Raw genomic sequence first — 144,179 nt, forward strand, 5'->3', positions numbered from 1 at the left:
GGCTTGGCACGGTGGCTCACGCCTGTAATCTCAGCACTTTTGGAGGCCAAATCGGGCGGATCACCTGAAGTCAGGAGTTCGAGACCAGCCTGGCCAACATGGTGAAATCCCATCTGTACTAAAAATACAAAAATTAGCCAGGCGTGATGGTGGGCCCCTGTAATCCCAGCTACTAGGGAGGCTGAGGCAGGAGAATCGCTTGAACCCGGGAAGCAGAGGTTGCAGTGAACTGATCATACCATTGCACTCCAGCCTGGGGGACAAGAGCGAGACTTCGTCTAAAAAAAAAAAAAAAGAAAAGTTTAAAGTCTATCTTGTCCACTAGCCCGTGAGCCCGAGAGTAGTAATTACATATTTTAACTTTTGTATTTCTCTCTGCCTTAAGAAATAGCTCAGTGTCTGAATTTAGTAAATGTTCAGTAAAGTATTGATGGAATGAAATAGTGGAAAGGATAACAAAAAGTTTTACTGACAACTATAGCAAATATTTCAAATATATATCAACTTACTATATTTTTATTCATTTAGCAGACACTGAGTAAATACCTACCATGTGCTATTATTAACCATGCCAAATGTTATCACATAGCATATTATTCTGCCTTACTTTGACTACTTTGGAGTGTATCACGCTGCTTTTCTCTTTTTTGAGATTTACAATTTAAGAGCCCTAGAAGAAAATGGGAAATGCATTCTTTGAAGTTATGGAAAAAGATCCATTTTTAACACTAGCTATCACTAGCCAAACAGCTGAATTTGATATTAGTTTATTAAATCCAGACTTCTTATGGGTTTCCAAGCTTGCTTCTTTCAATATAAATTAAATCCAACCTTGAACATTGGGGGAAAAAAAGACTGAAAAGTAGCCAGCTGCTCCAACAGGAGCAATATACCATACTCTAGAATCACTCTGCTTATTCTATACCTGAATTTGATTTAATATCTAGTTGCTCACAAAAGTAGGCTATTAAATATGTCTTATAACCTGATCTTTGTATAATTTCTGGAAAATCTGGTCATTTAGTAAAAGTGTTTTAAAATGCATCCTTCACTGACGGTTACAAATTCTAGTAACTTTTCTTCATGATATACTGACATTGAAATCACACTTGAAATTTAAATGTATCTTACGAGGATTAGAAATAAGCATTTACAAATAACTTGGTCATATAAGAAAGCTAGTTACTACTAAGCAACACTACAGAAATTACTTTAATAATATTACATTTATATTAGAAAGCAAAGGCCTTGAATAAACCTAATAACAAAAATTACTTCAAATCCATGTGAAAAAAGTATGTGAAGATTCAAAGTCAAAAAATAAAACAGTGTTTGACTATGAAGCATTGTATATTTATTTAAAAGCCATAAACAATATGAAAAAGCAGGAAAGCACAAATTCCAGAGTTTTTTTTTAATCGACCTGATCAATTTTACACAATATCATTAAGAAATATAGAAATTATGTGAATTGTATTAAAACTATGACATATGACAATATTTTATAAAGAAAGAAAATTTTAACTCTAAGAGACACAAATATAATTTTTTCAAAAAGAAATTTAAAATATCACATCTTATGCTAAATATATATAGATGTATTTATTATGATGCAGCAGGTTTTGGAATATAGGGATTCAGGCAAGTTAAAAATAAAAAGTTTATATGGTTAAACTTTGTGAATATTGTTTGCCTGATTTCCTATTTAAATATCAGACATCATTATAGGAAATATATAGTCTACTTACGATTACAATGGCACTTTCAAATATAAGGCAATTAATATTTTAGAAAGCAGCAACTTTTACTTTTTTTTTAAAAAAAGCTAGTAGCAGCATGTAAAAATGAGCATTACAAGAAACTCAGCAAAACAAATTTACCCTGAAAAGATGAATATAATTAAAAAACCAAGCACCTTTCTTTCATTTCAAAAAGAACTGTAGGCTAAGACCCTCGTCTCAGAATAACCCCATCTAAGAACACTCAGGCTTTATTTAATAAGCAGCAGCAGCAGAATACATCCCATTCTACATACTGACTGTGTTGAAAAAATGCAGTCCATATGCAGGTAGAAAACTAAAGTGCAACAGAAGCAAGTTAATTAAAGTGTACTCATACACTATGCTTTTAATTAGTTAACACAAAAATGTGTAATTGATAATTTATTATTGGTCCTACATATTATTTACGGCATGCTGTAGACCATAAAGAAATAGAATGTTTGCTGTGTTTTATTATTATTACTCTGTGTATATACATATTTATCTATCATGTCAATAAAAAGAAGTAAAGCAGTATTAAGCAGCAGTGGACTTTGTCACTTTCACTTTTTATAAAGTGCTACATAAAATGTCATATTTCCAAATTTAAAATTGTAACTCCAGTTCTTACCATGAGAACAGCATGGCGATCACCAAGTATCTTCTTGAAAAAAAAAAAAAATGATCTCTTCTAGGTATCACATCAAATGAGATGAAAAGGTGTACCAGGCAATCTTAGAGATTTGGGAACTTATTTTATATATAAGGCGTCTGTGACCAAGAGAGGTTATGAATTTACAAATGTATTATGTATAAATCTATTAAATGCAAACTTCATATAATGACACCAAAGTCTCTAAGTTGCTCAGAGATCTTGATTGGCTGTGGCCCTGGCCAGCTCCTTTCCTGATAGTCTGATTCTGCCTTCATACATAGGCAGCTCCTGATCATCCTGCCAGTAAATGAGAAAACAGGTGTGGAATATATAAACCTTAACATTAATGAAATGTTTTATTTTGTAATAAAATCAAATTTCCCACTGAAACCTTCAAAAACTTTGCAGAATGAGGTTTTGATACATGTGTATAAGTAGTACCTTCTTAGTACAAGAAAACATCATTATTTCTGTCTGCCTGCCTTTTTGTTTTTAAAGATGAAGACTATCATTGAAACAAGTTTGTCTTCAGTAGGACATGTTGACGGAGAGGGAAGGTAGGAAAGGGTTAGGGACAGAGCCAGGTTGTTTTATCCCAACAAAGTTTGCTCTAAAAAGCCTTATTATTTCACTATCTATTAATATGAGAACTTTGGATTCATTTTCCCTTATCTCATGTTTATAGTGTTTTAAGCTTACTTTGTTTATGTTTACTGGGTTAACGAGTCACAGCTTTTTAGGATGAACTCCTATTCTACTAGAGAGACACTCAATTGCAACACACTTTTAGATTGTGTTCTTGCAAGCACACTCTCAGCTGTCAAAGTTAACACCCAATAAAAACACTCTACAAAGCAAAGAAATACACTTGCAAATAACTGAGTATTAACTGTAAGCCCAATCCAACTTTTCCATTTTTCAAAATTAACCATAGTTGATGGCTTTGCTGTGTCTCTCTATCTTGAACGTTGTGGTGGAGATCTTTCAAAATACATGAAGTCCTGAAATTGGAAAAAGAATTATATGTAGAGATATAGACAATTAGGTATAATGCATGCAGTATTAGCCTTTATAATTTATTAGGGATTCCCCCATTCCAGTTAAAATAAATCAATTTAGGGAAATATTTATGAAGAGGACCTACTCTGAAGAGCAGCAGTTACAGATTTGGAACTGTTAGTTTTCCATTTTAAGTGCCAATTAACTGAATCTCATCATTAAAAAACTTCATAATCTAAGGATTGGACAACCCCAAGGAGAACCCTGACAGGCAGAAAGGCAGGAGATACGAGACACCTTCTTTAGAGTTATTTCACTAAGACATCATAGGCTAGGCATTTTTAAGTAGTGAGAATGACAAATAACATGCAATGATGACAATTATACCCATTGGATACCTAGGGTTATCCAAGTACTCTCCTGGTCATTTTACTCATGATAGCTACTATTCATAACCCTGAAAATTGTAAATATTTTAATCTCCATTTTACAGAAGAGGAAACTGAGGCTTGCAAGTGTTAAACACTTTCTAAAACATGCAACTAATAAGTGGCACAGCGATAAGTTGGCTTGGTTTCAAGGCTTATTCTTTATACTACACTACACTGCTTCTTCTCCATCAGAAAGAACAATTCTCTCAGGATAACTCAAAAATAGAAGGCTTACAATGAGGAAGCAAGCTCCAAAAATCATGGCTTTCATCTTCACATCCAGATCTAGTGGGAAGTGAATGTCAAAATGGTCAGCATCTGCCATCGCTGACAACAAACCATTCCACTTCCGGATAATACTGCCGATGTTGGATACACCATCAAGGGATTTGACCTGGAATGACAAGAATGTGCCTTTATGATGACTGAAACGCATTGAAGCACAGGTTTTAATGTTCTGCATATCATTGTATTTATGTTGTCAGATAACATAGGAGATAACATAAATGTATTTATGTTATCAGATAACATAAATACAATGCAGAAAAAGACTATGTAATTATATAATTTGAAATGAGAAAATAATGGCCAAAAAGGGTTAAGTGCCTTGCAACTGGTTAATAACTGAGCTGGGGTATATCTTAAAAGTCTCAGACTGCTGCTCTTTCTTCATCTTCAAATGAGTTACTAAGAGACTTTTTAAGAAGAGGTATGATTTGAACTGATTATGAAATTATTCTCAATATAGCAAAGGGTAGGAACTGAGAGAGAATCACTTCCAATCTAGGGAAACCTATGAGCAAAAACCAGGAAAAAAGTACTGTGCACTTCACATCACTTAAGTTTTTGTGAGCCAAATATACCTTGTCTTCTTAATATATGGCCAGATACCAAAGAGCTTCAGTTTCTAAAAGGGGAAACCTGGCACTTGTCACAGGGAAAATATCCAAATACTAACTTCTAATGTCACTTGGTAACAGGAATGATCACACACACCCTGCCCTAGCAATTTGGCTTATCTATATTGCTCTTTTAATACATAAGCAATACTTAATGATATAGTGATAGAAAATAAGAACTAAGGAAAGTTTCTTGAGTGTCATAGGAAACATAGGAACAACCGGTTTTGAAGATGATGAGTTTTGTCTAATTGCAAGGCATTCAAAAAACATTCTTTAAGAAGCCTAGGAAATATTTCTAGGAATTTCCTTTGTCAGACTTGCAGGGTAATGAACCAACATTTTGTAGCCAGTGAGATAAAGGCAAAATAAAATAATTTTTCTTTTTATTGAAAAAATGTTATAACTATTTTAAGTTTTATCCATGTTGTTAGTGTTATCCGATTTCTTGAGGATGCTGACAGACCCGTATCCTGCAAATAAGTATTTCCACAGCCTTAGGAGTACTTGGTATGTTCTGTGACATGTTGGGCACCTGCATTACTTACAGCCTACATTCCCAGCCTAGAAATCTACGGGAAAAAATGTTTAATTACATATAGCCGAGAATAGAATAAATGAATTAGGTCAAGCTATTTACTCTCAGAATATTTAATGTTTTAAATGATTTCCTTTTATTTTTATCAAGCACTGAAGTCATAAAAAAAGCTCTCATTTTGGAAAACCTCAAACAATCCACTAACAATAATTTTAAAATCTTTTGATGTCAACTGGTTAATTAACTCTTTCCTCACACTATGTTACTCATTCACATTAAAAAAAAATTGTCTACAACCAGATCTTTCCACAGTCTGTTAATATGGGTAGGAAAAATATCAGAAACACTATTTTTACATAGTTTCACCTCAAAAACAGAATCTGAACCACAGCCATAAGTTGAGCATGGCCCACGAACTCTCATCACATTTTCTTTCTTCTCATTTTGGATACTGTACACGGCCCTGCACAGGTTCCAGTGTTCCGCAACAAAGCCAATGGTGATGCCAGGAGGACACTGCACCTCCAGCTGCAAATAAAACAGTGACAGAAGTTAGGATGCTACATGCACACACATACACATACACATACGCACATACACAACTTAGATGTGTCCTCACTCATTCAAAGACCAGGGAAATTATTGCTGGGAGTGACAGCCTTCCATTTTACCCAGGCCATTCTTCGGGTTGTATTTCAGCGAAAAGCTTTAATGGATGAGGTCATGTTTGCCTCTGGGACAAACAGCAGGCTTAATTATAGCTTGTTATATAATGGACAGTTGTCCAAGCTCAGTGTTTGGCAAGCTGCATAAACAGCCAATATTCATAACCCTGAAAAAATAAGTATTTTAATCTCCATTTTACAGAAGAGGAAACTGAGGCTTGCAAGTGTTAAACACTTTCTAAAACATGTAACTACTAAGTGGCACAGTGATAAGTTGGCTTGGTTTCAAAGCTTATTCTTTATACTACACTACACTGCTTCTCCATCAGAAAGAATAATTTTCTCAGGATAACTCAAAAATAAAAGGCTTACAATGAGGAAGCAATGGGCTTCTCCAAGTCAACCTCAGAACTTGGAGATGAGGGGACCCTACACACTTATGCTGCTTGCTGTGCTGTAAAAGGGTTCTCTGTCTCCTTCCTAGCAGTCTCATTTCTTCTGACTCAGTCTATGAAACAGTAACAAGCTGACTTTTTAGATTTGAAGGGTAAAATCAAATCTCAGACATGAAAATTATAACAGAAAACAAAAGACAAAAGAGGCATTTTGAAAATTACATATTGTGAAAACAACAAAATGTGTGTATGCGTTTATAAAGCCATTTTTTAAGTTTTAAAATATTGTCCACTACCCTGTTTTTAGCTATTTATCTTCAATAATATTATTTTGTGAAGAATTAAGATCTTCCTGTTTAATAATAATAGATCATAAAGATTAAATTATTTGGTAAAAGCCCAAAGTTAAAGTTTTACTGACTATTTCTCTGGTGTTACATGGACTTTCATAAGAATTTGGGGAAAGGATTACCCAGGACATGGAATAGGACTGCACAGATTCATAAATTGTTAAATTAAGGTACTATTGTTCATATGGATAAATTCATACCTATATACAAATATATAAATTTGAGACCATCATAGAACTATCTCATATAAGTTTAAACCTATGAGATAAAAATCAAAATGTACAAAAATAAATTCCTTAAAAATGCATACCATGGTATACTACTCAGCCATAAAAAGGAATGCGCTAGTAATAACAGCTTGTTTCAATCTCCAGGTAATTACTGTGGGTGAAAAAGATCAATCCTGGAAAGTTACATACTATATTATTCTGTTTAATTAACATTCTCGAAATGACAAGATTATAAATATAGAGAACAGATTAGTGGTTATTAAGGGTTAGGGACAAAGAGGAGGGAGGAAGGTGGATGTGGTGACAAAAGAAGATTTTAGTGACGATGGAACTGTTTGGTATTTGCATTGTGCTGATGGAAACAGGAATCTACACAAATGATAAAACTGCATAAACTAAATGTACACACACACACACACACACACAAAAATTAATACAAGTAAAACTGGATAAATCTGAAGAAAAATCCTGGGTAAAGTTATGAGACAAAAGTGTCACAAATTGGACTAGGCTTGTAATTTTTTTTAGGAGTAAGGGTCTTTCTCTGTCACCCAGGCTGGAGTGAAGTGGTACAATCATAGGTCACTGCAGCCTCAACATCCTGGGCTCAAGTGATCCTCCTACCTTAGTCACCCAAGCAACTGGGACCACAGACACACATCACCAGGCCTGGCCAATGTTTTTTTATTTTTTATTTTTGTAGAGATGGGGTTTTACTATGTTGCCCAGGCTGATCTCAACCTCCTGGCCTCAAGTGATCCTCCCACCTCAGCCTCTCAAAGTGTTGGAATTATAGGTGTAAACCATCCTGCCCAGATGTAATTTTGATTTGCTTTCCTTTATTCCGGCTTCCTATAATTTCAGAAGGCCGTATCTATAGGCTTTGATTTAAAAAATCTAACTCATAAATACAAAGATAAATGCCTACTATATCCAAAAGGATCAAGGATAATAGGTATTCACTTCAGATATAAGGTTGTTATCACAAAGATAATAATAACAAAGGAGTAAGATATCTGAAAATAACAGAAAATATTCATTGAGTACTATACTATTCACTAGGAACTGTGCCGAGGAATTGACTTAATCCCTAAAATGATCATTCTACCTGATAAGTATTATTAATATTTCTATTTTACAGGTAAATAAGGCCCAGAGAGGGTTGTAAAAAATTAATATTTAGTAAATGATGTTATTTAACAGATCATGTAAGTATTCCTGTTATCCTATGATGTACTGTACTACCCAGTTTATGTATAAGAACACTAAGGCTCAAACAGGTTAATTAAATTTTACAGATTTAAGTAGCTGACATATCTACAATTCAGACTCCGTTTGGTTTCTCTCCAAAACTGCTTTTCTTTTCCCTACAGCAAATAACTTTCTTAGAAATGCACAGATAATGAGTAACCACACTGTAACTCAGCACATCGGTATTCTAGTTCCCGCCCTGTCCTTAGCCAATTGTAACACCTCAGCCATTGAGTAATTTTGAGCCACTCTTTATCTGTGGCAAGGTATGGGTTGTGATGGGTACTCTAAATGTATTTAAGTCCCTTCCAATTCTAAAAGCATATGTTTATATTTAGCATTAGTTTATCTGGTGATAGGTAGGTACATTTAGATAAATGTGGTACGTAAATTTCTAATTAAGTAGATGCAACTGATGGAATCATAATTATTGACTACACAATGCCAATTGTGCTTGACCCACTTATTTAAGCACTAAAAAGTAGTAACAAAAAGAAACAATCCTCTATGATTTTCCTTAAGTGAGACAATTTGGTTTTCTCCCTCCCAACTATCTTCTTCTATTCTGGCTGGCAGGGTCAGGGAAAGTCCTCCCTGTGTAGTGGAAGGAGCATACTGTGCTGTGAAGAGTTGGATCAGAAGCAAACTGTGAATCAGACTTCCATTCTCTGACCTCCTGTCTGGCAGAGGGGCAACAGAAGCAACAGCAGGTGCATCTGAAGGGTCTCTGCATTGTCATGATTTCTCGGCCCATACAATCAGTGACCCGGAGGATGAAGGGCCTTAGTGTCCGATAGGCATTCCTGGTAAAGTCATCTGTGTCTTCGGTTACAATGTAAACCATCTGGTCTGAGTTGTTTTTAATATCATATCTATTATTAGTTTCAAAACGTGTCATCACTAAAAAATAAAATGAGAAAGTCATCTTAAATTAGAAACATTTAAAATAGGCCTCAGAAAGTCCTTGTTTAGTATTTCTTAAGGGCTTAAAGCAACATAGCTTTTTTAAAGTTTCAGGTGAAATATGTAGAATTGATTAGAGTACCCCAAAAATCATATTATCTAAAAGTATTTAAGCAATTGTGAAAATTGAAAACATTTCTTTTAAGAAGTTCAGTGTAAACATTAACAAAATTTCTACATAAAAGAAAAGATTGAAACAACCCTTTTGTTTCAATTCCTGGAGTATCTGAATTCAGAAAACTTTAATTATAAAACCATTAAAAAGAAATTATACATTTGACCATTAATTAATCAGTTCATAAAACATGCTTTGAAGAGTAGGGTCATCACTAATTACAAACATGAAAACAAACCAAGAAAAGTCAAAGGCCCTATGTGGTGGCCAAATGAATGTGCATAGCTGGTTTAGTGAGGGTCCGTAATCCTGTAGAACGAACTGAGAATAGGCATCATTTTGACAGATCTTTTATTCGTACTTCCAAAGCAAAGGCACTGGACTACGATTCAGCGAATTTGGATTCTATTTCCAGCTTTGCCACTGATTAGCTGACTGTGGTTTAAATACTATTTCCTGCTCTGGAGGTGATTAGCTGACTGTGGTGTCCCTGGCTAACTCATGTAGTCTCTTGGCTCCTTCTTTTACTCATCATTGAATGGTAAATGTGGAGTAGGAACAATGAGTAAAGTGTAGGGCAATTGACCAGATAAAACGTAAGCCCTTTTCAAATCTAAGAGCTTATGATTATATGATGTATAGAAGGATACAATTATACAAAATAATTCACTTTATTACTTTCTTGAAGATAGGGTAATAGAGCAGTTTTTTTTCTTTGAAACACTGAAACATGATCAATATAAAGAAGGAACTAGATATTGGATAATGCAAATTTCCATCTGATTAAAATACTGCTGAGCACTACAAAAATTATACATACTTTCCAGAGGCTCAAAATGCTGAAGAACATGTATGTTGTCCAACTGTTGGGATAAAACAAAGCAATTAGAAGACAGAAATAACAGAAATAAAATAACCTTGTAAAATAAACTGATGAAATAGATATTAAAATACATCAATTGATACCAAAATATATTTTTGAAAGTCAATAGAATCAAAAACATTTTACCAACTGAAAATCAGCTTATCTGCATCTGATCAGATGGATATTAGCAGAGCTGTCCATATTAGAAAAACACTTTCTTTCAGTACCACTTTAAAAAAGTTGTCTGCTATATCAGAAAAACAAAACATCTACTTGCTGTAGTAATCACATCAGAAGAAGCTGTACTTACAGATTGTTCCTAGATAAGTCCCTACTCACTGGTCTCTCCACATATCATCCATAGCCTGCAGTTGTTTAGTTAAGTTCAGAACGATTAACATGGACCAGCCAGAGAGAAGGAAAGTCTCTCAGTGGCTTAAGGAGAACAAACAAGCCAGGATGAAGCTCACATGAAGTGTCCCATTTTATATTATTTTACAGGTACTTTCAGCAGAGGTTTATACACTGACTTGCATTCACTTGATCTACAAATACCAGGGTCTTCCCCAAGTGCACACTTTAATAAGGGAAGGGTCTATGACACCAGGAAGCACGTGAATAGGATTAGGGGAAGAGAAAGGAAACATTCTTGGATGGCAACCCATGAAAAGGATGGCTAGGTATATACCATTTGAGAAATTTCTATCTTAGGAATCATTCTAAAGATGAGTAGTTTGATGGGCACATTATCTGTTACATGTGAGAACATTCTAGCAGAAGAGAATAAACCTTCCTGAGGACACCCTGATTATATTTGTATAATTTTACATCATTTAGACCATTAGACCATTCCTAATTCCTAAGCTCAGAACACTGCTTGAAGTGCCATATTTCACCAAACATTGGTTAAATACATTAATTAATGAATAATATGCAAATGCAGTAACACATGAAATTAAAATAACGTACCTAAACATGACTGTTTTATGGTGTAATTAATTACAGGAGGGTACAAAGGGCACAATCCATGCTTAATTAAAACCTTTTTCTTTTATAAAAACACAATTACATAAGGAGACCTAAACATGCCCCATAAAAATACCAAAAGTGGCTACTAAAATGGTTTATAGTTCATTTTAGAAATCTAGGATATTAAAATCTAGAAGTGAAAAGTAAAAATATAAACTACAGGCATACTCTGGAGACATTACAAGTTTAGTTCCAAACCAATGCAATAAAGCAATTATTGTAAGAAAGTGAGTCACTTGAATGTTTTATTTCCTTACTGAATATAAAATTAGGTTTCCACTATACTGTAGTCTACAGTGTGCGTAAGAGTATTAATTCTAACAGAAGTACATACCTTAATTTTTAAAAAAGTTTATTGCTAAAAACTGCTAACAATCATCTGAGACTTCAGCTAGTCACAATCCTCTTGCTGGTAGAGGGTCTTGTTTCTATGTCAATGACTGCTAACTGGTCAGGGTGGTGATGGCTGACGCCCAGGTTGGCGGTAGCAATTTCTTAACAAAAGATAATGAAGTTTGTCATAGCAATTGACTGACTCTTCTCTGCATGAAAGATTTCCCTGTAGCACGTGATTTTCTTTAATAGTATTTTACCACAGTAGAACTTCCTTCAAAGTTGGAGTCAATCCACTTAAAATCTGCCACTACTTTATCAATTATATTTGTGTAATATTCTAAAACCTTTCTCATTTCAACAGTGTTCACAGAATTCTCACCAGGAGTAAATTCCATCTCAGGGAAGCAGTTTCTTTGCTTATACATAAGAAGCAACTGCTCATCTGTTAAAGTTGTATCATGAGTTGCGGCAATTCAGTCACATCTGCAGGTTCCACTTCGAATTCTAGTTCTCTTGCTGTTTCCACCATTATCTGAAATTACTTCCTCCACTGAAATCTTGAACCCTTCAAAATCATCCATAAAAGCGGCAATCAACTTCTCCCAAACACCTGTCAATACTGATATTTTGACCTCTTCCCGAGAATCATGAATGTCCATACTGGCATCTAGAATGGTGACCATCCTTTCCACATGGTTTTCAATTTATTTTGCCCAGATCCATCTGAGAAATGACACCATCTATGACAACTATAGCCTAATGAAATTCATTTTTTAAACATTAAGACTTGTAAATCGAAATTACACTTTGATTCATGGGCTGCAGAATGGATGTTGTGTTAGCAGGCATTAAAACAACATTAATCTCCTTATACACCTCCATCAGAGCTCTCGGGTGACCAGATGTGTTGTCAGTGAGTAGTAGTGTTTTGCAAGAGACCCTATCAGGGGAGTCAGTCTGTCCTTTGATGTTTTGACGTCAGGCTTTGACTTCTACTTTTTAGCTATGAAAGTCCTAGATGGCATCTTCTTCCAACAGAAGCTGCTGCATCTACATTCAAAATCTGTTGTTTAGTATAGTCACCTTCATCAGTGATCTTATTATAGCTAGGATCTTCTGAAAACCTTACTGCTGCTTCTACATCAGGACATGCTGCTTCACCTTGCACTTTTATGTTACAAAACTGCCTTTTTTTTTTTTCCCTTAAGCCTTGTGAGCCAACCTCTGCTAGCTTCAAACTTTTTTTTTCTGTAGTTTCCTCACCTTTCTCAGCCTACATAGAATTTAAGAGAGATCGGGCTTTGCTCTGAATTATGCTTTGGCTTAAGGAAGTGTTGTGACTGGTTTGATCTTCTTTCTAAACCACTAAAACTTTCTCCATATCAGCAATTAGGCTCTTTTACTTTTCACCATTCATATGTTCATTGGAGTAATATCACTTTCAATTTCCTTCAAGAACTTTTCCTTTGCATTCACAGCTTGGCTAACTGGTGCTAGAAGACTAGCATTTGGCCTATCTCAACTTTCAACATGCCTTCCTCATGAAGCCAAATCATTTCCAGCTTTTTTATTTACAATGAGATGTAAAATTGTTTCTTTCACTTGAACACTCAGAGGCCATCACAGCGTTATTAACTGGCCTAATTTCAATATTATTACGTCCCTCCCTGGAACTCAATAATACGTGTCTGTTAAGGGGCAGTTCTTTGACAAATTGGTAAAGTCACTGGCAAAGCCAAGACTCTGGAAATAATATAATCGTGCTAATTTGGATGTTTTAGGACTCTTGGTAACCTTGATAAAGATTCATGTAATCTTCATGTAAGAGCTCAAAAAGACTAGGGTAGATAGCAGAAAAAGATTGGCTCTATGTCTTGCATTCACCCATAAGAAGGTATTTAAGTTAATAACAGCCACACAGCTTTCATACATTGGGACAGCCCTATATGTTCAAAAAATATTAGGCACATTGTGACCCTTATCTCATTAAAAATTCTCTTAACAATCTGATAAGGTAGGTATTGATAATACTATTTTATAGATGACAAAATTCAAGCAGCAAGAGGTTAGAAAAGTTTATCAAGGTTTTAGCGTTACTAGAGAGTAGGATAGAATTAAAAACCTGGTTTGTCTGGGTCCAACCCTGTGTTTTGTTTATTTTTTCACTTATTTCTTTAACTCTAAACATTCCTAAAAGGGACAATTCATAAAATATGTTAAATTAACCTCCGTAAGAATCATAAAAGAAATTAAGAAACAGGTTTTTAATATTTAAAGAAACAATGCTATACAATTTGAAAAGAGAATTGACTGTAGAAGATGTTAGATTCCCAAGAACAACTTCTGTATTTATCACAAAGTATGGAAGTGAGACTTTCTAAACTTGATAAGCTACAAACATTTTATTATCTTCTGAAATAATGTAGATGTTTAGCACTTCTCCTGAATGAGTGGCTTTACATTTTGTCAATATTTTGTCCAAATAATAATTTAGGATAAATTTTGGCTTTTGTAAAATCCAAATTTTCCTGATGCAACTATATTGACTTCTATACACCAATGCTATAATATTATACATATAGTTTTCAGCACAGAAGATTATCAGGGTCCCTGTCAATATACGGAATTGAAAAGAGAAATGACATATCTCCAGGAAATACTTGACTGTCGACCTGGGGAGGTAAGTATTGAATTGGGAAGTTTCTTCTTTATAATGTATTTCAGCACTCCTTTCTCTAAAAATAACAACAAAAAAGATTCAGAAGGTTCTATAGGATCTCCAATAAAGTAGTCTCCCTCTTATCCTCAGGGGATACTTTCCAAGCCCCGAGTGGATACCTGAAACCACAGATTGTACCAAATCCTGTATATACTATGCACAAATTTTTCTTTCCTTCTTTAGAATTCCATGGACATATTAATTTTACTGTAGATCTTAGTAACCTTAGCATAGGAATTTTTTTATTATTAAGTCAAAAACCTTCACCTTTACATGGAAAGGAAGACCTTATGGCCTCTCTTTGGTCTTTCCTTGGCATATCCAAATTCCCAGCATTTCTACTCTTGTGTTTTGGAGACATAATTAAGTAAAATAAGTTACTTCAATGCAAGCACCATGATACTGTCAGTCAGTCTGATAACCAAGATGGCTACTATGTGGCTCTGGGTCTGTATACTACAGGTAACATGTACAGCGTGGATACACAGGACAAAGGAATGATACATGTGCCAGTCAGAACAGAGAGGGACTGTGCAAGATTTCATCATGCTACTCAGAATAAATTTAAAATTTATGAATGGTCTATTTCTGGAATTTTCCATTTAGTATTTTTGGAACCTGGTTGACCATGGGTAACTGAAACCATAAGAATCAACGCCACAAATAAAAGGCAACTACTCTGCCAGCTTTATCTTATTTTCATTAAGCAGGTTTTTTAGTTTCAGACATGGGTTCTTAAACAAAACTAATTGTACACAAACTTTGCATATTACCCAGTTTTTGATCTGGATGCCCTGGTGGCAGCAGAATATCCATATAGAGGTTAATTAGGGAGTTACTGTGTTGTACGAAGGGGGTCTCTGGAACTTGGCCTGAAGAAATATTCTTTGTAGGGTTCATTATTTTTATTTATATTGTATGTTTTTGCGGGTGGCAAGAGTAGCTAATGAAAATAATGGGTGGTAGTAAAAAGCAATGGGCTAAGGCACTCAGTAATTGACACACTGTGTTGTGTTTTGTTCTCTTTTGTGCTGCTTTTGTTGATATTAACTCTTTACTTCTAAGCAAATAACACAACTATCCTCTATGATAGTTTTTCTATTCCTATTTGTACACTTCTTTCAAGAAAACATCTTGTATGCCTTGAAGCTCAACATAAATCCTTATGAAAATATACTCATCCCACTATAAACATCCTTGTACTTGCTACTTCCCTTTCACATTTCTGAAACTGGTATCACTATTCTTATAGTGTCACAAATGGCATCTGTCATCACTGACCCATCTACCTTTATTCACTCTGTTCTGCTTTTTTTCTCTTTGTATTGGGTCCCTATGGTCACATTTCATAAGAAAATAATTTGTGTTTTCATGGAGTACCTGAACTAAGTATTCCAGACCAGGAGGACAGTTTGCCATAGGAGTTGGCCCTGGCATCCATGTTATTGGAACAGGCTGATTTGGCACAGGATATTTGCCAGGCTGATACTGGACAGGATGGGTACCACCAACTGGCTGGTACAAAGGGAAGGTACTGGGTTGCTGTGGACTGTAGTATCCCATAGGCAAGCCTCCTGGGTAGCCTGCAGGTGGAGGGACAGCTGTTCCAGGGGGTCCTGTGTTCAAAAGAATTCAAAGTGTTACACATTATTAACCCTGTAAGTTAACATAACTTTTTACATGAGATGAAATAGATCACACGACATCCACTTAAATATATAACAACTTGTTCCATTTTTGATTTGCACTTTATGCAGATCATTGTTGCATATGACCCAACGATGTATTAGGGAGACTTATTTACATATTAATTCATTTAATCCTTTTAAACCTTGTAAGATAATTATTCCCATTTCAATGGTACAAAAATAAGTTTTGAAACATTAGAAGACCAACATGTTAGCTTCTTAATAAATTAGGTTCCTCCTTGGAGATAATAAACTTACCTAATGAGGTTGGGATTAATTACTAACGTATAATTACTACATATAATTACTCCTGCAAATTTTTGTTATTATGTCTATTGTTATTGTTTATGGTTACATAAATAATATCTACTTTATTTCAAAGGGGTGCTTTTAATGAATATTTTAGGCTGCCTTGATCCAATCACTTGTACATATCTTCATCATCGAGTTCTCAGAGTGGTCCCCAATCCTGACCTCTTTTAGATTCAATTTCTTAAGGTTATTTTCTTAGCAGTTGGGCTGCTATAACAAAATACCACAAACTGAGTGGCTCAAACAACAAGTATTTCTTTCCTATAGTTCTGGAGGCTGGGAAGTTCAAAGACAAATGTTAGCATGGTCAAACCTGGTGAAAGCCTTTTCTGGTTTGCAGATGTTTACCTTCTTGCTATATGCTCACAGAGTGAAGGGGAAGAGAGAGAGAGAGGGAAAGAGAGAATCCCTCTCACATCTCCTCTTACAGGGCATGAGTGCCATCATGAGGGCTCCAACCTTTTGATTTAATTTTCTCTGAAAGGCCCCACTTGCAAGTAACATTGGGAAATGGGGCTTCAATATGTGAATTTGGGGGGGATATAAACATTCAGCCCACAGCACTTATCCCTCTACCATTTCTCCCCATTCCACCTTCAATCAGAGATCTGATGAATTATCTTTGTCATTATAAGTCTGTCAAGGAACCTAGATTTCCTTAAATGGATACAGCATTTTATCATGCTTTAAGAGCATAGTCTTCATATTCAATGCAATTCCCATCAAAATACTATCACCATTCTTCACAGAACTAGAAAAACAATCCTAAAATTCATATGCAACTAAAAAAGAGCCTGCATAGTCAAAGCAAAACTAAGTGAAAAGAACAAATCTGGAGGTATCACATATCATTTCAAATGATATTATAAGGCCATAGTCACCAAAACAAGATGGTACTGGTACAAAAATAGGCACATAGACCAATGGAACAGAATAGGGAACCCAAAAATAAACCCAAATACAGCCAACTGATCTTTGACAAAGCAAACAAAACACAAAGTGGGGAAAGGACATCCTCTTCAATAAATGGTGCTGGGATAATTGGCAAGCCACATGTATGTGAATGAAACTGGATCCTCATCTCTCACCTTATACAAAAATCAACTCAAAATGGATCAAGGACTTAAATCTAAGACCTGAAACTATAAAAATTCTAGAAGATAATATCAGAAAAACCTTTCTAGATATTGGCTTAGGCAAAGACTTCATGACCAAGAAGCCAAAAGCAAATGCAACAGAAACAATGATAAATAGGTGGGACTTAATTAAACTAAAGAGCTTTTGCACAGCAAAAAGAACAGTCAGCAGAGTAAATGGACAATCCAGAGTGGGAGAAAATCTTCACAATTGATGTATCTGACAAAGGACTAATATCCAGAATCTACAAGGAACTCAAACAAATTAGCAAGAAAATACAAACAATCCCATGAAAAAGTGGGCTAAGGACATGAACAGACAATTCTCAAATGAAGATATACAAATGGCCAACAAACGTATGAAAAAATACTCAGCATCACTAATGATCAGGGAAATGTAAATCAAAACCACAATGTCATAACACCTTATTCCTGTAAGAATGGCCATAATCAAAAAATCAAAAAATAATAGATGTTGACATGGATGCGGTGAACAGGGAACTACACTGCTGGTGGGAATGTTAACTAGTACAACCACTATGGAAAACAGTGTGGAGATTCCTTAAAAAACTAAAAGTAGAACTACCATTTGATCCAACAATCCCACTACTGGGGTATCTATCCAGAGGAAAAGAAGTCAAAAAAGATACTTGCATATGCATATTTATAGCAGCACAATCCACTGCTATAATACAGAACTAGCCCAAATGCCCATCAATCAACGAGTGATTAAGAAAAATGTGAGAATATATATATATATATACACACACACACAGACACACACACACACACGTATACATACACGTATAAAAAGGAATGAATTAATGGCATTCACAGCAACCTGGATGCGATTGGAGACTATTATTCTAAGGAAAGTAATTCAGGAATGGAAAACCAAACATCGTACATTCTCACTCGTAAGTGGGAGCTAAGCTATGGGGATGCAAAGGCATAGAAATGATACAGTGGACTTTGGGGGCTCAGGGGGAATGATGGGAAGGGGGTGAGGGATAAAAGGCTACAAATTGGGTTCAGTGTATACTGATTGGGTGATGGGTGCACCAGAATCTCATAAATTACCACTAAAGAACTTACACATGTAACCAAATACCACCTGTTCCTCAAAAACCTATGGAAATAAAATATTTTTTAAAAAAGAGTACTCATAAAAATGAATTAGTACACAACAGCTAATGTTTGACTTTAGGAATTTTTTTATCAAGGTCTCTTAAGACAGGCAGTGGTAACTTTGCATTTCACTATTTTAAATTCAAAGAATTGCCAACAATAAGTATGAGAATGCCATTACTGTATATCTATCTAGCTCTGGTTACCAGGAATTTTTTGAATAACTTTGATTATTGTTAATTTATTTTTGTTTCACTTTCCAAGTTTTTAAGATTAATTAATTAAAATTTATAAATAACTGGGTCCTGGTTGTCTACCCAGAAATATGCAACAGACCCTAACTTATCGAGAAGGTGTTGTAGCCCTAACTGAAATCCTGTGAGTAGTAGAGCCACAGCAGCCCACAAGTGATATTCTCTGAAATGTTAGGAAGGCCAGGCTCAGATAAAGAAAGGTTTTTCTCCTGTCATAGAGAATTTAAGGAATAATGTCTTGTGGTTGAAAACAAAATAAATTGTGTAAGTCAAGATATTTTATGTTAAGACTTCAGTATAGTCGTCCCTTGATATTCATGGAGGATTGGTTCCAGGACTCCTTCAAATACCAAAACCTACAAAAGCTTAAGTCCCTTATATAAAATGGTGTGGTACTTGCATGTAACCTCCTCACAGCCTCCCATATACTTTAATGATGTTTAGATTACTTATAATAGCTAATACAATGTAAATGCTAATATAAATTGCTTTCGTGTTTTTATTGTATAATTTTTATTGTCATTTTTAATTGCAATTTTAAAATATTTTTAATCCAAACTTTTGTAAATCCATGGATGAAGAATTCACAAATATAGGGGTCCAACTGTGGATCTATTTTAGTTTAAATTAAATAAAACAACTTTTTATTAGCAGGGAATGCTACCTAAGACTTGAACTGTAAAATCTGAAGCCTTGGTGACAAGACATGAAGGCAACTTTTAAAAATGGAACTAGATTTTTCAGATTTTCAAAGATAGATGTTTAAATTTAGAAAAAAAAATCACCTCAACATATTTTTTCTTAAATTGTGGCTCAATATACCAAGTCCTTCAAAATAATCTGGAGTTCTTACTAAAATTCCAGATTCTGGGCCTCATTCCAATCTATTGCATCAGGATCTCTACAGCAAAACCTAAGATTAACAAAACATTTTATTTTATCAATCCTTTTTTTTAAATGCACAATTCAGTGGTTTTAACTATATTCTCAAAGTTGTGCAACCATCACTGCTACCTAAACCCAGAATTTTCATCATACCAGAAAGAACATCCACACCCATTAACAGTAATTTCCATTTCCTCTTCCCCACAATCCCTGAAAACCACTACTACCTCTGTGGATTTGCCTAATCTACACAATTCATATAAATGAAAACATACAATAGGCCTCTATGTCTTCTTTTTTACAGTCAACATGTTTTCAAGGTTCATCCATGTTGTAGCACATATAAGAACTTAATTCCATTTTATGGCTAAGTAGTATTCTATTGTATGCATACATCACATTTTAGGTATCCTTTAATCAGTCAATGGACATTTAGGTTGTTTTCACTCTGGGCTATTATAAATAACACTGCTGTGATCCTCCATGTACAAGTTTTAGTGTGGACATATGTTTTCAGTTCTCTAGCTAAGAGTGAAATGAGCTGAAATATTTGGTAACTCCATTATTAACTGCCAAACTGTTTTCCAAAGTGGCTTTACAATTTCACATGTCCACTTGCAAATATGAGAGTTCTACTTTCTCCATATTCTCCACCAATACTTGTTATTGCCTGTTTTTATTTTAGTCATCTTAGTCGGTATGAAGTTGTATCTTATTGTGATTTTTATTTGCATTTTTCTGATTACTAATGATGTTCAGCATCTTTTCATGTGCTTATTGGCCATTTGTATATCTTCTCTGGAGAACTATCTATTCAAATATTTTTGCCTACTTTAAAACTGAATCATGGCCAGGTGCGGTGGCTCAAGCCTGTAATCCCAGCACTTTGGGAGGCTGAGACGGGCAGATCACGAGGTCAGGAGATCAAGACCATCCTGGCTAACCCGGTGAAACCCCGTCTCTACTAAAAAAAATACAAAAAACTAGCCGGGCGAGGTGGCGGGCGCCTGTAGTCCCAGCTACTCGGGAGGCTGAGGCAGGAGAATGGCCTAAACTCGGGAGGCGGAGCTTGCAGTGAGCTGAGATCCGGCCACTGCACTCCAGCCTGGGCGACAGAGCAAGACTCCTTCTAAAAAAAAAAAAAAAAAAAACTGAATCATTTGTCTTTGTATTGTTGCATTATAAATGTTCTTTACATATTCAAGACAAAAAGCCTTTTGCCAGATAGTTTGCAAGTGTTTTCTCTCATTTTGTAGGTTGTCTTTTCTCTTTTATAGTGTCCTTAGATGCGCAGAACTCTTTAATTGTTATGAAGTCCAATTTATTTTTTGTTGGTTGGTTGTGCTTTAGAGTGTCATATCATATCTAAGAAACTATTGCCTAATCCAAGGACATAAATACTTACATCTATATCTTATAAAAGTTTTATAGTTTTCACTCTTAGACATAGGTCTTTCAAACACATAGATCTGTGATTCATTTAGAGTTTTTGTGTATAGGGCGAGACACAGTTTCAAATCATTCTTTTGTATGTTGATACTCATTTGTCTCAGATCCTTTGCTGAAAAGAGTATTCTTTCCCCATTGAATTATTTTGTCATGCTTGTCAAAAATGTTAGCCACAGATGTTTGGGTTTACTTCTTAGACTCTCAGTTCTATCTCATTGGTCTATATGTCTATCTTTATGCCAGTACTGTGGTATTGACTTCTGCAGCTTTATAGTAAATTGGAATTTGGGAATTGTGAGTCCTCTCATTCTTTTTTCAAGATTGTTTAGGCTATTCTGAATCCCTTACATTTCCATATTATTTGAGGAATAGCTTGTCAATTTAAAAAATTCCACTGTGATAAGAATTGCGTTTAATCTGTAGATCAATTTAAGGAGCATTTCCATTTAACAATATTTACTTTTTAAATCTGTAAAATGCCTTTCCACTTACGTAGTTTTCGTTAGTTTCTTTCAACAATGTTTTATAGTTTTCAATATGAAAGATATTTTACTCCTTTCATTAAAATTATTTCTGGGTATGTTATTTTTAATGTTACTGTATGTGGAATTATAATTTTAATTTTTTACATTGTTCATTGTTAATATATAGAAATACATTTGGATTTCTGTATAATGATCTTATATCCTAACACACTGCTGAGCTTATTTACTGTGTTGTTTGTGTGTATACATGGTTTTTTTTTGTTTTGCTTTTTTTTTTTTTTTGACAGGGTCTCACTCCGTCACCCAGGCTGAAGCGCAGTAGTATGATCATAGCTCACTGCAATGTCAAATCCCTGAATTCTATCAATCCTTCTACCCTAACCTCCAAGTAGCTGGGACTACAGGGGTACAGGAGTGTACCACTGCACCCAACTTAGACTTTTTACATATATAGGGTCATTTCTTCTGCGAATGGAGATAGTTTTGTTTCTTTCTTTTTCTTGCCTAATTGCTCTGGCCAGAACTTCCAGTACAATGCTAAATAGAAGTGGCAAGAAAGATACCCTGTCTCATTCTTGATCTTAGATGAAATGAATGTTTTCAGTCTTTACTCCTAAATATAATGTTTGGTGTGAGTTGTCACAGGTAGTCTTTATCAGATTGAGGGACTTCCTCCTATTTCTAGTTTCTTAAATGTTTTTATCATGGAGGATGTTGTATTTTGTCAAGTGTGATTTCTGTGCTTACTGATGTGGTCATGTGGTTTTTGTACTATATTCTATTAAAATAGCACATACATTGATGGATTTTAATATGATATTTAATACGATAAACCATTCTTACCTTGGGATAAATCCCACTTGGTGATGGCATTTAATCCTTTTTTATGTTCCTAAATCTGGTTTGCTAGTAATCTATTGCACAAGTCTGATCTTGTATTTATTAGGGATATGATCTTTAGTTTTCTTTTCTTGTGATCTCTATGTCAGATTTTGCTAATTGGGTAATACTGGCCTCGTAGAATTAGCTAGGAAGAATTCAGTATTCTTTAATTTTTATAGAAGACATTGTAAATGACTGGTATTAAAACCTTCATGCAGCATTTAGTAAAATTTCCTTTTTTTTTTTTTTTTTTGTGACATAGTCTCACTCTGTCGCCCAGGCTGGAGTACAGTGGCACAATCTTCGCTCACTGCAACTTCTGCATCCTGGGATCAAGCCATTCTCCTGTCTCAGCCACCCGAGTAGCTAGGATTACAGGTGCGTGCGAGCTAATTTTGTATTTTTAGTAGAGATGGGGTTTCGCCATGTGGTCAGGCTGGTCTCAAACTCCTGACCTCAGGTGATCCACCTGCTTCAGATTCCCAAAGTACTGGGATTACAGGCATGAGCCACCGCGCCCGGCCAAAATTCACTATTAAAGCCATCTAGGCCTTAGCTATATTTTGTGGAAAAGTTTTACATGAAAATTCAATCTCTTTACTTGTTATATAAGTCTGTTAAGGGTTTCTGTTTCTTCTTGAGTCAATTTCAATTGTTTGCATCTTTCTAGGAACTTGTCCATTCGTCTAGGTTTCCTAATTTATTGGCATACAATAAATTGTACAAACAATTGTTCATATTATTCCCTTAAGATACTTTCAATTTCTCTGTGGTAGGAGCCTCATTCCTGATTTTAGTAATTTGAGGTGCTTTTTTCATTTTTATTTTTGGTCAGTCTGACTTAAGGTTTCTTAATTTTGTTGATCCTCTCAAAGAACAATTTTTTTGTTTTGCTGATTTTGTTTATTTTTCTTTTTTCTATTTATTTCTGCTCTAATCTTTATTATTTCCTACTGCTTGACTTGGTTTTTCTTTAAAGTGGAAAGTTTGATTACTGATTTGATATCTTCCCTTTTTTTAATGGAGGTGTTTATAGCTATAAATTTTCCTCTAAGCACTTCTTTAGCTATATCTCATATGTTTTGGTATACTGTGTTTTGTTTTCATTCATCTCAAAGTATGTTCTAATTTGCCTGTGTGTGATTTTTTTTTTTGCCCCTATTGTCATTTAAAAGTATTCTTCTACCACTGTGGTAGAAGAATATACTCTACAGGATTTTAATTGTTTTAAGTTTGTTGAGACTTGTTTCATGACCTAACCACAATACTGTAGAATGCCGTATGTTTCAAGAAGAATGTGTATTATGCTGTTGTTCGGCAGAGTGTTCTATTAGGCTATTATGTCTAGAATGTCTGTCGTAGACTGTCTGTTGTGCCCATTTTCGTTTATAGTGTTGTTCAGATCTTCTGTTTCCTTTTTGATCTTCTGCTTAGTTGTTCTATCTATTATTGTAAGTGGGGTATTACAGTCTCCAACTATTATTTATTGTATTATCTATTTCACCCTTCAATTCTACCAGTTTTACTTCATATATTTTGGAGCACTGTTTTTATGTATATATATGTTTATACTCATTCTGTCTTTGTGATGATTGGCATTTTCATTATTACAAAATGACCATCAGCTCTAGTAATAATTTTTTTCTCCAAGTATATTTTGTCTGATATTTCTTTTTTTTTTTTTTTTGTATTTTTAGTAGAGACGGGGTTTCACCGTGTTCGCCTGGATGGTCTCGATCTCCTGACCTCATGATCCACCCGCCTCGGCCTCCCAAAGTGCTGGGATTATAGGTGTGAGCCACCGCGCCCGGCCTTGTCTGATATTTCATCAATTCTTATCAACTACTAAGTTTGAGAAACACTGTTTTGATACAGCATTTTGCAAACTGAAGAAATATTCATAGATCATTAAAATCAATTTAATAATTCAAATATTAATTTTGAAAATATAGTCAACTAGAGAAGAATAAAATAGAAAATATGAAACTGTATTATTAGTGTGCTATATATTCACTTTATATTTAGTGTTGTCTGGTGAAACTTGTGTTACTTATATATAAATATATTAAATATATATATATATATGTATTGTTCACTATGTGTTATATTAGATTATCATCAAGAATATTTGAAAGCCAATGGTCTAAAGATCCTTTTATTTAACTAATAAAACGAAAGCAAAGATTCTGTTTTGAAATGAAAAAGATGGAAACAATGTTGCAACATTGCAATGTATAATCATATAAGTGCTTGTTTTTACTATGGTTGGAGATTTTTCTCTGTAGATTTCCACCTTGAAGAAAAATATAAATCTTACCTAAATATAGGTTAAACTGTAGTTTCCTTCTGAAAATTACCGCTTTTCCTTGTAATATGTGTATATGTATGTATATGTGTTTTTTTTGTGTATCTGCCCAAAAATTATGGGATTTTCGGTCCAGATGACAGCTGAAAGATGTTAAAAGCTGAGATTCACCTCGTGTCCAGATAAGTGTGCAAAAATGAACAAGGCTACAACAGTAGAAGCCCAATTTGGGCTGTATTGTTACAGCTCCACAAATGGTATTACATTTCCCTAAGTAAACTCAGTTTTGGGAACTGTAGGTCTATAGGACTAGCCAATCTTCTGTCTTTTGTAATCAAAGAGCAATGCCACACAGCTTTGTAGGGAAGGGATTGACATCTCCTGAAAAATGTAGACACAGTCCCGGCTGGCGCCGTGGCTCACGCCTGTAATCCCAACATTTTAGGAGGCCGAGGTGGGTGGATCACCTGAGGTCAGGAGTCTGAGACCAGCCTGGCTAACATGGTGAAACCCTGTCTCTACTGAAAATACAAAATTATCCGGGTGTGGTGGTCTGTGCCTGTAATCCCAGCTACTCTGAAGGCTGAGGCAGGAGAATCTTTTAGAATCCGGGAGGCAGAGGTTACAGTGAGCCGAGATTGCGCCACTGCACTCCAGCCTGGGCAACAGAGCAACACTCTGTCTCAAAAACAAACAAACAAACAAATGTAGACAGTCCCATTAGCAGCTGGTTTTTGAAAAGGTCACTCTTGCAGAATTAAAAATTCACTTAAATGTGATAAGGTGGAGATTATGGTCTCTCTCAGAGCCCCCAAAGAACTGGATCCTGGATACCATCCAGATCTGGAAGAAAGTCCTATTAGAGAAAGCTATGTTTATTAAAAAAAGAAAAGAAAAAGAAAGATAATAACTAACACTCATTGAGCTCTCATCATATTCCAGCCCTTATTCTAACAACTTTACAAGTACTAAATCTTGTAATCTTTACATCAACTCTATATAGTAGATACTATTATTATCCTTAATTTATAGAGAAGAAAACTGAGGCATAGGGAGGTTAAATAACTTGGTGAATGTCACTAGCTGATGTATAAGGAGGAGAATTAGAATTCCAGCATTCTGACTGCAGAAATGTCCTTAAATACATCATGTTAATACTCCCCCTAGATCAGAGGCAAGGAAGAAGAGCACGCCAATGGAGGGCTTTGGGCCTATGCACTGGATTGGCATCTCTAGCTAGCAGCTATTTTTAAGTCCTTAAGTTCTACCCTTTCACCTCCATGGGACATCATGGGACTATGCAGTAGTCTGGGGTCAACCAAGACTGTGAAAGCCAGTCGTCTTTGAAGGTGAAGTCTAAGACATTTTGGTTACTCATAAAAATGCCACTCGTAATAGTCAGGAATCGTGAAATTCTACTAACACTAAAAAACAAGGTCACGAGACAAATCAAAGATTCTTTTATCTATGAAATATTCCTCAAGCCCATTTCAAGGACCAGCTTCTGTGCTTGCTGCTAGAAATATAAGACAGAAAGACATACAAATGCATGCCTATCTCCAAGGGCAGCAAGTTCTGTGGAGGCTACAAAGATGTATAAAAAAAGGTGAATGGTCACAAAGCAAGTAATTGGCATAATCATAGGTAGATGCATAATGTGTTAAGGGATTAGACAGGAGGGGTGCCTAACCTATGCAGAGAAGGTATACTATGACATAGGTGCTAACCCACTAGACCTAGCCAGCATCTCCATGATGGGGAAAGGTTTCACAGGCAAACAGACAAGAACAAGCAGGTGCATAGAGGAGGCTCACTATTGCAAGACAAACCACTGTGTGTGGAGATTTAGTAGACAAGGCTAGAAAGATAGGATGCAGTGAAGATTATGAAAGACTTTGAACTTTATGCCAATCAAATGCAAAGTAAAGTGATTAGTTTTACATTTAGAATTATTTATATAGGAGGTCAGATTAGGTAGGAAGTACTTGCAAAGGTCTGGCTAGAAGGCAAGGAAGGCTGATTTTGGTGAAAGGAACATAGAGTGGAGAAATGGTAATTGACATTTAAGATACAACATTGACTTTGAAGTGGACTGGATATGAGAAAAGATTCTCAAGTTTCTGGCTTGGGATCCTACAGGCCTCTAGTGTGTGGGAAGAATGGAGGAAAAAAATAGAGTTTAGAAGCAAGATAACAAAGTTGGGCTGGTTGTCATTGAGTTTGAGATTCAATGGTTTTTCATGAGAAGCAGTCTATAGGTGGTTGGAAGTGCAAGTTTAGAGACTAGCAGACTGACATGATCTGTGGGTATGTAGCTCATAAGTGATGAAGGAAAAGGAAACCTTCAGTATTAACAAGATCACTTAGAAGAGTGTGTAAAAGGAAGGGTGACTGGGAGAGGAGAGAGAAGGAGACAGGGAAGGGCAGGGAAGACCAGGGGAGTAGACCAAATAATTCTGGAAACAACAGCTTCTAAGAGTAGGAACACAGTTTTTGACAGAAACTGAGAGTAAGCAGACTAAAGGAAAAAGAATGGTAACAGGAAGCAATGTCAAATTAGAGTTAAGTGAGAAAAAAGTATAATGTATTTGGAAAAAAGTGAAGGAAAGTATGTATTTAAGTTTGTCATGAAGAATATACTTTAATTCTTTTAAGAATTGTATTTAAGAGCATCCAAGTTGGACTAGAAATCAGATATCCCTACCTTCTTTTTTTAACCATTATTAAAAATAACAATGCAACTAAAAATCATACGAATTATCAAGAATATTAATTATATCACTTCAATTAGTTAATGATTAATTTACCATGTACTTTTAATATAAAAGCACCTCATGTTATAAAACTTGAAGATCAATAAATCAGAAAAAAATTACTATTTAGATTTTGAGGCCATCCATATGGAGATTATATTTTTAAAATTAAATTTATATTTATTTTAAAATTAAATACACGTTTATGTAATTGAATGATTTTTGTTATAAGTATGTATTATCCATAGATAAAAGAAGGAAAAAATATGATCACATTATATGTGGGAAATTGGTATATTATATTTTCTTCTAAGCTTTGAAGTTTTCATAAGAGTTCTGATTGCTTCTGCAGGAAAACAAAGCAAAACAAAACAAAATATGTTTAACTTCGTGTAATTATAGCATCTCAGACTTATGTAAATAAAGACCTCTGTTATGGAGTGTTGGCGTATGAATACTGGTGTAAGAAACACTGCCTGATAGGATTTGAGTTTTCCTAGTTATTTTGAACATCAGGAAATCATGCCATTTTCTCTTTAATACTAAACATAACAAAGGTTTAACTATTCTTTCAAAAAAGAATAGTGGATAAAATTATTTTTGGTGGGAACACATATCCAACACTATAATGCAAATTGAAATTATGTAAAGAAATTTAGATAAATTCATTAACACTACATAATTCAAGTAGATTTCAAGACTCTTAATTTGACTCACAGTGACAATTTTTGTAAGTTTACAGTCTAGCCACTAGGTGGCGATCAGAGCGAAATTTTGCTGTATTTCATAACTGAAAATTCACTAGTTGTGTGGTCTGAACTAAAATATTTTTACAACTTATCTTGTCATTTAATTTGAAGGATGTAGCCTACTCTCTTGCTGAATTATTGATATAGAGAAGAATAGACATATGCTTTATCAGATGAGAACATGATGTATAACCAAGGTTTTTCTCAGAAATGGTGAAGTTTCTGTTCTAGTAGAGTCCAGGTTTTTGGATATAGAGTAATTGGTAAATACAAGATAGATCTTGTATATCATGTTGGAAGTCACTGAAGTGACATATAGAGAAACTATCAGATAAAGCATGATTATAATTTAATAATTTAATTTTTAATACCTTGGATTTAGGAGAGGTTGAGCTATTAATGCAGTATGTTATAATGCATTTTATCCTCATAACACACATACACATTAGGAAAAGAGAAAAAAGGAAATCCTGATGCTTTCAGAAAACACTGTAGGTGCAGAAGCCACCTGAGCTGCATGAATCATATGCCTAGAGCCAAAAAAAAAAAAAAAAAAATCTTTGGCCTGGCGCGGTGGCTCACACCTGTAATCTCAGCACTTTGGGAGGCCAAGGTGGGAGGATCACTTGAGGTCAGGAGTTCGACACCAGCATGACCAACATGGAGAAACCCTGTCTCTACTGAAAAAAATAATTAGCTGGGTGTGGTGGCGCACGCCTGTAATCCCAGCTACTCCGAAAGCTGATGCAGGAGAATTCCTTGAACCTGGAAGGCGGAGGTTGTGGTGAGCCAAGATTGTACCATTGCACTCCAGCCTGGGCAACAAGAGCAAAACTCTGTCTCAAAAAAAAAAAAAAAAAACTTTTGCCATTATATTGTACATATCAGGGTTTCTTTTCCCCCTTCAGGGCATAATGCAATGGTTTCTACTTCTAAATATACACTTAAATATATATTTTAAAGAAATATTACTGCAGTATCTACATCATTACATAAGTCATTAAAATGTATTTAAAGACAAGAGTAACTGAAACTATTTCCTTGGCCAAAAGTAAGGGCATTTTTAATTTTTAGAATTTTAAACTTGGCCAAATTGTTTTCTAACAATTGAAATATCTCACATTTACACTAGCACTATATAATTATTCATTCTCCCAAGACATCACCAGTAGTGCATGCAGACTTATAAAAATATTTGCCAGAAAGATAAGCTCCTTAATCAGCACCCATGGCCATTCACTTCCATTTCTCTGCACATCTGCCATGTGTCTCATGCACGCCTCATACCAGACTTTCACGACCCTGTACTTTTGGACATATGATTCTTTCTGCTAAGGATAGTCCTTTCCCCCTTTTCTTTGCTTGTGAAATTTTTATCATGACAGCAAAACTTGACCTCCTTAGTCAGGGCTTTCCTCAAATCCCTGGCAATGTCAGATACTGTCTTCTGTGTCCTTACAACACTCTCTTCATATCTCCATATAGAATGGAGAGAATGTCATCAATATTTGCACAACTTCCTTCTAAAAGTCTGTAAATCCTATGGCTATAGGAATATATTCTAACTGACAGATAGTAAACTATGTGGCACCCTATCGGCATCCAATATTTATTTACTTATTAAATCAGTCAATTAATTTGTTAACTTAAAAAGCAATTTTAATCATTAGTATGGTTTTTAGGAAAGGAGAATATTCTTTATGAATATTTAACCCACCTGGTACAAAATGAGAATTGTATTCAGGAGGAGCATCAGACCTTGGATCTGGTGGTTTTGTTTGATTTTCCATTTCACCTGCAGGCTGTTCAGGGGCTGTGGGCACTACACCTTCAGCAGAAGAGAGGGAACATGACTTACACAGGAAACAATAATATTATGACAAAATGTATTCTTTTTTTTTCTTATTGGTATGCATCAAAAAATATAATCAACTGGAAATACACTCCTATATTTCCTATAAAAAGAATTCATCATATATGAGACACTACCTATTAATAAATTTCATGAATTTTCAAACTGAACACATATTTAAAAATAGAACTAAACAATTATATTGTGCTTGTGATCAAAGCAATGAGCTTTTATACCAGTTGTTCAAATGCCCTGATGCTAACTCTTACCTACAAAGTAAATTCCTGGCATAAGAGCAAAAATTATTTTTCCCGTTACATAATATGGAGAACACAGGCATTTAGAGAGTGAAGCTGATTTTTTTCCTAATTCTTTTTGGAAAGTGCTGTCTAAAAAAATTCACAACGTAACACCATAAACACATAATGGTTTAATAAACAGTGGTGTTACATATAACTGAATTAGCAATAGTTTAGTCTAGATCTCCAGTGACTCATATTTTCACTGTATTCTTTCTAAAAGCAATCTAGGTCACAGTAATTGCTGCAAGGGAGGTACTGAAGTCCGTTTCATGATGTTGCACCTTGTCTTCTTATTGAGATTAGAGACCAATTTCTCTCTGAGCTTACTACAAAAAAAGCTGAGTTTCCTAAACAACCAGTTGACTTTTATCTCCTAGCAAACAAAAATCCATAAATGTGGTTTTTCTCTCATTATGTAAGCTACTAGAAAATACAAGGCCTACTTTCACCCTCCTTTACCAAGGCAGGGCCTTGCCACAGGCTCTTTATTACTACAACCTCTCTTTGCAGAATCGTTTTCCTAATCTTGCTTTTTTTTATTACCTAATTTTCCCCACAAACTTCAAAGATTATTCAGTAGATACATACGCCACTGTAAGTCTCTTTTTAATCTTTTTCTGACAATGATAGGAACATCTATATACATAAATAATAAATATATACATACATATATACACACATATATACACAACACACACACACGTGTATTTATATTCGCCAAATGTTAAACAAAAAAAATCAAAATGAAATAAAGTCCCTCTTTAGGGAAAATAATCACAAAATTCACATTTGAAAGTAAAGCATATTCAAATTTATTCACAAAAACTTACCTGACATTTTGAAGAATTCCAATTAATCCTGAAAAATAAAAAATGTTAATGCCTTTAAAATATATACATAATACATAGTATTATTACTCAGTGACACAGGTAAGGACTTCTGTAATTTTTTTAACCTCCAGTTACTTTACATTTGTCCCTTCATTAATTCAACAAATACTTATTGAGCACCTATTATGTACGAGGCACTAAATAGATGTTGAGAGTACAGCAGTGAAGCAGACACTCTGCTGCCTACTGTGCTGCAGTTTATATTGTAGTAGGATGAGATTTTTAAAAACATGTCAAGAAATGTTGAAGTTTAACTTTATAGATAGTACAGTTATGAGGAAAACAATGTAACAGGCTTAAGAGAAACGTGGATGGTTAGTTCTAGAAGAGTCAGGGAAAGCCTGCCTCAGGAAGTGACCTTTGAGCTGTTTGAACTATGACAAATAAACATTACACTACAATTGTGGGAAGAGAGTTCTAGGAAGATAGGAAATTAGTGCAAAGGGTCAGAGATGGCAGTGAGCTTGAGATATTGATGGGAGGAAAAAAGAGAGCGGTTAGGAGTGACTGGGCCACTGTGAGTGAAGGGAACTGAGGTAAAACATGGAGACAGAGAGGTCTGATCTCATCTGAAGGCCATGGCAAGGTGGTTGGCAATTTCGGTATTTGGTACTGGGAAGTCTGGAGGATTCAGTCAGTGGAGTGATCAGATCTGATCGACACCATACACCGAGAGAAAGAGTAGAAGCAAGGAGCAGTGAGGGATGGCAGCAGCAATCCAGGTGAGAGCTGACGCCGGCTTAGACAGGGGAGGTGACACTGCAGAGGATTAGGAGTGGTCAGGGGCATGACACGGTTTGGAAGCAGGGCCTCCAGGAGTTGCTGCTGGACTAAGGTAAAGAGAGGAGTGGAAGAGGATTCTGAGTTTTAGCCCAAGGTAACTGAGTTGATGGTGATGCTATTAACAAAACTAGAGAGGAGGATAGTGGGGATGAAGGAGGGTAAAAATTGAAAGTTTAGACTAGGACATGTTATGTTTAGGAAGAGACCAAAAGAAGTTAAACATTTAAATTAAAAATATGTATAAGAACATTATGAGAATAACTCAGAGAAGGAGACTAGAAGTTGAGATGAGATTTGAAACAAGGAATGAGGGTGAAGGTAAAATTTTCTGAATTCAATCAGGCAAAAAAAAAGTGGCTATTATTAGAGAAGGGAATTTCAGTATATCTGAATTTCTGAGTTCTGAGTAATGACGAATAACAACAAGAATATCAACAAAGACTATAATTTACTGAATGCTTATCAAATGTTAGGCAAAGGGCCCAATGCTTTTCATATATCTCTGATTATAACAACTCTCTAATGTGTAAATGGCCAAATCTGCTAAAGGCAAGTGCTTCTAAATCCTAAGCCTATGTACTTTTCAATATGTGATCATGTTTATAAGAATGCAGAGTCATTTGTGTCGTCCAAGTGCAGTAAAAAAGTATCAAGTTAGAGTAGGTCAAAGAGGCATTCAAACACCGTATGAGGGAGTCATCAATATGGGCACTGAGCTGACTCAATGAAAATTGCCATAGTATGAGCCAGTATGCAGATTCCCAGCTGAAATGATTGTCTTGCCAAGATGGGTGAAAGTTTAACCAGTCTTGGACCATCTCCACTCACCTCTGGAGCTGGAGTTTGTTGTGCAGTGCCCTATGTGTCTCGAAGCTTAAAAAATATATTTTTTAAAGATATGTATTTATTTTTATATAATATATATTATGTAAAAAGTTTTAAATATATACTTAATATATGTTATATACATTTTTACATTTATATTTTAAATATATTAAACAATATTTAAATATAAAATTATACACATAATATATAATTATACATAATATAAATGTGTGTGGGTGTGTGTGTGTGTATATATATATTTATTTATTTATTTATTCTGGGACATACCAAAAAGTCAGACCCAATTCTGGGCCAGCCAAGGGAGTTCAAGGAGTTAGTTATATTCCTTAATGATGGTAATCCCTGTTGTTGAGGAAAATGACTACAGCTTTCCAGAACTTTAGACACTCCTAGGTATGTACCTGCAAGTGACACTTGCACATGTACACAGGATAGAGACAAGAATGTTCTTGATAACACTATTCATATTAAAAGGAACGAAAACTTGCCTAATGTCCATCAACAGTAGACTGAATAAATAAATTCTGGTACATTCACATGATATAATAGTATACTGTAGTGAAAACAAATTACAATTGTGCAGGTGGAGAGAGATGAATCTCAAAATTACAACAGAAAAAGCAAATCACTGGAGAATACATGTAGTATGATTCCACGTAAGAATGTTCAGTAGCAGGAATTCTAAACAAAGCACTTTATCTGATAAATATATAGAGGAAAACTTTATAACGAAATGCTAGGGAATTAAAAACATAAAATTTCATAAAAGGGTTATGTGTAAAGAAGTGATGAGGGGTAGCTGTTTAGTTGTGGCCCACAAGGAACCCTAAGTTCCTGCCAATATTAAAGTTCTATTAGGGTGATAAGAACAAGGCTAATATCTTGTCATTAGTTTTTAAAGGGTATGTACATGTGTAAATATGCATATTTATATATATGGCATTATTTCACAATAAACAAGAACCATTTGACAGTTATATGTTGAGTGTCAGCTTCTTCCAAGTAATGGTCTGTTGTTACAGTATAGGTTACAAGCTATCAAGGAGCCACAGTGGAAACTAATTACAAAAGATAATTAAATGTCTTAGTGAAAAGAGGCCAAATTATTATATCTATCTATCTGTCCACCTATCACCTATCTAGCTATCTATAGTGGCAAACTTTTAACAATTGCTGAATCTCAATGAAGAAATGAATTTGAATATTAATTTTTAAATATTTAATTTCAAAATAAAACTTGGAAAAAATATAGAATTCTGGACTCCAAAGCTAAAGTAGCACCTCTGGGGTCCAGGCCTGGAAATCTTTACCTTTAACACAGTTCCAGGTGATCCTTATGATCAGGCATGTCTGAGACTAACTCAATGTAAACAAAAACAACAGTTCTCAACAATGCCAGGCATTATTAAGTGTTCAAATCTAATTCAAGTAATTGAATAACTTGAAAAAATTAATAAAATTTTAGAAATATTTAAAGTATTACAAAGCAACTAATCTCAATGAGTTTAAATAAAAGAAAAATACCTACATATTGCCTCACAAGCTTCAGACACTTGAAGTCTGCTTACCTTCCATCTTGTCTGAGCTGCTAGCATTTTTTTCTCACCACCCTATATTCTATTCCTTTTCTTATAAAATTTTACAACATAGTTTTAACCAAAATACTGTGCAAGACAGGATAATTTCCAGTTGGTAGAAGCATGCATGCTAACTTAATCCTCCTTTAATATTCAGTGAATCGCTTCAGATTTCCCTATCACTTAGCAACAACAAAAAGTGCCTTACCTTGAAAAAACTGATTTTTGGCTTTATATCTGTCAGAAACCAGATTGGGAAACTGAGCTGTATCTCCATAACAGTTCAGTATTACAAAGTCTGGAGAGCTGTTAATTGCATAGGCCTTGGTATTTTAGGGGCATGATATGCATACAGGGGAATCTGGGCTGCCCATTAAGAGAGAAAGAAGACATGGGCTAGATAAGACAAGGTTGGTGAGATTGAGGTTTGCTGCCTTGCAAGGCAGCCCTGATATCTTAAATTGCATCCTATAGCAAGAGTGCTGTATCTTACTATATGCTATTAAATGGATATCACTTGCAGCACCCAACAAGCGCAGCTGTGTTATATGCTCGCTTGTCAATTTCACCATTGTAAACAGTGACACACTCTCAGAACTCAATACAACCACAAGTTCTAGAACTCACACCAGGGGTATTTGAGAATTCAATCACAAAACTCAAAAGGAAGATTAGATCTTTACAGTAGAGTATTTACTGGAAGCTGTCCTGGCCTCTCCGCAAGGGAGGCTCTGGGCAGTGAGAATCTCCAGGCACAAGGCTTGGAAATGGCATATGCATTCTAAAACTCTGGGTCGTGTCTGTCTCCAGTGCCTTTAACCCTGCAAGGAGAAAAGAAAGCACATCAATGAACAATTCCTTCCGCTTCTTAGCAGGGACAAGAAAAATATCTCGCTCCTGCAAAGTCCTATATCAGCTACCATGATATCTCTTTTGTGTTTATTGTGTAACTGATAGGAGATTATAGTCCTTGTCCATCTTAATCTTCCCTTAAGAATACCTGGAGAAAAGCAGAAGATTGTGTGACTACAAATAGTGTATTCCAGCACACTTCAGACAGTATGGACCGTGGTCCAGAGTGTGGGTTCAAATCTCAGGTCTTTTTCTGATCGTTGTGTAATCTTGAGTGACTGATCTGTTCTTAGGTTATCCTGTTAATCATGGGGATGACGATGGCTGGATCAACCTCACAGAAATATTGTGAAGACTAAAACAATTACATTTGTATAGCACTTAAAACAGTGCCTACCATATAAAAAAATCTTCAATAAACTTGCATTATTACTACTATTTCACTAGTAAGACATACTAACTGATGAAGAGACCAAGAATAAATGTGTGTGTTTAATAGTGGTATTGGGAAAAAAAAAAAAAAGCTGTCTGCCAGTCAGCAACTCAGCATGTATTACTGTATGATTCTACTCAGCACATATTATATGTAAGATTCTACTCTGGGTTCTGAGCTGACACCACTAATTCCCATCTTCTATATCCAGTAATGTTCTAGCAAATGGGATTTCATAAGCACTGTTTGTAATGAATTTCAAAGTCGAAGGAGTGGGGAGAAAAAAAAAATGGAGACATTGCCAAAGGGCTTTTCCTATTTGCAGCTAAATGAAAGACAAATGAGTTAGGGTACACCTTAAGTGGCTACAAAATTTGCTTTCAGTTCAGGATAGTGACATTACCTATATTATGCAGACGATGGATGTCCTTTAGTAAACTTTAAAAAGATCAGAAAATGAAGATTATGTTAATGGCATATTCCAAAAATTAAAATAATATAGTGTTCATTATATCAACATATAAATATTAAGATTTTTAAAAATAATTTTATACTGTGAAAATTGAATATTTGTTTATATTAGTACAGTACTTCATGGTATAAGATGCAAATGAGCTAATATATGTGTAAGTAATTAGAAGTAATAAAACATTTTATTTATAAGAAAGTATGAAACTAAATAAAAATATAAATATTCTTTAAATGTTTAAATTTTTTAAACCCTCTAATACATCACAAGTATCTAGGCTGGGTGAATATAAGTGCTAATAGGTCTAAGAAAACGTATACACCTTGCTTTAAAAAGAATTATCTACTAGACGTTGCTAAATGTCTGATGTATTATTTTCTTCTGTCTCCATAGAAAGTGATAGCTAATTAATTTTAGTTGTTACATGTAACATAATATTGCATAAAAGAGAATTATTCTGGTCTTTGCCCTGGGTTCTGGGAAAGCAACTTCTAAACTCTTAGAATTCGCAAGTAATAGCAGTGTTTCTGTTTTTCTTGGTGGGTCCTTGGACCATACCTGAGATTTTGCTAAGGTGACAACATAATAGGGAGGCCGATCATGCCAGAAAGAATCATGATTAGAGAACTGGAGCTTTGAGTAATATCATATTTGCCTGACCTCCAGGGAGGTGGGGGCCTTGAGACTGCGTTCAGTCCATGAAGCCAATAATTCAAGTAATCATGCCAGTGTAATGAAACCCCAATAAAAAACCTGACTCTAGTTAGCTTCCTGGTTGGTAAACACATCAATGTACTGGGAGTGTGATGAATCCTAACCCCACAGAGAGAAGGCATGAAAGCTTTGTGTTCATGACCCTCCTAGGCCTCACCCCATGGATCTCCTCAACTGACTGGTCCTGATTTTTATCGTTTATAATAAAACTTTAATCGTAAGTAGAGCACTTTCTTGAGTTCTGTGAGTCATTCTAGGAAATGATCAAACCTGAGGGATTGATGGGAACACCTGAATTTGTAGCTAGTTGGTCAGAAGTGTGGGTGGCCTGGAGATCCTCAAACTTGTCTTAAGTGAAGGCAGTCTTGTTAGGAAGGAGGCCCCTAAGCCTGTGGAGTTGCAAACTCTGGGTGTTTAGAGTCAGAATGAATTGCAATACTGTACTTAGATTGCTAAAAATAATAATAATAATAATAGTAATTGTGTAATGGTTACAATGGTACACACACATACATACATATTTCTGATTACAAAAGTAATATGTTTTCATTTTTAGAAAATCAAGAAATAAAAGTATAAAAATGTGACTATACCCTTAATTCAACTTTCTCAAAATAACTATTCTTAAAATTTTGGTGGATTTCCTGTGTGCATGTGTGCAGGTTTATGTTTCTATGTGTATGCATGCAGGGATAATAATAAAAATTCTTAAAAACATATTGTGAACTGATCACATTCCTCCCTGGAAAGTGGCCCAAGGGGAGATCATATTTAGAAAGGGAGTGCTGGGGTCTTTGCCATCCTACTATGGCTCAACAAAGTCACTGGACCAAAAAGGAAATACTATTGTCTTTTTGTTGCTTGGAGGTGTTACTGTGTAACAGAGAGAGTGAGGAGGAGCAGAGGAGGTGGGACAGTGGAGAGGGAGTCTCCTAGTAAGGACACTGAGAGAGGGAAAGAAGGAGAGGGACAGGAGGAAGAAAATTCACAGCAGTAAAAGAGTAAACAGTTTTAAAGAGGTAAGAACTTTAAAGAGAATTAAATTGGATTGACGCTTCAGCTAGAAGATAAGCTCCATAAGGGAAGAAATTTAAAACATGTTTTAATGGTGTAGTCTTTTGTTATTATTTTTCCTTTTTTAACTTTTATTTTAGGTTCAGGGTGAATGAGTGCAGGTTTGTTACATGGCTAAATTATGTGTCAATGGGATTTGGTGTACAAACGACTTCATCACCCACGTAATGAGCACAGTAACTGACAGGTAGTTTTTCAACCCTTACCCTCCTCCCACCCTCTGCCCTCAAGAAGGCATTGGTGTCAATTGTCCTCCTCATTGTATCCATGTGTACTCAATGTTTAGCTCCTACTATAAGTGAGAAGATACAGTATTTGCTTTTCTGTTCTTGTGTTAATTCCCTTAGGATGATGGCCTCCAGCTGCATCCATGTTGCTACACAGGACATGATTCCCTTCTTTTTTAAGGCTGCACAGTATTTCATGGAGTATATGTGCCATATATTCTTTATCCAGTACATCACTGACGGGCAACTAAGTTGATTTCATGTTGTTGCCATTGTGCTGCAGTGAATATAGAAGTGTATATATCTTTTTGGTAGAACAATTTATATTCGTTTTGGTATGTACCCAGTAATGGGACTGCAGGGTCAAGTGCTAGTTCTGTTTTCAGTTCTAGTATAATCTCCAAACTGCTTTCCATAGTGGATGAACTAATTGACATTCCCACCAGCAGTGTATAAACATTCCTTTTTCTCTGTAACTTCACCAACATCTATTATTTTCTGACATTTTAATAATAGCCATTCTGACTGGTATGAGATAGTATATAATTGTGGTTTTGATTTTCATTTCTTTGATGGTTTCTGATGTTGACCCTGTTTTCTTATGCTTGTTGACCACGTTTATGTTTTCTTTTTAAAAATGTCTATTCGTGACCTTTGCCGATTTTTTAATGGGGTTTTTGTTGATTTGTTTAAATTGCTTATAGATTCTGAATATCTGACCTTTGTCAGATGCTTAGTATGTGAATATTTTCTCCTATTCTGTAGGTTGTCTATTTACTCTGTTGATAGGAAATACTATTCTTTTACTCTGCAAAAGCTATTTGGTTTAATTAGGTCCTACTTGTCTATTTTTGTTTTAGTTGCAATTGCTTTTGGAGACTTCATCACAACATATTTGCCAAGGCCTATGTCCAGAATGGTATGTCCTAGGTTTTCTTCTAGGGCTTTTATAGTTTTAGGTCTTACATTTAAGTCTAATCCATCTCGAGTTGATTTTTGTATATAATGAAAGGAAGGTGTCCAGTTACAATCTTCTGCATATGGCTAGCCAGTTATCCCTGCACCTTTTATTGAACAGGAAGTCTTTCCCCATTGCTTGGTATTGTTGACTTTGTTAAAAATCAGATGGTTGTAAGTGTATAGCTTTATTTCTGTTCTATTGTTCTATATGTCTATTTTTTGTACTAGTATCATGTTGTTTTGGTTTCTGTGGCCTTATAATATAGTTTGAAGTCAGATAATGTGACGCCTCTGGCTCTCTTCTTTTTGTTTAGGATCCCTTTGACTATTTGGGCCCCTTTTGTTCCATATGAATTTCAGAATCATTTCTTTCTAATTTTGTGAAAAATGACATTGGTAGTTTGATAGGAATACCATTTAATCTGTACATTGCTTTGGGCAGTAGAGCCATTTTAATGGTATTGATTCTTCATATCCATGGGCATGGAATGTTTCTCCATGTTTTTATGTTATCTCTGATTTCTTTCAGCAGTGTTTTGTAATTCTCATTGTAGAAATCTTTCACCTCCCTGGTAAGCTGTATTCCTAGATATTTTGTTCTTTTTGTAGCTATTGTGTATGGTATTTCATTCTTGATTTGGTTCCTGGTTTGGCCACTACTGGTGTATAGAAATGATACTGATTGTTGTACACTGATTTTGCACATTGAAACTTTACCAAAGTTGTTTGTCAGTTCTAGGAGCCTTTGGGCAGAGACTATGGAAGTTTCTAGGTACAGAATCATATAATCTGTGAAGATGGTTTGACTTCCTCTCTTCCAATTTGGAGTACATAGAGTCATGTCTGCATATGGTAGGTACCCAATAAATAATGCCTAATGAGGTTTTTTTACTGTGTACAAACTTATGCTACATCTTTTAAGAAAATCTACATTAGAAGCTTGAATTATGCTTCCACATCTCTGGACATGCTTTCATTTCCCCGTATTTGACTGCCTATAAATTCTGGATGATGATGTACCACAAGATTGATGAAGTTTACATACATCAATTTCTTTGACAAAAACAAGGCTTTATATTTTTAAGTTTCATTTATTTAAAAGCTTTTTTATCATTAGTTAATTTACATGGGAGACAGTTCCTTTGAATTTACAAATTTTGTCACTTTCGCATTTATCTATATTATTTCATTGTGCTGCTGCTTATAATATAGATTACAAAATATAATTCTCTTGGCCACATACTATCTTGGGAACACTGCTATGTAGAAGTAACTGAATACATTAAATTATTTATAACAGTAAATCACAGCACTAAAAAAGCTGGGTAAAACAGTCATATTTCAAAATTTTTGAACAGATAACTGTTGTTACATTTCAATTTAAAGCTAACTTGAATGGGGCCCAACAGAAAATGGAGATTCTTAAAAATGAAAATTTCTAATATTTTTAGTGAAGTTTTAAGGCATTTTTTAAAGGAGTAGCTGGCTATAAAGATGTTAAGGATTAACTACTGATTGTGACTCCAAATGACCTGCTATATTTTAAACTCTCAGTTTCTTTAAGTTTTAGATACGAATTACTAAACATCTATGATGTGCCAGGAACTTCATATATGTTGACAGAGGTGAATTATTATGGTTTCATTATACAGGCCAGGAAACAGAAGTTCACAGAGTTTAAGCAACCCATTCAAGGTTATAACTCTATAACCTGGAAACTATGGGTCAAAAAACCAGCATCAGAGGCCAACTTAGTATTCTACAAAACAAACACTACTGAAAGTTACCTTCTATATACTTGCTGCCTTCTCCTTCATACCCCCTCACCCTCACGGTGCTTTCAAACTATCAAGCACGTCTCACTACTATACCCTATAATAGGAAAGTAGGCTGTTCTTCTGTGTTCTTTTTCAAATTCTACTTGGTAAAGGTTTTGAAATATATTTATAGTCTGAAGAGAAATTACCCATGAACTAAAAAACCCAAAAAACATAATAGGTCATATGTTCCAGTTATGGATAAGATGCAGTAAACAGATACCAACCTGTCTCTCCCACTAAATACAATTAATTAACCTAAACAGAACGAATGAACAGCTATTTGAAGACCCTGGAAATTAAAAAGTAGCAAGAACATGGGACAGAAGACCAGAAAAAGTACAATCAAACCAGAGTAAGCTTCATATTTTTCTCTGGTATCCCCGGCGCAATAGTGGTTCAAGGCATCCTGAAACATAGTAGTAGACTCCAGATGCAGACAGCTCCAGGAGAAGCCCTCTACTTCTGGCTCGGGCAGGGGAATGAGCATCCCTAAAGTTCAAAAAGTGTTGGAAAATTCACGGTTTTTTTTTGTTTTTTTTTTTTTTTTTTAATTTTTTACTTTCTCCATTCTGTCATGTCCCTGATCCTGGAAGTCTCACTGTGGAGAAAGCAGTAATTTTATCAGAGAAGGCCTGCAGGTGTGGAAAACACTAAAGGAGAGAAATCTTCCTCTTAACATAAGGAGCTGTGGCTCCAAAAGAATGGGGTGCACCTTGTCACATGTTTACTCTCTGCCTTCCTGTGATTTGGCCTTGAATGCAAATGAATTTGAGGGACACACAGAGATGAAAAGGGTAAATAAAACCTCATTTTTTCTGGCTGAAAAACAAAATAGAAGAGACCCAGAAAACTGGTAAGTAGCAAGGAGATCATGAAGAAGATGCAGCTTGGGATTGTCCCTGTAAAGTTGTTTATGAACTCCTCAGCTAATCCAGAAGTAATGAATGCATGGATCTGATCCTAAACATCTGATCCTAACAAAGACTTTAGAACTTGAATAAAGGAGATGACTGCTCAGGTCTCAGACTGGCCAAGGGTTGTGCACACACTAAAGAGATCTAAATATCTTGGCAAAGACTTTCAATATTAAATTAACTGACATTGAAATCATAACTCACAAAAGGCTGGCCAGAACTTTTGGCCTCAATCCAAGTGGATCAACTGCCTGCCAAAATAATTAGAAAATCAATTAGCTCCATGGCATTTCGGTAAGACTCAGAATCTCATAAAATAATACGCAAAATGACTACAACACAATATAAAATTATAGTTCAAAAAGAACCAGAAAAACCTCCACTGATGTGGAAAAAGAAAATCGAAAGATGATGATATGGTTCAGCTCTGTGTCCCCACCCAAATCTCATGCTGAAATGTCATCCTCAATGCTGGAGGTTGGGCCTGGTGGGAGGTGATTGGGTCATGGGGGTGGTTTCTAATGGTTTAGCACCATCTCCCTAGAGCTGTTCTTGCGATAAGAGTTTTCATGATATTTAGTTGTTTAAACGTGCATGGCATCTCTCCCATCTCTCTTTTCCACCTGCTCCAGCCATGTGAAGTTCCAGCTCCCCATTTGCCTTCTGTCATGATTGTAAGTTTCCTGAGGCCTCTCCAGAAGCCAAGCAGACTGCCAGCATCAGGCTTCCTGTACAGCTTGTGGAACTGTAAACCAATTAAACTCTTTTCTTTGTAAATTACCCAGTCTCAGGTATTCTTTTACAGCAGTGCAAGAATGGACTAATACAGAAAATTGGCACCAAGGAGTGGGGTATTGCTATAAAGATACCTGAAAATGTGTAAGCAACTTTGGAACTGGGTAACAGGCAGAGGCTGGAACAGCTTGAAGGGCGCAGAAGAAAACAGGAAGATGAGGGAAACACTGAAACTTCCTAGAGACTTGTTAAATTGTTGTGACCAAATTGTTGATAGTAATATGAACAATGAAGTCCAGGCTGATGCAGTCTCAGAGGGAAATGACAGACTTCGTATTAGTAGCTAGAGCAAAGGTGCTTCTGTTCCTTAACAAAGCAATTGGTTACATTGTGCCCTGCCCTAGAGATCTGTGAGACTTTGAACTTGGGAATGATGATTTCGGGTATCTGGCAGCAGAAATTTCTAAGCAGCAAAACATCAAGATGTGTCCTGCTTCTAATAACCTGTGCTCATACGCGTGAGCAAAGAAATGACCTAAAACTGGAACTTATATTTAAAAGGGAAGCAGAGCATAAAAGTTTGGAAAATTTGCAGCCCAGCCATGCAGTAGAAAAGAAAAACTCATTTTCAGTGGAGGAATTCAAGCAATCTTGAGAAATTTACATAACTGGAAAGAAAGAAATTGCTCCTAGCCAAGACAATGGGAAAAAATGCCTTGAATGCATTTCAGAGACCTTTGAGGCAGCCCTTCCCATCATAGGACTGGAGGCTTAGGAGCGAAGAATGGTTTCCTGGGCCAGGGGCAGGGCCCTGCCATGTTGCACAACCTCAGGACACTACTCCTTGCGTCCCAGCTGGGGACTTCTATCCATGGCTAACAGGGCACTGGATGCAGCTCAGGCTGCTGCTTCAGAGGGTGGAAACCATTAAGCATTGGTGGTTTCCATGTAGTGTTAAGCCTGCAGGTACACAGAGTGTAAGAGCTGAGGCTTGGGAACCTCTGCCTAGATTTCAGAGGATGTATGGAAAAACCTGGATGTACAGGCATAAGCCTGCTAAAGGGGGAGAGCCTCATGGAGAAACTCTCCTACAGCAGTGTGGAGGGCAAATGTGGGTTGGAGTCCCCACACAGAGTCCCCATTGTGGCACTGCCTAGTGTAGCTGTGAGAATAGGGCCACCATCCTTCAGGCTCCAGAATGGTAGAGCTACCGGCAGCTTGCTGCCTTCACCCGGAAGAGCCATAGACACTCAATATCAGCCCATGAGAGCAGCCATGGCCACAAAGGTGGAACTGCCCAAGACTTTGAGAGCCTACCACTTGCATCAGTGTGCCTTGGATGTGAGACATGAAGTTAAAAGAGATTATGTTGGAGATTCAACATTTAATGACTACTCTGCTGGGTTTTGAACTTGGACTTACATGGGGCATGAAGCCTTTCTTTCAGCTGACTTCTCCTTTGGAACAGGAGTATTTACCCAATTGCTGTACCCTCATTACCCTCATTGTATTTTGGGAATAACTTTTTTTTATTTAAAAAGAAAAAACAAACAGGCTCATAGGCAGAAGGGACTAGCCTTCTCTCAGATGAAACTTTGGACAGTGGACTTTTGAGTTAATGCTGGAATAAGTTAAGACTTTGGGGACTGTTGGGAAGGCACAATTTTATTTTGAAATGTAAGAAGGACATGATTTTGGGGGGTGGGTAGCCAGGAACGGAATAATATGGTTGGGATCTGTGTCCCTGCCCAAATGTCCTGTTGAAATGCAATCTCCAATGCTGGACGTGGGGCCTCGTTGTAGGTTATTGGGTCATGGGGGCAATTTCTAATGGTTTAGCACCACCATACCCCCAGTGATGTTCTTATGATAACAGTTCTCATGAGATCTGGTTGTTTAAATGTTTGTGACACCTCTCCACTCTCTCTTTTCCTCCTGCTCTGGCCATGCGAACTGATAGATCCCTGTTTGCCTTTTCCCTGATTGTAAGTTTTCTGAGGTCTCCTTAAAAGCCAGCAAATGGCCAGCATCATGCTCCTATACAGCCAGTAGAACCATCAGCCAATTAAACCTCTTTTCCCAGTCTCAAGTATTTCTTTACAGCAGTGCAAGAACAGACTAATAGAGATGTCAATGCCAAGATAACAAAGATGTTGGAATTACCTGACAACTTAAAGCATCTGTTTTTTTTTTTTTTGAGACGGAGTCTCGCTCTGTCGCCCAGGCTGGAGTGCAGTGGCCGCATCTCAGCTCACTGCAAGCTCTGCCTCCCGGGTCTACGCCATTCTCCTGCCTCAACCTCTCGAGTAGCTGGGACTACAGGTGCCCGCCACCTCACCCGGCTAATTTTTTGTATTTTTTAGTAGAGACGAGGTTTCCCCATATTAGCCAGGCTGGTCTCGATCTCCTGATCTTGTGATCCGCCTGTCTCGGCCTCCCAAAGTGCCGGGATTACAGGCTTGAGCCACCGCGCCCGGCCAAGCATCTGTTTTTAAGATGCTTTAAGAAAAACTGGGTTGGCAGTAAAGAGGAAAGATTGAAAATCTCAGCAAAGAAATAAAAGCAATAAAGGAGCAAATGGAAATTTTAGAACTAAAAAGTAGAGTAACAAAAATTTAAAATTCACTGAATGGATTCAATAAAAAATGCAGACTACAAGGAGAGTTACTGAGCTTAATAACAGATCAACAGAATTATCCAGTCTGAAGAACAGAGAGGAAAATTATTAAATTAAAAAATGAACTAAACTTTACGGCTCAGTAGGATAATACCAAAGGTTAACATTACTGGTATCAGAGTATCAGAAGAATGGGAAAAAAAAAATAGTGCAGAAAATATATTGGAAGAAAAATGGTTGAAAACTTTCTTGATTTTGCAAATGATATAAACAAACAGATATGTAAAGCTCAGTGAATCCCTGACAAGATAAACTAAAACTATCCACTCCAAGACTTATCATAATGAAATAGCTACGAACTAAAAAGATAAAATTAAAATCCTGAAAACAGGCAGAGAGAACTAATACATTAACTAGATAAGGTTTAATAATTAGACTGACCATCAGTTTCTCATCAGAAAATCCAGAAGGGAAGATGGCCGAATAGGAACAGCTCCAGTCTCCAACTCCCAGCACGAGCGAAACAGAAGACAGATGATTTCTGCATTTTCAACTGAGGTACTGGTTTCATCTCACTAGGGAGTGCAGGACAGTTGGTGCTGGTCAGCTGCTGCAGCCCAACCAGCCAGAGCTGAAGCAGGGCGAGGCATCCCCTCACCTGAGAAGCACAAGGGGGAAGGGAATCTCTTTTCCTAGCCAGGGGAACTGAGACACACAACACCTGGAAAATCAGGAAACTCCCACCCCAATACTGCGCTCTACCAAGGATCTTAGCAAACGGGCACACCAGGAGATTATATCCCACACCTGGCCGGGAGGGTCCCACGCCCATGGAGCCTCCCTCATTGCTAGCACAGCAGTCTGCGATCTCGTGGCAAGGCAGCAGCGAGGCTGGGGGAGGGGCGCCCACCATTGCTGAGGCTTAAGTAGATAAACAAAGCAGCTGGGAAGCTCGAACTGGGTGGAGCTCACAGCAGCTCAAGGAGTCCTGCCTGTCTCTGTAGACTCCACCTCTGGGGACAGAGCACAGCTAAACAACAACAACAACAACAACAACAACAACAACAACAACAAAAAGCAGCTGAAACCTCTGCAGATGCAAACGACTCTGTCTGACAGCTTTGAAGAGAGCAATGGATCTCCCAACACGGAGGTTGAGATCTGAGAACGGACAGACTGTCTGCTCAAGTGGGTCCCTGACCCCTGAGTAGCCTAACTGGGAGACATCCCCCACTAGGGGCAGACCGACACCCCACACCTCACACGATGGAGTACACCCCTGAGAGGAAGCTTCTAAAGCAAGAATCAGACAGGTACACTCGCTGTTCAGCAATATTCTATCTTCTGCAGCCTCTGCTGCTGATACCCAGGCAAACAGGGTCTGGAGTGGACCTCAAGCAATCTCCAACAGACCTACAGATGAGGGTCCTGACTGTTAGAAGGAAAACTAACAAACAGGAAGGGCACCCACACCAAACCCCATCAGTACATCACCATCATCAAAGACCAGAGGCAGATAAAACCACAAAGATGGGGAAAAAGCAGGGCAGAAAAGCTGGAAATTCAAAAAATAAGAGTGCATCGCCCCCTGCAAAGGAACGCAGCTCATCGCCAGCAACGGATCAAAGCTGGACGGAGAATGACTTTGACGAGATGAGAGAAGAAGACTCCAGTCCATCAAACTTCTCAGAGCTAAAGGAGGAATTACGTACCCAGTGCAAAGAAACTAAAAATCTTGAAAAAAGAGTGGAAGAATTGATAACTAGGATAATTAATGCAGAGAAGGCCATAAACGAATTGACAGAGATGAAAACCATGACATGAGAAATATGTAACAAATGCACAAGCTTCAGTAACTGACTCGATCAACTGGAAGAAAGAGTATCAGCGATTGAGGATCAAATGAATGAAATGAAGCGAGAAGAGAAACCTAAAGAAAAAAGAAGAAAAAGAAATGAACAAAGCCTGCAAGAAGTATGGGATTATGTAAAAAGACCAAATCTACGTCTGATTGGGGTGCCTGAAAGTGAGGGGGAAACTGGAACCAAGTTGGGAAACACTCTTCAGGATATCATCCAGGAGAACTTCCCCAACCTAGTAGGGCAGGCCAACATTCAAATTCAGGAAATACAGAGAATGCCACAAACATACTCCTTGAGAAGAGTAACTCCAAGACACATAATTGCCAGATTCACCAAAGTTGAAATGAAGGAAAAAATCTTAAGGGCAGCCAGAGAGAAAGGTCGGGTTACCCACAAAGGGAAGCCCATCAGACTAACAGCAGATCTCTCGGCAGAAACTCTACAAGCCAGAAGAGAGTGGAGGCCAATATTCAACATTCTTAAAGAAAAGAATTTTAAACCCAGAATTTCATATCCAGCCAAACTAAGTTTCATAAGTGAAGGAGAAATACAATCCTTTACAGATAAGCAAATGCTTAGAGATTTTGTCACCACCAGGCCTGCCTTACAAGAGACCCTGAAGGAAGCAATAAACATGGAAAGGAACAACCAGTACCAGCCATTGCAAAAACATGCCAAAATGTAAAGACCATCGAGGCTAGGAAGAAACTGCATCAACTAACGAGCAAAATAACCAGTTAATATCATAATGGCAGGATCAAGTTCACACATAACAATATTAACCTTAAATGTAAATGGACTAAATGCTCCAATTAAAAGACGCAGACTGGCAAACTGGATAAAGAGTCAAGATCCATCAGTCTGCTGTATTCAGGAGACCCATTTCACATGCAGAGACATACATAGACTCAAAAGAAAGGGATGGAGGAAGATCTACCAAGTAAATGGAAAACAAAAAAAACCAGGGGTTGCAATACTAGTCTCTGATAAAACAGACTTTAAACCATCAAAGATCAAAAGAGACAAAGAAGGCCATTACATAATAGTAAAGGGATCAATTCAACAAGAAGAGCTAACTATCCTAAATATATATGCACCCAATACAGGAGCACCCAGATGCATAAAGCAAGTCCTGAGAGACTTACAAAGAGACTTAGACTCCCATACAATAATAATGGGAGACTTCAACACCCCACTGTCAACATTAGACAGATCAACGAGACAGAAAGTTAACAAGGATATCCAGGAATTGAACTCATCTCTGCAGCAAGTAGACCTAATAGACATCTACAGAACTCTCCACCCGAAATCAACAGAATATACATTCTACTCAGCACCAAATCACACGTATTCCAAAATTGACCACATAATTGGAAGGAAAGCAATCCTCAGCAAATGCACAAGAACAGAAATTATAACAAACTGTCTCTCAGACCACAGTGCAATCAAACTAGAACTCAGGACTAAGAAACTCAATCAAAACCGCTCAACTATATGGAAACTGAATAACCTGCTCCTGAATGACTACTGGGTACATAACGAAATGAAGGCAGAAATAAAGATGTTTTGAAACCAATGAGAACAAAGATACAACATACCAGAATCTCTGGGACACATTTAAAGCAGTGTGTAGAGGGAAATTTATAGCACTAAATGCCCACAAGAGAAAGCTGGAAAGACCTAAATTGACATTCTAACATCACAATTAAAAGAACTAGAAAAGCAAGAGCAAACACATTCAAAAGCTAGCAGAAGGCAAGAAATAACTAAGAGCAGAACTGAAGGAGATAGAGACACAAAAAACCCTCCAAAAAATCAATGAATCCAGGAGTTGGTTTTTTGAAAAGATCAACAAAACTGATAGACTGCTAGCAAGACTAATAAAGAAGAAAAGAGAGAAGAATCAAATAGACGCAATAAAAAATGATAAAGGGGATATCACCACCGACCCCACAGAAATACAAACTACCATCAGAGAATACTATAAACATCTCTACGCAAATAAACTAGAAAATCTAGAAGAAATGGATAATTTCCTGGACACTTACACTCTCCCAAGACTAAACCAGGAAGAAGCTGAATTCCTGAATAAACCAATAGCAGGCTCTGAAATTGAGGCAATAATTAATAGCCTACCAACCAAAAAAAGTCCAGGACCAGATGGATTCACAGCTGAATTCTACCAGAGGTACAAGGAGGAGTTGGTACCATTCCTTCTGAAAATATTCCAATCAATAGAAAAAGAGGGAAACCTCCCTAACTCATTTTATGAGGCCAACATCATCCTGATACCAAAGCCTGGCAGAGACACAACAGAAAAAGAGAATTTTAGACCAATATCCCTGATGAACATCGATGCAAAAATCTTCAATAAAATACTGGCAAACCGGATCCAGCAGCACATCAAAAAGCTTATCCACCATGATCAAGTGGGCTTCATCCCTGGGATGTAAGGCTGGTTCAACATACGCAAATCAATAAACATAATCCAGCATATAAACAGAACCAAAGACAAAAACCACATGATTATCTCAATAGATACAGAAAAGGCCTTTGACAAAATTCAACAGCCCTTCATGCTAAAAACGCTCAATAAATTCGGTATTGATGGAACGTATCTCAAAATAATAAGAGCTATTTATGACAAATCCACAGCCAATATCATACTGAATGGGCAAAAACTGGAAAAATTCCCTTTGAAAACTGGCACAAGACAGGGATGCCCTCTCTCACCACTCCTATTCAACATAGTGTTGGAAGTTCTGGCTAGGGCAATCAGGCAAGAGAAAGAAATCAAGGGTATTCAGTTAGGAAAAGAAGAAGTCAAATTGTCCCTGTTTGCAGATGACATGATTGTATATTTAGAAAACCCCATTGTCTCAGCCCCAAATCTCCTTAAGCTGATAAGAAACTTCAGCAAAGTCACAGGATACAAAATTAATGTGCAAAAATCACAAGCATTCTTATACACCAGTAACAGACAAACAGAGAGCCAAATCATGAATGAACTCCCATTCACAATTGCTTCAAAGAGAATAAAATACCTAGGAATCCAACTTACAAGGATGTAAAGGACCTCTTCAAGGAGAACTACAAACCACTGCTCAGTGAAATAAAAGAGGACACAAACAAATGGAAGAACATACCATGCTCATGGATAGGAAGAATCAATATTGTGAAAATGGCCATACTGCCCATGGTTATTTATAGATTCAATGCCATCCCCATCAAGCTACCAATGAGTTTCTTCACAGAATTGGAAAAAACTGCTTTAAAGTTCATATGGAATCAAAAAAGAGCCCACATTGCCAAGACAATCCTAAGTCAAAAAAACAAAGCTGGAGGCATCACGCTACCTGACTTCAAACTATACTACAAGGCTACAGTAACCAAAACAGCATGGTACTGGTACCAAAACAGAGATATAGACCAATGGAACAGAACAGGGTCCTCAGAAATAATACCACACATCTACAGCCATCTGATCTTTGACAAACCTCAGAAAAACAAGAAATGGGGAAAGGATTCCCTATTTAATAAATGGTGCTGGGAAAATTGGCTAGCCATAAGTAGAAAGCTGAAACTGGATCCTTTCCTTACTCCTTATATGAAAATTAATTCAAGATGGATTAGAGACTTAACTGTTAGACCTAATACCATAAAAACCCTAGAAGAAAACCTAGGCTATTGGACATAGGCATGGGCAAGGACTTCATGTCTAAAACACCAAAAGCAACAGCAACAAAAGCCAAAATTGACAAATGGGATCTCATTAAACTAAAGAGCTTCTGCACAGCAAAAGAAACTACCATCAGAGTGAACAGGCAACCTACAGAATGGGAGAAAATTTTTGCAATCTACTCATTTGACAAAGGGCTAATATCCAGAACCTACAAAGAACTCAAACAAATTTACAAGAAAAAAACAAACAACCCCATCAAAAAGTGGGCAAAGGATAGGAACACACAGTTCTAAAAAGAAGACATTCATACAGCCAACAGACACATGAAAAAATGCTCATCATCACTGGCCATCAGAGAAATGCAAATCAAAACCACAATGAGATACCATCTCATACCAGTTAGAATGGCGATCATTAAAAAGTCAGGAAACAACAGGTGCTGGAGAGGATGTGGAGAAATAGGAACACTTTTACACTGTTGGTGGGATTGTAAACTAGTTCCACCATTATGGAAAACAGTATGGCGATTCCTCAAGGATCTAGAACTAGAAGTACCATATGACCCAGCCATCCCATTACTGGGTATATACCCAAAGGATTATAAATCATGCTGCTATAAAGACACATGCATACGTATGTTTATTGTGGCACTATTCACAATAGCAAAGACTTGGAATCAACCCAAATGTCCATCAGTGACAGATTGGATTAAGAAAATGTGGCACACATACACCATGGAATACTATGCAGCCATAAAAAAGGATGAGTTTGTATCCTTTGTAGGGACATGGATGCAGCTGGAAACCATCATTCTCAGCAAACTATCGCAAGAACAGAAAACCAAACACCACATGTTCTCACTCATAGGTGGGAACTGAACAATGAGATCACTTGGACTCGGGAAGGTGAACATCATACACCGGGGCCTATCATGGGGAGGGGGGAGGGGGGAGGGATTGCATTGGGAGTTATACCTGACGTAAATGACGAGTTGATGGGTGCTGATGAGTTGATGGGTGCAGCACAGCAACATGGCACAAGTATACATATGTAACAAACCTGCACGTTATGCACATGTATCCTAGAACTTAAAGTATAATAATAATAATAATAAAAAGAAAATCCAGGAGGGCAGAAGAAATAAAATAATATTTTTCCATTTTTAAAATTCTCAGGGAAAACAACTGTTAATCCAGAACTCTATATAAAGGAAAAACATCCTTCACAATGAGTGTAAAATAAAGACATACTGCCAGAAAGTAAAACTAAGAGAATTTGTTGCCACCAGACCTGCTAAAAAGGAATTCTTAATCAAAGTTTTATGTATAAGGAAAATAAAATAGCAGAAGAAAACTTGGAACATCAGGAATTTTAAAAAAATCAATCAATAAATAAAATATACTATTTTCTGTTAAATTACTTTATTTTTATTTATTTGGAGATGGGTTCTTGCTCTCTTGCCTAGGTTCGGAGTATAGTGCTATTATCACAGCTCACTGCAATCTTAATCTCCCGGGTTCAAGTGGACCTCCCACATCAGCCCCCATGGTAGCTGTGACTACAGGCAAATGCCACTGTGCCCAGCTAATTTTTAAATTTTTTTGTAGAGACAAGGGTCTTGTTTTATTGCCCAGTCTGATCACAAATTCTGGACTTCAAGGGACCCTCTGCCTTGGCCTCCCAAAGATCTGGGATTACAAGCATGAGCCGCCATGCTTGGTCTTAAATTCTTCAAAATAGTTTTGATGAAGAAAGCCAAAATTATAACATTGTTCAAGGAGGTTTACAATGTCTGTAGGTATAATACATAAGACAATAACATAAATTGATGAGTATAAGGGGACCTACATATGATGGTTATACTTCTACATTCTATTTGAAGTGGTAAAATATTAATTATAAGAATGCTGTTAAAAGTTAATTGTACATATATGTATATATACACACATACACACACACATATGTATACATATGGAGAGAGAGAGAGAGAAGTGCCCAGAGTCATCAATAAAATCACTATTCACAAAGATACAGTCTAAAACCCAATAAACAAATAAATGCTACAAAAAATTCAAACAGCATTAAAGAGCCCTTATAATGGATGAGATAAAGAAGAACAAAAAGGAGAACAAGTATGCAAAAATTCAAACCTATCAATATTTACATGTAAAATCATGTAAGCATATAAACAAAGACTGAGGTTATCAGAATAGTTGAATGCATATTTTTTAATGACCCTGATATTGTTTGGCTGTGTCCCCACCCATATCTCATCTTGAATTCCTAGGTGTTGTGGGAGGGACCCAGTGGGAGGTAACTGAAACATGGGGGCAGGTCTTTTCTGTGCTGCTTTTCTTATAGTGAGTAAGTCTTATGAGATTTGATGATTTCACAAGGGGAAGTTTCCCCACACAAGCTCTTTCTCTTGGCCTGCCACCATCCACATAAGATGTGACTTGCTTCTCCTTGCCTTCACCATGATTGTGAGGTCTCCCCAGTCCTGTGGAACTGTAAGTCCCTTAAATCTCTTTCTTTTGTAAATTGCCCCATCTCAGATATGTCTTTTCCAGCAGTGTGAAAATGGACTAATACAGACTCAATTACATGCTCTCTAAAAGAAACTAACTTCAAATGTAATGATAAGGTAGAAAAAGATGAAACAGAAAAGAGTCAAAGAAGAAAGGATAAGAAAGATATACCATGTATACACTAATAACAAGAAAGTTAGAATGTAACACATATAGAAAACAAGTAGCAAAACATCTGACATAATTCCTACCTTACCAGTAATTACCTTAAATGTAAATGGATTAAACAATCCAATCAAAAGGCAGAAACTGGCAGAATGGATTAAAAAAGAAACAGAAAACACGATCCAACTATATGTTGTAAACAAGAGACACAATTTATAAAGACAAACAGGTTGAAAAAGGAAAGAGGTGTACTTCGTGTTAACCAAAGAAGAGCTGCAGTGGCTATACTAATCTTATACAAATAAACCTTTAGGACAAAAACGAATTACTGAAGACTAAGAAGAATATTTCATAAAGAGAAGAAAAAATTAATCTCTCAGGAAGATATAACAATTATACATTTATCTGCACATCACAATACAGCCCCAAAATACACAATCAAAAACTGATAAAATTGATGGAAAATACACATACATTATGAACCAATTAAATCTATAATTATCTATGTAACACTGCAACCAACAATTGCAGAATACCTTATTTTCAAGTGCATATGAAATACTCTCCAAAATAGAACATTCGTTAGGCTATAACATGAGCCTCAATAAAGTTTTAAAAATTGAAATCATATAAAATATTATCTGAATACAATGGAAAATTAAATTATAAATCAACAATACAAAAAAGTTGAAGAAATTAAAAATATGTGGATATTAAACAACAGTGCCCTTAATAAGCAATGGGTTGGCAAAAAAATCACAATGAAAATTCACAATGAAAAGACAAAAGGCCACAAACTTATTCGGTACAGCCAAAGCAATGTTTTGAGGGAAATTTATAGTTGTAAATAAAAATAATTTTAAAGAATAAAGCTCTTAAATAAATAACCTAATCTTCCTCTGTAAAATATTTCTGAAAGAGCAAATTAAAGCAAGAAAAAGGAAAGAAATAAAGATTAGAGTAGGAATAAATAGAGAATAAAAAAGAAAATCAAAAACGCTAAAAATTGTTGCTTTGAAAAGATCAAAACTAACAAACTTTTAGATACACTAATAAAGAAAAAGAAAGAGAAAAGATTCAAATTACCAAAATAATGAATGAAAAGAGCCATATTAATACTAACCTCACATTGAAAAGAAAAAAGGATTATAGGGGAATAATAATTAGCAAACTACCATATGCCAATTAGATACAGTAGATGAAATGGATGAATTCCTAGAAGACAGACACTACCAAAACTGACTCAAGAAGAAACAGGAAACCTGAATAGAACTGTAATAAGAGGCTAAATTAGTAATCAAAAAAACTTTCCACAAAAAAAACCCAGGTACAAATGATTTACTTGTGCATCTACCTAATACTTAATAAAGAATGAATACCAACCCTTCGCAAACTCTTCTAAAACTCACTTTATTTCAGTATGACCCTTATATCAAAATCAGGTAAAGACAATACAACAAAACTACACTAATAACCATGAAGAATACTGACACAAAAATTCTCAACAAAATACTTGAAAACTGAATCCACAATATACCACAATACACCACAACCAAGTGGGATTTATTGTAGTAATAAAACGGTTTATCAAACAAAAAAACCTCAATCAATGAATATATCAGGGTAATAAAATAAGGGACAAACCCCACATAATCCTAATAGATGACAGAAAAAATATTCAAAAGAATCCAGTAGTCTTTCTTGATAAAAACAATAAACAGTCAACAATCTAGAAATATAGTAGAACTTTCTTAATCTGGTAAGACACTTGTGAAGCACTCCACAGCTAATGTCATACTCAACAGAGAAAGGCTACATGCTTTCCCTTAAGACCAAAACAAGACAAGAGTATGTACTGTTACTATTTCTTTTCAACATTGTACTGGAGGTTCTAGCCAGAGTGATTAGGTTAGAAAAAAAGAAATAAAGCCATCTAAATTAGAAATAAAGAAATGTGATGTACATTTTTAAGTCATATCAAAGTTTCTAAGGAATTCATTAAAAACTAAGAATAAACAAGTTAATCAATGCAGCAGGATACAAGACTATTATACAAAGATCAATTGTATTTCTATACCCTGGCAATGAACAATGCAGGAAATCAATTACACTTATAATAGTATCAAAAAGAATAAAACAACTAGAAACAAATTTAATTAAAAACTACAAGACTTGTGCACTTAAAACCATGAAATGTTGAAAGAATTAAAGAAGATCTAAATAATAAGAAAGATATCCCAAGTTCATCTTAATATTGTTAAGATAGCAATACTCCCCAAATTTACCTAGAGATGAAACAAAATCACTATCAAAATACAAGTTATCTTTTTCCAGAAACTAATAAGCTAAAACACAGAGTTCATATAGAAATAAAAGGGACCTATAAAGGCCAAAACAATCTTGGAAGCAAATGAAATATGGAAAACTCAGACTTCCTGATTTCAAAACTTACTACAAATCTACAGCAATCAAAACAATATGGTATTGGTCCAAAGAATAGACATAAAGGCCAATGGAACAGAAATGAGAATCCAGAAATAAATCTTTGCATTTATAGGTAATTAATTTTGGCAAGGATACCAAGATGGCAAGGAACAGTCTTTTCAACAAATAGTGCTGAAACAACTGTACATCTACATACAAAAAAAAACAAAAACAACCCAAGAACTAAAACAAAACAAACTTGGACCCCTATAATACCCAATACAAATAATTAATCAAAGTATATTATAAACTTAAATGCAGGCCAGGTGGATCACACCTGTAATCCCAGCACTTTGGGAGGCCGAGGCAGGCAGATCACCTGAAGTTGGGAGTTCAAGACCAGCCTGACCAACATGGAGAAACCCCATTTCTACTAAAAATACAAAAATTGCTGGGTGTGGTGGTGCATGCCTGAAATGCCAGCTACTTGGGAGGCAGAGGCAGGAGAATCACATGAACCCAGGAAGCAGAGGTTGCTGTGAGCCAAGATTGCACCATTGCAATCCAGCCTGGACAACAAGAGTAAAACTCTATCTCAAAAAAAAAAAAAAAAAAAAAAAAAAAAAAAGGAAAAAGAAAACTTAGATGCAAAAGATAAAGCTAATAAATGTTACAAGAAAACACAGGAATAAATCTTCATGACATTGAGTTAGGCAATGGTTTCATTGATATGACACCAACAGTAAAAGCAACAAAAATAAATAAATTGGACTCATAAAAATTTAAAAGATTTGTAGTTCAAAGGACATCAGCAAGAAAATGAAAACACAACCCACAGAATGAGAAAAAATAATTTCAAACCATTTATCTGAGAGACTTTTGTCTAGAATAAAGAATACTCCAACTCAAAAATAAAGACAAATCAATTGAAAAATGGCCAAGGAATTTGCATATTTCTTCAAAGAAGATATATTAAAGCCAATAAGCACATAAAAATATTCTCAATATCACTAATCATTAAAAAAATGTGGATCAAAACTAATTAATGCATTAAGGCTGGGCACAATGGCTCATGCCTGTAATCTCAACACTTTGGGAGGAAAAGGTAGGAGGATTCCTTAAGGTCAGGAGTTAGAAACTCTGGGTAACATCATGAGACCCTGTCTCTACAAAAAATTAAACATTAGCTGGGCATGGTGGCATGCACCTGTAGTCCCAACTACAGGAGAGGCTGAGGTGGGAGGATCTCTTGAGACCAAGAGTTCAAGGCTGCATTGAGCTATGACTGTGTCACTGCACACTAGCCTGGGTGACAGATCAAGATCCTCTCTTTTAAAAAATAACAACAAAACTACAATTAGATACTTTTTACACCTAGTAGGATGGCTATAATAAAAAACATAACAACAAGGTTTAGGAAATATATGTAGATATTGAAACCTTCACATGTTGCTAAGGAATGCAAAATGTTACAGCTGCTTTGAAAATCAGTCTGGAAGTTCCTCAAAAGGTTAAACATGGAGTTTCATTATGGTTAATACAGTTAACCATATCCTCTAGTAATTTCATTTCTAGGTATATACCTAAGAGAAATGAAAATAAATGCCTTCACAAACATATGTTCACAACAGCATTACACAATTATACAGCATTACATAATAGCTAACAAGTAGTAACAGCTCAAATATCCATCAACTGGTGAACTGATCAATTTTTAAATATCCCTACAATGAAATATGGCTCAGCTGTACAAAGTAATTTAGTATTGATACATGCTATATCCTGGATGAACCTTGAAAACATGACACTACTAGAAAGAAGTCAGTCACCAAAAAAACCATATAGTGCATGATTCTACTTATGTGAACTATCCAGAATAGGCAAGTTCATAAAGGTAGAAAGTAGATTTGTGGTTTCAAGAAGATGGGAAATGACTGCTATTGAGCATGGGTTTCTTTTTGGAATTATGAAAATATTCTAACATTAGACTGTGATGAGAGCTTCACAACTCTGAATACACTAAAAATCAATGAACGGTATACTTCGAATGGGTGAATTTTATGGTATGTGAATTATATCTCAATAAAGTCATTACAGAGAAAAAGAAAGCTGGAGTGGTTATATTAATATCTCACAAGTAGATTTCAGAGCAAAGAAAATTACCAGAGATAAGAAGGGCTATCACTTAAAAGTAGGAGACAGTTTCTTAACAAGAAACAGCAATCCTAAGTGTGACTGATCCTAACAATGGAGCTTCAAAATACATGAAGCTAAAACTGGCAAAATTTAAACAAATAAAGACAAATCCACAGTATAGTTGAGGACTTTTACCCTCCATTCTTAGAAATCTGTAAGAACAAGCAGAGGGAAAATCAGCAATTATACTGGCACAACTAGGCAGCATCATCAACCAACACTGGCATTTCTAGGACACCCCACCCAACAGCATTCGAATAAGCATTCTTTTCAACATACAGAACATTCACCTAGACAGACCACATTCTGGCTCATAAAACAAATCTGAAAATATTACAAAAAAATTAAAATCATACCGCTTGTGGTCTGACCATAACGTAATGAGCTAGGAATTACTAACTGCAAGATAACAGGAAATTCTCTAACCTCATAAAAATAAAACAACACATTTCTACATAATCTAAATCATAACCTGATAAATTAAATTGGGACTATAGCTGCCTCTGCAAGTAGCAGACTGCAACCTGATTTGAGGGCGTATTCTGGTAACAAGTAGCTGAGTCTCAGCCAATGACGGTAGCAGAGCTTCAGCCAATCACGGGCTGTCAACTGATCAGACCACGTCCGTTGAAGGCAAATGACCCATCACACCATGACCAAATAAAGCAAATACTAGGCTGGATCCAATCAACTGATTTATATATGTCACTTCTTTCCTCTGTTTATGAATACTTCCTGCCCACGTTGCTGGGTGGAGCTCTCTGAAACGCTTCTGGTTATCAGTGCTGCCTGATTCATGAATCGTTTTTTGCTCAGATAAACTCTGCTGAATTTGTCTAATGTTTTTCTTTTAAGAGTTTCACATGAGAAGTCAGATCTTGAAGCAAACTTCCAGTGATCCCAGGAGCACCGAGTGACCAAGGTATGGTACCCACCATGCCCCATGTGCTCACTGCTCTTTCTCAGCAACTGGGGTCATGGGTGAGGATTTTTAAAATCTGAGCTTCATGAACTTCTGAATTGAGCTGAGTTTGAGCATTTTTGATCTACACTGGTTTCAAAGTCATGACAAAAACAGGACTGGGCCCAGTAGGGAGGCCTCAGGTATTTTACTGGGTCAGACACAAAATAAACGCCGTTCAATAGGTAGGAAAGGTTAATAAAAGACATGGAATCATGGATTTATCTGGTCAAAGGTTGCTAGAACGTCACCATCTGCAATTGTAGGCAACTTCACGTATAAAAACTAGAGACCCAGAACCTGTGCTTTTCGAGACGAATGGGAGAACCTTACCAAAAGTAACTTAGAATGGCTACAGTGGGAAAATTCCTTACAAAGGCAAACAGGTTTATGTCTTTACAGTTGTAATGGCTACAGGGCCCAAGAGTAGCTCTTCATACATATTTTAAATCCAAACCAATGGATCCCAAAATAAAGAACCCTATGCCTCAAAATGTCTGCCTTTATGGTAAACAGTCATGCAACCGGAAAAGACATTGTCCACTTTTATACCAGCCATCTAATGGATCCACTCCCTTTTGTCTGAACTCTTTCTCCACTAGAGGAAGCCCCCAAAGACTTTAATCCCAAAACAATAACCCATCAGTCTCTCAGAAAGGAAAAGCAAATTCTGTGATGGGGGTTTCAAATCAAACCTGAAAAGTTCCTAATTGACACTTGGACCATTTTCTGAAAAATGAAAATTGTATGAATTCTTCAAATTCAAAAAAATGTGTAAGAATTTGTTCTCTCTGTTATTTGTATCTCATCCTGCTTCTTCCATGGGAATCTTTCAGTTGACTGAAACCCCTCTTCTCAAGCTCCTGCTAACTATATGCTCTGCCAACTGTATACATCTCTTTCTTGTCATCATGATCCTGACTATGCTCTAAAACTGTTGAAGAAAAAAAAAAAGAAAAAAAAAGAAAGCAAAACAAAAACTGTTATGTCTGTCATTTATTCTTGAAAACAAAGAAATGAACAATCTCTAACTTATATAAGATTAAAATATTCATGCAGAATTCTGGCACATAAAATGCTATATGGACTAAGCATCCCTAATCCAAAAGTCCAAAATCTGAAATGCTCAAAACTCCAAAACTTTGAGCACCAACATGATGTCACAAGTGAAAGATGATGAGGACACTGTCAACACTGCAAAGTGCCTATAGATGACATGGTGAAAACATGTGATGGGTTTATTGAAGGACTAGAAGAGCATTCATTCATCACAGAATAAGAAATTGTGTCAGTTTATAAAATCAACAGAGACTTCTAAGACAAAACCATTGTTAATGAGTTAATGAGATGACTCCAGAGGAAACATTTTGAAAAGTCATCCATCAGAATGCTTTCTCATTTGTAGAGGAAACACTTGCTGGTCACTTGGCTACTTCTGATACTTCTTCTCACTTAAAATAATAAAATACAGTGAACAATAACCTTGTAATCAAAATACAGCATTGTAGGTAAAGAATGAAAGCCTGCCATTGCTTATTGGCAGCTTTCTGATACAGGCATTCTGGAGATACTACTGCGCTGCTTAGTTACCCTGAACACATTGTCTTTTCACTGTATTAATGATACATCCTATTTTTTACTGTTAAGCACTTATTTGTGAGTAATATAAGAAAATGATTACTTATCAGTAGCATAATGAATTTAGAGTCAGGAATGATGGCGATGTCACATAACCACAGATTGTCCACACGGGTGATTGAGATACTGATACCTTTGCTTTCCAATGGTTCAATGTACATAAACGTTTCATACCCAAAATTATCAAAAATATTGTATAAAATTATCTTCAGGCTATGTGTTTAAAACATAATGGGACACAAATTTCATGTTTACTTGGATCCCATCCTCAAGATAGCTCATTATGTACATGCATGCCTTGTTTTATTGTGCTTTGCTATACTGTGATTCACAGATATTCCATTTTTTTAAACAAATTGAGGGTTTTTGGCATCCCTGTATCGAGGAGTCTATCAGTACCATTTTGTAGAACAGCATGTTATCAGTTTGTCTCTTTGTCACATTTTGGTAATTCTCACAATATTTCAGACTCTTTCATTACAATTAATCTGTTATGGTGATCTATGATCAGTGTTATTTGATGTTACTATTGTAATTTTTTTGGGACCCCATGAACCATGCCTATATAAGATGGTGAACTTAAATGTTGTTGTGACTGCTCCACAGAACAACTATTCTCCCATCTCTCTCCCTATACTAGGACCTCCCTATTCCCTGAGACACAACAATATTGAAATTAGGCCAGTTAACAAGCCTACAAATGCCTCTAAGTACTCAAGTGAAAAGAAAGTTCGTGCATCTCTCACTTCAAGTCAAAAAGCTGGAAAAGATTAAGCTTAATGAGGAAGGCATGTTGAAAGCAAAGACAGGCCAAAAGCTAGGCCTAGATTCCTCTGATGAATCTAGGCAATGTAAATTGAAAACTTTCTAAGAAGGATTCACCATTTTAGATACCATTAAGAACTTTTGTTATTCATGGGAGGAAGTCAAAATATAAATATTATCAGGAGCTTGGAAGAAGTTGATTCCAACCCTCCTGGATGATTTTGCGTGGTTCAAGACTTCACTGGATGAAGTACCTGCAGATGTGAGAGAAATAGTAAGAGAACTAAGAATTAGAAGTGAAGCATGAAGATGTTACTGAATTGTTGCAGTCTCATGATAAAGCTTTAAAAGATCATTGCTTCTGTGGGTAAGGAAGAAAATGGAAGCCATTTCCCAGGTGATTTTAATATATCCCCTCCCCTCCTGGCCCCAACACACACACCTCCAGTTACAGATCTATGAAATTTTACCCCATTCAGATAAAAACCTATCTGCTGTAGGAATCATAATACATTCAATCAAATGTTCAACTTACCAACATAAGACATATCTATTTTTTTCTCAAATCTCATTTGTAAACCCAAGTAAATTTCCTCTATACCAAATTCAAAATAAATTCAAAATATGCCATATAACATTTTTAAGTGATGCGTTCTCATTTTCACAGAAGGAATGCACAATGAAAATAGTAGTAATTGTAAACTACATAAATATCAAGCACCATTGTTAAGTAAACACATTATAGTGAAACATTATGATAAAATCATGTTCCTTTAAAAATATAGTAACAAACAGTTTTGTAAAAATCATTAAATGTTTACATTCAAATGTTACACATATAATCTGGATAATTATAATGATATCAATGTTTTTAAAAGTATGGAAAACCTGGAGAAAATATGCTAAGATATAAACATTTCCTCTTTAAATTTTCTACAATAGACATATAATAGATTATATAAACTGAGTTTTTAAAATAATTGTAAAAACCTGACAATGTACTCTCTTGTAGTGAATCTGTAACTAAAAGACATGCATGTTCATCAAAGATAAAATTTTATGCACACCTTTCCAAGTACGATCCTCTTTATAGACTTTAAGCCAAATTTCTCAGCTCCTATGGTGGACTGTGTTGATTACTTTTATGGGTTTCTTGGCTACAGGGAACTGGATAGTTCAGTGGGCTCAACATCAGTGGATTAAAGTCCAATGACTGAAGGATTCAGTCATTTCTGTAGACATCTTGTAAACTTAATAAGTTGCTGTCACATGGGCTGGAATTAGAGAAACTAATTGCAGGCTTGCACAAAAGATAAACCTAGGTCCATGTTGATAAAATATGCTGCAGCAAGAATGTCCCATAAATACACAGTATCTTCATTATAATTACATGTTAACACATATGTATTTAATTGTATCTTTGCATAAAATCAATTCTAGAAGAAACTTAGGGAGTGATTAATTTTCAAAAAATTAAAAGGGCAAAACCTAAGATTTTATAGTGTTTTTTAACCTATATCAATATATTTATTATTTTATTAACATCATGACTCCTTCAAAAGAAAACATGTATGGTAGAATATTTCATTCTCTTTAGCAAATGTGAAGGATCTTGGAGGTTAGCTATTTGGCTTTAATATAAAATAAAAGATGAGATTAAATGAAAGCAAATTGATAGCCACAGTCCATACGTAACCTTTATTAAACATATTAATTTGGTTCAAATTGTTTAAAGAGAATATCAGGTGTCTCCTTTTCAGCTTTCAAGAGGGAAATGTTTTTGTTATTTAGAGTACAAAAATATCCGAACAATATTCTCATGTTATTTATACAAGACATTAAGAAAACATTACCATGCCAACTATGATTACCAATAACGCCTCATTGTGTCACTTTACAGCTAGTCTTTTAGTATTTAAAATTATAGTAAAACAAGATGTCATGTTGCATACAGTTAAGTCATTTCGATAAGAAACTTTACATTTACGAAAACAGACTTTTAAAAAAATAGATGTTACGTGCAAACAAACACAAATATAATTCAAGGAGCCAGCAGTGCATAAATTTACACAATACATTTATACAAAAGAACCCCACCTACTCCAATTCCCATTTCCCATTTCAAAAGGCAACCACAGACATTAGATTTTTTTTGTCTTCCAAGAGATTTTCTAAGCATAAATAAAGTAATATACATAGTTTTTATACAAATGGCAATCATCTATATACTTTTCTGTGTCTTTTTCTTTTCATTTATTAAAATGTGTTGATATTAATTACATTTCAGTCCATATAACCTTATTCTTTTTAATGGCTGCAACATAATGCATTTACCTGGCTGCTTAATGACAAAAACTTAAATCATTTCCAAATTTAGGCTATTATCAAAAATGCTGAAAAAAATATTTTCTTCCTGTGCATCTGTGCATTAAATTATTGAAAGGAGAATTGATGGATCAAAGTTTTGTACATTTTTAAAGATACTATCCAATTGCACTCTAAAGAATTTGAATCAATTTAGACCCCAGACAAAAAGTTACATTCCTAACACAGTATTTTATCAACATTTTTGTAGTTGTCAATCTGATATGTTAAAAAAAAAAAATTGGTTTTATTTTCCATATATCTTATAATGAGGAGGCTGAGCCACTTTTATTATTTGTTTGAAAGCAATTTGCAACTCTATTTCTGTGAACTGCCTGTTTGTCATTTGTTCATTTCTGTTAGCTTTTTATTTCTGTCTTCTTTATATGAAAGGTATTAAAATTTTATATTAAAATTATCCTTTCATTACCATTTGTCTTCACTGCATTTTTGTCACACAATTTTATTTTTGAGACCAGGTCTCTTTCTGTTGCCCATGCTGCAGCGCAGTGGCATGATAATGGCTCACTGCAGCCTTGACCTCTCAGGCTCAATCAACTGTCCTGCCTCAGCCTCCTGAGCAGCTGGGAGTACAGGTGGGTGCCACCATGCCTGGCTAATTTTTAAATTTTTTTAGAGGTGGGGTTTCGCCATGTTTCCCAGGCTGCTCTCAAACTCCTGGGCTAAAGCAATCTGCCCACTCCTGCCTCTCAAAAGTACTGTGATGATAGGCATGAGCCACCGCCACCCAGCCTTGTCATGCAATTAAAAACAAAATTTTTTGTAGTCCAATTTTAGATGTTTTCCTTCTTAAAGATTAGCATATCTATCTCTTTCACACTGAAGGATGAGCACCATAAAAATGAATTTTAGTACAATGCTGGTGAACATATGAGTATCAACATTCTTGTATTTTTTGTTTATGAAAGTTAACCGGTTGTGAAATCTCTCAGGCAAAATTCTTCACTGCTGTGCTTGCAATAAACATCATAAACATCAATATTAGGCAAGGAGAAAAAGGAAGGGGACTTTAAAGGAAGCAGCTGAAAGAGGACACTTATAAAAGAAAAAAAAAATGAGACAATATGAAAGGTTTTGTGAAATATATTTCTTCTGTAGTAAACGACAATTAATATATTCAAGAAGGCAATATTCTGTATAAATTACCAAGCACTATCAATTTTTTCTTATACACATGCATACATTATAGAAGTGTGTAATACAACATCCCTACTCATAATACAATTCAACGTATATTCCAAATTATTTACAAAAATGTTTACTACACACACACACACACACACACACACACACAGTGTTTTAACTTGTTCTTTGTTTCATTTTGTGTTTTAACTTTAACTTATGTTTTGGACATATTCCAAGTTAGAACATTTAGAGCTACAATGTTTTAAACTGTATATTATTCTACCTTTGAAGATACCATACATTATGTAACCAATTCCCAATAAATGGCTACAGAGTTGTATCCATGTTTTCTACATTGTAAACAATCCTAAACATCTTTGACAGACATTTTTATTTGTACACTTGGGCGCATGTTTTGATGGAAAAATTCCAGTAAGTAAATGAACATTTGTAAATTTGAACAGCTTTAACCATAAAAACAGTTTCACCAATTCACATTTCCACTAAAAGTTTGTAAAATTATATTTTCCTCATTGCATTTTCAACAACACCTAAAGTTATCAGACTTTCAAAATTTGTAAAATTAATGCAAAAATTGATGTCTTACTTTATATATGTTTTGGATAATCAGTGTGGCTAACAGTATTCACTCTGCTTATTATTTGCTTATTATTTCTTTTGTTTGAGTTGACTCATTTTATCCTTAACTGGGTCATTGATTTTGAAGGTCATTAATAAATTTTCTAAGTATATTAGCAAAATTATCTTTTTTTTCTATTAACAACGTTCCCAGTTTGTATCTTTTTGGGGGGATGGAAATGTTAACAAAAATCACGTCCCTAAATGGGTCTAGGTTTTTGTATTATGCTTAGAAATGCTTTTCCAGCATCCAGTGTGCACAAATACCTATTTGGGCTTTCTTTTTTCCTTTTTAGATTGCATATATTTAGATTTAAATTAGTAAGCCATCTGGACTACATTTGTCTGTTAACAGTGAGGAAAAGTTCCAGTTTTATTATTAGGTTTCCCAAATAAATTCCTGTTTGTCCAAGCACATTCAATTAAATGTTATTTCTTCTTCCCTCTCACTGATTTAAAATGTAAGCTTATCAAATCCCAGCTTTCCTTTTATTCTTCCATGTCTCTTCAGTTTCATTTACACATCTGGTAGTAGTTCTATTGCACTGACTTTTAATCACCACAGTTTTATAACACCTTTTATTATATGAAAAAGTCTCCACTATATATATGTGAATATGTATAATATTAAACGTTAAAATTATATATAATATATACAATAATTATATATTTTGTATATTATTATTTGTAATATACATAACATTAATATATGTTTGTTCTTTCACATGAGCTAAACAGTATAGTTAAAAACAGTAACAAAAATATTCAGTTAGGATTCTACTTATACGTTGTTTTAGAGAAATGATATCTGTACCCAGAAGAATGTTATGTACTTTATTGGATTCTCATGCATATCTTTTTATATCTTCTTAAAAATAATTTCTCAATTCTGTGTTATTTCATGCCAAACTGAATTTTACTTTGTTTTACTGTATTATCTAGTTTATGTATAAACATCAATTGATTTCTATAAATTAAGTATGATGCAATTGGAAACTTTGATAAATTCACTTATGCTTCCCATCAAATTTCAGTGTTTCCTATGGACATTAAGGTATCCACTCACATCATGCATAAAGTGATTATATGTCCCCTACTTGTTGTCACTCGCCTATAGAATTCACAACCATGTCACAGAGTGTAATGATTAGCATTCTTGTCTTTTTTACATTTAATGGAAATGCCGCTAGTATTTCACAGCTAACCATGAGGGCAGATAGACAGATGGAGGTTGTCTTGTATTACTATTACAGGAGAATGCAATTAAATTAGGAAATCTACTCCCGTTTAAGTAGTATCAAGTTTGGTGCATTGTATCTTCATGTAGTTATTTTGGTGGCTCCATTTTAAATGCAATATAAAATTAAAAACTAAATTGCAGATCCTAAGGGAAGATAAATAAGGCCACAAAATAAAATTCTAAGTCTTTAAATATGAACGTTTTATTTCTAAAAACAAATCAACCACAGCTCCAAATCGCCCCAGTTTGCCCGAATTGACAATATGAGAGACGGATTCTCTCCTGTCACCGCCTCCACTCGCCGAGCATGTAGAGAAGTTACCATAAAGCGTTTTTACCTGCGAGTGGCCTGGCCTGAGTTCGTGAGAGCCAAGCCGTAGAAACGCCAGTTAGAGACCCAAGAGAAACCCGATCAAGCGAGACCTGTCACGCAGACCGAAACGAAAGGGCCGCCCCCGTGAAGTGCTGCCAGGACCCCCATCCCTGGGCAGGAAACTGCTCGCTCCCAAACCTGCTGCGTCTCCACCGCAGACGCACGCCCGACACCACGAAACTTCTGCAACCACCTGAGGATGCGACGCGAGCGCAGCGTCTGGGAACCGCCAGCGCAGGACGCCGCGCGACCCCGCGCCTGCCCGCAGGCACCGCGGCCTCGGGCCTCCCCTCACCACAACCTCGGCCCCGCAGCCCGGGCGCCCGCGCCACCCAGTCCTGCTCTGCGCCCGCATGTCCAGCCCCACTCACCGCCTGCCCCGCAGAATGCTGGGCACCGGCGACGCCACACGCGGGTCTAGTTGTATTGGCAGAGGAAAGGGAAAGGAGAGGAGGCAGGGAAGGGAGACGGAAGAGGATTTTTCAAGTTATAAACAAAGTAAACGCGCGGAGGGGAGGGGAAGACGCGGGGTCCGGGGGCGGGTCCGGCTCGCCTGGACCCTCCTTCCCCGCGCGCGGCCGCCCCGTCTGGGACCCCGCCCCGCGCTGGGAGAGCTGCCAGCCCGCGGGGGCGTCTTCCTGGAGGGGGTGGGGCACCGTGAAGTCCGCTGAAACCTAAAAGCCGAGGTGGAGGAAGAAATGAAGAAAACAAGTTGTCACTACTCTAATAAGAGGTGAAAGAAAAGATAAAAGCCAGCCCAGGGTCACTTCCTATCAGAGGGGCAGGTTGCAGGGCCTGGGAAAAGGAGCTGTGTTCATAGATTACTGCGCCTAGAAAGAAAATGAAGAAACCCCTCTTTCTCAAGAGCCTTTTTGATTTGCATTTGCGCCCATCCCCAGGTCCTTGGCTTGGTGATTTAGCCTTGGCAATGCCGTGCTGGCTGGAAACACTTGGGCATGGGGCCCAGGAATTCTGTTTTCTTTTCCACAGAATCGGGGGAGGCCAATTTGATCTTGGAGGGAAGGTGGGAGAGACGCCAAGAAAGGGGAAAGGGAGCAGGTTGCCCATGTTTTCTGACATTGGGAGAAAAATGTCATTTGCTTTTCACTGTTAGGCACAAATACTTCTTTCAAACCAATGGGATTCAGTTCTGTGGTGGTGCTTGGAGAGAAGCACAATACACTGACGGGAAGTGGGAGAACCTGAAGGTCATCTGACCTTATAAAGAATCAGAACTGGACAGAGGTAAGTTTGATTAAGCTCTGAGGAGTACTTGGCAGAACCCCATTGTGGGAGAGGGTTGGATGGGGAAGGGGTGTGGGAGTGGAGTTCTAGCATTTTCCATTTTCCTTTATATGTGTGTTACTTGTTAATATTCCTGTGAGAATAGATTTAAAAATTCATACAGTTCTTCTCAGGAATAATTGCACAGAACATTTCTCAAATGCAGACATAGTATTTTATTGAAAGCATAAAACAAAGAAACTGGTGGTGAAACTAAATTATAACAGCATGTGTTACCTTTGTTTTAAATGTATGGAAGAGGCCAAGTAATTGAGCTTATGAATGTAAACATCCATAGTGGCCACATGAAGGATGCCAAAACTTTCAAGAGCAAAACATGTCTTGTGAAACATTTTGCTTTGAGGCATTAAAATAAAATCAAGTATGTCATACACCCCAAATCACAACTTTCAAGGGGAAGAAGAAGTAATCAATTTCCTGTCTTTCTGAAATTTCCTGATCTGATGACTTTCCAACCTGGACATTTCCAGGGATGACAAATTCACTCTTTTTTATACTAATACCATTTTAGTTGCTGTGTTGCTCCAAGCTGTATTTCTTCGTGTTATTTCCCTTTCACTGGTTGTTCTTATGTTACCACAGTCTACTTAGAGTTAATAATGTACCACTTCACATAAAGTTAAGAAATTTACAACTACTTGACAGTTCCTCAATTATATGTGCAAATGCTGTCAGATTTTACATACCCATTAGTTATAGACTACACAACACAATGTTTTAAGTTTTGCTTAAATAGTGTATTGTCTTTTACAGAAATTAAAAGAAGAAGAAAATAGCTTTTCTATATTTCCACATACACACAATTTCCTGGGCTCCTTGTTTTTTTCTTGCAGATCTTAGTTTCACCTATTATCACTTACCTTCAGTCTAGAGACTTCCCTATAGCATTTCTTGTTAGTTTTGAGACAGGGTCTCACTCTGGTTGCCCAGGCTGGAGTACGGTGGCACAACCTCAGCCCACCGCAGCCTCGACCTCCTGGGCTCAGGTGATTCTTCCACCTCGCATCCCAAGTAGCTGAGATTACAGGCGCACGCCACCATGCCCAGCTTTTTTTTTTTTTTTTTTCTTTTTTTGAGAGACGAGATTTGGCTATGTTACCTGGACTGGTCTAAAACTCCTGGATTCAAGCAATCTGCCTGCCTTGACCTACCAAAGTGCTGGGATTACAGGTGCGAGCCACTATACCTAGTCCCTTTAGTGTTTCTTGTAGTGCAGAACAGCTACAGACAAATTCTTTTTAGATTTTTAAATCTAAAAATGTTTTTATTTTGTATGAACTTTGTAATGGTGTTTTTACTGGTTATAGAATTCTGGGTGTACAGATTTTTTTATTTTATTCCCCAACAATTTTGACCTCCATTTTTATCTGACAGAATGCATATTATTGATTTTAAGAGTAACTTTTTATCATTGGTTTTCTGCAGTTAGTCTATGACATATGGTTCTTTTTGTGTTTATTCTGCTGTGGTTTTCTGAGTGTCATAGATACATAAGTAGATATTATTCACAAAATTTGAAAAACTTTCAGTCATTATTTCTTTACTACACCGTCCCCATTTCTCTCTCGTCTCCTTCTGGAAATTCAGTTCAATTAATTGTATGTTGGATCATATGATATTGACTCACAGCTCACCAAGACTTTACATTTTTCTGATTTTTTTCTCTTTAAGTTAAATAATTTCTATGGCTCTCTCTCAAAAATATGCTGACCCTTATTTCAATCTACTGTTAAGTACGTTACAGTATTAACACTTTTCAGTGCTAGTATTTCTGTTTGGTTCATTTGTGCAGCTTCCATGTCTTTTGATGAGATTTCACATCTGTTCATTCACTAAGACCATGATTTTCTTAACTTTTTAACTTATAATAACTGTTTGATATGGTTTGGATCTGTGTCCCTGCCAAATCTCATGTTGGAATGTAATCCCCAAATACCTCCCAGTGGCCTGTTGGGAGGTATTTGGATTATAAGGGAGAATCTCCGGCTTAGTGCCTTAGTGATGAGTGTGTTCTTGCTCTGGTAGTTCCTGTGAGATCTGGTTATTTAAAAGAGTGTGTCCCCTCCCCTCTCTCTCTGACTCCAGCTCTTGCCATTAATACACCTGCTCCCCCTTTGCCTTCTGCCATGATTGTAAGCTTCTTGATGCCTCACCAGAGGCAGATGCTATCACTGTGCTTCCTGTACAGCCTGCAGAACCAACCATGAGCCAATTAAACCTCTTTTCTTTATAAATTACCCAGTCTCAAGCATTCCTTTACAGCAATGCAAGAACACCCTAACATATTGTTTTACTACTTTATACCAACATGTGTGTCACCTTGGCATGTATTTCTATGGGCTGGTTTTTTTTTTTTTTTTTTTGGATGATGAGTCATGATTTTCTTTTTCTTACAATGGATATTACTTTTTTACTATACACAGGGCATTGCAAATAATATATCCGAGTTATGTCTTCTTCCTCTAAGGAGAAATCATTCTCTGGCAGGCATTTGAGGGCTGATCACCTTTAACATCCAGAGCCATTGGTTTATGCTTTAAAACAGGACTATTGAATACCTGAAGATTTTACTGGGCTCCTCTATCCTTAGTGTTATTCAGATTCCAAACAGTATTTCATTTGCTGTATACAGTCATTGAAATCTCTGTCCAGTCCTTTCAGCTGCAGCCTTCTGCTTTCTGCTGGCATCACTGGAGTGCCCCCAGTAGACACACAGTTCCACAGTCAGTCAAGGATTTGAGGAATTTTAATTGGAAGGTATTAATGTTATTGTCTCTGTGTCTCCCTAGTTTCTGGGATTACTCTTCATTTATAACCACCCTGGTAGCCTGAAATCTCTACACCGATATCACAACTCAGTAATTCTGATGCATTCTACTTGAGTTCTAGCTGTTACACTTGAGAACTGGGAGTACCCACAGGGAAAGTGTCTATAAATATGGGTCTCAGTCACTGTAATTCCCTTTACTAGTTGAATTAGGACATTTTTGCATCACCACCAAAAAATACCTAAGGCTGGGTAATTTAAAAGAATAATGATTTAGTTGACTTGCAGTTCTGCAGCTTATACAGGAAGCATGACACCTAAATCTGGTCTGCTTCTGGGGAGGACTCAGGGAGTTCTTACTCATGGAAGAAGGCAAAGCAGGAGTAGGCATGTCACATGGGAAGACAGAGAGCCAAGGGAAAGGTCCTAGACTCTTTTAAAGTCTTTCAGGTCTCACATGAACTAACTGAGCAAAAAGTCAGTTGTCACCAAGGGGCTGGTCTAAACCATTCATCGGGGATCCACCCTCACCAGGTAATCACCTCCAACCAGGACCCACCTCTAATATTGGGAATCACATTTCAACAGGAGATTTTGAGGGGACGAACATCCAAACCATATCGTTCTATTCCTGACCCCTCAAAACCCATGTCTTTTTCACATTTTAAAATACATTATCGACTTCACAATAGTTCCCCAAAGTTATAACTTTTTCCAGTATTACTCAAAAGTCCCAAATGCCAAGTCACAAGTCCAGAGTTTCATATGGCGATGAGGTTTTTTTTCTTTTTTTTCACCTATGAACCAGTGAGATTAAAAATAAGTTATTTACCTACAATATACTGTGGTGGTACAGGCATTGGGTAAACATTCCCATTCCAAAAGGGAGAAATTGGCCAAAAGAAAGGGGCAATAGGCCCCACACAAGTCTGATCCCAACAGAGCAGTCATTAAATCTCAAAGCTCCAAAATCTTCTTTGACTCCATGTCCCACATCCAGGGCACAGTGATGCAAGTAGTGGGCTCCCAACACCTTGGGCAGCTCCACCCCCGTGGTGTTCCAGGGTGTAGCCCCCATGGCTGCTCTTATAGGTTGGAGTTGGTTGCCTGTTTTGGTTCCAGGATGAGGTTGCAAGCTGTCAGTGGCTCTACCATTCTGGGGTCTGTAGGCTGACAGCCCCCTCCCCACAGCTCCATTAGGTAGTGCCCTGGTGGGGACTCTGTGTGGGGGCTCCAAACCCACATTTCCCCTCTGTGCTGCCCTAGTAGAGATTCTATGTGAGGGCTCTGCCCCTGTAGCAGGCTCCTGCCAGGGCAGGCAGCCAAGCTTTCATTTTGTTTTGTTTTGTTTTTGGTTTTGGTTTTTTTTTTTTTTTTGAGATGGAGTCTGGCTCTGTCACCCAGGCTGGAGTGCAGTGGCTGGATCTTGGCTCACTGCAAGCTCTGCCTCCCAGGTTCATGCCATTTCCCTGCCTCAGCCTCCTGAGTAGCTGGGACTACAGGCGCCGGCCACCACCTTGGCTAATTTTTCTATTTTTAGTAGAGAGGGGGTTTCACCATGTTAGCCAGGATGGTCTCGATCTCCTGACCTTGTGATCCTCCCACCTCGACCTCCAAAAGTGCTGGGATTACAGGCTTGAACCACCACGCCCAGCCTTTGATTTTGTTTTTTTGAGACAGAGGTCACCAAGGCTGGAGTGCAGTGGTGCAGTCTGGGCTCACTGCAAGCTCCGCCTCCCGGGTTCACGCCATTCTCCTGACTCAGCCTCCTGAGTAGCTGAGACTACAGGTGCCCGCCACCACACCTGGCTAATTTTTTGTATTTTTAGTAGAAACGGGGTTTCACCATGTTAGCCAGGATGCTCTCTGCTGACCTCGTGATCCACCCACCTCAGCCTCCCAAAGTGCTGGGATTGCAGGTATGAACAACTGAGCCTGGCCAAAGCTTTCTTATATATCCTCTGAAATTGAGGGGAAAGCTGCCAAGTCTTCTTCAAACTTGCATGCTGTGGGCCTGCATACTTAACACCACATGGATGCTGCCAAGACTTATGGCTTATGCCCTCCAAAGCAGTGGCTCAAGCTATGCCAGAGGCTCTTTGATCTCTAGCAGCAGCTGGAGAGGCCAGGATTTGGGGAACAATGTCCAGAGGCTGCACAGGGCAGCAGGGCCATGGGCCTGCTCCACTAAACAATTTTTTCTGCCTAGGCCTCTGGACCTTTCATGGGATGGTCCACCTTAAAGATTTCTCAAATGCTTGCTAGATCTTTTCTTATTGTCTTCGGTATTAGCATTTGGTTCCCTTTCAGTCATGCTAATCTCTCTAACAAGTTGCTGCTCTGCAACCTGCTTATATTTCTCTCCTGAAAATGCCTTTCCCTTGTTAGCCACATGGCCAGATTCTGAATTTTCCAAATTTTTAAACTTTGCTTCCCTTTTATATTTAAGTTCCAACTTTAAGTCATTTCTTTGCTTCAGTACCTGATGGTAAATTGCTAGAAGCAGTCAGACCACATATTGAATGCTTTGCTGCTTAGAAATTTCTTCCACCAGATATCCTAGGCCATCACTCTTGAGTTCAAATTTCCACAGAACTCTAAGTCATGAACACATTGCAGCTAAGTTATTTGCGAGGGCATAATGGGCTACCTTCACTCCTGTTCCCAATAAATTCCTCATTTCCATGTGAGACCTCCTCAGTCTGGACTTCTCTGTCTGTATTTCTATCAGCATTTTGATCACAGCCATTTCACCCCTTAAGAAGTTCCAAACTTCCCCTCATCTTTCTGTCGTGTTCTTAACCCTCTAAACTCTTCCAGCCTCTGCCCATTACCTAGTTCCTAAGCCATTTCCACATTTTCAGATATCTTTATAGCAACACTCCACTCCTGGTACCAATAGTCTGTATCAACATGATGTTTTTGTGTTGCTACAAAGACATATCTGAATCTGGCTGAATTATAAATAAAAGATATTTAATTGGCTCATAGTTCTGCAGGCTGTACAGGAAACATGGTGCCTGCATCTGCTTGGCTTCTGGTGAGGCCTCCAGAGCCTTTTCTCATGGCAAAAGTCAAAGCAGGGGCAGACACATCACATAGTGAATGAGGGAACAAAAGAGAGAAGGGGGAAGTCCCATAGTCTTTTAAACAACCAGATCTCATGTGAAATAACTGAATAAGTACATACTTATCAAGGAGATGGTACTAAACCATTCATGAGGAGATGGGACCCACCCTGGACCCACCCTCATGACCCAATCACCACCCACCAAACCCTACTTTCAACATTGGGAATCACATTTCAACATGAGATTTGGAGAGGACAAATATCCAAACAATATTACCAGTCAGGTGCCTTACAGTTTCTGTCAGCTTTTGATTAGTGCCTTCAAATAGTTTTTATTTTATATTTTCCCCAGAGTTTATTATTGTTATCTAGGGGAAGATTATTGCAATCCAAGCGAACTTATCATCATTGGAACTTCAACTCTCACAAACTCGTAACTTTTGAAAGCAGTTGATGTTCAGACATGCCAAACTGTTAGAAATATTTTTTATTAAACTGAACCTACATGTATCTTTTATTCCAAAAGATAATATTTTTCTTACTTAATAACACTGTAAATTGTGATAAATAGCTATTAACTTTTCCTTAAGTATTTTCTTCCTAAGATCAAACATCCTTATTTCCTTTTGCTGTTTCTATTTGTCATTATTGCCAATCCCTTACATTGAGATTACCTTCCTTAGGTTTATTCGTTGCCTTCTAATATTTGATCTGATGTTTAGCTAATACAATAAGATATCAATAGGTATCTATTAATGAGGCCTAATTGCATTAGTTTTATTGGCATATTATTTACTCCTAGTATTATGAGTAATACTGTATATGTGGTTCATTAAACCCTAACATTATTACTCTAGAGTCAGTCTTTTCATTGTGTACTAGAAAGAATATTATCATTGTTAATATCTGATAGATGAGCGTTTATTTCCTGAGCTCAGTTCTTTAGTCCAATAAGTTCTACATGCAAAGGATAAGAGAAATGGAAGCCAAATAATTTTAATAAAAATGTACACAAATATATTAAGAAATGATCCCACAGCTGATGTTGTAGGGGGAGGTAGAAGAGTATAGTGAGAGAAAGGCTCTTTCTAGCACCTGAAGTAATGGTTTGTTGGTTTTGCCAGTAAACAATATAAAGCAAATTGTCCACTATTTTCAATACTAACTTCATAATTTTTTGATTCAAAGTACTTCATCGGTTTCACAATTTTTATACATTTTCACATAGGCCAAGATAATAAATTTGCCCACTGACCAATCAGTGTGAGAAAAATATTTGAAAAATGGGAAACATTTCTATTTGTGTGCTGCATTAGATAGGAACAGGACACCAGCAACAATGTGTTTCAGGATATAGTTTCTCATTATCAGATCCTCTTCATAGATGGATTTGACATAAATGTTATGCCAGTTAAGAACACAGTCAGGTTAGACATGTTTAGGAGGCTCTCATCTAACCAGCTTTTTAAAACTGCAGATATAGTTATTGTGTGGACAGCTGATTTTTGGTTTTAGAAATAGAAACTCACACTGTGCCTATATAATTTTATCTTCTTTATTAAGCCCATTTGGCTTCTCAGCCTTGTGACTAAAATCAGATGCAGCATGTTAAGGTTACTTGAACTGTATTATATTTACCTATCATGTTAGCCATTTTCTTGGATTTTGTCACATGAAATTTGATAATCTTTTTCTTTATGTCTAAATTTATGTCACTGAAACAAATGTTGGGTTAGATAAATAATCCAATAGGTCATTTCTGAGATTAACCTCTAGGATGACAGAAATTCAATAATCAATACCTTCTGTAATTGTTCAACCAGCTAAAAATCCATTTAGACTTTCCTTTTACATAATCCACATTTTAAAATTTCTTGCTCACAGCAATGAATATTAAAATCTGTGCTTAATGTGTTAAAAACAATGTTAATTATGACATGCTCTTGATCTCTCTACTCCACCAGTCAGGAAGAAAGGGGAAATGAGTCCATTTTATAAGAGATTTGATTCATAATACAATATTGCCTTTGTTAAATGCTCAAGTGCTATTATTTACAACTTCTATACTATAAATTTGCCTGAAACTGACATTACAATGCATTGTTAGTTGAGTTGTGTCCCCCCAAAAGATATTTTGATGTGACTTTATTTAGAAATTATCTTTATAGATGTAATCAAAATAAAAGAAAACCAATACCATATTAGGGTACACCCTAATCCAATGACTGTGTCCGTATAAGAAGAGAGAAATTTGGATACAGAGACAGACACACAGAGAGAACCCATGTGACAATAAAGACAGAGATTAGAGTGATGTGTCTAGATAAGGAGTACCAAGAATTGCCAGCAACCACTAGAGTCTAGGAGAGAGGCATGGAACAAATTCTGAGTCTACAAGAAGGAAATAACCCTACCAACATATTTTTTTTTTCAGTTTTCTGACCTCCACAACTGAGAGAAAATAAAATTCTGTTGTTTTAAGTGATCTCGTATGTGGTAATTTTTTAAGGCAATATTAGGAAACTATTGCAAAGTGTGTGAATGTTTCTGTGTGTAATTTCTTCAAGTCAGTATTTTCTTTTCTTGAAATTGGGACACAATTTGCCTTTTACTAGTTTTCTGAATCTTCACCCGTTCTGTGGTGTTGAAAAGAAAATTGAGAGTGATTTCAATATGATATTTTCATGATTTTTGTCCCCATGGGTATAGTTTATATGATTTTAAAAGCTTGAACTCATTTATGCTATCTGGGTCAAATTTGACCTTGATACATGGAGTAGAAAGTGAGTTACTTCTCCAAGAAAACAAGAATAAAGAACGTAAAAGAGCAACTGAAGTATTTGGGGAAACATGTGGAACTTCTGTCAATTATCGTTTAAATACATTGAGAAGAATATTTAGAAATGATTGCTTAAAAATGAAAAAGGATGTTGAATCTTTCTGAAGTAAAATTGTGCTAAAAACACAATGGTTAAATTTGTTGGAAAAAAATCTTTATATATACTTACATACATGGATATAGATATATACGCCGTGCTTATATGTATGCATACACTAGATATGCTTATATGTCATTACATAAGCGTGGGGAAAAATGGAAGAACAAACTACTTTTATAAATATGGGTTATCTGGGGTGTGGCAGTAGTGGAAAGAGGAAAAGAATGAGAAAACTGTGGCTTGAAAGGATAAGTAACTTGACCCAATAAGTGATGGAGCTGAGATCTGAACCGAAGTCTGTACTGAATCTAAAGCTTACTGTCATAAACTTTGTTTAAAATGTTATGATATTCAATTCAATGTAGAAAGAGACAGTAAAACAATCTTTTTCAAAAGCATGCTCTATTGCTTGAAATTTAATTATAGTATATCTCCTTTTTCCTTTCATAAACCATATTAACCAACTTTTCTGTCTATTCATAATTGATATATTTAAATCTTTTTAATTTAACAATATTTTGTTTTATCTTAGGTATACTTCAGACAGATTAATACAAATATATCTGTGAAATGTCTAAAACTATTTTAAATTTAGAGTATTTATATTTACTTTACTAATGGCTAGGCCATGTGATCATTATATATTTATACGTTTTCGCAAAATCCTAAAATGGTTAATGCCGTTCAACAAAAATTTGAGGAACTAGAAAATGTTTGAGGCTGGCATTCCCAAAAGCAAAAATGAGAAAAAGGAAATATTTCTTGAAGTCAGGCAAGTAATTTAACTATATATCAATGAAAAGAGTATTTTGAATTCATATTTTGTACACAGCAGCCTCATATGTCACAATCTGCATAATTATTATGACATCAGGCATTTAATTCAATAGTGTGAATGTTTAAGTTGTGATTAAAGACATACAAATTTCCCATTGCCCTTAAATGTCAATAAATAACAGCTTCTTTTTGTATAATGTCTATATGCAAAGTGAATTATTTGCTGATTTAAATAATTTTGGCTGAATCAGAGCTACTGACATTTTATGTATGTATTTAGGAATGTGAGTTATCGGAGTATGTTTCAGTGATTCAAAATAATGAACTTTAAAAAATTTACTAAGGTCTTAGACATGTAATGAAAATAGTCTCTTTTTTGTACACAACCGTTCAAGACTTCTAAAATACAAAGCTGATAATGTCACTTCCAGGTTAAAGTCTTTCATTTTTCAAGAAACATTTTTCATTTTAAAGCCTAAGAGAAAACTCTTAATGTGTATTATAGAACATAAAGCCCTAATTTTCTTGCATTTGCTTAATTTTTTTTTTGCTTCACCATGTAGCACTTCCCTGCTTTCCATGTTCTAGTGATATCCTAGATTATATATATATGTATATGTATCAGTTCACCATTGTATTGTATTGGTTCATGACACTGTGAGGTTTATGACTTCATAAATATTTTACCACTGCCTTATCCTCATTTCTCCATCTGGCTACATTCCATTCATTCTCCCAGACTCATTTTAACGATCACCCACTTTGGGAATCCTTCCATGACTTCTCCATTCTGATTTACTAAGTACTTTGAGCTGTGTTCTATAGTAGGTGCTGGAGATTCAGCAGAAAATAAGACAGGGCTTCTGCCCTCCTAGAACTTACATTGTTGTCAGATGAGATCCAATAAACAAGGAAGTGGATCGCAAAATAATTTTAGAGCATGAAAAGTAGTTTGGAAGTAATAAAGCAAGGTGATACGGAAGATGGTGAGGAGGGACCACATTACAAATAGTGTTCAGGAAAGGCATCTTGGTCACTGGAGAAAGTGACATTCATGCCAAATGATTAGAAAAAAGTGACTATGCAAACATTTGATGTTTACTAGTATTCCAGAAATACAGAACACCTAGCGTAAAGATCCTGAGGGAGGAATATTGTATACTGACAGAACAAAACAATACAAAACAAAACAAAAATAGGTGGTGCTGGAGCAGGAGAGAGAGTGGCATGAGAATAATGTGTAGTTCATGAATTCATTTTATTTTTTTTTGTTCAACCCCTTTTATATGTTTCTCCATGCAACTCCTTGCCTAGCCCTTCCTAATTCTGTTACATTTACTTATAAAACTAATTGCTGGCATAGAAATTCTCAAAGTGATACTACTCTCTGCAGATTACTTTTATAATTGTGGCCTATATATTTAAATTTTAAATTGGATCTGGATATATAATGATTTGTATTCAATATATATTTCAACTAGATATTTTCTGAAATGTTATTATTACACATAATAAGGCCATGATAAAATTATAAAAGATGCAAATAATTTCAGCTGCATCCACAGGGTGTTTTGCAAGGAGGAACAATCTAGAACTAGAAACCTAACAAATTTGAATAAGGTTTGAAGCTAAATTTATACAGAGAAGACCATCAGACAGTTTTCATAATTTGGAAAGCTAATAAATTCTGGCTTTAGAGCTTAACATGATGAGGGGTTTGAAACACACATAAAAACACAATTATCTTATTTCATTCAACAGATATTTTTAAAGTACTTATTTACCCTGAGCTATCTGTTTGGATTCCTTGGGAATAAAAATAAGGAACAAACAGTGAAATACAGCATCCATTTGAAAGCACAAAACAAACCCAAAAACATGTTATTTACTTGCATCTGTAAAAAGCAAAAGGAATAACATAAACTGACTCAGAAGCCTGTGGTCTCTGTCTTATATCTGTGAAGCCATGTGTAAAAGAAACCCTGGGGTGGGTACAGGTGATAGATATTCTCCTTATGACCTTAATGATGTAATTACTGCCTACCTATCCCAGGATGGTAGTCCCACTCATTAGCAGTCCCAGTATCTTATCTCTTCCATATTAATACTTTTTCGCCTACCTATTTGGATGCAAAAATTGAAAAAATACATTATAACTAGAAACAAAAAGAAATTCTTGACCTGGGAAAGGAAAACTAAAAAAGAATTGTGATTACTCTTACCTGTCATTTCTCAATAATATCTTAATCTTGCTACACTTTGGGTAGAGAACGAAAGAGGAAGGGCAAGGAGTGGAGAGACAGTGAGACAGGGTAGCCTGAAGAATGTTTAAGTTTTTCCAGCTGTATATAGTTGTTAAGTGTCTACAGGGCTATGTTTACATAGAAACGTAATTATAGAACACAATTTTAAGAAAGCAAGTCTCATTAATGAGAGTTAAGTTAGTGTATGGATATACTCATTGGACTTTGTAAGAAAGACTTTGAAGGAAATAAAGTATGATTTTACAGTGGAGCTGAGATAAGAAATGTATATTAATAGAAAGAATGGAGATAGTCTAATGCATGAGAAGCATATTGAACAATGCCACAAAAGCAGAAACACTACAGTTTAATAAAAGTAGATGCAAAATTTCTCATGCTACTCAGCTTAGTTAGGATGGACTTCATCTGTGAGATGCATCAAAAGATAAAAACAAGGGCAGCAGGTTTAATGTAAAGAATAACCAATTGAGCACCAGAAAGTCTGTACTGATTTTTTATCATTAACTTGGAAGAAGTTCGAGAAAAGCCAAGCATAGTGCCTGAGATATAACTAGCACTAAATTATTTGCAGAATTAAGGAATGAATCCAAGTAAAGAAGCAAGGAGGAGCAGTCATAGCTACAATGGGATCTCTTGTTTGTGTAGAGTTTGCTATGAAATAAGCAACAAGGTTACATTAATTTCAACTATATAAAGTATTTGAGCTAAAAAGAACAGTAAGTGAATGGTACTACCTAAATTATTTTTCTTAAATTTATTTCTTAAATTTATTTACTGTCTTGATAATACTTTTTTAAAATTACAGTTATTACATGTTTGAAAAAAAAAACAAGCACAAAGGGAATACGGAGATTCAAGTTTCTGTTTGAACCAAGACAATCCATTGAATCTTCATTCTTATTTACTATCGGCATAACAATACCAACCCCAACCCTAATGCTTCAAAGAATCTTTTTGATGATCAAAAGAGATAAGACTGAGTTCCGTGAGAGTAGCAGTCTACTTCTGAATCTTCGAGGACTAGTACAGTCCTGGCATAGTAGGTGATTAATAAGTACTTACTGTACATTTATCAATTGAATAGTTATTCAAATGAAATTTTCTTAATAACTTTGTAAAGAATACTTCTTTCTTTGATCTTTCTAGTTTGCCAGTTTGATTAATGATTTACTTTTTGATACCTGGCCATCATTTCTGAACTGATAGAAACAACAGTTTCTGCAAATTTTCACAAAACATTTCTCCCAATAGGAAAGCACATTGAAACATTCTTTGCTCTAAACTTTGAATACATTCCTCTTCTAGGCTATTTGTAAACAGTGAATCTAGAATGAATAATTATTCTCCTTTTCAACAATGTGTTATCTATCTCTTGAAAAAAATGAAAGTTTTACAAATAACTATAAAGTTTCTGTAACATTAAATGGCATCAAAAGAAAAATTTCAGCTAATGGAGAGCAAGACAGAGTTAAGAGAGAGGGAAGAGAAGGTGAGATAAATGTGGTGATACAAACAATTAGGATGAGGTAAATAGACACAATATTGTCAAAACCCAACGACTAAGGAGGGTACACTCAAAGAACATGTTGGTCAGAGAAGTAAAATTTTATATAACCATACTTGTTTAGTTCTAAACAAATCTTGAGATCTGAGTGAACAAATTTTCATTGCTATAATTTATGGCTGATTACATAGAATTGAAATATACTGTACAAAAACAACCAACCAATCAAGCAAACCAACAAGAAGTGCAAAAGTAACACTTCAAGAGGAAAGCCACCAACTGTGACTCTGATTTCAAGGTATAACAAGTATGTAGGACCACCTGCTAAGTAGGTACTAAGCATGTGTAAGTATGTATCTGACCACCTGCTAAGCTACGCAGGTGGTCAGAAACACAGTCGCAGTGGGCCTCCACAGTGAACCCTGTGTGGATATAAGGAAAATGGACAACAGCATCTCAGAATGGAAGCATGGCGATATTTTATTACTGTTTGGTTAAAGGAACTATTTGAATTTCCTATACCTATGTTTACTCTATGACCAAGAAAATTTCTGGACGTAACAAGCACAATCTAAACTATGTGAAGATGCTTTTTACAAATATATTTCTTCCTCAACAGTAGATCTAGAAAGACAATAAGGTAACAAAGCTGAGTGATATACCTGCTTTTTCTTAATTTAGACATTGAGCATTAAGTAACAAGTTAAATGTGGTTTACAGAAATAAAATTAAAAATAAATTGTGTCAAAACTAGGATGAATATTCTTGCATATGAAATGTATGTCAAAAATCTGGATCATACGCCAGAAGAAAAATGCAAAAGCTCATCAAGAATGAGAAAAGTGATACAAATTTGGCCCAGGGTTTGAAGGGTATAGGGGAAGGGAGCCAAAGAAGTTTTTGAGAAAATCTGACTAAATCAATGCCTTGAAGATTGTACTTTTGATGAAAAACAGATAAAAATTTCATGAATTCCTTGGGTCTACTTTCCAATATAGAAGATTTACCAGTTTTTCCTACTTAAAATACAGATGGAGATGCTAGAAATATCACTTCATAAACATCTGGAAATGCTGATCACATTTAGGAAACATCTGTGGGCCTTGATCTCTGATGGAAAGAGCCTGGGAAATATTTCAATTTCTTATACTCAATCTTGAAAAGCATGAAACTGATACTGCTATTAAACCCACGCAATTACATATACACTCAGCCTTCTGTATCCATGGGTTTCGCATCTGTGGAATCAACCAATTTTGGGTTGAAAATATTATTTTTAAAAAATTGCATCTGTACTGAACATGGACAGACCTTCTTCTCTTATCATTATTTTCAAAACCATACAGTATAATAACTATTTACATAGCATTTACATTGTATTTGGTATTATAAGTAATTTAGAGATGATTTAAAGTATACAGGAGGATGTGCGTACATTATGTGCAAATACTATGCCATTGTACATCAAGGACTTAAGCATGTGTGAATTTTGGAGGAGGTTCTGGAACCAATTTTCCATGGATACCAAGGGTCAGCTGTATTTCATATGTTACCTTTTTCTCATCTTTTTAAAGAAGACTCTGGTAAAAGAGAATTGTATTTCAAGAATATGCTATGAATTTCTTTTTGAACTATCTCATCAAAATGTAAAATGGCATGAAACTGGTATATTTCTGCTTTTTAAAATATGATTTGCTTTGCCATGTCTCTGGGTAACATTCCTGATGTGTTCTAAAATTCTGGCAAACAAACTACATTAACCCAGAGTAATTTAATGGATAGATACTGAAATTGTCTTTCAAGCCCCACATTGCAAATGCACTTGGGCCTCAGCAACTGTCTAGAAACATGGTTTTCAAAACTGGCTGTCCTGGAGACTAATGTGGCAAGATTTTGAAAAATACTAGTGTGTGAGTTCCATACAGAGAGATTCTGGTTTAATTGCTACAGTATGGGGCTCAAAAACAAAGGACTGGGTCCAGCTCTAGTATTTCACAACAACCAAGTTAATTATCTCTCTCCATCTCTTACCTTTATATATTACATTTTTTATTGTTGTTGTTTGTTCATTAATTAAAGGCTGTTCTCTGCTTTGGATTTCACATCACAGAAAGTAGTCCCTGAACCCATGAACCAATTGACTGTGTATAGAAAAGGTGGTCATCTTGTAAAAGCATGAATGCTTTTGTAGTAACATGTAGACAAAGATTAAGGGTATGGTAGATCACCAGTTTCCAGAAAAACAGGTTCAGAGAAGGTAATATTAGTGTTCAGTGATAGAAAAACTATCTTGAATCTTTAACTTCTTATGTTGACATGTGAAACAGAACACTTCTATAAAACTTCTCTAATTACATTTTTGATTTGATAGGTAAACTGAATGTTTACTAATGAAACTCTTATGTTTACTTTAAGCTGACTAAATTGTACTTATTGTTTTTAATGAATACATTTGTATCTTCTGCTATGCACATACAACCACCATTCTGTGCCAGGCATTACGCTCCTGATACTGTCTGACTGTTGAATAGCCTGATGAAGGGCATGGGGAGGCAGTAGTGAGGAGGAGGGGATGTGGGAGTGTTAGGTGATGTTAAAGAGACATGATCTTTTCTTTTTTGATGACCTGGTACAGCATGGACCAAGCCCACATCTTTTCTAAAGTCAAAGAGTGAACCTGCTGATTTTTAAGCAAGAATTTCATCACCTTTGTTATTGATGTCTCTATGACTCTGAATCTAATCTCCTTCCACCTTATGTTCTTGAAACTAGTTCTTGTTTATTTTTTAACGCATCATTACAAATGCAGTCAAGATTTTACTTTTAAGGCTTCTGAAGATACAACTTGCCTAGTTAGGAAAAATTGATAATCTGGATTTCTTTGCTGCCACAAGAACTTTGTCCTCTATATCTCTTCATTCATCCCTCTGCTAACGGGCTTTGTCAAAGAAGGGAGGGCTTTAGCAGTATCCCTGTCACAATTGCAGCTTCCTGAGAACATTGGGAAAGTGCTCACCTTGGCTTCAGTGTGGCCTGTGCTGAGACATGGTAGCTGTAGTCATGTCCCAGGAGATTAGCACCCCCAGCAAGTCCCTGCTTCTCGAAACAACTGGGTTTCGCTATGATGAACAATATGCACTGGTAAAAAGAATCATAGCCCTTTGAAGATAACAACACTTTGAAACTTTGAGCAAGTCTGGCACACCTTCACTCACTCCTCCCTTCATCAATTTTTACTTAAGAAACGTCAACTGTATTTGAAGCATTTTTGTTTAAAAAGTCCGTGTTACTGATTTAATGTTTGTGTCCTTTCAACCCACCCAAATTCATATGTTGAAATTCTAACTCCTAACATGATGGTGTTAGGATCTGGGACCTTTGGGTGGTGATTAAGTCATGAGGGTGGAGCCGCACAAATGGGATTAGTGTCCTCATAAGAAGAGACAAGAAAACTTCTGCCTCTGTTCTCTGCCACGTGAGGATACAAAGAGGAGACAGGCATCTGTAAAGCAGGAAGAGGACCTTCACCAAGAACCTGACCATGTTGGAATCCTGATCTTGGACTTCCAGCCTTAAGAGTTGTGAGAAATAAATGTTGTTTTTTTAAACCTCTCAGTCTATGGTACTGTATTATAGTAGTCCAGACTAAAACAGGTACCCATCCTATCTTTCCCCTCAAAACAGGATAATTGCTCTCTTCCACAAGCTGAGGAGCAAGGACAGCCAGTCTGAGTCCCAAAACTGAAGAACTTGGAGTCCGATGTTTGAGGGCAGAAAGCATCCAGCACAGGAGAAAGATGTGGACTGGGAGCCTAGGCCAGTCTAGCTTTTTCACGTTTTTCTGTATGCTTTATATTCGCTGGCAGCTGATTAGATGGTGCCAACCCAGATTAAGGGATGGTTTGCCTTTCCTAGCCCACTGACTCAAATGTTAATCTCCTTTGGCAACACCCTCACAGACACACCCAGGATCAATACTTTGCATCCTTCAATCCAATCAAGTTGACACTCAGTATTAACCATCGCAATCACTTTTAGTAATCAGCACAATTCATATAGTCCAACCATTTGGTATATACACACACATACTGATTTGGTATATCTTAAATTAAATTTCTAACTCTATTTCTTAGCAAAAGTATCTTGGCACAGAAATAGTTGGGTAAATCTCACATGTTATTAAAAGGAATTAGTGAAAACATTTTCATTTAGGTTTATTAAAAAACAATAATTAATGATCACACACTGGCCTTTACAAACTCCTTTTGACATACTTATCTTTAATATTTATTAAGGGCAAGATGAGTAAACAAATTTTATCAAGTAAAGATGTGTAAACATAAATTGTGAGAAGTTAAATAAGTTTATGAGTTTGTTGAATGTTGTTGAATGAATTTATGAATGTTGTTGTAGAGATTCAACCTACATATTCTGACTTTAAGTCCAATGCCCTTTTCATTACATAATGTGATGTCCATTAAAAAGAACAACACCTTAAATAGGAAACTGCTAATGTTCATGCAAAATAAACATAAATTTAAAAAAATAAAAAAGAGTCCATTAGCTTCATGCCCAGTATGATTCAGCCATCTTATGCAGCTGTGAAATAAATTGATGCCAACGTAATCCATGTTAGTAAATGTCTACTGTCCAAGAAAAGAAGGTCACATCTTTTTACTATATTCTGCAATGCCAACAACGTGTCTGGAATATCATTTAGTTCCTGGGCCTTGTCTTAAATGAAGTTGTAAAAGGTTAAAAATGTCTTAAAGAATGGCCATTCTAGCAAGAGAGCTTCATTTGAAAAACAGCTGAAACGGGGGATATGGACATGTTTAGCCCAGAAAAATAAAGATTCAGGAAGGAGGATGAGTGGGTTAGTTGTCATGAAGTACTTGAAGAACTATTCGAAAGTAACTTTGCATCTCAAAGTGTCAGAGCTAAGAACAAGGAATGTAATTTTTAGGCGAGGACAACAGTTTCCATCTAATATACTACTTTCTAACTATTAGAACTCTTCAGAAGCTTTAAAGGGCTACCTCATGCAGACACAAAGGGCTCCTGTGAAATATGTTGTACAGAAGGCTCCAGACTGCATGGTTCCCACCCAGCCTTCAGCAGTTTAACCAGAGAAGGGAAGAATGGAGGGGTTCCGTTTTTGTTGCAAGAGATCATACCCAATACCGTAATCATGGAAAGAGCTTGTCCACAAATGGTTATGATGATGTAGGTAAGTTATATCAATCATGAAATTTCACATTTGAGAGTTTGGTTAGTGTACATTTACCCTGTTTTTCTTTCTCCCTCTTCTTTTTAAGTAGTTGAAATTAGTATAACACATTTCATTATTTCAAAATACCCTTTGGTGTTCAAGAGATAGACTAAAAGGCAAAGGTTTCAGTTAATGTCTTCAGTTTGGAAGCTACATCTTTAAGGGAGAGAGTGACCTGGAGCTAAAATTGTAATTCTTATCCTGCAGCATTCAAGTAAGAATAGACAGCTGTCCCTTCACGACTCTCTCTGCTGAAACCCTTATGATGCTGACTAAAGCACATCTTCAGTTGCTCAACAGGTCAACTGGAACTGGGATTTTGTAGCACAGTTTTACATCTTTGCAAAGGCTTTATATTCTTTAGGTTGGATATTTTCACTCTTTGGGGTGGTTCTGTGAACAGAGAGTAGATGTTAGGTCCCCTGGATTTGGAGTCAGACAAGACCGGCTGTGTCCCTTGACATGTGTGTGCCCCTGTATATGTCCTCTTCTGGAATAGTAAAATATCAGTAATGTTTACTACACTCAGTTGTTTTGAGGATGGAGATAACCATATGTATGAAGAGTTTAGCACAATACATAGTACATATTAAGTGCTGGAAAAATATTGTGTTGATTTTTAAAATTATATGTATGCTGTTTGTTTCAACCAAGTGTGGATCCACAATCAAGGGTAGCTCTGTGAAGAGCCCATCTACAGCTTCTTTGTACCCAGCCAAGACTTTTGGGATTGCTATTTTGCCAGCTGTCTACATTAAACTATGGTTTATTGAACAATATCATCGTCACACAAAGTTCGTTGTTAAAAAAATGAAATAAATTCTTGTCACGAATGTTATCTGTTGGAATATAGAAATAACTTCATTTTAATTGGTGATTTTTAATTTTATTATTTTCTTTGAGATATGAGAAGGTGGAAATGAAGAGAGCACTGTGGAATTAAACCAGCTTGTATGTATATATGTCTATACTTATATGTGTGTTGGGGGCAGGGGGAGGGGTGTGTGTGTGTGTGTGTGTGTGTGTGCAGTTTTGGTTTCTGTAGCAGGAGGCTTTAGAAATGTGGTGACTGCAAGGTCACCCTGCCCTTCATCACTAACTCCTACATGTCTGCTAGTCCTAAGTAAAATGGATATTAATGCCCATGGGTGTCTGTGTGCAAGTGAGGCACTGTGTTCTATGGTGGCTATGGTCTGAGCAACTGATGTAGAACCATGGACTCAGACTGGATGAGACCCTGAAAGCCAGGATTCATATATTGAAGCCAAGAAGAAACTGAACCTTGCTGAAGAAACAGATCTTTCCTACAGAGCATAGGTGAATAGGAGTATTTGCATATTTGACTGCATCATGAGGAGTTTTCTTCAGGTATCTCTGAAAAGAACAGCTGGCTTGCTTGTTTTTATTCTATCATCAGTCTTTTCAGAGTAGAAACCAAAGTCCTCATAATGACCTGCATGATTTGGTGTCTCTGACCTCCTCTCCCATTCTTCTCTTATTCTCTTGCTTTTACTCCAGCCACACTGGCATCTTTCTGTTTCTTAAACTTCAAGACTACTCTCCTATCTCAGGATGTTTGCAATTATTGTACCCACTTTCTCAAATAATATGCAACTTTCTCATTTAAAATGCATGTATTTATGAATGCATTTATTAAATTTATTTTCTGCTCCTCCCAACCAATATTATCTCCAATAGTTACAGAAAATAATAGAGTAAAAAAAGTCTACCCACAATGGAGACAACTTTAGAATTAAAAAAAAATTTAGTAAAAAATGTATTAGGCCTTCATGGAGACTAAAATATTAATAAATATTGTAAAATCTAGGGCATGTAGGCAATGCTTTTAGATGAGAATACCCAAGATTTTAAAAATCAATACATAGTAATTAACATATTATTTTAATCTGCAAAACCCTTAACTTTTAAAAAATTGGCTAAAAGGATCTTCAAATATATGGGGGAAAATACATGCCCAAGAATAGTTAAAAAATATTGGAAGTGTAATTTTACATATAAAATTTTATATTTTACACAGTAACAAGGCCACTGAATATTATTTTACAATGACTCAATACAAAAAATAATTTTGCAAACCATGTCCATTAGCTTAAAAAACTTAATTTCTTTGTCAGCAACTAGTGCTCTATACTCACAAATATATGAAAATTATCAAAAGTTTTGCTAATCCATGTTGCTATGACTAGGATATTTCCTGCTGTTACCTCTATTTCACATATAGTCCATAGCTCCATATAAGAATAATGGAGATTTATAGTGAGTAAATATGTAATATTAATGGTATGGAAAAATATCACAAACAAGATATGTTGTTTTGAAACCTCACCCTAAATATTAATTACTGATTTGTACCACACACCTATATTCTTAATTCAAACATTTGTGAAATGAATAGCTACTTAAGGAGTGAAGAAAAAAGTTTTGCTAAACTATTTTTTAATTTTTCTGGTCTGACTTTCATAGTGTTTCTTCCTTTTCTAATTATACTATGATAAATGTAAAATCTTAGAGAAATAGGACTAGTAGAAATGGGTTGGTCTAGAGACCCTAAAAATAAAAAATGAAAAATTATAGAGCATTTAAAAAGTAAGTCTGTTACTTCCAGCGAATATATATAGTTTGTTTTCAATGTTTGTATATCTTTTTTTCTGATTAAATGTATATTACCTTCTGAATGTAATGATTACTGGACTAATGTTACAAAAACAACAAAAAACAAAACAAAATCCTCCATTCATTTCCCACTCACTGAATTTAGTCAGCTGTTTCCTAACCTAACCCATTGACCTTGTTATGGTCACAATGAAAGTACTCAATATTTTTTCCTAGCGAGGCATAATGGTTCACACTTGTAATCTCAGCACTTTGGGAAGCCAAGGAGGGCAGATCACTTGAAGTCAGGAATTTGAGACCAGTCTGGGTAACATGGTGAAACTCCGTCTCTACTAAAATTACAAAAAAATTTAGCCAGGTGTGGTAGCTTGCACCTGTAGTCCCAGCTACTGGGGAAGGTGAGGCAAGATAATTCATTGAGCCTGGGAGGCGGAGGTTGCACCGAGCTGAGATCGCGCCACTGCACTCTAGCCTGAGCAACAGAGTGAGTGAGACTCTGTCTCAAAAAACACAACAAAACAAAACACTCAATATATTTCCTGATTGTGAAAATGATTTGTGAAAATTCAAACATCACAGAAAAGAGGGAGTTGTTCTGCCAGGTGAAAATGCACACACTTGAACCTTTCCTTGGATATAGAACATGAGAGAAAGTTCAGTTTATTCTTAATTTCAAGATTGTATTTGTCAAATACAAAACATACAAGCCCATTCTGGCAGTATGTGAAAGTTGGACGTGACAATCTGGTCGAGTAGGCTCCATTTCAATTAACCACTCTGTACCAGTGTATTGTGCCAACCTTTGGGTCCTGGGCAGACAGATGTTGCATTTGTGGATTGAGAACATGCATGAGAAACTATCTGCTTCCTTCTATGCCCCTTCTCTTTTGTCCTGGCTGTCCCTCCGTCCCTTCTATCCCTTTGAAATGCCTGCCTCCTGTATCCTGAACTTGTTCCCTTTTTTTTGTTTTCCTCCCCTTAGCCAAAATTAAGGCCTGTCTCTCCCATCCAAAGTAATTCATCTTTGTATCCACTTCTCCCTACATTCAAAATTTCATCTTATTTCTTCTCTTCTTCCCTACCAAGATTATTATTGTATTTAATTTCCCATTCATTTCTCAGCTATTTACAATCTGGCTTGCTTTCTTATTTTTCTGTGGAAGTGATTCTGACATAGTTCTCCAGTGACCTCTGAATTTCCAACTCAGTGGAAACAATTCAGACTTTATTTTACTCTCCCTGGCTCTCTGTTCCCTGACATCATACTCTTCTGGTTCTCATGTTTTTGGAATTCTTTGCCTCTTTCATGACATCTTTTCTACACAACCCTTAAATGTTCATGTTCTCCAGGATGCATTACTTGCAAACCCCTACTGGATAATCTCATCTTTTTAAAAGTTTTCAGTGATTACCCAGACACTAAAAATTCCCAAACCTCTCGTTCCTACATATATGTCTGTCCTCAGCTACAGACTGACAAATGCAACCAGCTACTGGACATTTCCATCTGGTTATCACATGACATTTTAAATTCAACAGTGTCAGAAGCAAAGTGATTGTATCCCAGATATATTAATGTATGTTCTTTGTCTTGATTGACAGCACTGTAATCCACTTAGCTGGAAACCAGGATTCTTCCCCCAAACTTCTCTGTATTTTACTAACCACTTCTAATCAATTCTTATATATGTATAAATTTTGTCTCCCAAATATTTCTCAAATTATTTTCCTCTTTTATCGTCTTCATACCACTAAGGTATTTAAACTGTCTTCATCTTATAGACAGTCATAATGATATAATCAAAATACAATTCTAATCACTTAGTATCCTGAATAAATCCTTCAGTGTCTCACCGGCACCTACAGGATAAAGCCCAACCTCTCAGAATGTATATGTGGCCCCTCTGCTTGTCTGTCACCTTCTCTCTCATCATTTCCTAACACTGTGTTCATCAAAACCCAGTTGCTAGCAAATGCCCCATGCCCCATGCTATTTGTCATATCTCTTTCTTTGCTCACGTCATCTCCTCTTTCTGGAATCCCCTTCTACTTGTAGTCCCTATTTCTGCCCTTTACTTGTGTAACTCCTATTATACGACTTGACTTAGGTCTTGCTGCCAAAGCTTTTTTGGCCCTTTCTTTTTTGCTATCTGGTAGGGTTTGGCTGTATCCCCACCCAAATCTCATTTTGAATTCCCACGTGTTGTGGGAAGGGCCTGGTGGGAGGTAATTGAATCATGGAGGCAGTTTTTCCCGTGCTTTTCTCATGACAGTGAATAAGTCTTATAAGGAGGAGTTTTATAACTTTATATGTAGAGTTTCCCAGGACAAGCACACTCTCTCTTTTTTTAGCCTGCCACCATCCACCTAAGATGTGACTTGCTCTTCCTTGCCTTCCGCCATGATTGTGAGGCCTTCTCAGCCACGTGGAACTGTGATTCCAATTAAACCCCTTTTTTTTGTAAATTGCCCAGTCTCAGTATGTCTTTATCAGCCATGTGAAAACAGACTAATAAATACACTATCTTTACTTCATCTCATTGGGTTAAATAATATTTCTATGGGTTCACCAGTGGCTCTCCCTATCATCATTCTCACATGGTATGTACAGTCAGCTTTGTGGGTATATGTATGTGTTTATCTTCCCTATAAACTATAGTAAAGACTACATCTATGTTGGCACCTATAAAACCCCAGTTCTTAGCATAGTGGCTGAGACATAGTGGTTGAATTCAATATATAACTTTTTCTTTTTGAAAATAAAGATAAGGTCTCACTGTGTTGCCCAGACTGGTCTTGAACTCCTGGCCTCAAGTGATCCTCCTACCTCGGCCTCTCAAAGTGCTGAGATTACAGGCATGAGCAATCATGCACAGCCTGAATACCTATCTTGGATGGACAAATGCATTGCATCTTTTACTAGAATTCTAGAAGATTCACTTAGTGAGTGTTAATTAAATAAAAAGTAGCAGCACAGACATTGTTGCCAAGGACATATTGTTTCATTTTTCTAATTTTCACCTTGTTTTAATTATATTAAAATCTAAGAACATTTTTAATTACATCCTGAAAGCTATCAATCACTAAACAGATATTTCTTAAATTAAATCTTTCAATGGCAATTGGTATAGTATTTGTTTTTTCCATTACTATTGTACACATTCGAAGAGGAAGATAAAGCTATTGTTTTATTTAATCATGTTTATACATTCCTATCCTTTGCACTAAGGGGGTTTTCAACAAAATTAGAATGTTTTTGGATATAGGAACAAATAAGTTAAATGTTATTACATCTACCCCTAAATTAGCCATGAGCCAGACATGGTCTAATAATATCCATTAGATGTTTATTTTACATTTTAATATTTATTTTGTTATGCTAGATGTAAGCCAAGCCTTAAGTGATTAATTTAAATGACTGGATAAATCGAGATGTGACTGAGCTTCATATTGGTAAAAGAAAACAAAGATGTATTGTCAACATACATAGAAAAATAATTATAAAACAAGAATACTTTTCAATAAAGATTTAAAGAAAAGCCTGACATGGTGGCTCACACCTATAATCTCAGTGCTTTGGGAGTCTGAGGCAGAAGTATCACCTGAGACCAGGAGTTTGAGATCAGCCTAGGCAATGGAGGGAGACCCGTTTCTCTCTCTAAAAAAAAAAAAAAAAAAAAAAAAAAAGTTAAAAATTAGCCAGGCAGGGTTACGCATGTCTGTAGTCCCAGTTACTTGGGATGCTAAGACAGGAGGATTGCTTTAGCCCAGGAGTTTGAGGTTTTAGTGAGCTATGATTGCTATGATTGCACCACTGTACTCTGGCTTGAGAGACAGACTGAGACCTTGTCTCTAAAAAAATAAAAAAAATAAAAAAAAAGATTTAAAGAAAGTATTTTATAGGAATCCTATTAATAAGTTCATAAGATATAATACTTTGGAATTGCCTTTTATATTCCTGGCAACTCCAAATACCTCAGAATAGAAAATAAGTTTACATTCTCATACCATAGGGTGCTGTTCAGATCAAGTAAACTAATTTAATCCCTCTGTCACTTTCTCAAATCTATGATCTCTTAATCTCACAACTTTTGACTGCTAATAGTCATGGCTGAGATTTGTATTCAGCTTCTCTCACTTCTATATATACACAAAGATTTTGAGTTTAAAGGTCTTGAGACTACTAGGTTCACAGACTACTGCCACATTCTGTCGTCTTGATTTATCATTTATCTCAACTAACCATATACTTGTGAAAAATAACAGCTTTATTGATACATAATTTATATAGCATAAAGTTCACCTTTTCACACTGTAAATATAGTGTTTTTTGTTCTATTCACAGAATTGTGCAAGCTTTACCATTGAGTAGTAATAACTGGCCCAAGACACACAATAGTCTGGCTGTCATCCCAGACCATTCCAACTCTTATGTTCCTGGCCTGCTAATTCTTAAATTCCATCTCCATCTGTTTCCTGACTTTTGATCCTTTATTTTTCATTTTACACTTGCTTCTGCCCTGGAGACTTGGCGTTTTTCTCTTGTCTCTAATTAATGACAGTCTTTTAAGGACTTTGACTTAGAATTGTTCAACAGAGCTTTCATTTTGGTCACCTCTGGAAGTTCTTCTGCCTTACTTGTTCTCTAAGAATCTACCCATGGATATTGTCACTCTAGCCAGATGATTGTTTTCCTATCAGGAAGTCATTCAAACATTTTGCTTCCAATTTTTGTTTCTTTGGACTCAGTCCTGATGAAGCTATAGACACACGGATGAACTCAGATTCTCTCTTGAAGATGAAGGAAAAGTAGAGGTCTTGTTTAGGAGAAATTTAGGGCATGTCCTCAGGAATTGGGAATTACTGCAAAGCCAAGTAAATTAAGATATATGGTACATTGCAGTAGGGTACAGATAATTTGCCTGGGACTCCTGATTCTAGATCACCTGGTGATTCTCAGCATAGACAAACAAGTCATAGAATTCATATTGGAAATGGGAGAATGTGTGTGAGGGAGCATTTGTAGGTGCCACTTTGATACAGACATTGCTAGCATTGAAAGGACAATGTACAGAGATATTAGGCCTCCTGCAATACATAGAACAGTCCTGCACAAAAAGTGTGTTGGTGACTTTCATGATTTTGAATGCCTAATGGGTGACATGGAAAAATATGTCATCAACTGTCATCTGATAGATTTAAGATTATTGGTTTATCCCATCAACTCCTTGCATTTCTGTTGCCTTTGGCCTTATCCTACCCTAACCAGTGACTTGGGTCACAACCTTGGCTCTGCTTACCTGGAGATACCTTGCACAACAGCCTGGCTCCCAGTGAAGAGATTCTTCCCTTTCCCTGCCTCAGGAAAGAACTGGTTATTTGGCCCAGAATGGCTATGTTTGGACGGCATTCTTAGCACTAGGAAAGGGTTCCTGAACCAATATGTGAGTTTCAATACAGCTAGAGGGTAAGAAAATGGACTCTGGCCCCAGGATATCTAGATTTGAACTTGAGCTTTGCAACTCTCTAATGGGGAGATGACTTCCAGGAAGTTATCAAACCCCCTTTTGCCTCAATTTCTTCCACAGTCAAAAGGGTGTAATATTAGTACCTGTCCTAGAGGTTTGTTATGGAATTAAATGTGTCAATAAATAAAAAGTGCTTGTGAGAGACTCTGCAAGTCATATGTTAGCTTCCCCTCCACCCTCAAGACACCTGCATCACTGATGATTTATCTTGGAATAGGAAAGTCAAATGATAATTAATGCTGATCACTAGATTTGTGATCTTGGTAATTTCACCTCACTCATCTTTATGTTTCTCTCTGGTAAATAAGATCAAGAATTCCTTGAGGACGTTGTGCTAAGCGTAATAAGCCAGTGACAGAAGGTCAATGACCTGATTCCACTTATATGAGGTAACTAAAATAGTCAACTCATAGAAGCAGAGATTAGAATGGTTGCCAGGGGCTAGATGGAGGGGGAAATAAGGAGTTGCTATTCAATGGGTATAACGTTTCAATTTTGTAAGATGGATATTAGATCTGCTGTACAAAATTGTGCTTAAAGTTAACAATACTGTATTAAAACTTACAAATTTGTTTAGAAGGTAGATCTCATTAACTGTTCTTGCCACAGTTTCTTTTTTTTTAAAGCTACAATTTTTCTTCAGTTATTCCACAATGACTTACTAAGATTTCTCTTCCAAAGACCGATAGCAGCACACAGCAGCAAGCATCACATAATGTAGGTAAGAACTCACAGGCAGAGGGTCAGCAGGAATGAGGGTCTCTTGTTTTTGTAATATGCTAGAGAGATGTGATTGGACCATGGAGCTGGGTCCTGGCAGAGATATTCTGCCCCTTGCTGTTTTTTGTTTTTGTTTTTGTTTTTGTTTTTGTTTTTTTTGTTTTTTGATGAAAGAAGCATAACAATGATCTTGCTCAGGGAAATAGACACTTTCAGTTTTGGGGCCAGTTTCTTAAAAATGTACTTTAAAAAGCCAGTTCTCCAGCACTGGAAGACAATGAAAAAAGTTGCCAAGCCACTCAGAGAGAGAGCTTCACAGTCCAAAATTAGCACTCTTGCTTTTCTATATAAGACTGAAAGACAAAATACAAATAAATGAATCTTTAAAATTATTAAGCATGGTGTAATTTAAATGGATCTACCTATGAGTATCAGAAAGTAATTTTGAATGATTATAATGAAGAATACAATATACAGTATATACAATGCATTATATTATGTTCTTAATCCTAAATTTATAACTTTTACTTAAATATTAAAAACATCTAAAAATATTTTAAATCATAAATCAAACTTTTGATTAGTAGCTCACAACTGAGAATGAGGTAAAATTGATAGCCAAGGGGGCAAGAAAAAATACTCCAAAAGACTGTTTTAATTGGTATACAGTTGTCCCTTGGTATCCATGGGTGATTGGTTCCAGAATCCCTACCAAAATCTATGGATGCTCAAGTTCCTCATATAAAAAAGGTGTAGCATAATAAGTTCTCATCATCATTGGTAAGATCTTGGAAACTGCAACTTTAAGTAAAACAATGTATAACAAAATCAATTTAATCATAGGCTAATTGATATAAATAAGAATTAAGTTATTATGGCATATTTCTTGTCACAAAAACATCACCAGACTTCTAACTAAAGACCAAAACACTTCTAATATTCAACAGTGAAATAAATGTGAGCTATATATACCTTTAAGAAAGGCTCAAAAAAAAAATCAAATAAATGCTTATCCAATTATTCTAGTTCAGGATCCTGAGTAGCTGGAGCATATCCCAGCAGTCCAGGGCCAAGGATGACACCATTCTATTGCTGGGAGCCATTAGGCACACACACCCACACTCACTTAGACTGGGACCATTTAGACATGCCAGTTAAACTAACATGCACATCTTTGGAAAGTGAGAGGAAATCAGAATACCTGGAGAAAACCCACACAGACATGGAGAGAACGTGCAAACTCAACACAGACGTGGTCCAGGCCAAGAATTGATTTTTTTTTTTTTCTCTTCAATGTTATAACAAAACAACATTCATGCTGTACTCGCACACCCTCCCATGTACTTTAAATCACCTCTAGATTATTTATAATGCCTAATACAATTTAAATGCCATATAAATAGTTGTATTACTGTATTAATTAGGGAATCATGACAAAAAATCTACATGTTCAGTACAAACTTAATCATCCATTTTAATTTTTCTGATTATTTTCTATCCATGGTTGGTTGAATCCACAGATGAGGAACCCGTGGATAGGAACAGCCATCTGTAATTACTACTCTAAAACAAATACCAAAATTTTAAAGCCACACACTTTTATACATTCTTATTTTATAATACATAACATTATTTGTAAATTCATAAGAATAGGACTTACAAGTATAATTTATATGTGATGTTGGCATGTGAATGCAAGTTTAATTTGCATGACTACATTTCAGTAATGAAATTCAAAATAACTCGTCCCAAATCCAGTAGTTGATATGTGATAGAGCTAGGATACTGACCTAAATTTGCTATATTCTAATGTCTATGATACCCTGTACTAGACAGAATAGGAGAGATTTAGCTTGCTTCAATGTTTAAAGTGACATTATCTTCTGGGCAAGGCTGGCTTTGGGGGCCTAGGAATTGTGCAATTGCATGTGGCTTAATGTGTTACATCTTCATCTTGAAGATATTAATACTTTTTAAAAGGGGCCTAGCTTTTTTAGTCTGCCCTGGGCTCACTGAATTATGTAGCCAGTCCTGTTTCTGGAAAGATCCGGACAACTCTTTTAAATAGTCTCCGTGTGTGTAATCAGTGTGATAAAAACATAGAGTAAGCAACTAGCAAAATTGTTCCTGGACAACCCTGGGATCAGCATGCTCACTTGCTGAAGTGCTCTCCATCCATGGTGATGTCTTCTGGAGTTCTCCAAAAGAAGATACCCCACTGGGTCTTTCTGTAGCTGCCTAGAATACTCTTCATTAGGCTTAAGCACACCTCCTAGCAAGCCACAGGACATGGAACAAATGTGACTTCTAATATCCTGAAAGGATACTTTGAACCTTCTCAGAATTTATCTTCAAAATGAGAGACAAGTGGGAATGATAGAAGAAGTGAAGAAGAGAGAGAGTGAAGAAGGCAGGGAGAAAAAGGTGGGGGGGAGAGAGAGCGAGAATAACACTGTCTGTAGACTTTGTTATAGAAAAAGAATGTATTTATATCCTACCTATAAAGATTGTATTGCTCTCTCATTTCATTTCTATAATGGCGTATATGAAGCTCTTTAATTGCCCCATCACCTGGTAGAGGTTTATATGTATTGCTCCTCTAGTAACCTCTTTAAGTAGTGGAATATTGCCTTGATCATCTTCTTGGGTCACCAAAATTTTGGAAAATTTTGATGAAGTGTTCGGTGAAGTTAAATAAAATGAAATGACAGAGCTCTGCCTGTATTCAAATACTTTGGCATTTATACATTTCCATCAAAATTACATGCTTTTCAGGTGAGTTATGTGAAGCTTCCTAAAACTAAAACTTAATGAATCTCCAAAATAGATGCGTAAGTGCTTCATTACCTAAAAGCAATGTTTCCAATTAGTTTCTGCCTCTGAGCTTTATTTTCCCAATGCAATTTAGCTAATGTTTTAGCTAAAGAGAAAGTGAGCCACTGATTAAATTAATGTTTTAGTAGAAGATTAAGTAAACCACCATTAGCATAAATCTTTCTTCAACAGCATTTGACAAAACTGCTGCTAATTATCTAGCCAACTACAAATGTTCTTGTCAGGTAGTAGAATCATGAGGTTCTTTTTGCCTTTTGATTTTCTTTTTCTTTTTCATTTTAGTTGGATTTTATTTTTCTGGAATATGTCACATTTTAAATAAGAGCGTCTCTTGAAAGACAATGTGATTGAGGCCATCCTCCTCACAGAAAAAGACAATTTTTTTTTTTAGTTGAAGATATATGATTTTCAAGAGCAATAGCACCAGTGTTCAAATGTGAATGCTAAAAGAAAATTTAAAGAGGAAACAGTAATACCAATCTTACGCCAATACTTTCAAAGAATGAATTATGATTCCCAACCTGTTTTATGAGGTTGGAACAGGGGTGTACTGTAGTCAGTTTGCACAGGCTAACAAAAGTCAATTACAAACATCTCTTCCCAACTCTGCATTTCATACGTGAGAACTACCATTGTATAACAAACAGAACTAAGCAAATTATAATGCCAATAGATATATTTATACTTCAGTGAGACAATATTAAAAATTTGGGAAAAAGTTTGAAAAAAAGAAAAAAATGGGAAATCTCAAGAAAAATAAAATCTCCTGTGTTCTCTCTGATCAAATTTACTTTGAAGATTGTGCTCAACTTGACTAATGAAATAAATGTGCAAATCATAACTAATGAGACCAATACACTGACTTTTCCCAAATATATGGAAAAGTTGAAATACATTATAGTTAACATCTATATACCTGTCACCTACAACAAAACATCAATAGTTTTTTAAAGTTCTCAATCTTTTTTTTTTTTTAAAGCTGGTTCAATGTGCAGCTAAGTTTGAGAATCACTGCATTAAATTACAGTGTTTCTCACACTTCAGTAACAATTTAAATTACACAGATTGGTGTTGATTATTCTTTAACTTATTGGAGAGCAGCTGTGGGGAGTGGGCTTAACTAGGAGCCGGCATGTCTGGCCACATTCCAATGCTTCAAAGGAATGTCTTTCTCCTTGAGCACAGTGTTTATAGATAAGAGAGCAGGTCATGTTCTGGTCATGGGAACATGATGGCAATAAGAAGGCTTTCCTACTCAGAGGCTTCCTGTGGCTTTCCACAACTTATTGTCCCATATTTTTATGGCCAATTTATACAGGCACCATGTAAGCCTTTTCCCCAACACAGACTACTATGTCCCATTTCCAGAGTTTCTGATCCAGTAGATCTAGAGTAGGGCCCATGAATTTGCCTTTTATATAAGTTCCCAGATTATGTTAATGTCACTGACTCAAAGCCACATTTGAGTAACACTCTGCTCTGGAAAGGGAGATAAGAGATAAAGGAAAACAAGGGGATAATTGAGTAAGGAGTGTCCTTTGGAAGACTGGAAGCAACCAGTGCACCAGTGGTTTCCTTGTCTTTGTGATGGGAAGAAAGGAAGACAGTTTTCCTTGTGACAAGTAAAAAAAGAAAGTATGAACGTAAATTCAAATCAGTTTATTGGTGGAGGGTTAAGAGGAAGTTAAAGAAGGTCTGCACAGATTATTTCAAACATCTTAACCTAACACTGGGGATCTAGAATGGTCATGTAAATCTGATACATATATACTCATGAAGTCATAACCTACATTTATTCATGTGTTGGCAAAATTACATTCCAGAACACTATATACATTATCACATCGATAATGTATGTAAACAGGACCTATTCGACCAGGGAATGTGTGCAGTTGTAAACACTTTGATTTTAGCATTCTTTTTTTTTTTTTTTTTTTTTTGCTTAAAAACCAAGAAAGCAGTACTCCCTTACTAATGTTCCCAACATCTGCACAATAGCAAAGACAACTCTTTTGCTTAGAAGTAAGAAATAGGTTTGGACAGTCATTCAAGAGACATATGGGTTATAAACCTATGGAATCTAAATTAAATGAACCTAATCAAAACAAGAAAACTCCTCTATTTATATATTATTTGAGATATTGAAAATTTTTCAAAATTATCTGCAAGCTTTGCATGTGAAACAGATGTCAACTGGTTCAATTGCACTGCCCTTTGCACTGGGAGTGATGATCCTTATGAAGCCTGTGGAACATTTTGGAGAACATGTACTGCTATGAAGTGTTCCCTTGAATGACATACTGCAGTTTTAAAAAATCCATTGTCCTGTTGATAGAAAAATGAACTATTCATAGGCTTTTGCCATTATGAATGAAATGGCTATAAACATTCTTCTACAAGTGGTTTTGTGGAAATGTGTTTTCATTTCTCTCGAGTGTAAAACGGCTATAAACATTCTTCTACAAATGATTTTGTGGATATGTGTTTTCATTTCTCTTGAGTGAATTCTTAGGAGTTGAATTACTGTGTCAAAAATTAATGCATGCTTGGTTTGATAGGAAATCGCCAGAGTTTTTCCAATGTGGTTGTACCATATTATACTCCCTTCAGCAATGTAGGAGAGTTAGAACTGGTCTACATTCTACCCAAAGCTTAGTGATGTCATTGTTTTTCATTTTAGCCATTCTGGTGACATATGTGGGTATCTTCTTCTAACTTTAATTTTTGTGTTGACCAAATGACATTGGGCAGTTTTTCATGTACTTTATTGGCTATTTGTATCTATTCCTTTGTCAGATATCTGTAAAAATATTTTGCTCACTTATAATTAATTTTGTCTTTTAACTGTTTGCGTATAATAAGTTTTTTATATATATTGAGGATAGCAGTCTTTTGTCAGATATATGTTTGCAAATACTTCTTGCTAGTCTTTCCATTCATTTTTTTTCTTTCAATGACAAATTTTTAATTTTGTGAAGCCCAATTTATGACTTTTTTTCTGTTATGATTATTGCTTCCTTAATTCTGTCTAGGAAACTTTTGCTTAGCCCCATTACAAAGGTATGTTTGTAATGTTTATGTCTGTATGTTTATTTTGCTAAAAGTTTTATAGTTGTAACTACTATATTTTAGTCTGCGATATAACTTGAGTTAATCTTTGTGTGTGGTATTACATAGTGTTTGAAGTTAATGATTACCATATGGCTATCCAGTTGTTCTTAAACTGTTATTGAAAAACTTTCTATTTCCATTGGATTCCTTTGGCATCTTTTTCAAAACTTGATTTACCATCAATGTGTGCTTATATTTCTGGACTTCATTCTATTGTGCTGATCTGTTTATCAATACCTATACCAGTGCCATATTGTCTTGATTACTATAGCTTTACAGTAAATATTAGGGTTAGATAATGTAAGTCTTCCAAATTTGTTCTTTTTTTTTTCTTTCAAAATTGCTTTAGATATTCTAGGTCCTTTGTATTTCCATAAAAATTTTAGAATCAAATGTTACAAAATCACCTGCTGGGATTCTGTTTGGGATTGCATTGTATCTATAGAACAACTTGGGGTGGACTGTTATCTTAAAAATATTAGGTCTTCAAACTGATGAACTTTATCAAATGAACCCCATGTATTTAGGCCTTTTTTATTTGCTATTTCATCAATATATTGTAGTTTTCAATGTGAATGTCTTTTCTACCCTTGTGTCAAATTTATTTCAAAATATTTTGTTTTTAATGCCATTATAAGTAAAATTATTTCTCTAATTTGAGTTTTAAATTTTTCTCTGTCAGTATATGAAAATACAATTGAGTTTTAAATTTAAATCTTGTATCCTGTGATACAAGATTTATTTATTTAGTATCGTTATTGTATTGTCCTTACAATTTTCTGTTAAAAATTATGTCATCTATATATAGATGTAGTTTTATTCATTTCTTTTATAACTTTAGTCTTCTAAATACTTTTAATCCCTTCTTGCAATCAGCAAGGACCTTCAGTAGAATATTCAAAATAAATGGTAGAAGTGGGCACCCCTGGCTTTTTTCAGATCTCAGAGGAACAGTTCTCAGTGTTTCTGCATTAAGTAGGTTTTTCATAGATGCCCTTTGTCAGGTTGAGAAAGTTTCTTACTATTCCTGGTTTGCTGAGAATTGTTATCACGAATAAATTTTTTAAAAATTATTTTCTTAATTTTTTAAACGATTGCATTGTTTCTGTCTTTTATTGTGTTAATATGGTGACTTACATTCGTTGGCTTGTGAATGTAAAACCAGCCATGCATTCCTAGAATAAGTCCTTTAATCGAGATGTATTCTTCTTAAATATATATATTGTAAAATTTCTAGTATTGTGTTAAAGTGTTCTTTGTTCCTTTGTTTATATAATTTTCTTTTTTCAGTAATATCTTTGTTAGGTTTTGAAATTAAAGTTATACTGGCATCATAAAACCAATTATAAAGTGTATCTTCCTTCTATATTTTGTCAAAGAGTTTTTGTAATATCAGTGTTATTTATTTATTTCATTTGTTAGTAAATGAACTTGGCCTGGAGATTTCCTTATGAATAGGATTTTGATAGTAAACTGAATAGTATATAAGATACAGGACGGTTTAGCTTTCTGTTTTATTTTGCATCAATTTTTGGCAAGTTGTATATTGTGCTTTCAATAAATTTATTTATTTTATCTTATTTGTTCAATTCCTAATAGCTGTAATTCATTTTCTCCATTTTTCTTCTTGGTAAGTCTAGCTAGGCTTATTAATTTTATTGATGTTTTCTATAAAGGTTTATATTTCATTGAGTTCTTTGCTTATATTTATTTTCTTTCTTATATATAGATTTGGTTTATTTTGAGTTTTTAAATAATTTATTAGATGCAACCCTAATGATTCACTTTAGAACATTGTTCTTCTTTTTTTTAAGAAAGAAATTTTCCTTTAAAAACTACTTCAGATGCAGCCACAAATTTTGATATGTTGTGTATTTTTATTATTATTCTTTGCAAATTCTCTTTTAATCTCTTATTTTGTCCACAGATTATTTATTAAATGTGTTGTTTAATTTCCAAATATTTAAAGATGTTTTATTATAACTAATTTATAACTTACTTCCATAGTGACTAGAGAGCATACTCTGTACGATTCAAATTCTTTTAAATTCATCAAAACTTGTTTTAATGCTTAGTATATGGTTTATCTTACTGAACATACCATTTGTAACTGAAAATAACAGGTATTCTATAGTTCTTAGATGTGCTGTTCTATAAATATCTATTAGCTTAGGTTCATTAATAGCATTCAGATCTTCCAAGAGCTTAGAGGAAATGTTTTCAGTTTTCCTCCATTCAGTATGATACTAGCTGTGGGTCTGTCATACCTGGTTTTTATTATGTTGAGGTATATCACTTCTATACCTAGTTTTTTGAGGGTTTTTATGATGAAGGGATGTTGAATTTTATCAAATGCTTTTCAGCATCTACTTAAATTATCATATGGCTTTTGTCCTTCATTCTGCTGATATGATGTATCACGTTGACTGATTTGTTTTTGTTGAACTATCCTTGCATCACCGGGATAAATCCCACTTGGTCATGTTGAACGATCTTTATAATATATTGTTCAATGTGGTTTGCTAGTATTTTGTTGAGAACTTTTGCATTAACATTCATCAGATATATTAGTCTATAGTTTTCTTTTGTGGTATGTCTTTGTCTGGATTTAATATTAAGGTAACAATGGCCTTGTAAATGAATTTGGAGGTATCTCCTCATCCTCTAGTTAAAAAAAAAAAACAGTTTGAGTAGGATTGGTATTAGTTCTTCTTTAAATGTTTGGTAGAATAAAGCAGTGAATCAGTTGGGTCTCCGGCTTTTCTTTACTGAGAGACTTTTTATTATAGCTTTAATCTCATGAAATGTTATTGGTTTGTTCAGGTTTTGGATTTCTTCTTGGTCCAATCTTGGTATGTTGTATGTATCTGGAAATGTATCCATATCTTGCACATTTTCCAATTTATTGTCATATAGTCACTCTTAATAGCCACCAATTATCCTCTGTATTTCTGCAGTATCAACTGTAATGTCTCCTTTTTCATCTCTTATTTTATTTATTTTGGTCTTTTCCCTTATTTTCTTCATTAGTCTTATAAAAGGTTTGTGAATTTTTTTATATTTTCAAAAAAACAATTTTTTCTTTCACTGATGTTTTGTATCGTTTTATTCATTTCAAAATCATTTATTTCTACTCTAATCTTTATTATTTCTTTTCTTCTACTAATTTTATGATCAGTTTGCTCCTGCTTTTCTAGTTCTTTAACATGCATCATTATTTATTTGAAGTTTTTCTTCTTTTTTATGTAGTCACTTATAGCTATAAATTTCCCTCTTAGTACTACTTTTGCTGTATCCCATAGGTTTGGTATATTATGTTTCCATTATCATTTGTTTGAAGAAATTTTTCAATTTTCTTTTTAATTTATTCATTTACCCACTGGTCATTCACGAGCATATTTAATCTTCTTGTGTTTGTATAGTTTCCAATATTCTTCATTTTTTATTTCTAGTTTTATTGCATTGTGTTCAGAGCAGAAGCTTGATATTGTTTTAATTTTTTGAATGTTTTAAGACCTGTTTTGTGACATAACATGTAATCTATCCTTGAGAATAATCCATGTGCTGACGAGAAGAATGTGTATTCTGCAGCCTTTGGAAGAAATGTTCTGTAAATATTTATTAAGTCCATTTGTTCTACAGTACTGCTTACATGATTTTTAGTGTTTTTTTCTAGATTATAATATAAATCATTAACTTTTTACAGCATATTAGAGGTAGTATTGTGCCGATTATTGTAAAAGTAGAAAGACTGAAATATATGGGTCCATTTACTCTATGCACAATCATTGTGTTACAGTTTTGGTGTAAGGCACATCTTTATATGTTATAAACCCTGTTCTTTATAATTGTGCTATAATTTTTGCTTTAACAATTAAAACGAATTAAGATAAAAAAAGTCTTTATTTCTTCATGGGCATACAAGTTTACAGTTGGTCTAATTTTGCTTCAGCCTGAAAGTTTCTTTAGCATTACTTGTAGTCCAGGTATGGTGTTGACAAATTCTTTAATTTACCTCAGATTATCTTTATATTACCTTCAAAGTTTAAGCATATTTTCATTTGATAAAGAATTCTAGATAAACAGTTGTTCTTTGTTTGGGTATTGAATTTTGACCATTATTTCTATATTCTGGGTACTTGTTCTTTTTACGTGCAATTGGCAATTATTTTCTCCTGATCTGTAGCTTATCTTTTCATTCACATCAGAGGCTCTTGCAGAGTAAAAAAAAATTTAAATTTTGTTGAAGTCAAATTATCATTTTTTCATGTTATGTATTGTGATTTTGTTCTCAAGTTTACAGTCTTTGCTTAATCTGAGATCATGAAGATTTTCCCCTATTTTTTTCTAAAATTGTTATGTTTATATTTACATTTAAATATTTGACATGTTTGCACATAACTTTTTTGTGTAAAGTGTGAATTTAGGTCATGTACAATTTTGTCTTGAATGTTTGATTACTTCCACACCATTTGTTGAAAAGTCAATTTTTCCTTCATCAAATTGCTTTTGTACCTTTGTCAAAAATCAGTTGAACAAGTTCGTGTAGGTCTATTTTTCTACTCTTTCCCATTGACGTCTATGTCTATGCCTTTATCAGTATCACACAGTGCTCATTCTTGTAACTTTTTGAATACTATTGGGTATTCTGAGATCTCTCTTAATTTTTTTTTTTCCATTTTTTAAGCTATTCTAGGGCTTGTGCCCCTAGAATAGATTTTATGATAATTTTATGATAAGTAAATTTTATGATAAGCTCTAGGTCTACAGAAAACAATTTTGAGGATTTTACAGGAATTACATTAAACTTAGAAATCAATTTGGGAAGAATTGACACCTTTACTATGTTGAATCTTCCAATACATGAAAACAATGTATTTCTTCATTTATTTCTATCTTCCTTCATTCCTTTAACCAGAATTTTATGATTTTCAGCATATAGATTCTGTACATGTTTAAGTGAATAAATTGAGAGAAACCATTCTACCTAAATTTAAGACTTTTTAATGAATACATAAGTATTTAATTTTCTTTGGAGTGATTATAAATGTTATGGCACTCTAAAATTTGTTTTCTACATGCTCATTGTTAGTAGAAATGCTATTGATTTTCATGCTTTGATATGTGTCATGTGGCCTGGCTAACCTCATTTACTAGTTTTAGAAGTTTTGTTTATTTGGTATGTAGATTACTTGGGATTTTCCATGTAGACACATGTCAGTGTTTTGAATCTGTGGGCTTATATACTTTAAACATCATTTTTTTAATGCTCTTTCATCCTACCTCTCTTTCTCCTGTGTAATAATACAAATGTTGGATGGTTTATTATTCTACAGGTCCTTGAGGCTCTATTCATTTGTTTTTTCCTTCTATTTTCTGTGTTATTCAGATTGGAATAACTGCTTCCAATCTGTAAATCAGTATTCAGATTGGAACTTAATGATTCTATTATCTGCCATCTCCATTCTACTACTGAGCCAATCTAGCAAGCTCTAAAAATTTATCTTACATTATTTTTCAGATCAATCATTTTGATTTGTTTCCTTTAACTAAATTCTATTTCTGTATGGAGTTTTGCTATTTTTCATCTGTTTCAAGACAATTTGTAACTGCTTGTTGAATCATTTTTCTGTTGGCTGCTTTAAAATCACTTAACACGTAATTAAAAGTGTTGCATGGATATTAAACCTCCTAGATATTTGTATTTACATAATTTTTTTATTTGGTAAGTCTTACCTTTGTAACTATATAGCAAATTACATATTATTAATTTTACATACCTTTTTAATAATTACTTTATATGTGGACACACATATACAGACTAAATTTACTGTTTAAATTTCCAAAATTATTTCCCCAACAAACAGTAGATTTCATTTACTGAGACAATGGTTTTCAAGAGTGGTCCTTTGACCAGCAGCATTAATATTATATTTGAAATACTTAGAAGTACAATATTTTAGGCTCTACCCTAAACATATTGAATGAGAAACTATGAGGATGGGCCCAGAAGTTTGTAGTTGAACAATGCTCCAAGTGATTCTGATGTACAATTAAATTTGACAGTCACTGCTGTGGGAGATCCTTAGCTTAAGGGTTAGTTGTAATGAATATGTTTGTTCTATTTCTCTTAATTCAAAATTGAAATAGAAATTACGTTTTAAGTATTTTTTAAAAAGGCAATGCAATTGAATTGCTTTTCAAATATTGAATCATACAGGTCTGATATGAATCTCAAATATCAAGTTAACAATAGAATTTCACTTTGAAAAGAAAAAGTAATATAATAATAACTAATACATTTGTAGTGCTTGCTCTCTATATGCCAGGTGTGACTCTAAGCACCTTACATATAATAAACATGTAATTCTCACAATTTATATAGGTAAGTAGTTTTTCCATTTTACAGATGGAAAAACTGGGGTATAGGGAGGTTAAACAACTTGCCCAAAACATAGACGTGGTAAGACAAAGCTGAGGTACAGAGCTAATAATTGGCAGAGATGGAATGTAAGTCTAATTGAGTGTTTTCATAGTCCCCACTTTGATCATGATGTAATGCTTCTACATATAATAAATTGTTTTAAGTTCTTAATTTTTATTAATAAGATGTTTGCCTCTAAAAAGTAGTGCATAGGGACGATAACACTATATATGGTTACAAATGGAGACTTTTGCGTCTAATCACGCCAAACTACAAGTTAGGATTTGGCCGGCAAAGTAGTTTGCTTGTTTGTCTGATGGTTTTTGAGAAACATTAGACTGGGCATTGCTGTCAGTTCCTCTGCCTTCCCCCGTTACTTCCTGATGTCTTACACTGCCCCGTGCATTTTTTTTTACTTTCACAGTCTCAGGTGGCAGATAAGTCATGAGCCTGAGTTAACTGGTTCAGTTCACTAATTAATATGAGTCCTAAAACAAAGCTCTCAAAGATATACGAGCACACAGGTGGGAGATTTAGCATGGGGGTTACTTTATTCCAATTTGGCTCCTACCCACATGAAGAGTTTCTCTGTGGGAGCTTGACATTATTTTCTTAAGAAGGCAGAGGGTGATATTGTATCCATAATAGCGAATTAAAAAACAAGCAGGGAATCAGCTAGGGCTGCTTGAGTCATGAGATCTTCAGGGTATATACTTACTATTGAGCCTCAAATTGGAAATTGACCCAATGAACACAATTTATCCAAATCAGAATCAAGTTATTTTTTTCTTTTTAATGACCTGCATTAACTGAGACCCTCTGTTCCCCTTCCACCTAATCTACAGGTGACTGACGCTCCTGGTAAACAGAAAGGACAAGGAAAGCAATCTAATTAAAGGCTGCTATGGCTGCCTCTAATCACAGTTACCAGGAAATAAACTTCCATCTTTTCCCCGGTCTCCATTTTCCCATTTGGTGGAACAAGCTAGAATGAACATGCATGACATGATTTATTAACTACACTGGTTCTGACTTGAGTTAGCAGCAGGAGAAACAAGAAGCTTACAAACTCTTTTGAGTATGCAGGTCAAAAAACTTTACATATCGCAAATTCCTTCTTTGCTGTTTCTCCCTTAATCCATGGAACAAACTCCTCCCAAGGAGAAACAATTAGTTCATATTTGACTATACCTCTAAATACTCTTGGCCTCAGTTCTCAAAAATTTTCCAAAATAACACCAGCAGGGTATGGTTGATGACTCAATTGCACGGTCTGTAGGGGCAGGACTTGCATAGATTTAGCTGTAACTGAGACCTTACTCCAGATTGGCCATACTCTCACTACATTGTTAACCTTGAACTGATATGAAATCTGGGACACACCCTGCTTGGGTTCTTCCCCTGTCTCAGGTCATTTGTACTGCTATAAGAAAATACCTGAGACAAGGTAATTTATAATAATCAGAAATGTGTTTCTTCCATTTCTAAAGGCTGGGAGAATCAAGTCCTTTCAGAATGGCATTAATCCATTCATAAGGGTGGAGTCTTCATTACCCAAACACGGTCTACATTCTTATGGATAAGTCATTTAATACTTTTTACTCTTGAGGAAAATGAGTAACTTTTAAACAATAGAGATCTCACTACCATACCAATACTGTTTGTAAAATATTAATGTTTTAGACTCCGTTTATATGGGACATAATTTTACAATAAAACATGTTCCATGAATCAGACATTTGTTAGGCCTACTTAAATTAAGGATACTTCATCAATTCCTCCAATTTTTTCCCAACATTTTTCTACTAAAAGCTTGAGTATTCGATGATACAGAAATATGCCTAAGGAGAGGCAGAACAAGATGGCAAAATAGCAAACTCCACTGATTATCCCCGCTGCAAGGACACCAAGTTAACAACAATTTCATAAGAACCCAAACTCAGGTGAACATTCACAGTATCTGGTTTTAACTTCACATAGCTGAAAGAGGCACTGAAGAGATAGGAAAAAGATCCCCAAATCTCCAGTGCCACCCTCTTCCTCTACCCATGGCAGCAGTGGTGTGGTGCAGTGAGGGTCTCTGTGCTCCAGGGGAGGGAGAACATGGCAATGCAAGGCATTGAACTCAATGTTGTCTTGTTAGAGCAGAAAGGAAAACCAGACTAAACTCAGCTGATGCTAGCCCATGAAGGGAGCGTTTAAACCAGCCCTAGCCAGATGGGAATTACCAATAGCAATGGTCTGAACTTGAGTGCCCACAAACCTCGCCACTAAGGACTATAGCCCTCTGTGTCTCCAAGTAAACTTGAAAGGTAGTCTAGGCCATAAGGACGGCAACTCTTAGGTGAGTCCCAGTGCTGAACTAGGCCCAGAGAGACTGGACTGAGGGGACATGTGACACACCAGCTTGGGCAGCCAAGGGAGTGCTGGCATCACCCCTCCCCTAACCCCAGGCTGCACAGCTCATGGCTCCAAACAGATCTCTGCCTTCTGCTTGAGGAGAAGAGAGGGGAGAGTGGGGAGGGCTTTGTCTTGCATCTAGGATACCAGCTCAGCCAAAGCAGGAGAGGGTATCAGTCAGAGTCATGAGGCCCCCATTCCAGGCCCTAGCTCCTAGATAACATTTGTAGACACACTCTGGCCAGAAGGGAACCCACTGCCATGAAGGAAAGGACCCAGTCCTGGCAGCATTAATGACCTACTAACTGAAGGGTCCTTGGGTGCTGAATAAGCAGTAGCCATACCCAGGTATTACATCGAGGGCCTTGGGTGAGCCTCTGAGACTTGCTGGCTTCAGGTAAGACCCACACATCACTAGCTGTGGTGGCTATGAGAAAAACTCCTTCTACTTGAGAAAAGCAGAAAAAAAAAAAGTAAAAGTTGTGTTGTTGTTGTTGTTGTTGTTTGCACCTTAGGTGCCAGCACAACCACAGAGGGGTAGAGTGCCAAGTGGGCACTTGGGGTCCCCAATTCCAGGACTTGACCCTTGGATGGCATTTCTGGCCAGTGTGGGCCAAAGAGGAGTCCACTGTCCTGAAGGGTGAGTCCCAGGCCAGGCAGCATTCAAGACAAGCTGACTTGAGAGCCTTTGGAGTTTAAAAGAATATCAGTGGTAGGCTGGCAGTAGCCCTGTGACCTGGGGTAGCACAGTGGCTACGGGGTAAAGCTCTTCTGCCTTTGGAAAAGGAAGGGAAGCGTGTGAAGCACTGCGTCTTGTGGTTTCAGTGCCAGCTTGGCTGCAACACAATAGAACACCAGGTAGACTTACTTGTATGGATTTTGACTATAGTCCATGACTCCTGGCTAGCACTTCTGAATCTAACGAGAGCCTGGGCGACCTCACAGCCCTGAAGGGAAGAACACAGATCTGACTGATATTTCCATCAAGTCTGACCCAGCACAGTCATAGTACTGGTGGCCACGGGGGTGCTTGTGTCACTCCATCCTCAGCTTTAGGTGGCTCAGAACAGAAAGAGAGACTCTGTATGTTTGGGAGAAAGTAACAGAAGAGAACAAGAGTCTCTGATATTCCAGGGAATTCTTCTGGATCTCCTAAACCATCAGGGTGGTGCTTCCACAAGTCAGCAAGAACTACAACTTTACTAGGCTTGCGGTGCTCCCTAAAGATACACCTTACATAATAACACCCAAGTTCTTTCAAATATCTGAAAAGCCTTCCCAAGAAAGATAGCTACAAATAAGCCTATATAGAGAAGGCTACAATAAATACCTAACATCAATGCTCAGACACCAAAGAACATCTACTAGCATCAACATCACCCAGGAAAGCATGACCTCACCAAATGAACTCAATAAGCTGCTAGGGACCAATCTTGGACAAACAGAGATATGGCACCTTTTAGACAGAGATTTCAAAATAGCTGTGTTGAGGAAACTCAAAGAAATTCAATATTACATACAGAAGGAATTCAGAATTCCATCACATAAATTTAACAAAGAGATAGAAATAATTAAATAGAATCAATCATAAATTCTAGATCAGAAAAATGCAATTGGCATACTGAAAACTGCTTCTGATTCCTTTATTAGCAAAATGGATCAAGCAGAAAAAATAGTGAGCTTGAAGACAGGCTATCTGAAAACACACAGTTAGAGGAGACAAAAGAAAAAATAATGAAAAACAATGAAGTTTGCCTACAGGTTCTAAAAAATAGCCTCAAAAGGGCAAATCTAAGAGGTATTGGACTGAAAGAGGAAGTAGAGAAAGAGACAGGGGTGGAAAGTTTCTTTAAAATGATAATAACAGAGAAATTCCCAAACCTAGAGAAAGATATCAATATCCATGTACAAGGTTATAGAACACCGAGCAGAATAAACCCAAAGAAGACTACCTCAAGGCATTTAGTAATCAAACTTCCAAAGGTAAAGGATAAAGAAAGGGTTCTAAAAGCAGCAAGAGCAAAGAAAAAAATAACATACAATGGTGCTGCAATATGTCTGACAGCAGACTTTTCAGTGGAAACCTTACAGGCCAGGATAGAGTGGCATGACATATTTAAAGCACTAAAAGAAAATAACTTTTACCCCAGAATAGTCTATCCAGTGAAAATGTCCTTCAAACATGAAGGAGAAACAGACTTTCCCAGACAAAAAAAAAAAGCTGAGGGATTTCATCAATGCCAGACCTGTCCTACAAGAAATGCTAAAGGGAATACTTCAACCAGAAAGAAAAGAATATTAATGAGCAATAAAGAATCACCTGAAGTTACAAAACTTGTTAGTAATAGTAAGTACACAGAAAAATACAGAATATTATAACACTGTAACTGTGGTGTATAAACTACTGTTATCATAAGTAGAAAAACTAAACTATGAACCAATAGTAATAAAGAACTACAATCATTTCTCGGGACACAGTCAGTACAGTAAGATATGAATAGAAACAATGAAAAGTTAAAAAGTTGGGGGATAAAGTTAAGGCATAGAGTTTTTATTAGTTTTCTTTTTACTTGTTTGATTATGCAAATAATATTAAGTTGTTATCAGATTAAAATAACAAGTTATAAGATAGTATTTGCAAGTCTCATGGTAACCTAAAGCCAAAAACCATACAATGGATACAGAAAAAATAAAGAGGAAGAAATTAAATCATGTTACCAGAGAAAATTACCTTCACTAGAGGAAGACATGAAGGAAAGACAGAAGGAAGAGAAGACCATACAACAACCAGAAAACAAATTAAAAAATGGCAGGAGTACTTCTTATCAATAATAACTGGAATGTAAATGGACTAAATTCTTTAAACAAAAGATAGAGACTGGCTAAATGCATGGAAAAAACAAGGCCTATTTATTTGTTGCCTACAGGAAAAAACACTTCACCTGTAAAGATACACATAGACTGAAAATAAAGGGACGGTAAAAGATACTCCATGTCAATGGAAACCAAAGGAGAGGAGTCACTATACATATATCAGACGGAATAGATTTCAAGACAAAAAATGTAAGAAGCTACAAAGACCGCCACCATATAATGACAAAGGGGTCAATTCAGCAAGAGGATATAAGAATTTTAAATATATATGCACTCAATATGGGAACACCCAGGTATATAAAGGAATTATTTTTAGAGCTAAAGAGAAAGATAGGCACCCAAAAAATAATAACTGAAGACATTTTACGTTTAACATTGAACAGCTCTTCCAGACAGAAAATCAACAAAGAAACATCAGACTTGATCTGCACTGTAGACCAAATGAATCTAATAGATATTTATGGAACATTTCATCCAAGACCTATAGAATACACATTATTTTTTTCAGTACATGGATAATTTTCAAGGATAGATGATATACTAGGTCACAAAGCAAGTCTTAAAATATGTTAAAAAATGAAATAATATCAAGCATCTTCTCTGATCACCATGGAATAAAGCTAGAAATTAATAGCAAGAGAAATTTTGGAAACTATACAAATGCATGGAAATTTAAAAATATGCTTCTGAATGACCAGAGAGTCAGTAAAAGTTCAAGCTAGAGCATTCAGACAAGAGAAAGACAGGAAGGGCGTCCTAAATGGAAAGGAAGATCAAATTATTCTTGTATGCAGATGATATGATCTTATTTTAGGAAAAAAACCTATAAGACTTCACAGGAAAATTATTAGAACTGATAAACAAACTGAGAAAAGTTGCAGGATACAAAATCAAAACACAAAATTCAGTAGCATTTCTATATGCCAACAGGGAACAATGTGAAAAAGAAATCAAAAAAGTAATCCCATATACAATAGCCACATGTAAAATTAAATACCTAAGAGTTAACCAAAGAAGTAAAAGATCTCAACAATGAAAACTCTAAAACCCTGATGAAAGAAACTGAAGAGAAACACCAAAAAATGAGAAAAGATTTTATGCTGATGAATTGGAAAAATAAATACTGTTAAAATGTTCTTACTACCCCAATCAATCTACAGATTGAATGTAATCTCTATCAAAATACCAATGACATTCTTCACAGAAATAAAAAAAAAAAAAAAAAACGGAAATTTATAGAAATGACAAAAGACCCAGAATAGCCAAAGCTATCTTGAGCAAAAAGAAAAAAAATAATTGGAGGAATCACATCATCTGACTTCAAATTATGCTACAGAGCTATAGTAACCAAAATAGCACAGTAGAGGCATAAAAACAGATATATAGACTTATGGAACACAATAAAGAATCCAGAAGCAAATCTTCACACCTGCAGTGAACTAATTTTTGACAAATGTGCCAAGAATATACACTGGGGAAAAGATAGCCTCTTCAATAAATGGTGCTGGGAAAACTGAATATTCGTATGCAGAAAAATGAAACTAGACCCTCATCCCCCACCGTATACAAAAGTAAAGTCAAAATGGAGGAAAGACTTGAATCTAACACCTCAAACTATGAAACTGCTGCAAGAAAACATTGGGGAAAAACTCCAGGACATTTGTATTAGTCTGTTCTCTTGCTGCTGTAAAGAACTACCCAAGACTGGGTAATTTAGAAAGGAAACAGGTTTAATTGACCCACAGTTCTGCATGGCTGGGGATGCCTCAGGAAACTTACAATAATGGCAGAAAGGGAAGCAAACATGTACTTTTTCACATAATGGCAGGAAGGAGAAATGCTGAGTAAAGGTGGGGGAAAGCCACTTATAACGCCATCAGATCTTGTGAGAACTCAGTCACTATCACGAGAACAGCATGAGGATAACCACCTCCATGATTAAATTACCTCCCACCAGGTCCTTCCCAGGATATGTGGGGATTATGGGAACTACAATTCAAGATGAGATTTGGGTGGGGACGTAGCCAAACCATAACATTCAGTCCCTGGACCCTCCCAAACTGCATGTCTTCACATTTCAAAACACAATCATGCCTTTCTCCAAAGCCTTAACTCATTCCAGCATTAACTCAAAAGTCCAAGTCCAAAGTCTCATCTGAGACAAAGCAAGTCCCTTCAGCCTATGAGCCTGTAAAATCAAGAGCAAGTTAATTACTTCCTAGATACAATGGTTACAGGCATTGGGTAAATACACCTGTTCCAAATGAGAGAGATTGGTAAAAACAAAAAGGCTACAGCCCTATGCAAGTCCGAAATCCAATAGGGCAGTCATTAAACCTGAAAGTTTCAGAATGATTTCTTTTGACTCCATATCTCACATCCAGGTCACACTGATGCAAGGGGTGGGCTTTCATGGCCTTGGGCTGCCCCACTCCTGTTGTTTTGCAGGGTACAGCCTTCCTCTCAACTCCTTTCATGGGCTAGCAATGACTGTCTGTAGTTTTTCCAGGTGCATGATGCGAGCTATCAGTGGATCTATCATTCTGGGGTCTGGAGGACAGTGGCCCTCTTCTCATAGCTCCAATAGGCAGTCCCCCAGTAGGAACTCTCAGTGGGGACTCTGATCCTACATTTCCATTCCACACTGCCGTAGCAGAGGTTCTCCACGAGGGTCCTGCCTCTGTGGCAAACTTCTGCCTGGACATTCAGGCATTTCCATACACTCTCTGAAATTGAGGTTACCCAAACCTCAATTCTTGACTTCCATGTACCTGCAGGCCCAGCACCACATGTACGCCACCAAAGTTTGGGGCTTGCACCGGCTGAAGCAATGACCTGAGCTGTATATTGGCCCCTTTTATCCATGACTGGAGCTGAAGTAGCTGGGATGCAGGGAACCAGGTGCCTAAGCTGCATAAAGTGGGGGGCCCTGGGCCCAGCCCAAGAAACAATTTTTCACTCCTAGGCCTCTGGGCCTGTGATGGGAGGGGCTGCCATAAAGGTTTCTTACATGCCCTGGAGACATTTTACCCATTGTCTTGGTGGTTAACATTTGGCTCCTTGTTATTTATGTAAATTTCTGCAGCCAGCTTGAATTTCTCTCCAGAAAATGTTTTTTTTGTTGTTGTTTTTTTTTTCCTATCGCATCATCAGGCTTCAAATTTTCCAAACTTTTATGCTCTGCTTTCTCTTGAATGCTTTGCCACTTAGAAATTTTTTCCACCAGATACCCTACATCATCTCTCTGAAGTTCAAAGTTCCAAAAATCTCCAGGGCAGGGGAAAAATGTTGCCAGTCTCTTTGCATAGCAAGAGTGACCTCTACTTCAGTTCCCAACAAGTTTCTCATCTCCACCTGAGACCACCTCAGCCTGGACTTCATTATTCATACCACTATCAGCATTTTGGTCAAAGCCATTCAACACTTCATTTGTATTTGTAATATCTTAATTTTTAAGCTGAGGTGGGAAACTCAGGTGTTTATAAAAACATGTTGTAAACTTGTGAGATATTAAATGAGAGTATAAGAGCTGCCACGAATACTCTTATATTCGTGGCAAGTACATTGTGGAAGTATATTGTGGAAAGTACACCCCGTCCCCCCACCACACACAAATTTTCTTTAGAAAATAATACATTTTATATCAATCAAATATCAATAAAATATTTTAGGTTGGCATATTAATTTTCTAGGGCTGCCAAACAAAATACCACAGACTGTGTGGCTTAAGTAACAGAATTTCTTTTCTTACAATGATGGGTGAGATTGGGAGCAAAGATCAAGGATTTGGCAGGTTTGGTTTCTTCTGAAGCCTCTCTCCTCACTTCTGCATCCAAATTTTCTCTTCTTACAAGGACAACAGTCGGATTGGATTAGAGCCCACTCTATTGACTTCATTTTAAATTAATAACCTCTTTTAAGGCACTGTCTTCAAATGCAGTCACATTCTGCGATACTGGAATTTAGGGCTTCCACATAGGAACTTGGAGCACACAATCAGCCCATTAACAGTTAAGGAATCTAGCAAAGGGCGAGAATAAAGTATAACCCTTAGATAAAGAATGCAGCATAAATTACTTTTTATCATCACAAAGGATGAAGGATTTATATATTTCTAAGACTTTCAGAGTAAGTACTCCTGGAATAAACAGAGTAGTAAAATATGTTTATCTTTATCATTAGCTATTTTAAAGGCCAAATAAGAAACTCCAAGTTAAAAATCTTCTGTTATCTCTATACAGCATAATATCTGGGAATATTTTTGATAAAAAATTTAAATATCCTCATACAATTAAATACATTTGAAAAGAGCATTTCCATAACTGTTTCAATTAATCGTGGATATTCTTTAATTCCACAGCAAAATTCAATGCGTGCTAAATTCTTAAAGATTCATTGTAGTGTGGAATCTGCAACTCTTATCAATGAACTTTTGTGCTTTGTTACCATAGAATCCATTGGTCTATTTTGCACTTTGAATTCATCTTTTACTCAAGTGTGATTTTGTAACATTGTGCATTGGATATGGGAAATATGTTAGTTCACTGAATTATGTCAACCTTCTAAATATACAGTGAAAAATTCCACTGCATACTTATGAAAATGAAAAAGGCAAATAGTAATACTAATACTATTATGAATACAGTTCTGACACTGCAGACTCTGTTCTAGACAGTAGTCTAGGGATTAAGAAAGCAGGATCTCATGCCAAACTTCAGGGTTTGACTCAGGGTTCGAGAGCCAGACTGCTAGCTCTGTCCAAGCCCCATCATTAGTACTTTTCTTTCTTTATGCATTGGTGTTTAATCTCTAAAATGGATATAAGAAAAATACCTACATTGTAGACTGTTGATATGTGGAAATAACATAATACATGTAACATACTTAGAACTGTGTTGGCACATAGTAAATGATCAGGAATAATAGCTCTCATTACATTTGCAATTTTGCCTAATTTTATTTGGGCTTTAAATTCTACACCCACGTTCTTGATTTTACCTTGTTTTCTTCTCGCGACCTCTGTTCCTCAAGCCATGTGTCGTCTTACATCCTAACTGAAGGAAAATTTCAGGAATAAGGATCGTCCCTTTTCTAAACTGGAGCACAGGAAACAGTAATGAATGCATTGCAGGAAGTGAGATTGCAAAAATTTGGAAGGCAAAGTATTTGAGTTATTTAATCACAGGAAACCCGAAGTTTTCCTGGAGGAACTCCAAACTTTCTCATGACAACTGCTCTGTTTTGGGGCCAGGGAATGGAGATTTTCCAAAGCTTTTCAGATGATTGTAATGTACAATGAGGAGCTGGTGAATGACAACACAAACCAATGATTCCCAGTCTATGTTCCATGTAAGGAACACCTCCGAGACTTAAAAAAAATACCACGCCTGAGTCCCATCCAGAGCGATTAAATTAATCTTTGAAAGTCGGGGGGCCTTGAACTGCTGTTATATGAAAGTTACCCTTATTAATTTAAGTGTGTCCTCAGGGTTAGAAAGCCTTAATTGTAGTCTAATAACTAACATCCTATAGGGAGCCAGCTATTATAGGCAACATTTAAAGTTTATCTTTCATTTTTTGAATTGTAAAATTGATAAATACCAACATATAGACCAATAAATCTTTTCTTTTTTTAAAAAAAAAGCTCTATAGAGATATCACTGACATATAAAAAGTTGTATATATTTAAGGTATACAACTTGATGTTTTGATATACAGATATAATGTGAAATGAACACCAAAATCCAATTAATGTGTCTGTCACCTCTATAGTTACCACGTGTGTGTGTGTGTGAGTGCCAAGATTTAATTTAAGATCTATTCTCTTAGCAAATTTCAAATATACAATACTGTATTAACTATTGCCACCATGTTGTGCCTTAGGTCTCCAGAACTTACTAATATTGCGTAACTGAAATTTTGTACCTTTTGGTCAACACTACCCCATTTCCTGTCCCTGCACCCAGACCCTGGAAACTACTAATCTTCTCTATGCTATTATGAGTTTGACTATTTTAGATTCTACATGTACGTGAGATTTTGCTGTATTTTTTTTGTATCTTGCTTATTTCACTTAGCATAATGTCCTACCTGTCCATCCATGCTGTTGCAAATGGCACTATATTCTTCCTTTATAAGTCCAAATAACATTCCATTGTGTATATTTACCACATTTATTTATTTATTCATTCATCAAAAGACATTGAGATTGTTTCCGTATCTTGGCTACTCTGAATAATGCTGTAATGAACATGGGAATACAGATATCTTCTTGCAGTTCTATCTTCCATTTATTTGGATATATACCAAGAAGTGGAGTTGCTAGATCATATAGTAATTTTATTTTTAATTTTTGTAAGTGTGTCCATTTTATTTCTATAATGACTGCACCAATTTACTTTCCCATCAATTGTGTATAAGGTTTTCTTTATTCTACATCCTTGTTTGTACTTTTTCTCTTTTTGATAACAGCCATTCTAACATGTGTGAGACAACATTTCATTGTGGTTTTGATTTTCATTTCTCCATTGAGTAGTAATGTTGAGCATTTTTCATATACCCATTGGCAATTTGTATGTCTTCTTTTGTGACATGTCTATTCAGGTTACTTGACCATATTTTTATTGGATTATTTATTTTTGTTGCTATTGAGTTGTTTGAATTTGTTATATATTCTTCTTATTCGTGCCTTGTCAGAGGAATAGTTTGCAGATATTTTCTCCTATTCTGTAGGTTGTCTCTTCATTCTGTTGGTTATTTCCTTTGCTGTGTAGACATTTTTTTGGCTTGATGTAATTCCATTTGTCTAGTTTTACTTTTGTTGTCTGTGTTTTTGAAGCCTTACTTACATAGTCTTTTAACAGACCACTGTCCTGAAATACTTTCCTAATGTCTTCTTCTAGGAGTTTCATTTCAAGTCTTGAATCCATTTTGATTTGATTTATGTAAATGGTGAGAAATAAGGATCTAGTTACATTTTTCTGCATATAGATATCTAGTTAGTTTCCCACCACCATTTATTAAAGAGACTATCCTTTCCCCAATATATGTTCTCAATGCTTCTGTTTAAAATGAGTTGGCTGTAAATGTGTGGATTTATTTCTGGGTTATCTATGTTGCTTCATTAGTCAATATGTCTGGTTCCATACCAATACCATGCTGTTTTGGTTACTATAGCTCTGTAGTATATTTCAAGTCTGGTAGTGTGATTCCTCCAGCTTTGTTCTTTTTGCTAAGATTTGCTCTGGCTATTTGGGATCTTTTTGTTCCACCAACATTTTAAGATTTGTTTCTTACATCTGTGAAAATATCATTTGTATTTTGATACAAACTGCATGAAACCTGTAAATTACTTTGGGCACTATGCACATTTAAATAATATTAATTATTTTAAACAATGAGCATAGTTTATCTTTTCACTTTTTTATGTCTTCTTGAATTTTTTTTTTCATTATTATTTTATAGTTTTTTATTGTAGATTTCTTTCACTTCTTTGGTTAAGTTTATTCCTTGGTATTTAATTTAATTTTATTTTTGTAGTATTATAAATGGAATTGCTTTCGTCATTTGTTTTTCAGATTGTTCACTGTTGGGATATAGAAATGCTGCTGATTTTTGTGTGTTGATTTTGTATCCTGAACTTTTACTGAATTTGTTTATCAATTCTAACATTTTTTTTTGGTGGAGTCTTTAGGTTTTTCTAAATATAGGATCATGTCATCTGCAAATAAAGATAATTTGACTTCTTTCTTTCCAGCTTGGATGCCTCTATCTCTTTCTCTTCCCTAATTGCTCTGGCTAAGACTTCCCATACAATGCTGAATGAAAGTGGTAAGAGTGGGCATCCTTATTTTATTCCGTATCCTAAAGGATTTCAATTTTTCCTCATTTAGTATGATGTTAGCTGTGGGTTTGTAATGTGTGGCATTTATTGTTTTGAGGTATGTTCCTTCTATATGCAATCTGTTGAGAGCTTTTATCATAAAAATATGTTGAATTTTATTGGACATATTTTCAACATCTATTGAAATGATCACATAGTTTTTGGGTTTGAATTAGTTAATGTGATGTATCTTATTTATTGATTTGCATTTGTTGAAACATATTGCATCCCTGGGATGTATCCCACTTGATTATGATGAAATGATCTTTTTAATGTATTGTTGAATTCAGTTTACTAGTATTTTGGTGATGATTTTTGCATTTATGTTCATCAGAGATTTTTCCCCATAGTTTTATTTTATTATTTTTTTTTTTGTTTTTGTGACCTTGTCTGGTTTTGGTATGAGGGTAATATTGGTCTCCTAGAATGAGTTTGCAAATATTCTCTCTGCTTCCTTCAATTTTTTGAAATAGTTTGAGTAGAATTTATATTAGTTCTTTAAATGTTTGATAGCATTCATGAATGACTCTTATATGGTTTGGTTGTCTGTCCCCACCCAAATCTCTTCCTAAATTGTAATCCCCACGTATCAAAGGAGGGACCTGGTGGGAGGTGATTAGATTATGGTGGCAGTTTTTCTCATGATACTCTCATGATAGTGAGTGAGTTCTCACGAGATCTGATGGTTTAAAAGTATATGGCAGTTCCCCCCATTTCTTTCTCTCTCCTGTCACCAAGTAAGACGTTGCTTACTTCCCCTATGCCTTCCACCATGATTGTAAGTTTCCTGAGGCATCTCCAGTCATGCAGAACTGTGATTCAATTAAAACTCTTTTCTTTATAAATTACCCAGTCTCAGTTCTTTATAGCTGTGTGAAAACCAACTAATACAGAAACCATCAGTTCCTGTATTTTACTCTGGGAAGAGATGTTTTATTACTATTCCAATCTTATTTTGCACTCTTGGTCTATTCAGATATTCTATATTTTATAATTGAGTCTTGGTAGGTTGTATGTATACAGGAATTTGTCCATTTTTTCTAGATTTTCCAATTCATCGTGTGTAGTTGTTCATAGTAGTCTCTAATAGTCCTTTTTATTTCTGGGTATCAGTTGTCATATCTCCTTTTTTGTGTCTAATTTTATTTATTCTTTTTTTCCATAGTCTAGCTAAAGTTTTTCAATTTTGTTTCTCTTTAAAAAAAAACTTTGTTTTATTTATCTGTTTTATTGTTTTTTATTCTCTATTTTATTTGTATATCTATCCTGATATCTGTTATTTCTTTCTTTCTACTAGCTTTTTTGTTTTTGTTTTTGAGTCAGGTTCTTGCTATTTTGCCTAGGCTAGGCCTGAACTCATAATCTTCCTGCCTCAGGCTCCTGACTAGCTGGGACTACAGATATGTTCCATTTAGCCTTGCTTTTCTTCTGCTAATTTTGGGTTTGGTTTATTCTTGCTTTTCTTATCCTTAGAGGTGCATTGTTATGTTGTTTATTTGAAGTCTTTATACTTTTTTGATATAGGTTTCTGTTTGCTATAAACTTTCTTCTTAGAATCACTTTTGCTGTATCCCATAGGTTTTGATATGTTGTGTTTTCACTTTCATTTGTCTCAAAGAATTTTTAAATTTCATTTTTAATTTCTTTATTGACACATTTATTGTTTAGGAACATGTTTAATTTTTATGAATTTGTACAGTTTCCAGTGTTCCTTCTGTTATTGATTTCTGGTTTTATTCCATTGTGGTCAGAACAGATACTTGACATAATTCCAATGTTTAAAGGATTTGAGCTGGGTGTGGCAGCTCATGCTTGTAATCGGAGCCCAGTAGTTCAGGACTGCCATGAGCCATAATATTACCACTGTGCTCCAGCCTGGACAACAAAGTGAGACCTCATCTCAAACAAAACAAAACAAAACAAAACAAAAAAACAAATGTAATAGGACTTATTTTGTGACTGAACATCTGATCTGTCTTGGAGTATGTTCCATTGTGCTGTTAAGAAGAATGTGTATTCTGCAGCTACTGGATGGAACGTTCTGTGAAATTTGGGCTGGGTGCAGTGGTTCATGCCTGTAATCCCAACAGTTTGGGATGCCAAGGTAGGAGAATCACTTGAGGTCAGAAGCTTGAGATCAGTCTGGGCAACGAAGAGAGACCCCATCTGTACAAAAATTTTAAAAATACATATTAATCACATGTAGTACTGCATGCTGCAGTCCCAGCTACTTGGGAACCTGAAACAGGAAGCTTGCTTGAGTTCAGGAGTTCAGGGCTGCAGTGAGTCATAATCAGAGTGAGACCTCATCTCAGGAAAAACAAATTTGATAGGACTTATTTTGTCACTGTACATATGGTCTGTCTAGGAGAATGTTTCACTGTGCTGTTAAGAAAAATGTACATTCTGTAGCTATTGTGATATTGTCTTGCTGTACTGATCTCTTCACAATTGTGTAATGGAATTCTTTTTCTTTTCTTTTTACCATTCTTGACTTAAAGTCTCTTTTATCTAAGTATAGTGATGCCTGATTATTTTGGTTTGAATTTGCATGCAATATCTTTTTACATCTCTACACTTTCAGACTATGCATATCATTATTGGTGTTATAAATTTCTTGAATACAGCATTAATTCGGTCTTTTACTTTCATTCCTCCACTCTATGTCTGTTGGAAAATTTAATCCAGGCAAACTTTGATTTAGAATCAAGGTTGTTATTGATAAGTAAGGGTGTACTACTGCCACTGTGTTACTTTTTTTTAAAATCCTTTTTTAAATTTTTCTCTCTTACTACCTTCCTTAGAGTTATGCAATGCTCTCTAGTCATATGTTTTGATTTCATGTTATTTATTTTAAGTGTATCTGTTAGAAGTTTTTGATTTGTGGTTACCACAAGACTTACAAAAAATATAGTTATAACAGGTTATTTTTAACTGATAATAGCTTAATTTTGATCACAAAGCAAAGTAATGAAATCAAACTGTACATTACAACATTATCTCCCCAACATTTTGATGTATGGCTATTTCAATTTATATCTTTTTATATTGCCTCACTCTTGACTAATTGGCATAGTTATTAATTTTAGTGGTTTTGTCTTTCAGTCTTCATACTGCAAATATATATGATTTACTTACTCAATTACAATATTAAGGTATTCTGAATTTTTCTTTTTTCTTTCTTTTGTCAGTAAATCTAATACCTTTAGTTATTTTCTTGCTAAATGTTAGTGTCCATTTATTTCAGATTAAAGAACTCCCTTTAGCAGTTATTCTAAGACATGTCTGCTATTGATGAATTCCCTCAGCTTTTGTTTATGTGGGAAAGGCTTTATCTCTCTGTGTATGAAGGTTAGCTTTGCTGGCTACAGTGTTTTTGATTGACTTTTTTTCTTTAGTATTTTGAATATAACATTACAGTTTCTTCTCAGCTACTGGGTTTCTGCTGAGAAATCCACTGAAAACTCTATTGGAGCTCCATTAAATGTGATGTTCCTTTGCTTTATTCCTTTAAGTATTCTGTTTTTTTCTTTAATTTTTTTCTAATTTGATTATAATGTGTCCTGAAGATTTGTCTGTGGGCTGAATTTAACTGGTGACCTCTGAGCCTTCTGTACCTGAATAGTGTCATCTTTATCCAGATTTGGGCAATATTCAGCAATTATTTCCTTAAATATGCTTTTCTCTCTCATCTCATTAAGAAATTTGTATTATGTGAAGGTTATTCTGTGTATTGGTCCATTCTTATGCTGCTATAAGGATATACTTGAGACTAGGTAACTTATAAAGGAAACAGTTCTGTATGGCTGGTGAGGCTTCAGAAAACTTGCAATCATGGCAGAATGGGAAGCAAATGTGTCCTTCTTCACATGGCAGCAGGAGAGAGAAGAATGAGAGCCAAGTAAAGGGGGAATTCCCTCATAAAACCATCAGATCTCGTGAGAACTTACTCACTATCTTGAAAATAGCATGGGGGAAACTGTCCCCATGATTAAATTGCCTCCTACCAGATCCCTTCCATGACACGTGGGGATTATGCAATTATGAATCAAGATGAGGTTTGGGTGGGGACACAGCCAAACCATATTCCGACCCTGTCCCATCACTAATCTCATGACTTCACATTTCAAAATGAAATCATGCCATTTATAACAATCCCCCAAAATCTTAGCCCACTCCAACATTAACCCAAACTTCAAAGTCCAAAGTCTCATCTGAGACAAAGCAAGTCCCTTCCACCTATGAGCCTGTAAAATCAAAAGCAACTGGCTGGGCATGGTGGCACATGAATGTAATCCCAGCACTTTGGGAGGCCAAGGTGGGCGGATCATGAGGTCAGGAGATGGAGACCATCCTGGCCAACGTGGTGAAACTTTGTCTCTACTAAAAATACAAAAATTAGCTGGGCATGGTGTTGCATGCCTGGAATCCCAGATACTTGGGAGGGTGAGGCAGGAGAATCACTTGAACCAGGGAGTGGGAGGTTGCAGTGAGCCGAGATCGCACCCCTGCACTCCAGCCTGGTGACAGTGAGACTCCTTCAAAAACAAAACAAAACAACAAACAAAAAAAATCGAAAGCTACTTAGTTACTTCCTAGACACAATGAGGTTACAGGCATTGGGTAAATATAACTGGTCCAAATGGAAAAAATTAGACAAAACAAAGGGTCTAGATGCCCCATGAAAGTTTGAAATCCAATAAGGTAGTCATTAAATCTTAAAGTTCCAAAATGATCTCCTTTGACTCCGTGGCTCACATCCAGGTTACACTGATGCAAGAGGTGGGCTCCTATGGCCTTGGGCAGTACAACCCTTTTGGCTTTACAGAGTACAGCCCCCCTCTCAGCTGCTTTCATGTGCTGGCATTGAGTGTCTGTGGCTTTTCCAGGGGCACGGTACATGCTGCCAGTGGATCTACTATTCGAGGCTCTGGAGGACAGTGGCTCTCTTCTCACAGCTCCACTACTCATTGCCCCGGTGGGGACTCTGTGTCGGATTTCTGACTCCATGTTTCCCTTCTGCACTACCCTAGCAGAAGTTCTCCATGAGGGCTCTGACCCTGCAGCAATCATCTGCCTGGACATCTAGGTATTTTTTATATATCCTCTGAAATCTAGGTGGAGGTTTCCAAACATCAATTCTTGACTTCTGTGTAACCGCAGGCCTAACACCTCATGTAAGCTGCCAAAGCTTGGAGCTTGCACCCTCTGAAGCAACAACCTGAGCTGTATGTTGACCCCTTTTAGCCACATCTGAAGCTGAAGCAACTGGGATGCAGGGCACCATGTCCCAAGGCTGCATAGAGCAGGGGGAACCTGGGCCTGCCCACAAAACCATGTTTCCCTTCTACGTCTTCAGGCCTGTGATGGGAGGTGCTGCTGTGAAGGTCCCTGACATGCCTTAAGACATTTTCCCCATTGTCTCGGTGATTAGCATTCAGCTCCTCATTACTTACAAAAATTTCTGCAGCTGGCTTGAGTTTAACCCCAGAAAATGGGGTCTTCTTTTTCATCAAATTATAAGGTTTCAAATTTTCCAAACTTTTACGCTCTACTTCCTCTTAAATGCTATGCCACTGAGAAATTTTCACCAGAATTCACCTAAATTATCTCTGTCAAGTTCAAAGTTCCATAGATCTCTAGGGTAGGGTCAAAATGCCACCAGTCTCTTTACATAGCAAGAGTCACCATTACTCCGGTTCTCAACAAGTTTCTATTTCCATCCTAGACCACCTCAGCCTGGACTTGATTATTCCTATTAGTATTGGCATTTTGGTCAAAGTCATTCAACAAGTCTCTAGGAAGTTCTAAACTTTCCCACATTTTTCTGTCTTCTTCTGAGCCTTCCAAACTGTTCCAGCAGAGGCAGAGCCTGTTACCCAGTTCCAAAGTCGCTTCCACATTTTCCTGTATTTTTACAGCAACACCCCACTCTCTGTAGTACCTATTTACTGTATTAGTTCATTCTCATGCTGCTATAAGGACATACCTGAGACTAGGTAATTTATAAAGGAAAAAGGTCTAATTAACTCACAAGTCTGCATGGCTAGAGAGGTCTCAAGAAACTTACAATCATTGCAGAAGGGGAAGCAAACACATCCTTTTTCACTTGGTGTTAGAAGAGAGAAGAATGCAAGCCAAGCGAAGGTGTAAGCCAGTTAAAAAAACCATCAGATCTCGTGAAAACTCACTCGCTATTACAAGAATAGCATGGGGGAAACCACTCCCATGGTTCAATTACCTCCTACCAGATCCCTCCCTTGACATGTGGGGATTTGGGAATTACAATTCAAGATGAGATTTGGCTGGGGACAAAAGCCAAATCCTATCAGTTTGCTTGATGGTGTCCCATGAGTCTTGTAGGTTTTCTTTACTCTATTTTATATGTTTTTTCTTTATTTCCCTCAGATTAATTTTATATTTTGCTTTGAGGCTTATTAATTATTTTCTCTGTTTTATCAAGTCATCTGTTAAAATTCTAATAAGTCTTTCTGTTCGGTTATTGCATTTTTTATTCCTAAAATTTTTATTTGGTTTTTGAAAATTGCACTTAGCTATTGGGTAAATTTCTTATTGTTCCTGGATTGTTTTCTCAATTTTACTTAGTTTTATATCTGTATTTTCTTGTGACTCCATGAACTTTTTTAAGAGGATAATTCTGAATCTGTCTTACATTTCATAGATCTTTAATTCTTCTGGTTCCTATGCTGGAGATGGTATCATATTTCCCCAAGTTTTCGTATTCCTTGCATCTTCATGTGGATCCCGCACATCTAAGGAGACAGCCACCTCTTCCAGTTTTTGCAAGTGTTCTTTGGTGACACTGAACCTTCACTGCTCAGTATCAGAATTTAGAGGCTGACCTGCTGTTTATTTCTAGAAGGATTTATAGTGAGTATCAGAACTAAAATAGGGCACTGGAACTAACTCATTGCCCTGCTGTTGTTTCCTGATTTGGAAAAAAAGAAAAAAACCAGTAAACATAAAAACTTGAATGCCTTGAAGCAGAAAACTAACAAAGATATTCAGCACCTAAACTCAACATTTCACCAAATTGACATAACAAACATCTACATAACATTCCACTCAACAACAGAATATATATTCTTTGCATCTGCACTTGGAATATACTCTAAAATTTACCACACGATTGGCCATAAAATAATTCACAAAATATTCAACAAAACTAAAATTATACCTATCACAATCTAGGATCACAGCACAATAAAAATAGGAGTAAATACTAGGAAGATATCTCCAAACTATACAATTACATAAAAATTAAGCAACCGGCTAATGAATGACTTTTGGGTAAATAATAAAATAAGGGCATAAATCAAGAAATTTTTTGAAACTAATAAAAATAAATCAGAATCTCTGGGACACAGTTAAAACAGTATTAAGAGGAAAGTTTATATCACTCAACACCCATATAAACAAATTAAAAAGATCTTAAACTATCAATCTAACATCACACCTACAGGAACTAGAAAAACAAGAGCAAACTAACTATGAAGCTAGCAGAAGAAACGAAATAACTAGAGATGAACTAAATGCAATTAAGGTGCAAAAAATCCACAAAAATATAAACAAAACCAAAATTTGGTTCTTTGAAAGAATAAGATTTATATACAGTTAGCTAGTCTAATTTAAAAAAGCAAAGAAGATACAAATAAACACAATTAGAAATGAAAAATGAGACCTTATCACTGGCCCCACAGAAAAACATAAAAAACAAACAAACAAACAAAAAACAAACAAACCCAGAGACTAGTATGAATACCTGAATGCATACAAACCAGAAAATCTAAAAGAAATAGCTGAATTCCTGGAAACACAGACTCTCCCAAGGTTTTACCAGGAAGAAATAGAAACCTTGAATAGACCAATAATGAGTTCCAAAATTGATTCTATGATAAAAATCCTCCAATCACTAAAGACACTGGAACAGAGAGATTCACAGATGAATTCTATCAGATGTTTAAAGAAGATCTGGTACCAATTCCACTGGTACTGTTTCAAAAAGTTGAGGAGGAGGGACTCCTACGTAACTCATTCCATTAGGCCAACATTATTCTGATACGAAAACCTGGCAGAGACACAACAAAAGAAAACCCCATAAGAAAACTTCAGACCAATATCCTTATCCAATATACATGCAAAAAAATCCTCAATAAAATACTAGCAAACTGAATCCAGCAGCACATCAAAAAGCTAATTCACCACAAACAAGTTGACTTTATGCCTGGGATAGAAGGTTCATTCAACATGCACCAATCAATAAATGTGATGAATCAAATCACATTTATTGATTACCAATCAATAAATGTGATGAATCAAATCACATTTATTGATTGGTGCATGTTGAATAAACCTTGCATCTTAGGAATAAAGACAACTTTATTATCACATCAAATCAATGATGTGATTAATCAAATCATCACATAAACAACTAAAAAAACCATATACGATCATCTTAACAAATGCAAAAAAAAGTTTTCTCTTAAAAATCAACATCCTTTAATGTTAAAAAGCCCTCAACAAAGTAGAAATCAAAAGAATGTACCTAAAAATAATAAGAGCCATCTATGACAAGCCCACAGCCAACATTGTACTGGATAGGCAAAAACTAGAAGCATTCCCATGGAGAACTGGAACAAGAGAAGAATGTCTACTCTCACCACCCCTATTTAACACAGTATGAAAAATCATAGGCAGAGCAATCAAGAATGAAAAAGTAATACAATATATCCAAATAGAATGACAGAGAATCAAGCTATCTCTCATTGTAGATGATGTAATTTTATACCTAGAAAATCCCATGGTCTCTGCAAAAAGCTCCTAAATCCGACAAACAACTTCAGCAAAGTTTCAGGATACAAAATCATTGTAGAAAAATCACTAACATTCATATATACCAATAACTTCCCAGCTAAGAGCTGAATCAATAATGCAGTCCCATATACAAGACACACACACACACCCCGCCCCCCATATACAAATACCTAGGAATATAGCTTACCGGGGAGGTGAAAGGCCTATAACAAGATCTACAAAATTTTGCTGAAGGATATCAGAGAAAATACAAACAAATATAAAAATATTCCATGCTTATGGGTAAGAAGAATCTATATTGTTAAAATGGCCATATTATCCAAAGCAATTTACAGATTTAGTGCTATTTCTGTCAAACTACCAATGTTATTTCTTACCAAACTAGAATAAACTATTCTAAAATTCAGATGGAATCAAAAAAGAGCCAGAATCACCAAAGCCATCCTAAGCAAAAAGAACAAAGACAGAGACAACACACTACCCAACTTCAATCTATACTCCAAGGTGACAGTAACCCAACCAGCATGATATTGGCCCAAAATGGACACAGAGACCAATGGAACAGGTTAGAGAACCTGGAAATAAAGCCACACACCCACAGACATTTGATCTTTCATGAATTCGACAAAAATAAGCAATGTGGAAAATATTTCTTATTCGATAAGTGATGCCGAAATAATTGCCTGGCCATATGCAGAAGGTTAAAATTGGACCCCTTCTTTTTACTATAGACAAAATTCAACTCAAGATGGATGAAAGACTTAAATGTAAAACCTAAAACTATTAAAACATTAGAAGTAAACTGAATAAATACCATTCTGGACATTGGCCCTTGCAAAGATCTCATGACAAAGACACCAAAAGCAATTGCAACAAAACTAAAAATTAATGAATGGACCTTAATTATATTAAGGATCTTCTGCACAGCAAAAGGAACAATCAACAGAGTAAACAAATAACCTACAGAATGAGAGAAAATATTCACAAGCTATTCATCCAACGAATGTCCAATATCCAGAATGTATAAGGAACTTAAGCAAATTAACAAGCAAAGAAACAAACACTAAAAAATGGGCCAAATATGTGAACAGATAAAATAGAAGAGATACCTGTAGCCAACAAGCATATGAACAGATGAGATAGAAGAGATACACGTGACTGATAAGCATATGAAAAAAATGCTCAGTATCACTAATCATAGACAGATGCTAATCAAAACTACAATAATATACCATCCCACACCAGTCAAAATGGCTATTATGAAAAAGTCTAAAAATAACAGATGTTGGCAAGGTTGCAGAGAATAGAGAATGCTTATACACTGGTGGTAGATGGAAAACTAGTTCAGCTTCTGTGGAAGGTAGTTTGGAGATTTCTCAAAGAACTTAAAACAGAACTATCATTTGATCCAGCAATCCAATTACTGAAGTTGCATAAGTAATGAGAAGACAAATGTTAATCACCAATACAATGATGAAAATGACTTCAGGGCAAGTCAGAGATCTTCACAGTAGCCCCCGTTACAGGGCCTAGGAGGGATAATTGGTTTTGTGGGCCAGGCCCAGGTCCCTCCTGCTCTATGCAGCCTCAGGACATGGTGTCTTGCATACCAGCTGCTTCAGATCCACATGTGGCTAAAAGGGGCCAATTTACTGTGGAGCTGTGAGAAGGGGACCACCATCCTTCAGACCCCAGAATGGTAGATCCATTGGCAGCTTGCACCAGGTGCCTGGAAAAGCCACTGACACTCAATGCCAGCTGGTGAAAGCAGCTAGGAGGGGGACAGTACCCTGCGAAGCCATGGGGCAGAGCTGCCCAAGGCCATGGGAACTGACCTCTTGCATCAGTGTGACCTAGATGTGAGTCATGGAGTCAAAGGAGATCATTTTTGAACTTTCAGGTTTGATGACTGCCCTATTGGATTTCAGACTTGCATGGGACCTGTAGTCCCTAGTTTTGGCCAATTTCTCCCATGTGGAATGGATACATTTACCCAACACCTGTACCCTCACTGTATCTAGGAAGTAACTAAGTTGCTTTTGATTTTACAGGCTCAGGCTAAATAAACTTGTCTTGTCTCAGATGAGACTTTGAACTTGTACTTTTTGGTAAATGATAGAATGAGTTAAGACTTTGGGGGACTGTAGGAAGGGGATGACTGTGTTTTGAAATGTGGGGACATGAGATTTGGGAGGGGCCAAGGGTGGAATGATATGGATTGACTGTGTCCCCAGCCAAATCTCATCTTGAATTGTAGTTCCCATAATCCCCATGAGTTGTGGGAGGCACCCAGTGGGAGGTAATTTAATCATGAGGGTGGTTGTCCTCATGTTCTCATAATAGTGAGTTCTCATAATCTTGAGTTCTCACAAGATCTGATAGTTTTATAAGGGGCTTTTTCCCCTTTTGCTTGGCACTTCTCCTTGCTGCCACCACGTGTATGTAGAAGGATGTGTTTGTTTCTTCTTCTGCCATGATCGGATCGTAAGTTTCCTGAGGCCTTGTCAGCCATGCAGAACTGTGAGTCAATAAACCTCTTTCCTTCAGATTATAAGACTGATGCACTGCCTGCTGTGCTAAGAGGGCTAGCCATATGGAGAAAACTGAAATGGGACCCCTTCCTTACACCTTAGACAAAAATCAACTCAAGATGGATCAAAGACTTAAAGGTAAGACATAGGACCATAAAAATCCTAGAAGAAAACCTGGACAATACCATTCAGGACATAGGCATGGGCAAAGATTTCATGTCTGAAACATCAAAAACAATGGCAACAAAAGCCAAAATTGACAAATGGGATCTAATTAAACTAAAGCTTCTGCACAGGAAAAGAAACTTATCATCAGAGTGAGCAGGCAACCTACAGAATGGGAGGAAATTTTTGCAGTCTATCCATCTGACAACGGGCTAATTTCCAGAATCTACAAAGAACTTAAACAAATTTACAAGAAAAAAACAAACAACCCCATCAAAAAATAGGCAAAGGATAGGAACAGAATGCTTCTCAAAAAAAGACATTTATGCAGCCAACAGACATATGAAAAAATGCTCATCATCACTGGTCATCAGAGAAATGCAAATCAAAACCACAGTTCGATATCATCTCACGCCAGTTAGAATGGTGTTCATTAAAAAGTCAGTAAACAACAGATACTGGAGAGGTTGTAGAAAAATAGGAGCGCTTTTACACTGTTGCTGGGAGTATAAATTGGTTCAACCATTGTGGAAGACAGTGTGGCTATTCCTCAAGGATCTACAACTAGAAATACCATTTGACCCAGCAATCCTATTACTGGGCATATACCCAAAGGATTATAAATCATTCTACAATAAAGACACATGCATGTGTATGTTTATTGTGGCACTATTCACAAGAGCAAAGACTTGGAACCAATCGAAACGTCCATCAGTGATAGACTGGATTAAGAAATTGTGGCACATATATACCATGGAATACTATGCAGCCATAGAAAAGGAGGAGTTCATGTCCTTCTCAGGGATGTGGATGAAGCTGGAAACCATCATTCTCAGCAAGCTATCACAAGATCAGAAAACCAAACACTGCATATTCACTCATAAGTGGGAGCTGAACAATGAGAACACACGGACACAGGGAGGGGAACATCGCACACCAGGACCTGTCAGCAGGTGGGGGCTAGGGGAGGGGTAACATTAGGAGAAATACCTAATGTAGGTGATGGGTTGATGGGTATAGCAAACTACCAGGGCACATGTATACCTAGGTAACAAAACTGCACGTTCTGCACATGTACCCCAGAAATTAAAGTATAATAATAAAAATAATAAAAAGTCCTTTTACTCTTTCCTGGCCTTCAAAATTTCTATTGGGAAGTACTTCATATTCTCATAGGATTTCCCTAGTGTGTGATGAGTTGTTTTACTCTAGCTGCTTTCAAAATTTTCTGTTTTTTAATTTCTCAGTTCAATTTTACTATATCAGAATGTAGACCTCTTTCTTTTCAATCTATTTAGCGTCCCATGAGCTTCTTCAGTCTGGATGTCTATTTCCCTCTCCAGATCTGGGATGCTTTCTGTTATTAAATCTTTAAGTGAGAATTATGCTTCTTTCCTTTTCTCTTCTCCTTGAATTCACATTATATATTTGCTGGTTCACTTCAGTGTGTGTCATAAGTCCCCTAGGTTTTATTTACTGTTTTTCCTTTTCCTCTTCCTACTGGATAATTTTAAGTGGTCTACCTTCACATTTGCTGATTCTTTCTTCTGAATGATCAAGCCTGCTGTTGGAGCACTCTATTTTATTTTATTTATTTGTTTTTTTCAGACAGAGTGTCACTGTCTTGCCCAGGCTGGAGTACAGTGTCACGATCTCAGCTCACTGCAAGCTCCGCCTCCCGGGTTCACACCATTCAGCCTCAGCCTCCCGAGTAGCTGGAACTACAGGTGCCCACCACCACGCCTGGCTAATTTTTTGTATTTTTAATAGAGACAGGGTTTCACCATGTTAGCCACGATGGTCTTGATCTCCTGACCTCGTGATCCACCTGCCTTGGCCTCCCAAAGTGCTGGGATTGCAGGCGTGAGCCACCATGCCTGGCTGGAGCACTCTATTTTTTTTTAAAGCATAGCCATTGTGTTCTTAAATTCCAGAAACTGTTTGGTTCTTTTTTCTATTTTCTTTATGTTGTACTACTCACTTTGTCCTTGTACTGTTTACTGATTTTAAAAAATGTTTAATCCATGTTCTCTCTTACCTTACTGTGCTTCTTTAGAATAACTGTTAATTACTGGACAGTTATTACATTCCTTTGATGATTTCATGTTTCCCTCCTTTTTTGTGTGTTGTTTCTTTGTGTTGGTGTCTGCACATTTGAGAAGCAGTTATCTATCACAGGCTTTTTGGACTGGCTTTGGTAAGGAAACATCTTCACCTGCAGCGGAGGAATGAGGATGAAGGGATTCCAAAAGTAAGGTTGTTTGTGGGTGTACTCTGGGCCCTGGGTCTAGTGGTGTTCAAGACAAAAACTGTGGGGGTGTGCACAAAATCTGGGTTTGGGGCAAGTGGTGGTGGACCAGTGATCAGGCAGCTGGAATATGCAATGTTGACAAATGTGTGGTCTTGGAATTGATGTTTACATGGGGCCCATAATGGTCACTAGGGTTGCTGGGAATCACAGTGGCATCTCTTGGTCAAGTGGTGAGCATGACTGGATAGGTGGATGTTGAAGTAGGCAACATGTTTGTGCTTAGCTACAGGGGCCAACTGCAGGTGTGCTCACTACAGTGGGAGCTGAGGTTGGTGATGAGAGCAGAGCCTAGTTGTATACACTATACAAAGTGGCCATACTGGGTCCTGAACTTCCGTGGCATCACTGGCTATTTCCCTTCAGTGGTTGCAGCAGATACTGCAGCTCAGGCAACTGAGGTCAGAAAAAGAGAAAGTGTGGAACCCTTTGTGGTAAAGGCTTCAAGAGTCTGCAGTGACCATAAAAGTTGTTGAGGTCCTTAACGGTGATGTTATTGGGGTCCTCTGCAAGGGAAGCCACTGGGAACTGAGGTAGCACCTGCTGCCATGTACTTGATACCAATAGCTCCTCCCCACTTGTTCCTAGCCGTCGCCAAATACATCAGCTATGCTGATTTCCCTACAATCTGGCTGGGTTAAAACTAAAGTAAGTCCTTCAGTCTAAAAGCTGGGGAAACTGGTTATTCATCTTGATCCTCTTTTCCTTCATCAGGAGAACTCATGGACCAAGATGACCTCTCTTAGTGAACAGCTGTGCTGGCCTGAGGAATTAAAAAAAAGTAGGCTAAATGAAACTGTTCTTCCCATGCTATCTGTGAAGTTATTTTTGGTTCCATTGCCCCACTGTGTGGCTGCACCTTCTTAAATAGATTCTTGAACTCTCCCAGAGCTATTTTCATTTATGCATAGCTGAATAATTATTGTTTTTGTGAAAGGACAAATACATCATTTTTAAACTGAGGTATAACATACAATTTGTAATGTGCGCAAATTTAAATAAGCAAGTTAAATATTTTTTCAGTGTTATACATACACCCATGTATCAACTAGATGGATATAGAACATTTCAAGTACTCCAAAATGTTTTCTTCTGTGACATACCATTCAGCACACTCTAAAGAGGTGGCCACAATGCTTACTTCTATCTTCAAGTCATTATTTTGACCTATATTGAACTTCATCAAATGAATTCATCCAGGGTGTATTCTTTTGACTCTTGCTTATTTCATTTAATACAGCATAATAGTGAACTTTGTGTGTCATTTTGAATGGGCCATAGGATACTGAGATATTTAGTTAAACATACTGGGTGTGAAGAAGAAGTGCAGATGTTTACCAGATTTTGTGTACAATGATACTTTTAGTAGCTATATACATAACTCCAATTGCAAACATTCTAATGCCACCAATAGAAAAATAGACAATTAATATGTATTATACTCACACAATGGAATACTGCACAGGAATGAAAATGAGAAACTACTGATGTGCAATACAACATGGATAACTCTCAAAAGTTATCTCTATTAGTAGAATCTCTCCAGCAAAATAGAATGAATAGGATAGTTTTAGACAAAGATGTACATTTGTAGGCTTATCATAAGAAATTGGCTCTTGTGGTTATGAAGGCTGGGAAGTTCCATGATCTTCAGATAGAAAACTGGAGACACAGGAGAGCCAATGCTCTAGTTCCAGTCTGAGCCTGAAAGCTTCAGATGAACTGAAGAAGAAGAGACTTAAGGGGACAAGCAAAACCTCTACCAAAATTACTCTCATTGCTAACATTTCCATGTAGAGATACTGGCATTAGAGAAGACTTCTGGTCTTTATCTGTTCCCTCATTTACTTGCCTCAGGATTAGGGATAAATGATTGTTCTGAGGAGTTTGAGCAGAGAAACTGGGTATGAGTAGTTCAGCTGTGTTTCTCTTTGGAGAGACAGCCTGTTAACAGCCAGTGTGAATTCCTAGGTTTTTCATGGAGTGAGGTTTATTGTGGTAGGCCTCTAGAATAAAGGGCTGTGGTTTTTTCCAGCTCTGCTTGAGACAGTGAGAGTAATTCTGATTCTACACCCTTTTGCAAACTTATTATTGCTAGAGAATGAAGCCTTGTCCTTTTAATAGCTTTATCAGGTTAATGATGATGTCAGTTTTACTCCGTTGCCTATCTCTCAAGTGATTTCATTCACAGGCAAAGAACAGTGATAGTATACAGTGATCTCTCAAAAGGTTAACGATATTAACTTGCTATCAATTAAGAAAACAGCACATTTCTCTGATTTCCATGTCTACGAAGGTCCCATGGCCATATCTCAAATAAGTGACAAAAATTACAGGTAGACAGGAATACACAAAACCAGACAGAACAGAGAGAGCTATACAGACACAGAAAACAAACAGAAATATTGAAATGTTATAATATATGGGAAAATAAGAATAAACAATTCAAGGATATAGAAAATATAGTAGTAGTCCCCAAAATAATTTTTATAACTGATTATGAATCTGCCAGAACTATGAATAAAATATTCCCACATCTCCGGATATATTGTCTTTTCCATGATATCTGTCAGTCTAACAGGCAGGCTCGGTCACATCTGGACAAAGTAGTATTTGACTGCCTATTAACTATAGTTCTTTCCCTTCTTCAAGATAATGGTTTGAGTCTGTCTATGATCATCTGACATTCTTTGTATGACTAACAATTAAACTTTTCAGTGCAAGTGAATCTGTCAAACAATAAAAAATCTTAATAAATGAATTAAACTCAGATGTGAATGGTGGCTGTGAAAAATATGACTGTATCAATAAATGAATGATACCTGAAAATACACATGGCCACCCAAACTGGACAGATTTAACAAATTCTTTCGATCCCAATATACATATTGACTTGATAGGAGTCCCTAGCGGGGTGTCTAATGAATTTAAGGCCCAAAACCAAATAGTTGCTGGGTTTGAGTCACCACTTTTCTGGTGGTCAACTATTAATAAGAACGTGGATTGGATTAACTACATCTATTATAACCAACAGACTCATCAGTTATACTTGGGACACCCTCAAAGGGGGTAGCTAGGCAGTTAGATGCCACCAGCCAAATGGCCTGGGAAAATAGGCTTGCACTAAACATAATTCTAGCAGATGAAGGGGGCATATGTGTTATTCTGGGTGACAAATGTACTTTCATTCCCGACAATACTGCCCAGGTGGGACCATCACAAAAGCTTTACAAGGACTGACAACTCTAGCCAACAAACTGGCAGAAAATGCTGGAATTGGTGACCCATTTATGGGTTGACTAGAAGGTTGATTTGAAAAATGGAAAGGCATGGTGCTTCAATCCTTACATCTCTCATAATTGTGGCAGGACTCTTAACAGAAGTGGGATGATGTATTATCCCTGTGTGAGGGGACTGAAACAGAGATTACTTGAAACACCTATTGATAAACAAATGCCCATGACTTACCAGCAAAATAACTTTCTACTATTAAAACTAAATTAAACTCACTCTCCTATGAAGAAGAAAATAAATGGATTCTAGAGTGATTCTAGGACCAGGAGGGTTTAGATGAAAATGAGACCAGAGGAAGTAAATAGAAAAGAAGAGAGAATTTGAGAGAAAATATTTTAAATGCTCCATTTTCAAGGCATGATAAATCTAGAATTGGCAGCCAGCCTGCAGATGTAACAAACTGCATGGCTCATGCTATTAGAAAGTCATGATAAGTGAACAGAATGTAGAGGAGGGGTCAGCCCATAAAGGGAAGAAAGTTTCATTATTGGGAAATCAAAACTTAAGTGGGGAAGGGGACTGGAGTATAACCTTATAATGGGGATAATAAAACTTACGTGACATCTGGGAAGATTGTAATCTCATAGTAATTGACCAATGAGGAACTGGGGGAGGGACTTGCATGCTAGGAGATAAATTAGTTGCTGTAGTTGCCCCGGATGTGCCTGCCTACCACTCAATCTTGCAAGACCATTATTAAAAGTCTTAGTTTTGCTGTTCTTTGTGCTTCTGAGTCCATTCTTTGGGTTTGGATGAGTGTGTTTCTCACAATAATCAAGTCTTGTCCTCATCATGTAGGGGTTCATATTTAAAATACATACAGAGTTGAAAAATAAAAAACTAAAAATAAAACAAAAATAATCTTCAGTTGATAACACTGCTGGGGCATCAGCAGAAGCAAAATCCAACCTCTCTGAAGAGAGTACACTCTCAGACAAGACCTGCTTGGAGCCTCATGGGCTTCCAGCAATAATCCCAAACTTGAAAACACATGCATTTTCTTGAATATGATTTCTTCTATATAATTTCTGTGTATTATTGTATACAAATCTTGTATACAGAAATCTCTTCTTTATGATTTCTTGTGTACAATTTTTCATATTTTCATTCCCCTGTATGTCTGTGTTAATATATATTTGTAAATTTTTAAATTTTTTTGAGATGGAATTTCACCCTTGTTGCCCAGGCTGGAGTGCAATGGCACATTCTTGGCTCACTGCAATTTCTGCCTCTCCAGTTCAAGCACTTCTCCTGCCTCACAGTCTCCCAAGTAGCTGGGATTACAGGCATGCACCACCATGCCCGGCTAATTTTTGTATTTTTAGTAGAGATGGGGTTTCATCATGTTTGGCAGGCTGGTCTCAAACTCCTGACCTCAGGTGATCCACCCACCTTTGACTCCCAAAGTGCTGGGATTACAGGCATGAGCCACCACGTCCAGCCATCTGTGTTAATATTAATACATAGAGAAACCAACTATCACACAGAGATAAAAGAGTAACATGGCATAATGGTTTAGGGTGTAGTGTCTAGCGTTGGCTTCAAACAGAAATATAGATAGCTTTATAAATATATAGATAACTGAGTGGTCTTGTGCAAAATACCTCATCTAGTCTTCTCATCTCTACATTGGGAATTATCACAGTAATATATCTCATAGGCTTGCTACAAGAATTAAATGAGTTAATATACAAAAAGTAGTTAGAACCAGAACCATGCCAGCAATGTAGGAAGCACTAAAAAGGGAGAGCTGTTCTTATAATTATTGGCATCACCATTATCGTTACTATTATATATAACTGGTCATATTAGCTCACCTATCTCATGATTAGGTAGATTTTTCTTCATACATGCCCAGATACATATCCATCTTGCAAGGAGTTAAACCTTTAGGTAAACCAATCTATGACACATCTCAAAATTACATGATTTCACATGACTGGCTTTTTTGCTGAGAAACGGCAAAACTAAGAACTATGGTAAAATTTAATGCGCAACAATTAAGCTAACTAATGATAGCATATGTTTTTAGAATTTACTATTTACTCTTTGTTCTTATATATATGGTTTTCAAAGTAAATTATTTACTTCATAAATATATTTATGTTGCTGTCTACATATTTTGATTCCTCAGAATTCAGAACATGTCTTTTGAATGTATAATCTAACATATATATACACGGTTGAGTGAAGTGAATACAGCTTTTACTTCAGAGATGGTACATCATGCTTATCCCAGCCCTAGAACACTTCCTACCCCTCACTTAAACACCAGTTGATGCTGACCACCAGCTCACTCCTGGCAACTAGGAAAACAGGGTTAGGACATCAGCTTGCCTCACCAGGTTATCTATGCTGTGGTGGTGGATGCAGAAATCTGAACAGCTGCTGAAATTACACAGAACTAAATAGACACAGTCAAACATGAAAACAAGTAAAACTGAAGAAATAAGAATAAAATCTGAATAATATTTGAGATAAATGTTCTATAAATTGGATAAGTTTGTAATTTTGATTATCTTTTCTACATCATAGCTTTTTTAATTTGGAAGGCTGCACTCAAAGGATTTGAGGAGACAATGCAAGTCATGAATATGAAGAAAAATTCCTAATACAGTTAAAAGAATGAATAACAGAGGTGAAGATTCATCTCAAATATAAGACTGTTAGGATTAAAACATAACGATAGGGGAATAAGATATCTAAGAACAACAACTAACATTCTTTGAGTAGTAGACTATCTGCCAGGTGCTGTCCTAAGCATGTAACGTTAAGTTACTACTTAAATCTCAAAAGCTCCTATGTGATATGTACTATATTATCTCTATTTTAAAACTGAGGAAATCAAAGAAAAGAGAGTATTGTAATACATTAAGATTAGTAAATGCTGGTACTTAATATGTCTTTTAATATCCCAGTAAACCTATGGGGTATTGTTATGCATATTTTATGTACCAGAAGATTGAGCCCAAATAGGTTAATTGTATAAATTTAAGTGGGTGTCGTATCTAGAATTTAAACTCTTGTTGGCTGCTCCAAAACTGCTTTTCTTTTTCCTGTAGTAAACAACACTCCTAGAATGATGCAGGTTATATAAGAGTAACCGGATTGTAACGCAGCACACCTCCATTGAGATTCTGGCACAGTCAAGTGTAACACCTTCTCAGGCACTTAATCTTTTTCAGCCACTCTTTCTTTCTCTGTAGAAAGGTGTGGGTTGTGGGGCTGGGCAAGGTGGCTCACACCTGTAATCCCGGCACTTTGGGAGGCTGAGGCGGGCAGGCCACAAGGTCAGGAGTTCGAGACCAGCCTGACCAATATGATGAAACCCCGTCTCTAGTAAAAATACAAAAATTAGCCAGCCGTGGTGGTGTGCGCCTGTAGTCCCAGCTACTTGGGAGACTGAGGCAGGAGAATCGCTTGAACCCGGGAGAGAGAGGTTGCAGTGAGCTGAGATTGTGCCACTGCACTCCAGTCTGGGTAACAGAGTAAGATTCTGTCTCAAAAGAAACAAAAAACAAAAAACAGAAAGGTGTGGGTTGTGATGAGTAGTATAAAGGAATCTGGAGTCCCTTCCAATTCTAAAAGCATATGTTTATATTTACATTACCTTATCCGGTAATATGTAGGTATATTTAGATAAATGTATGTGACTATTCTACATGGTAGGTAAATTTCTAATTGAATAGATGCAACTGATGGAATCATGATTATTGACTAAACAACCCTAATTGTGCTTGACCCACCAATCAGCACTAAAGAGCAGTAACCCACATAAAAAGGTTCTCTGTGATTTTCCTTAGGTGAGGCAATTTGGTTTCCTCCCTCTCCACTATCTTCTCCCATTCTGATTGGACGGGCCAGGGAAAATCCCTTTTATGTGGAAGGAGTAAACTGCTGTGAAAAGTTGGATCAGAAGGAAACTGTGGATTGGAAATTCATTGTTTAACCTCTTGCCTGGCAGAGGGGCAACAGCAGGTACATTTGAAAGGTCTCTGTATGGTCATGATTTTTCAGCCCATGCATTCAGTGATAGGAGGATGAAGGGCCTTAGTGTCCAATACACATTCGTAGTAAAGATATGTGTGTCTTCAGTTACAATGAAAACCATCTGGTCTGAGTTGTTTTTAACATCATTTCTATTATTAGTTTCAAAATCTGTCGTCACTAGAAAATGAAATGAGAAAGTCATCTTTAAATTATTAGCAGTTAAGTCTGCCCTCAAGAGGTAGGTCATCATGAATCATTTCACAGGGTGTAAGGCAAAAGAGCCTTTTAAAAATTTCAGTTGAAACATAAACAACTGATGGGAACATCAAACTATTTCATCACCTTATAAATGTTAATATGCTTTAGAATTTAAAGTGCTTATTTTAATTTTAGTGCAAGATGACTTAAGAGTTTTCCATGTAAAAGGTAAAAGTCATCTTGTATAAGGATGATTATGTCTTTTATATTACCTGCATTCAGAAGACTTTAACTATAAAATATTTTAATTATTTTATACATTAGAGCATAAATTATCCAGCTCAGTAAGATGATCAGGGTCACTACTAATTGCAAATAGAAAAAGTAACCAAGAGGAGTTGAAGACTTTGTGTTGTCAAATGAATGTGTAGAGCTGCTGCTTTAAGAGTCAGCCACACTCTATTGATGAACAGAGGTTAGGCTTCATGTTTACCATGCTCATTTCTTCCTGCCTCCAAAGCAAAGGCACCGCACTACACTTCAGCAAATCTAGATTCTGCTTGACCCTCACTAAGTCATTTCATTCCTCTGCTCTTTCTTTTCCTCATCTGTGAAAGTTAAATGATGGGTGGATAGAAGGTGTAAGTGTAAGGGGACATTGACCAGATAATATATAAGATCTTTCTTAATCTAAGAGCTAATGATTATATAATTTGTAAATAAATAAAATTATACAAAATAATTCTCTCTTAATTTTAGAGAACAGTGTTTTCTGTTTGAACCACTGAAAAAAGTGATTGCTGTAAAAAGTAACTGCCTGTTTAATAATGTCAATTTCCACCTGATTCAAATACTGCTGAACCCTACTAAATTATATATACTTTGCAGGGGCTCCAAATGCTGAAAAACATGCATGTTGTCCAACTATTGAGAGAGAAGAAATAAGAGAATTAAGTTAGCACTAAGAAAGAAATTGATGATAGATGTATCACAATGAATCAACTGAGTTCTAAAACAATTTTTGAGTATGAATGAAATTAATTAAAAATATGTGTTATCAACTGAAATTAGCCTATTTTCACCTGGTCATACAGACATTAAAAGGGCTGTTCAAATAGGAAAAACAGTTTCCTCCAGTTCCACTGTATAAGACTGAAAGTTTTATCTAAAATATCAGAAAAGCATTAACTTGCTAGAGCAACATCTAGAAATAGCTGTGTATACCTAGATTGTTTCTTGCTCAGTTACTACTCACTGGTCTCTCTGACATATCACCTG

At 36.1% G+C, this 144,179-nt stretch overlaps 1 protein-coding gene across 1 annotated transcript; it reads right to left on the reverse strand.

The window, feature by feature from the left end:
• Nucleotides 1–1,556: 1,556 nt before the first annotated feature.
• PLSCR4 (phospholipid scramblase 4) lies at nucleotides 1,557–67,754 on the reverse strand (the record flags this gene model as incomplete). The annotated part of the gene is given in 9 exon segments (NM_001266547.1): nucleotides 1,557–3,416; nucleotides 4,081–4,239; nucleotides 5,649–5,810; nucleotides 8,847–9,073; nucleotides 10,072–10,114; nucleotides 15,581–15,816; nucleotides 29,944–30,054; nucleotides 31,211–31,238; nucleotides 67,646–67,754. Coding segments are annotated over 8 exon segments (990 nt in total). The 3' UTR covers nucleotides 1,557–3,371.
• Nucleotides 67,755–144,179: the final 76,425 nt, after the last annotated feature.

This window comes from Macaca mulatta, chromosome 2 (assembly GCF_049350105.2).
Source record: "Macaca mulatta isolate MMU2019108-1 chromosome 2, T2T-MMU8v2.0, whole genome shotgun sequence".
Classification (NCBI taxonomy): Eukaryota; Metazoa; Chordata; class Mammalia; order Primates; family Cercopithecidae; genus Macaca; species Macaca mulatta.